This window comes from Monodelphis domestica, chromosome 6, assembly GCF_027887165.1.
Source record: "Monodelphis domestica isolate mMonDom1 chromosome 6, mMonDom1.pri, whole genome shotgun sequence".
NCBI lineage: Eukaryota > Metazoa > Chordata > Mammalia > Didelphimorphia > Didelphidae > Monodelphis > Monodelphis domestica.
In genome coordinates, this window is record NC_077232.1 from 278,012,976 (window position 1) to 278,133,838 (window position 120,863).

Consider the following 120,863-nt stretch of genomic DNA (forward strand, 5'->3'; position numbering starts at 1 on the left):
TTTTTAACAAAGTCTATTATTGTCATCATTCTAAAATTTAGCAGAAGATCCCAGAAAGAAAACCCACAAACCACTGTACTGCTGATGAAAACCTTTTAGGTCCAAAATGTCATCATGAATCTTGATCATTCTGGTGGAAGGGTAGAGTAAGCTGAAGAATTACAAATATAAAAACCATCCAGAAGCTAGTAGGCTTCATGGGGAATGCTCCCTCTCATGGGCCATTCAGGGGTACCACACCCCCTAGAAAAAAACTTTACCACATCCAGATGAACCTTCCTCCTCTGGCACGAGACTGTAACAGTTGTAAGAGGTATGTCTTTATATGTCCCATCCATTGCAATGTGGAGGCAAGGGCTACAATAGTGAAAAATCACTTCAGATGTCTCATCCATTACATTATTATAAATGCAGAGGTTAGGAATATAATAGTGCTACAGCACTTCACTTCAACTACTAAATGGACCCTTACATCTTGTTACACACAACTCAAAGGTAGGCAAATGATCAGTCAGAGATAGTGGTGCTACTGGATATCTAAAAATAATTTCTCAAGGCCCCTTAAAATCAATTTAAATTTTTAGGTCATTAAATTTTCCAAAAATCATATTCAGGTTGTAACCAATGTGATGGAGTCCATCCATCATCATCTATATGACAATTAAAAAAGGCGAAAAGGCACAAAAGGCCATTTAGGCAACATGTGACCTTGATGGATCTGGTGACAAACCCAGCATCCATAAGGACCTATGTTGCCTAAATGACCTTTGGTGCCTTTTTGCACAGATTCTAATTATACAAGATCTGGTACTGTTAAGGTCCCATCCTTCACTTTTTTCCCATTATTTCCTTTGATATTCTTTTTTTAAAAAACATTATTTTATTTGGTGATTTCCAAACATTATTCATTGGAAACAAAGACCATTTTCTTTTCCTCTGCCCCCCACCACCTCTCCCATAGCCAACGCACAATTCCACTGGGTATCACATGTGTTCTTGATTCAAACCCATTTCCATGTTGTTGGTATTTGCATTAGAGTGTTCATTTAGAGTCTCTCCTCAGTCATATCCCCTCAACCCCTGTAGTTAAGTAGTTGCTTTTCATCGGTGTTTTTACTTCCACAGTTTATCCTCTGCTTGTGGATAGTGTTTTTTAGATCCCTGCAGATTGTTCAGGGACATTGCATTGACACTAATGGAGAAGTCCATTACCTTCGATTGTACCACAATGTATCAGTCTCTGTGTACAATGTTCTCCTTGTTCTGCTCCTCTCACTCTGCATCACTTCCTGGAGGTTGTTCCAGTCTCCATGGAATTCCTCCACTTTATTATTCCTTTTAGCACAATGGTATTCCATTACCAACATATACCACAATTTGTTCAGCCATTCCCCAATTGAAGGGCATCCCCTCATTTTCCAATTTTTGGACACCACAAAGAGCGCAGCTATGAAGATTCTTGTACAAGTCTTTTTCCTTATCTCTTTGGGGTACAAACCCAGAAGTGCTATGGCTGGATCAAAGGGCAGACAGTCTTTTATCGCCCTTTGGGCATAGTTCCAAATTGCCCTCCAGAATGGTTGGATCAATTCACAACTCCACCAGCAATGAATTAGTGTCCCTACTTTGCCACATCCCCTCCAACATTCATTACTTTCCATAGCTGTCATGTTAGCCAATCTGCTAGTTGTGAGGTGATACCTCAGAGTTGTTTTGATTTGCTACTCTCTGATTATAAGAGATGTAGAACACTTTTTCATGTGATTATTAATAGTTTTGATTTCTTTGGCTGAAAACTGCCTGTTCATGTCCCTTGCCCATTTATCAATTGAAGAATGGCTTGATTTTTTGTACAATTGATTTAGCTCTTTGTAAATTTGAGTAATTAAACCTTTGTCAGAGGTTTTTATGAAGATTATTTCCCAATTTGTTGCTTCCCTTCTGATTTTAGTTACATTGGTTTTGTTTGTACAAAAACTTTTTGATTTGATGTAGTCAAAATTATTTATTTTACATTTTGTGACTCTTTCTAAGTCTTGCTTGGTTTTAAAATCTTTCCCTTCCCAAAGGTCTGACAGGTATACTATTCTGTGTTCACCTAATTTACTTATAGTTTCTTTCTTTATGTTCAAGTCATTCACCCATTCTGAATTTATCTTGGTTTAGGGTGTGATGTGTTGATCCAAACCTAATATCTCTCACACTGTCTTCCAATTTTCCCAGCAGTTTTTATCAAATAATGGATTTTTGTCCCAAAAGCTGGGATCTTTGAGTTTGTCATAAACTGTCTTTTTTTCTCTTTATTTTATTTTAAATTTTTATTTGGTCATTTCCAAACATTATTCATTGGAAACAAAGATCATTTTCTTTTCTTCCCTTCCACCCCCCCCCCTCCCACCACCTCCCCCATAGCCGACGTGCGATTCCACTGGGTATCACATGTGTTCTTAATTCAAACCCATTTTCATGTTGTTGGTATTTGCATTAGAGTGTTCATTCAGAGTCTCTCCTCAGTCATATCCCCTCAACCCCTGTAGTCAAGCAGTTGCTTTTCATCAGTGTTTTTATTCCCACAGTTTATCTTCTGCTTGTGGACAGTGTTTTTTAGATATCTGTAGATTGTTCAGGGACACTGCATTGCCACTAATGAAGAAGTCCATTACCTTCGATTGTACCATAATCTCTGGATTAATGGATAATGGATTTTTGTCCCAAAAGCTGGGATCTTTGGGTTTGTCATAGACTGTCTTGCTGAGATCATTTATGCCAAGTCTATTCCACTGATCCTCCTTTCTGTCTCTTAGCCAGTACCAAATTGTTTTGATAACCACTGCTTTATAGTAGAGTTTGAGATCTGGGACTGCAAGTCCTCCTTCCTTTGCATTTTTTTTTCATGATTTCCCTGGATATCCTTGATCTTTTGTTCTTCCAAATGAACTTAGTTATATTTTTTTCTAATTCAGTAAAGAAGTTTTTTTGGTAGTTCAATGGGTATGGCACTAAATAAGTAAATTAATTTGGGTAGGATTGTCATTTTTATTATGTTAGCTCGTCCCACCCATGAGCAAGCAATGTTTTTCCAATTGTTTAGATCTAGTTTTAGCTGTGTGGAAAGTGTTTTGTAGTTGTGTTCATATAGTTCCTGTGTTTGTCGCGGCAGATAGATTCCTAAGTATTTTATATTGTCTAGGTTGATTTTGAATGGTATTTCGCTTCCTAATTCTTGCTGCTGAAATGGGTTAGAGATATATAGAAATGCTGATGGCTTATGCGGGTTTATTTTGTATCCTGCAACTTTGCTAAAGTTGTTGATTATTTCGAGTAACTTTTTGGTTGATTCTCTAGGATTCCTTAAGTAAACCATCATATCATCTGCAAAGAGTAATAGCTTGGCCTCCTCATTGCCAATTTTAATACCTTCAATTTCTTTTTCTTCTCTAATTGCTACTGATAGTGTTTCTAGTACAATATTAAACAATAGAGGTGATAATGGGCATCCTTGTTTTACTCCTGATCTTATTGGGAAGGCTTCGAGTTTATCCCCATTGCAGATGATGTTTGCTGATGGTTTTAGATATATACTGTTTATTATTTTTAGGAAAGGCCCTTCTATTCCTATACTTTCTAGTGTTTGCTATAGGAATGGGTGTTGTATTTTTATCAAAGGCTTTTTCTGCATCTATTGAGATAATCATGTGATTTTTGTCAGTTTGCTCCAAAACAGAAGTCCAAAAAAGACACAAAAGCCTTTGCAATCAGGTTAAATACCTTCTTGATCTCGGCCCACATGAGAATTCAAAGCATTCTGGGGAAGTGGAGCAAGGGCTTCTGAGGATTGAAGTCCAGAGTTCAAGTCTATTTTTACACTGATAAATTTTGCTGATATTGTTGGTTTCTTCTTTTTCTTAAAAACACTATTGTTAAATGGAATGACTGTCTGAGAGGGGGAGGAAGTATTGGGAGAAAATCTAGTAATGCGAAAAACAAAGACATAAACTTTAAAAAGAGATAGAAAGAGAGAAACTAAGCCTCAGATGAATTGCTCTGGGTTGAGTATGAGAGTTCTGAGACTGGCAAGTTGGGAGCTGCCAGTGGAAAATATCCTTATTTTGGCCATGTGTCTTTTAACAGTGGTTGTTGAACACCAGGTCACTCCTTCAGCTACTAAGGAAGAGACACACAGATACAAACATACAGACATGTTGGTGGAATAACTCAAAGGGGGTAATATGTACTCCAAGATAAAATGCTTAAAAGGGGTACAAAAATTCCATAGAGGAGGCTGTTTGGTCACCTTAGGAAGGAAACAGCTTGAAGGAACTAGACATGGCAATTGAAAATTAGACTGGAATTAGTCTATAAAGAACTCAACTGAGCCATTCTCTCATCAAAGATCTAAGGGGGGATGACTTCTGTGAGAACTTTAGGAAGAGAAAAAGAACTTCCATTCCATCTATGACCAGGATTTGGGAATTGCTTTTGTTACATGTGTATCTTAAATATGTGTCTTTAATGCCATTTTTCTTCAAGTGTGAGCCCATTCTTCCCATGGATACAGTGTATATTTGTAGGAGAGTGGTCTCCAAGTTTTGGGGAGGAATAACTATTTTTACTAAGTATGATAATTGTTTTTTGAAATAAATTATTTAATGTTGAAATTATAAATGATAGGACTCAAATGTGGAGTTACTTAGGCTAAATGATGCTAATGCTCATAAACACACAAGCAATATCACACAGCCTGTACATTTTTACTGTACTGACTTATTCTGACCCTGTTTCAAACATGTAATTGAATTGTAGCTCATGATTGCACAAGGCTCCCAACTAACTACAGTGGCTTTGTGCCTATATGAATTTCTGGGGTCTTTGATTATCAACTCAAAGTCTCCCCCAATTTCTGGTTCCAAATTGCTCCACCTGAACAATAAAGAATCCAGGGAATTTCTCTATTATATCTGGGTCTGATTAGGAATGCCCTCTCCAATGTCCATCAACTGGGGAGTGATTGAACCAGTTGTAGTATATGAAGATGTTGGAATACAATTGTGCTCAAAGAAATAAATTATCCACAAGATGATTACAGAAAAAGTTGAAAAGACCTACATGAACTGATGCAGACTGAAATAAGCAGAACCAGGAGAACATTGTACACAATTGTCTGATGTACAGTAATATTGTCTGATGATCAATTGTGAAAGACTTTGCTATTCTCAGTAATACAATGAGCCAGGACAATTCTGAAGGACTTATGATAAAGAATGCTATCCATCTCCAGAGAAAGAATTGTTGGAGTTAGAATGCAGATCAAAGCATCTGATTTTTACTTTAGTTTATTTGTGTTTTCATTTGGGGGTTTTGGCTTTATATGAGTATTCTCATACAACATGACCAATATGGAAGTAAGAGAAAGGAATACTCTCTCCCATCTCTAGCATCTTAAGAGAGTTTATATTTAAATATACATATGTATTTATAATATAAATAAAATATAAAACTTCCCACTCTGAATATGGATTCCCACTGAGATCCTGGCTGATGTATACATCTCCCTCATGTGAGTGACCCTGGCCCTATGTGTGGCATATAGTTGAATGTGTTTATAGGCCTTTTTTTTTTTTGCCTGCTTGCTGATCTGTATGGTAATAAAGCTCATGCTAGTGGTAGCATCCTTAGTATCAATTTTCTGTGAATCTTTAAACCTGGGTCATAAGGTCAAATAAAGCAATATACCACCTTAGTAAATGCTTTTGCTAAAAATTAATTATGTCTATTTACTGGTGGTATAGTGTCTAGAGAGAGCACTGGGCCTGAAGTCAGGAAGACAAGAATTCAAATTCTGCCTCAGAAACTTACTAGTTGGGCCATCCCAGGTAATTAATTTAATTTCTGCTTACCTCGGTTTCCTCAACTATAAAATGGCTCCATAGTGAGATAATATTTGTAAAAAGCACTTAGCACAGTGCTTAGCACATAGTAGGGATTATGGAAAAGTTTATTCCTTTCCTTTCAACAGTTGTCTTCTGGGGACTCAAGTTAGAAGTGTAAGTGTAACTGCCCAAAGTAGGGAGGAGTGGGGTTGGTGCTTTATCTGTTGATGTACAAATAAAATAACTACAAGAAGTATCAAAATGCCCTAAAGAAGGTGGTTCCTGTAGGTATGTCAACACAATCAATTGGGGAAGAGGACAATTCTAGACATAGTTTGTTAAAAATAGATAAGCAAAGTATGATAATAGCATGAATCTCTTAGGGGACTTCTAGCATTTTCTCCTCAGAAATCAGTAAATGATACAAATCAGGTATTGGTTTATTGTTTTGTTGATGTCTAGACCCAAGGAAGTGATGGAGAAAATGCAGACTAAAAAAAAAAGTGTGCCAGAATTCATTCTTAAAGTCACAGATACCACTTTTTTGGAGTAACTCAACAATATAATGCAAAAAATTTGACTTCTGAGAAGAGAACACAAGAGCAAGAAGTCATGGTTCTAAAACAGCCATTCTAGAGAAGACTTCAACCTCATCTGGCCTCATTAAATCAGACACAATAAATATAACTCCTATGTCGATTCAAAAAAAAAAGTGTGCTGTGGATATATAATATTTTTTTCTTCTCAGAGAGTTTATTGTTAAATATTTTTACCTGAATTTGCTATATAGCCATGTGATCTCAGTCTTATTCTCCATAGTAAATAGAATAAAAAAACCATGTTTAATTGCCTAGGGCAAAGCTTAAATTGCAGCTTAAAATCCATGCCCTTAGCAATCAGTGTAAACAAATGTCTAGTAGAGTGCTTATCACATAATAGATATTTAATCCATGCTTGATGAGTTTTGCCATTATGCAATTGATCCAAAATATAGAGAATACGAAAATACCACTATGCTCATTTGAATCAGTAGGATCAATACTCCATAAGAAATAAAGGCTTCATTCTAAAAAGGTGATTGCTATGCATGTGTAGCCATCAGAGAGTCTGGGAGTGATGCCAAGGAGCATTTACCAGCAAGCAATGACAGCTGGTCAGCTATAGCTTTACTAAGATTCACATGTTGAAAGTGTAGGTTTGAAGGAACATGAAAAATTCAAGGGGGCTCTTTTTGAGACAAAAGCTAGTAGACTAGTTCCAGAGAGGATCCAGCATCTTAAAAGCAAGTTGGGGAGAGCTTTTGTATATTCAGACTCCAGTAAATTGATCAGGGGTTTTCTAGAACAGTTAGAAAAGCAGATTGCTTTGTGTTCAGCCCCTTCTACATGCTCAGAGCCCAGTCTGTGATGGTTGCCAGGCATGAAGGGAAAAGTCATATCATTCCTATCATTCTCTCCTTTTTCTTTTATGGTAGGAGAAAGGAAGGAGAAGGTGTGACATTCAATCAGTCTCTAGCTACTTTGGGCTGATATTGGGCGGTGTTGTGGAGTCTCCAATCTCCTGCTGTCCTGAACGCTGGGGGCAGCCTCATCCAGGAGTGTCAAAGGTGTAGAGGGGGAGTATTCATGAAACTGTAGATGGAATTTCTGGAGTCTAGAGGAAACAAACTTAACAAAGATGTTAAAAAGACAGGGGTCAAAATTAAGGCCCAGATAGAGCATCATCAGAGGGATGACAAAGTGTCCTATGAGGGATAAAGCCCAGTACTTCCAGGAGGAGGCAGAGGAACCTAGATCGGGGAGTGTGTTCAGCATTTGGAAGACTGATTATACTTGTCCTGACTGATTGACATAGAAAAAACAGAGTTCTCCTAGGAAGGCACAAGTACCATCCTGAGTTGCAGTAGGGGCATCAAGGGCACCCCTGTTTTGCGATTTAAGCTTTGCCCTAGGCAATTAAACATGTTTTTTTTATTCTATTTACTATGGAGAATAAGACTGAGATCACATGGCTATATAGCAAATTCAGGTAAAAATATTTAACAATAAACTCTCTGAGAAGAAAAAAATTTAGCACCAAGGCTACATGGGCCAAGGACTGGTTTTAGAGTTCAAAGCCTCTAAGACCCCAACCAGGTTGTCATTGACTCTAGCCAACTGGGAAAAAAGTTTGACAAACTGTGAGGAGAGTCCCAGAAATTCCAGTGCCCATTAATGTCCAACATAGATAACAGTGGTCAAAGGGAGAGAGCCATTATATCATGTGAAATGGGGTGAATGGAATAAAAGATCAAAAGTACTGGGGTAGTAGCATTAAGAGTGGTAATCTCTGGCAGAGCATAGATGAGAGTGCAGAAACCTGTCCATAAAAGGGCCACCAAGGTAAAACAGGCCTCTAGAAGGGAGAGTAGAAATATAAAAGGAAGAGAAGCCTTTCCCCCTGAGTTATTGAATCTGATCAGGGTGTAAGAAAGCAAGATGGGTTTGGGGCAGGATTGAAAGTAGAATTACAGGGCTCTTTGGTCTTATTGCCAGGCACATTGTGGAAGGTCCATAGATAACCTTGAATAGGATCCCATAAGGTAGCATCATAGGTTTTCAGAGGGATGCACGAACTGTGGCTGTTAGTAGGATGGTAGTGAGTATTAAGAAGGACCATGATGGAAGTAAAGGTACCACTGGGACATCAAATAATTTTGGAGAAGCATGGAAAGAGGAGTTCATTAAAGAAGCCATAATGGACAGTGGCTTCACCATTATGATGGGGATGGAACCATGCTTTAGGATGGTGTGCTGGCAATAATGAGTTGAGTGTTTCAAGGTTAGGTCCTATGGAATTGGTTTTATAACAGAATGGAAAAATGCAATTAGGGGAGATCTGCAAATTGATGTAAAGTGGACCAGTGTAGGGTGGCTCTACCATAGGGAATATAGAGGGAATACAACTCGGAAGTATATGGAGAGGTGCAATTGGTGCAAATGTGCAAAAATGTGCAAAAAAAATGTGCAAAAAGTCAGCACATTTGGAGGCCAAAGATTCTGGCAGTTGTGTTTGCAAAGTCTAACCATGGGTGAGAAAAAGAGGTCACAAGGATGAGTAGAACAGCTACATAGAAGCAAGGAAGAATCCACCGGAGTTTAAGAGTCATGGTTGGGGGTGGGTAGAGAGGGAGAAGAGGAGAGGGACAGAGGGATAGAGAGACAAAGAGACAGAGAGAGTTTCCATGGGAGAAGACAAGAGAGATGGAGGGCTATGAGGAGAATAAGGATTTGCCACACCAAAAGAAAGAGCACGTCTAAGAGTTCAGTGGTCAACATTAGATGGGTTGTACCTGAAGAGGAGTTTGGGATCCTCTTAGCATTCACAGGAATAGGAATCAGGGACTTTGAGGGGTTCAGAAGGGGGAGAATGCTTTAATGAAAGATTCAAGAGTCCCACTGGTGAGTCCCTTGAGTTTTACAGCTGTGTGGATTATTGCTAGAAGCCATCAGGCCACAATGCCTTGACAAAGTCACTCGTGGTAGCTAAAGAGGTAACAGAATATCCCCTTGGCAACATGTGACTACCTACTCTGTCCCCTTTGCATGACCTCTCTCATTAACATCCCTTATGGAATCAAGATGACTACTATTCCCCCCTAACCTTAGAAGGAATAATACAAGAGCAAAATACCTGTACTCTGTTTCCCAAAAACATCACCAAAAGATCAGACCCTCAAACCCAATCCCAAAAGACTACCATGAGTTAACTTTTACTTAGGTACATAATGCTCAATAAAACTGTAGCTACAAGCCAAGCCCAGAACTTTTCCACTTACAGAAACTTATTCTCATGAAGCTAGCATACATGGTATGGTATGGTATGGTATGGTAGTTGTCTCTCGGTAACCGAGGATGACGATTGTCTTTGTGAGTTTTTGTGCACAAAGACACTTGTGCATGAAGATTTAAGTGGAAAAGTCGATGCACAGAGACAGTCCCACTCTCTTGGCATTGGAAGCCTGGGTCCAGTGGCATGAAAAGTCATTACACCTGGAGACTTCCTCAGCTGAATTGGATGGCCATGTTGTCTTTTGTCCTCCAACATGCCCTAAGCACTCCACAGTGCCTTGCTGCATTGCCATCTCAGCCGTTGAATCTTCTTGTGAGTTTCTTCCACCTGTTCCGCTGAAACAGTCTTCACATGCTGGGGGAGCAAAGCCCTAGTTCACCAGGGGTCCACAATGACCCGATGGCTACCCTCACAAGGTTTAGCTGGCCTGTCGAAGCTGTTGCTTGGGGTGTGGCCGCTGCCACATGCTAGCAGCTACTAAGAGCCACAAGTGAGAGCTGGGTGTCAGGTGAGAGTCAGAGGCTGGAGAGCTGCCCTAGGAGGGCACGACAAGCCCTCCATACCAAAGATATTACTCCTCCCTGAGCACCCCATCCATCCCTAGCTAGCATACAAATCAATCATAAAGGCCCATACAAAATGTGCAGGTGCACCAAGCTTCATCATGCCCCAGTGACTTGATTCTTCCCCTTGAGAAACTCCCTAGTAAACCCTGAAAAATGATCAGTCTAATATTAAATCTGAATCGTGTTCTCAGTACCTCTCAACCTCAATGTTATGATTGTTGAATTGTCTTTAAGAATTTCTGATTATTTCTCTTTATTAAAAGTAATAAGTAAATTTCCTTGATTGTTTGTAAGCTCAAGCTCCTCACAGGGTAATGAGAAAATTAATCCACCTGTGATGAAATTATTTAGCTGTGTGAAACCTTTATTCTGTCAAGAATCTGTAATTACAGGGGGCAGCTGGGTAGCTCAGTGGATTGAGAGCCAGGCCTAGAGATGGGAGGTCCTAGGTTCAAATCTGGCCTCAGCCACTTCCCAGCTGTGTGACCCTGGGCAAGTCACTTGACCCCCATTGCCTAGCCCTTGCCACTCTTCTGCCTTGGAGCCAATATACAGTATTGACTCCAAGACGGAAGGTAAGGGTTTTTTTTTTTTTTAAAGAATCTGTAATTACAATACAAGAATATAGAATGTTAATCAAGTGATTTGTTAAAAGTTAATGTATCACTTTTCCAATTATCTTTTTTTAGACAGTGTTAGGTAATATGTCTGTGTGCCAAAAAAATGGGTATAAAAATAAACTCTAGGCCTGAGGATGGCAGAGCAGCTATCAGATGCCCATGGCCGATTGATAAACAGCTGTCTTCCATTTGTTATTTTTTTTAAACTCTTACCTTCTTTCTTGGAGTCAATACTGTGTATTGGTTCCAAAGCAGAAGAGTGGTAAGGGCTAGGCAATGAGGGTCAAGTAACTTGCACGGGGTCACATAGCTGGGAAGTATCTGAGGCCATATTTGAACCTAGGACCTCCCGTTTCTAGGCCTGACTCTCAATCCACTGAACTACACAGCTGCCCCCCATTTGTTATTTTCTTGACTTACTGTTTGCCATCTGTTGGAAATCCCTGAAGTCGAAAGTGAGGCTGAACCTTGCCCAGGGCAGGTTATGAGGATGACCTTAATAATGTCCCTTCCACCTAGGATGGAGGGATTCTTGGCTAGAGGATTTCCAGGACTTAAGATACACAAGATTTCCTGGGACCTCTCAGTAGGATAGGTCCATGGCTGTGCATGGTTTTAGCATGTGGGAATCATAATCCACAATAGCTTGTCTGAGTGGGCCTAGGGATTTGGCATAAGTGGTCAGTACATGGATCTTTCCAGGGAGTGGATCTCAGAATGAAGAAAGAGATCAGTTGTAAGGAATGGCTGACCACACAGAACCTTAAAGGGGTTGAACTTAATGTTTGTGCAAGGGTCTAGTAGAATGTGCTGAAGGGCAGTGGGGAGAAGCTTAATCCACTTGGATCTATGGAAGTCTATGGACTTCCATAGAGTTTTGTCAGGGTTCTTTTGAAAGTGTGATTCATTTCCGTGGCCTTCCCAGAGGATTGTGGATGCTATACTGAGTGTAAATGGTAAGTTATTCCCAGTGCCTTGGCAACTGCTTAGACTACTTGAGAGTTAAAGGCTGGTCTGTTAGCATTTTAGAGAGACTTAGGCAGGTCAAAGTGGGGGATGATGTTATCCTACCTCGGTTGCTGTCTTTGACCTACAAGGGAAGGCTTCCATCCATCCTATGAATGTGTCAACCAACACAAGAAGGTATTTTAAACCTCTACAAAATGGCATATGAGTGAAATCTAGCTGCTAGTCTTCCTTGGGGAATTTGGTTTGTTTGTTTTTTTAAATCCTTACCTACCATCTTGGAGTCAATACTGTGTATTGGCTCCAAGGCAGAAGAGTGGTAAGGGCTATGCAATGGGAGTCAAGTGACTTGCCCAGGGTCACACAGCTGGAAAGTGTCTATGGCCAGATTTGAACCAAGGACCTCCCCTTTTGGCCTGGCTCTCAATTCACTGAGCTACCCAGAAAGTGAATTTTCATTGATTTTTTTAAAAAAATAAATTTTATTTTGTTTTATTTTAAAATAACATAGATTACTAATAAATTGAATAGACTTCCTCTCTTACTCTCATTAGATCTAGTCCCCCAGACCCAGTTTTCAGTGAAGGAAAACTATCTCCTTTCTTCTAAGAATGTGGTTCCCTTATCCCTTTCCAATGTCATGTTTGTGATCAGTTCTGTACAAATGACCAAAAACCTGGTACATTTGCCAGCAAAGGACTTATTGACAATGAGCAGACCATCACAGAGAAGTTCAAAGGTTATCTATACAGCCCTATGTTTCAGGTGTGAATGGACATCTTTTGCCTATTCCAAGTTGTATGCTGCCCACCAGAGATGCTATGTATAGTATATGCTAGAAGCCATTGTAGACTAATTAGGATTCAGAGGCTCTATCCTATAGACCAGTGATGGCAAACCTTTTAGAGACTGAGTGCTCAAATTGCAAACCTCATACCACATGTGAGCCCCCTATCTTACCCCAGACAGGGGAGGGAGGAAGCACTTTCATCGGCCTGCTGGGCAGAGGGACAGGTGAAATGAGAAATGTCCTCAGGTGCATGTGGAGAGGGGGAAGGGAGCAGCCTTCTCCAGCACCTGTGCCATAGGTTCACCAACACAGCTATAGACCTTATAATACTGGTGTTGTGCTGATAACCATAGGTGAAATGAAGGCTATCAGGGAGCTAATTTCATTCAAAAGGAAAAACATATGAGACTTGTACCTAAAGGTACACCACCAACATATGTGAATTTTGTTGTACCAAACCCATTCTCTTTGATTTGTCTTTGGACAAATTGTTTGGACAGGTGTATGATAATGGAATGTGAGAAGTAATGAAAGCAGTAGAGTGAAAGACTGACCCTTGTAGCTCAAATTTCATTCTCTGAGGGGACCTTAAGATTAAAACAATGGTGGATGTTAATGCTGTTCAATGGAATGCTTAGAAGCAGTTGGTGCTTCTTCATATATTTCATGCTGTGGTTGTGAAGAGAATGCATGATGAGAGAATCCTTGATAGAGTGAGAGACATATTTTATTGGCCCCCAAATAGCAGCAAATATCAATAAGAAGTGTGTGACTTGTGCTTGATATGTCTAAAGTAAGATTCTCCCGACTTGATGCAACAGATGGATCCCACAGCCAGGAGTTAAGGAAGAGCTAAGTTTAAATCTGGCCTCAGACATTTATTAGTTGTCTTACCCTGGTCAAATCACTTAACTTCTGCTTACTTCGATTTCCTCAACCATAAAATGAGGATAATAAAAGCATCATCTCCCAGGGTTGTCATGAGGAGTAAATGACATAATATTTATAAATCTCTTAGCACAGTGCCTGGCACATAGATTCTTAACAAATGCTTGCCCATTTCCTTCCTTCATTCCCATAAATACTAGGATACCACTCACTGGAGTTTATGTTCATTGACTGATTTTTTTCTTGAAGGAGGCAGTATCCTAAATCATAGTTTAGTGAGTGACTGACCATTTCAACGGGTTTCCACAAGACTACTCAACCAGGAACCAGGAAACTACAATTGCTAAGGTACTATGAGAAAAATACTTCTCAGCATACAATTTCTCAGCTAGAATTCATTGTGCCTAAAATAAGGATGTTGAAAGCAAACTATTCAAGATGTTGGCCTTGGCAGGAATCAAGAAGCCCAGAATCATACCTTACCAACCTCAGAGACTCCTTGTACACACACACGTACATATATATATATACATTCACATGTATATATAGAGAGAGGGGGGGCAAAGTTCCTTATAATTATTGTCTCATTTGATCCTCACAATAACCTTATAAGTTTTTTTTTAATATCCTCATTTTATAGATGAGGAAATTAAGGCAAATAGAGGTTGAGCGACTTGCCCAAGTTTACACAGCCAGTTAGTATCTGAGGCAGGATTTGAATTTAGGTATTCCTAACTCCCAGCCCTATCTCTCCACTGCACACAGATGCACATGCACACATATATACATCTATTTACATCTGTGTGTATATATGTAGTATGTATATATGTCTCTATAGTATATTTAATGTATACATATACATCAGCAATGCTTATGAAGTTAAATTTGCTGGTTTGTGGTAGGACCTTTAAATCTTCATGCTTGTTGCTGATAAGGGGGTGTTTGAGAATAGCCTCTTGAACCCATGGTTTTTTACTACTGATTTTCTTGAGTTTTTCTCCCTTATGAACTTCTAAGCACCTCAATGACTATTTTTTCCCTTCATTATCGCAATTCTCTACCTAGGACAGAGTACATGTACATAGGTAGTTTTCTTCTTTCTTTGAACTTTTAAAATTTAAATCCTTTTTAAAATTAGATTTCCAAGACATCAGGCAAATATACCCTTATCAACCCTTTAGGTACTCTCCAAACCTCACTGTGCACCTGTTGTCCCTATATTTTAAGCAAATATCTAAAATCCAAATTCTGTTCTCAGATACTCTTATTAACTAGCTGTTCACTTCTGAAATTAATATTTCTTCCCCCCCCCCCACTTCTTGATTTCAATGGGAAACCATGAGAAAAACACAACATATGTTTCCTATGGTCTTCAGTTTCTTGCCAATGAGTTTATGACCTCCAGCAATATTTTTTAAGTTCCTTCTGGCAGTATTATTTATGCCCACATGAATCACTTTGGTAAGTCTTATAGGATTCTTTGTTATGTCTTGGATACATGCTCCAGAAAAAGAACAAAACTCTATTATTGTTCTATTATTGTTTTCTTCCCTTTTTAATTCAGTTTGGTTAAAGGTTTGTTAATTTCATAGGTCTTTTCAAAGAACCAGCTTTTATTTTCATTTATTGGTTTCACAGTTTCTGTTTTCCAAATTATCTATTTCTGCTTTCATTTTCAAAATTTTTTCTTTTGTTCTCCTTTGGAATTTTCTGGTTTTCTAATTTTAAAAATTATTTATTCCAGTTGTACATCCTCTCTTTTCTATTTTCCTTAATATATGTTGTTAGGACTATTTTTCCTATATGGACTACTTTAGCTGCAATTGATGGTATGTTCTCTTATCATTTTTAATTTATCATTTAAATAATTATTATTATGAAAAATAATGAATCATGTAGCCATGGAAAAATATTCTAAATAAATAAATAAAGTATTTTCCCATGGTTACATGATTCATGTTCTTTCCCTCCTCTCTTCTCTCCCCCCTCCCAGAGCCAACAAGCAATTCCACTGGGTTATACAGATGTTATATCACTTGATACCTATTTCCATATTACTCATTTTTGCAATAGAGAAATCTTTTAAAATCAAAACCCCAGATCATATACCTATATAAATATGTGATGTCATATGTTTTTTTCCGCATTTCTATTCCCACAGTTCTTTCTCTGGATGTGGATAGCGTTCTTTTTCATAAGTCCCTTGGGATTGTCCTGGATCTTTGCATTGCTACTAGTAGTAAAGTCCATTACATTGGATTATTCCACAATGTTTCACTTTTTGTGTACAATGTTCTTTCTCTTGGTTCTGCCCATTTAACTTTGCATCAGTTCATGAAGGTTCTTCCAGTTTATGTAGAAATCCTCCAGTTCATCATTCCTTATAGCACAATAGTATTCCATCACCATCATATACCACAATTTGTTCAGCTATTTCCCAATTGAGGGACAACCCCTCATTTTCCAATTGTTTTGCCACCACAAAGAGTGTGGCTATGAATATTTTTGTACAACCCTTTATTATCTCTTTGGGGTACAAACCTAGTAGTGGTATTGCTGGATCCTCCTCAAATTTTAAAGGTGAAGAAACTAAGATCCAGGTGAGATGTCTTGCCTCAAATCACACAAACAATAAGTGACAGAGTTTAGATTTGAATCCTCTGGCTCCAAGTACAATGCATTTCCCCCTATTCCATGTTGAACAAAGAGAATACAGAAATGAAATTCCTGTTATAAGCTAAACATAAGCTACAACAGAATCTCAGAATGGCCAGATTTGAGATTTGGATAAGACCTCAGCAGGCATCTAGTTGCCCCTGTACTGTAATATCCCACTAACAATTGTCCAGCCCCTACCTGGAGATCTCCATAGATCTCCTATCAAGCCTTGAAGCACAATGTTCCTCTTTTGTATAACTCAAATGCTTAGTAAGTTTCTCCTGATGTTGAGTTTGAATTGGCATTTTGCTACTTTCTCCCTTTGTTCCTGGTTTTCTCCTCCAGGGCCAGATAGATAAAATCTAATTCCTCCTCCACAAGACAGGTTTTCTAATATTTGAAGATGAATATCATGCCCCAGCCAGTCTTCTCTTCTTCACACTAAACATGCCTAGTTCTTATGGCCACAGGGCTCTTAAACTATGCATGCTTGTTGATCTAGCAATACCACTACAAGGTCTGTATACCAAAGAGATTTTTTTTAAAAGGGAAAAAGACCTATTTGTACAAAAATATTTATTGCCACTTTTTGTAATAGCAAAGAATTGGAAATTGGAGGGTTGTCAACCAATTGGGTATTGGCTGAATAAATTGTGGTATGTGATGATAATGGAATGCTATTAAGCTATAAGAAATGATGAGCAGGATGATTTCAGAGAAACCTAGAAGTATTTACATGAAGTGAGCAAAACCAGAAGAACATTACACTCAGCAATATTTTTGATGAACAACCATGAATGACCTGGTTTATTCTCTGAACTCCAGCTATCCAAGGCAATCTCAGAGACTCATGATGAAAAATGACATCTGCTTTCAGTGAAAGAACTGAATGGAACCTGAATGCAGACCACAACATATTATATTTCTCTTCCTCCCTTCCTCCTTTCCTCCCTCCCTGCCTCTCTCCCTCCTTCCCTGCCTACTTCCTTCCCTCCCTGCCTCCCTCCCTCCTTCCCCCTTCCTTCTTTCCTTCTTTCCTCCCTTCCTCCCTCCCTGCTTCCCTCCCTCTGTCCCTTCCTTCCTTCATTCCTTCTTTTTTTCCTTCTTCCTTCCCTCCCTGGGTGTTAAGTGATATGCCCAGGGTCACATAGCTAAGAAGGATTTTAGGTCAAATTTGAACTCAGAACCTTTTGACTCTAGGCCTGGCCCTCAAACCACTAAGTCAACTAGCTGCTCCCCCCTAAAATATCATTTTTTAAAAATATGCTTAGTTCTTCAACAGATAGTCAAGAAACATGAACTTTAGGTCTTTTAGCACCCTGATCATTATCTTCTGAACCCTTATCAATATTCTCTTTAAATTGTGGCACCCACAATTAAACCTAACTGATGAGGTCTGATAAAATGAAATCAATACAGTAGAAGATGAATGATTCAACTATAATTTGACTGATCCCAGGCTATCGCAAATTAGAACTCTTATTCCAACTCTGTGTTGTGGGACTACTACTGATACTGTTAAGAGATCTGAGCCTGCCTCCCTTCTCTGTTCCCAGTGTAATCAGGTTAGATTGCCTGCAAAGCATATTGCCTGCCTCCATCCTCCATGGTCACAATGCCTTTTTATCTGATGCCTTTTTATGCCTTTCATTTTGCCTTCAAGGTCTCCCTTTGGTGTGCATGGTAAATGATATCTCACTTGTTAAAAAAAAAATTTGGGAGTATGTGGACATCTAGTTCCAAAGACAGTTCTTCCAAAAGAACAGAAATTACACTAAACTGCTATTCACTGCACAGATTCTCAGAATTAAAAGAGATCTCAGAGGTCTTGTTTCTGAAATTATATTTTCTTTGGAGTAAGACTTGGTCAGATACTGACACCAATTTATTTATCTCAGTTAAATTTCCCTTTAACCTATGCCCTCATCTCCTTGGCAGTGCTTGCAGAAGGCCTGGCCAAGATAGCATTACAGAAATAATTTAGAGGAGTACTCTTTACACATTAGAATGGGCTGACAGGATATTCTCTTCCTCATGGAAATGATCTACATTTCATTTACACTTGATCCTTCCACCTTTCTCCATAGTCCTTCTAGGAAATTCATTTAAGGAAATAGCATTCTCCATTTGCCAATCTGCTAAGAAACCACATCCATATCCAGAGAATACAGCTTGAACCAAATTAAAATGTAATTGGGAAATATTAAATGAAATAAATTAAAATAAAATGAATATAGGTAGTGGTAAAACCTAATTTTCTAAGACAATATATGGCCTGCAAGGATTCCTGTGTAAGGCTTATAGGCCCTGTTTTTATCTGACAGTTTAAAGGACTTGGCCAGGTGTAATAGATAATATTGAGAGGGTATATTTGATACTTGATAACTAATGGATCAGGTAGTTATCTTCTTTTGCCCACCTTCCTCCCTGTATACCTCCCTTCCTCCCTCTTCCAGCTTCCCTTCCTCCCCTCTGCTTCCCTTCAGCTTCCTCTCCCCCTTCTTCTTCAGCCTCCTTCTAAGTCACTCAGGGTGAGCTACAATATTTCAAATGATATTGTTTTTATCTTCTTTTATCTCAAGTAAGGGGTTTGTTTGGGGAAGACAGGAAAGGGTAGAGAATGGAGGTAAGAGGGTTGGAGGTTTCCCTATTATCTACAGTGAGCCTTAGGTTGGAGGATATTGAGAGAAATGGTTGATAGGTCTAGTATCTCAGTCACTATCATTAACAGAGCAAGTCAGAGAGAGATATAGACTATTGTCCTTCTTCTTCTGCCTTCAGATCAGCCAGGGCCACCTCCAACTTGATTACCCCAAGTCTCAGAGATAAACTCAACTTCTTCCTTCAAAGTCACCACCATCAGCCGAGAAGCCCAGAAAACAGTCAGCAGTTGGCTCTTGCCTTCAACTGTTTCCTGGTAATATTCCAAATGGAATCTTCCTGTGATTGACAGTTGATCAACCTCCAGCCATTGCTTCTTTTCTTTTTGCATGCCTTCTAATTTCTCTCTTCCACACAGGGTCACATAAATAGTATGTCAGAGGTGAGACTACCATTTAGGTCTTCTTGGTTCAAAGGCTGGCTCTCAATTCACTATGCCTTGCTGCTTCACATTTTATTCACTTATTTTTTTTAATTGATAAGGAAAATGGGCACAGAGAGGTTATGATTTTTTCCCAAGATCAATGTGCAGCAAAACATGACTAGACTTAAGTCTAATCAGTTTTTAACCTTTGCTCAGACAAAGGTATCCCAGATAAAGTTCAACACAATTCAGTAATAATCCATTAATGTCTTCTCTTCTTTCTAAAAATCCAAATACTTGGTCACATAAATCAAATCAATGAGCCTTTATTATGTGTGTGTTAGTCACTATACTGTGTTGGGGACACAATGTAGCATCCTTTTAGGGTTACCTTCCTTTAACTTATAAGGAGAAATTGGGATCTGAGAAGGGACTACTCCTCCAAGTTCTAGTATTCTGTAGGTCTTGTTTTCCAAAACATTAGTTATCAAACCCCTTTCAGTAGTCAGACAGAAGATGCAAGTAGTTCAAAATAAAGGTATTTACTGAAAAAGAATAAGAAACATAACAGCTCCTTACAAACCTGTGATATACTCTCCTGTAAACACATATGACATCAGTGGGAAGTGGAGGAGTCACAAATAGAGGGAGGAAGGAAGCCAGCAAATAAGTTTTTATTAAGCACCCTTTATGTGCCAGGTACTTTGCTAAGGACTTCACAAATATTATTTCATGAGTCTCACAACAACTCTGGGATATAGGTGCTACTGTTATCCACATTTTACAGTTGAAGAAATTAAGGCAAATAGAGATAAAGTGACTTATCTAGGGTCATACACATAGCTAGGAGGCTGGAAATATTTTCAGGCTGACCTCAGGTTCAAAAGTACACATGAAAACACAGGGCCAGAGCAAGTTATGTCTCTGAATCTGTTGGGCTCTTTCTGTTCATCTTGTTCTCATTGTCTCTACTATATACTGCAAAGCTGAACACTATTGGGCACTTCTCTGCTAGAAGCTAATGTACTGATATCTGTAGCCAGGATATCACTGTGTTCTTTCAGCTATATTTTTATTGTAGTTTGCAAATAGTAGATACTTTACTTGGACCAAGAGAAGTCTCCTCTAGTTTATTCCTTCGGAATCTTAGCCATGAGGCTTCACACCTCATGAACAGGAAATTTCCAGCCCCCGTTGGTGGGTTCTTTAGAATCAAATGTAATAAAATAAAATTATGAGGCTGCTGGTAGCTTTAATAGCTTTATTACATCAAAGTAGAGATAGTAATGAGAGGGAAATGTAGAAAAGAGGTAAGGAGTCGCCTAGCCTATCACCCTCTGTGCTGTTCTGATGGAATAAAGCTTAACACTGATTGGGTTCCAATCTCCAGTCAGAAGTCCACGAGAATCCCTTCAGCAAGAGTCACCAACGCCAGAGTCAGAATCCGAATCTGAATGCGAATCTCCACCAGAATCCGAATGGAAATCCAAATGTCCCAATGTCTTCTTACTGTGGGCATCTCACGTGGTAAAGGACCTCCAAGTCCCTGACTGATTAAATTAAAACAAAGGAAGGTGCATTCCTTTCTCACACAAACACAAGGTGGTCTCTGAATGTTTTTACCCTCTGGGTTAGCCTTAAAAAAATCTGTTTTAAATCCTTACCTTCCATCTTAAAATCAGTACTACGGATTGGTTCTAAGGTAGAAAAGCAAAAAAATGACTAGGCAATGGGAGTTAAGTGACTAATTGCCCCCAGCTTAGCCTCCCCCCCCCCATCCTGATATTAGGCTCAGTGCCCATCCTTGGACAAAAACCTCACTTTGTTTATGGTAGCTAAGCAAATTATCTCCTAAATTTGCATCTCTGAATGTGAGACCAAAATCCCAGCAATGGTCATTTTTCCCCCAATAATAACAAAATTTTTTTCTGATGTTCAGGGTCCTCCAAGTTTTTGTTTCTGAATTTTTTCATTTGCTTATTCAAATGAATGGTCAGAAGAAAAGACAGAGAAGCTTTCTGTGTCTAAGGAATAAGGTCACTGACTCTGCTAATTAAGTCAGTGAAATACGGGCCTCCCCATTGGTGCCATTTTAAGGTCTTAAAAGGGTAAAAGAGAATTTTCCACGTAACCCTTTACAATAACAATATTGAAACCATCCCCAACCTCTGAGAGTTCACATCCTCCCAAGAGAGACAACATGGATAGACCAAGAACAGCAATTCCATGAAAAGACAATAGTGGATAGAATATTGAGTCTTGAGTTAGGAAGACCTGAGTTCAAATCTCACTATAGATACTCACTAGTTGTATGACTTTGGATTAGTCACTTAATTTCCATCTGTCTCAGTTTCCTCATCTGTGAAATGGGGATAATAACAACTTCTACCTCATAGAATTATTGTGAGGACAAAATTAGATAATATTTTTAAAGTGCTTTGCTAACTGTCATATTGTGTAATAGTTAGCTATTGTTAGGCAGTGTCTAAGAAGAAAAGACCTGGAAAGGGTGGGTAATGTATTTAGAAGAAAGGGGGAGCAAACTACTTCTGTACACCATCTTTATTAAGGATGAAGGCCTGAAACTGAATTACCATGCGTATGGATGGAGTATTAGGAAGAATTTCAACAGTGGCAATTGAGGGTATTGTAGAATTTCCTTCTCTGCAAAAATGGCATGGTAGCCTTGGCTATTTATTTGTCTCTATTTAGGAGTATGGAAGCTGCCTCTCAAGGTTCACCCAGCCCTAGATATCTTTGATTCACTGGTCTACAGTTGGAGGAAAAAAGAGTTAGCTGTTGGTTCCATGAGAACTTAAGGGGAGTTTTGCCAGTAATTGTTTGTGGTTAAAGTTTAAGCTTCTCTGGATCAATGAAAAGAAAGGTGATGCTTAGGTTAAGAAATTCCTTTCAGGTTGTGAAATGCTGACTGTAAGTGAAGCCTCCTGATGCCATCTGATTCTTGACAATGTCATTTTTTTGTGGAAAAATGAGGGTTTTCCACCAGAGAAGTCCTGTAAACTTTCACCTACTTTTAGCAGCCCTCCCATATATTTTGTAATCAAAACAAAGCTATATAGGAAATGGGCTGATTCCTCAGAGAAATATCAAAACCCAGTTTGTACATAATCCAAGCTTTTTGTGGCATGCTATATCCAAAGCAGAGAAACAGATTTGAAAACCAAGTTTTCACTTTTTTGATACTGTTTATTGTCAGACTAGAAATGAATACACCAATTGTTGTGGAGTTGCAAAATGACTATATATATATATATATGCCTCACACATACATACACACTTTAATATTATTGTGTTTTCATAGCCAGATCAATATTCTTGAACCTGTCTTTTGCATCCCCACAACTACCACACGAATCCTTATATTTCATATATTACATATATTCATATATTACATATATGGCTGTTCAGTTGTTTCAGTCATGTCTCCATCTGGGTTTTCTTGGCAGAGATACTGGAGTGGTTTGCCATTTCCTTCCCCAGCTCATTTTACATATTGAGGAATTGAAGCAAATAGGGATATGTGATTTGTCCAGTTCCACACAGTTAATATATGAGGTCACATTTGAACTCATGATGGTGAGTTTCCCTGATTCCAAGCCCAGTGCTCTATCTGCTGTGCCACCAGCAGTCAGTCCTTTTATTGGTCTGTTGAAATACCCTGACTCTATATTCTCCCTTCCAATCCATCCTGCAAATCAATCAAACAAATACCAAGTATTTTTTAAAAAGCTATCATATGCCAGGTCCTATGCTAGGAGCTGGCAATATAAAATCAAACTATAAAATCCTTTGATCCCAAGGAGATTATATTTTACATAGGATGAGGGAGGAGATATCATGTGCAAATATAGGTACATACCTTACTTATATGCTTACCAAATATGAGGTAATTATGGAGAAGAAGGTACTAGCAACTGGGATATTTCATTCTCCTACCTGTCTGACTCTTTCTTCCCAGTCTCTTGCTAGATTTTTCAACCAGGTCATTCTTTCTGGTATTCTTCAGTGTTGGTTCCTGAGTCCTTTTTTCTTCTCCTTTTATGAAGTTTCATTTAGTGATCTTATCAGGTCCCAAGGATTCAACTATCATCTTCATACAGATGATTCTCAGATTTATTTATACAATCCTAATATCTTGTGACTTTCAGTCTTGCATCTGTAACTACCTATTGGACATTTCAAAATGGGTTTCTTGTAGACATCTTAAACTCAACATGTCCCAAATTGAAGTTCACGTCACACTCAATCCATCCCATCTTTTTCACTTTCCTATTACTTTCTAAAGCCTAAGTTTAACCATGTTACTCCCCTATTCAGTAATATCAGGGGCTTTCTACCACCACCAGGATCAAATATAAAATCTTCAGGGATTGAAAGTCAGACTTAGAAACAGATAAGTTACCTAAACATAAAATGTAGTGTCAAATTAAAGGAGAAGCAAAGGAAATAACTTACAACTACTAGTAGTGGAAGCCTTCTTGATTCAAGACCAGATGATCAAAAACAATAAAATGGGTTCATCTCTCATATCTTTCCCCTTCTTTCTATTCACACAGCTGCTATCATAGTTCTTACCCATGTCATCCCTGACCAGGACTCTTACTTAGTAAGTTTTCCAATCAATCCCCTGTTACAAGTCTTTCCCTTCTCCAATCTATCCTCCACACAGCTGCCAAAGTGATTTTGCTGAAACACAGATCAGACTACGTCATCCATTCATATTCCATAAACTCCAGTGGCTCCTTATCACCTGTAGGATCAAGTATCATCTCTTCTGTTTGGCATTTAAAACCCTTTCCAGCCTGACTTCATCCCACCTCTTCAGACTTATTTTACATTCCTCCTCTTAGTGAACTCCCTCTTAGTTTAATTGGTATGGTACTGAATCTGTAATTAAATTGGTATTATATTGATTTTTATTAAAATTTACACTGACATGGCCTAACCATGAACAATTGAATTCTGTGCATTTTTAAATGGCTCTGAACCCTGGGAGACTACATCTCCCAGGACCCCAACTTCCTCAGACACATCCCACTTCCTTTGTAGGAGGTGTCTGAGAAGATCTAAAAAGAATAGAGATGTGTGGGTTTGGGCTCCTTTTCTAGAGAAGAGCTTTTCCCCATCTAAGAACCTTTGGACCCGGCATACCTGTGGGAGATCTAATTTTCCTTAACTTTCCAAACTTTTATTTTTCTGGCCAAAATCTATCAAACTATTCTTGGAGTCTAGCTAGATTTAGTTAACTATGCCTAGCATAATTACAATCTAAAAAGAAAGGGCTGGTCAATTTCCCTATCAGGGCTATGGGAGCAAGGGGCTGGGGGGATCCCTGGCTACCTTCCCTTTCCCTCCATTTTCTCCAACAACAGTTCTCTACAATTATTTGACTATTGTTTTCTGTATAGAGTGTTTCACAGGTGTATTTGAATAATTCCTGTATGTCTTGATATTTCACAGATCTTTCATTCATTTTAATTTTTATTTATTTATGTATTTTTGAAACCCTTACCTTCTGATCTAGTAACAACTAGGACAGAAGGGCAAGGGCTAGGCAAATGGGGTTATGTGATTTGTCCAGGGTTATAAAGCTAGGCAATATCTGAGGTCAGATCTGAATTTAGGTCCTTCGAATTCCAGACTTGGCTCTCTATCTACTGTGCCACCTAGCCTCCCTGGTTTCATACATTTTTAGCCATTTTGAAAGGAATTGCTTTTTTTCTGGTTTTGTTGTTACTATCAGAAAGATTAATTTTTTTGGTGGGGCTAAAGTAATTGTTTTCATTTTAAGTTGAATTTCTAAGATTGTCTAAAACCATTATAAGTTCTACCAAAAAGTGATACTTTTTGTTTCTTCTTTGCCTACACTTGTTATTTTGATTTTTTTCTCTTTGGGAAGCATTTTTATAACCATATCAAACAATTATAACAATGAACTCAACTTTGCACTACTTTTTACTTTACCCCTGAACTTTTTGGAAAGGTCTTGAGCATTTTTCTGTTAACATAATGCTAACCCTTGGTTTTAGAGGTTGTTAATCTTAGTGTGTCATGGACCCCTGTGACAGTTTGGTGAAACCTATAGACCCTTTCTCAAAATAATGTTATTAAATACATGAAGAAAATGCTAAAGGTTAGCTAGAAGTTTAGTGAAAATAAAGTTGTAATTTATTTTTATTCAAGTTCATAACCTCCCTGAAATCTTAACCTTTAGATAGATACAATTAACATATAAGGTGCTATTCCTTTATTCCCATTTATTTTTAATGTTTATAATATTAATAAGTGTTAATATTAATAATTAATTAATAATATTAATAAGTTAGGGTCAAAAGTCAAAAGATTTTCTTCTCTCATTCATCCTCTTCATGGTTAAATTTATGATAGGTAATTATATATTTCTCTCCAACATAACATAGCTTTGCTCCCTGCTTTTCCTTTAAAAAAAAAATACCGTTACCTTTCATCTTAGAATCAATGCTGAGTGCAAATTAAAATAACTCTGAGGTATCACCTCACACCTATCAGATTGGCCAATATGTCAGTAAGGAAAATGATAAATGTTCGAGGGAATGTGGCAAAAATGGAACACATGCTTTGCTGGTGGTATTGTGAACTGATCCAGGCATTCTGGAGAGTGATTTGAAATTATCCCGAAGGGCTATAAAAGAATGTATACCCTTTGATCCAGTAATATCACTACTAGATCTGTATCCCAAAGAGATTTTTAAAAATGGGAAAAGATCCATTAGTGCAAAAATATTTATAGTTTCTCTTTTTGTGGTGGCAAAGAATTGGAAACTAAAGGGATGCCCCTTTTGGGGGGAATGGCTGAACAAATAGTGGTATATGATGGCAATGGAATATTACTGTGCTATAGGGAATGATGAACAGGATGATTTCAGAAAGAGCTGGAAAGACCTACATCAACTGATGCAGAGTGAAACAAGTAGAACCAGGAGAACATTATGCACAGTAACTGAAATATTGTGGGCTGATCAAATGTATAGACTTTACTACTAGGTACTTTACTACTTATAATCCAGGACCATTCTGAGGGACTTCTGAAAAAGAAAGTTATCCACCTCCAGAGAAAGAACTGTTGGAGTAGGAATGCATATGATTTATCACTTTTGGGGAGGGGAGAGTCTTTTCCCACAGGATTTCTTTTTGTGTTCAGTTTTTCTTTTGTTTTTTAGTATTTACAGCCTTGGTGCTTGGGTTGGATTAAGTTCCTTTTAGAAATCAGGAAAGTAGCCATTGTTTGATTCCTTTCAGTCTGGATGCCATTGCCACACTTGGCCTATATAAGACACCTTTGCCTCAGTCACTTGCTTTTCTCTCCATTTCTTTTTTTTTTTTTAAATATATTTTATTTGATCATTTCCAAGCATTATTCGTTAAAGACATAGATCATTTTCTTTTCCTCCCCCCCCACCCCCCATAGCCGACGCGTAAGTCCACTGGGCATTAGATGTTTTCTTGATTTGAACCCATTGCTTTGTTGATAGTATTTGCATTAGAGTGTTCATTTAGAGTCTATCCTCTGTCATGTCCCCTCAACCTCTGTATTCAGGCAGTTGCTTTTTCTCGGTGTTTCCACTCCCATAGTTTATCCTTTGCTTATGAATGGTGTTTTTTTCTCCTGGATCCCTGCAAGTTGTTCAGGGACATTACACCGCCACTAATGGAGAAGTCCATTACGTTCGATTATACCACAGTGTATTAGTCTCTGTGTACAATGTTCTCCTGGTTCTGCTCCTCTCGCTCTGCATCACTTCCTGGAGGTTGTTCCAGTCTCCATGGAACTTCTCCACTTTATTATTCCTTTTAGCACAATAGTACTCCATCACCAACATATACCACAGTTTGTTCAGCCATTCCCCAATTGATGGGCATCCCCTCATTTTCCAGTTTTGGGCCACCACAAAGAGCGCAGCTATGAATATTTTTGTACAAGTCTTTGTGTCCATTATCTCTTTGGGGTACAGACCCAGCAGTGCTATGGCTGGGTCAAAGGGTTTTTCTCTCCATTTCTTGATGAAATGGGTTTGGGCTTTGGCTGGTCTCTATTTTCCCTCCTTTCACATTCCTCTAATCAGAAGTTGTGTCCATTTTCCACTCTGGCCCTAAAAGGACCCATTAAAATTTTTGAAATTATATTGGTACTGAGTTCACTCTGTCTGCTCTTATGACTGCCAGTGTCCTGGGGAAGGGGAGCTAGGACTTTCCTCTGCTTCTCTTCTGATAAGTTGGGACTGAAATCTGGTTTCAGTTCCCCAATTATTAAAACTTGTTCAAAGGATCAGGTGATTAAGTGGCTCTTTTGGGGGAACTTTTGCTGGGTTCTCTGGTTTGTTTTCTAGTTTCTGCCTAAAGATTTTCTTTCTGAATGTCTGTCTTTCATTCTCTGTCTCTTTTTGCCTCTCTTTCTTTGTCTCTGTCTCTTCTGTTTTTCATTCTTATCTCCTAGGTTTCTCTGGTACAACTGCTTTATTGGTCCTTGTCTTCTGACTTTTCCCCTGAAATTCACATCCATTTCTCTTCACTGAGGTCTTTGTAAGAACAGATGATGTATGTGTGAACTATACTTATGTCTAAATATGGGCTGGGGACAGACCTTCTTTTCCTCTCCATTCTGATGACTACTGACACCCAGAAGGGAGATAGATTTCAAGTATTAAGGTTTCATAGGGCAAAGTTAGGGTTGTTTGGTTGTTTGTTTGTTTTCAGTGCAAAATGGCTAGGGGTTTAAGGCTAATTACTTAATTAAAAATTGAGTCCATTAGAGGGAGAAATAGAGAATATGGGTGGGGGGCCAGATTCCTCTTGGGACAGAAACTGGTAAGAAGGCATCCTGGGCTTCAAAGCAGCAAAGAATAAAGTTTTTCTTCCCTGGGCTCTTCCATTTTGTCTGACTAGGATTTAAATGAAAGGTCTTCCCCTAAGAAAGAAAGGAACTAAAATAAACTATGCTTCCTACTTCTCTCTAAACATTGACATTTCAGCTTGCCCCAGCTTAGTACCCCAGCTTAGCTGGATGAAGACTTTCTCTCCCCCACTCTTTCTCTCTTTTTCTTGTCTCTATCTCTTTGTCTCTGTCTATCTCAGTCACTCACTCACATCTCCAAGGTAACTGAAGCAACACTCTCTTTGAAAATATTCTTATTTTATGACAATTTTTCAAAATGAATTTTTCTTAGACACAAAAAAAAAACCTCTTACCTTCCTAAAATCAATACTGTACATTGGTTCCAAAGCAGAAGAGTGCATTAGTAGGCTAGGCTATTGGGGTTAATTGGGGTCTTCTCTGGGGTCACACAGCTAAGAGTCTGAGACCAAATTTGAACCCAGGACTTCCCATCTGCAGACCTGGCTCTCAATCCACTGAGTCACCTAGCCATCATCTTTTGGATACTTTTGAACTTGGCTTTCTTTATTGTTTGTTTGGTTTTTAATCTTGGGGGATGTAAAAATTTTTATACAGGATTTGAAAATACTTTTGTTTCTTTTTTGCTGAAATTTTACATCTTGAGCTTTAAAAATTCAGATCCAATGTTTACATTTTGTTTTGCCTTGTTTTGTCTTTGCATTTCTTCTGGGCTGTTGTGGGTATTTCCCTCCATCACAATCAATCTGTCACATTCCAATTCTGCATTAAGTCTGTGTTTGTGAAAAGTCTAGGAATGTGAAATCACTATTGACTCATTCAAGATGTTGCCTAATCATTTACCATTTCCTCCTCATAAATGAAAGTGTATTAGAAGCTACTGATAACTAGAAACTGCATATGTGGACAAAACTGAGATAAGATTCTTTCAAAAAGAATGAAAGAAGGAATCTCATCTTTGGGGGAGGCAGAATACAGGTTCTTTGTATTAGAAATAACATTTTCACCTGAGAAAGGTGAGTCCCTTGATCCCCTGAGTTGTAAAGAAAGTTTTGCTTTTAGGGGCAGCTAGGTAACAGGGAAGACAGGGTAGGAGTTAGGAGGACTGGTTTCAAATCTGACCTCAGACACTTCCTAGCTGTGTGATCCTGGGCAAGTCACTTCACCTTGATTGCTTAACCCTTGCCATTCTTCTCTCTTAGATGGTAAGGGTTACTAAAACTAACTAAATAAATAAATAGAAGTCTCACTTTTGAATGCAGCGAAGACTCCATCACTGGAGTCCTTCAGAGAAACCTCACCTATGGACAGGCCAGAGGTACCTCACCACAGGTGAAACACTGACTTCTCTAACCCCCATCAACCTGGACCTTCAACCTACCACCCAGGATTGTTGTGAGGATCAACTGAGAGAATATTTGTAAACTGCTTAGTACAGTGCCTGATGCATAATTGTTGTCTGTCCTTTTTCAAAGAGGACCAATGACATCATGGAGTGATATCTTGACTTATCGTGCAGGAATTAGATTTTATGTTAAGTAGAGTTTCACAAAGTCATCAGCTTCACTCTCTATTCCAAAGTCATTGAAGTCCCGTAGCAAGACGAAAGGGAAGATGACTGACCTGGCTTGATGACCTTGGCATCTTCAATGTCTGACTGAGCTCTAAGGACTCCACAGCATCTGCTTCTGCTGACTTCATGGGAAAAGAAATTGTTTTCATCCTCCCATTCCACTGGGGAATTCCACTGGAGTAAACATTCCGCCTAACTCACCAGTGGGTTTGTGGCCCACCAGTTTTATATATATATATATATATATTAGGTACTTAATAAATTGTTCCTGGTCCTTTCTGATTATCATATCCTCCCAATAACCTTCTAAGATCGGTATTACTCTAGAAACTATTATTTTACAGTAGGATGAATTGAGGTTCTGAGAGATCAAGTGGCCTGCCTATATGCTAGTAAGGATCAGAAGCAGCATTTAAATAAAGGTTTTCTATTTCCAGGTCCAGTTTTCCACTTGGTGAAGCTGCCTCTCCACACCTGTAGGAACTGGGTGGAACTAGACACAGGGAACCAAATGAAGCAATACAGACAAGGATTCCAATTGTAGTTGCATACACACAACACCAACCATCCAGATAAAGCATGATGAATTCTCACCTCAATTCTCCAAATATTGAGTTTTCTTACTTTTTCAAGTCAAGCCAAGTCAATAAGGATTTATTAATCCCTATCTATGACAGGAACTGTGCTAAGTGCTGGGCTTACAAAGAAACTAACAAGCATTTATTAAACCCCTATTATGTACTTTCTTGTTGTTCAGTCATTTCATGGGGTTTTCTTGGCAAAGTCACTGGAGTGGTTTGCCATTTTCTCTTCCAGCTCATTTTACAGATGAAGAAACTAAGGCAAATAGGGTTAAGTATAATGTTAGGGGTACCAGAGAAGGTAAAAGATAGAACCTGCCCTCAAGAAGTTTATGCAAATTGAAAATAAGTAGGAAACCACTGGTAAATAAAAAACATCTCAATAAGTGCTTATTACTTATAAGTGAGAAAGAAAAAAATGGTATAATGATTATGGGCAGACCTTAAAACTAGGAAGACCTGGATTCATGTTCTACCTGGGACATAAACTGTGTAAGCCAGAACAAATTGCTTTTCTTCTCAGACCTGCAGGTAACTTTTTATTTCTTCAAGTTTTTAAATAGTTGGCAATGTCTATGTTAGGAAAGGAGTCTAGCTCCAGCAAAACCACAAGTCCTACCCTTTCTTCACTCTCCTTGAGAGCAGGAAATATCTGTCTTTTCTTTGTACACCTAGCCATTAGCACAGTGTCTGGCACACAGTAGACATTGTGCTAAATGTTTGTTGAATGAACTGTTTTTGTCTTAAAACTCTTCATAATATAATGCCATCACACATTTGGATCTAGAGAGTTTTGGAGATGACCAAGTCCAAACTACTATTTTACAACAGAAGAAATGAAATCTGATATAAATGTGATATTTATTGTACATGTAAATATGAGATTGCTTGACATCTCAAGAAGAGGGGAGAGGAGGGGAAGAGAGAAAGTGAATTTGGCTCAAAAAATTTAATGAATTTATTTTTACGTGTGTCTGAGGAAAAAATAAAATATTACATATAAAAAAGAAATAATGTGATATGCCTATGGTCAGACAGATAGTAAATGACAAAACTGAGATTTGAGCTCAAGTCTCTAGAGTCAAATTTCTTTCTACTTTACAAAATTGCTTCTTTCAAATGGAGTTTATAATAGCAAGTATACAGCAGTTATTCCAGGTGACAGTCTTGGAAATACATGAATTGATAGCCATAACATCTTAGGCTCTTCATTCTTTCCTAAAAGGAACTTCAATTACTTAATGGGCACAGATTTTCCTAGTCTCATTAGACTAGCACATCAGATTTATTAGCATTTCATTTTAAACTTCTACATTTAAAGTTACATCCTGGTTTTTCAGCCCTATATATTAAACATACACTCCCCCCTCAATTTATTCTTTATGAATTTTTGGCCTTAAAGAAATTGAATTCCATATTCTCTCCCTCCTTCATGTATGTGAAGGCAAGCAATATGATATCAATTATACATATGAAGTCATACAAAACATATTTCCATATTAGCCATGCTGCCAAAAAAAAAGGGCAAGAATAATAAAGTGAAAAAATTCTACTTCAGTTTGTACCCAGAGTTCATCAGCTCTCTCTCTGGAGGCAGATGGCATTCTTCATCATGAGAATTTTAAATTGCCCTGGATCGATCACAGTAGATAAATCTCTCACAGTTGCTCATCATTAAAATATTGTTGTTACTGTGTACAATGTTCTCCTGGTGCTGCTCTAAACATACATCCCTTTGATGACTTTACCAGATACAATTCCAGAAGAGTATCTAACTGCACCTCTTCCTCCCTTTTCTTCCCTAGCCCTTTCTCGGTCTCTGTCTCAGGGTTTGGGTTCCTTCTTCTTTCTTTATAAACTCCCAAGGGTTATCCCTTGATAGAACTGTGAATTGGTACAATCATTTTAGAAAAGAGTTTAGAACTATTCAAATAAAGTGACTGAACTATCCACATCCTTTGACTTCAAGGACCAGAAATGTCAATGGATATAAACATTTGCTTGGCTCTTTGAGTTATTCTTTATATGGATAACTCCTGAGTCTATATATACAGACCTAACATCTCTATTGAAATCCATTATTTCATTGCCAAGTGCCTGCCAGGCATCTCTACCTGGATGTTCCACAGACAATTCAAACATAATGTGTTCAAAACAGAACTCAATATCTTCCCTTCCATACTGTGACAGAGGCTGGCACTAGAGAAAAAGTGCCAAGCTGAAGAGTATGTGAAATTGATCACCTTGATAGGGGAGGGGCCCCAGGAGTGATTTCCAGAGAAGGAGGAGACTCTGGCTTGGAGAACAGTGAGGATCTCTCAGTCTTGAGAAGCAGAAGAGAGAAGTTGGGAAAAGACTTTCTCCTGAGGGTTACTGGCTTTTCCTGCCGGTGACTGGAAATCTTTCCCCCAACACTTCCCAATTGAAGGGACTTTCTGAAGAGAAACCTGAGCAGACTTTACCTCAGCTCCTGTTGCCTAGGGGTGAGTCAACTTGACTTTCTCTCAGGGGGCTCAGGATGCCAAGGCCCGAGTTCACCCCCAAACTTGAGAAGGGAGGGAAAAGGGCTTAGATAGAGACAGGGCCCCCTTCTCCTCACTTTCCTTTTCCCATTCTTCCCTGCCTGTTATTCCTTTTGCATTACCTGATTGAGTTAACATTAAAAGTTATCTGTTCCCCAAGCTGAGTGTGAGTGAACTGATCAAGGGAAGACCTTTTGGTCTCAAGTAGTGGAGGGGGGATGAGAGGGACTAGAGCGAATTGGGGAGAGCAGCTTTAGCTAAGGAGGGAAGGCAGAAGGGGGAAAGTCTTCAAACCCCCTCTCCTCTCTCTGAGCAAACCCGTTACATATACTGTCTCCCCTGAACCCCACTTTGAGAAGGGGGTTCTCCTCTCTTTTCCCCCTCTCCATACCGAAAGCCCAAACTTCCCTCGGGGCACAAACTTCCCTCTCTTTTATTTTTTTAAGACAATACCACCGTATTTTTAATAGGCAATTCACAACTCTTGATTGGGATGAGGGCTTGAAAGTCTTTTCCCTATTTAGTCTTAATGCAGCTCTCTTTGGGGACAGCATCTTTGCTGGATGGATTACTCATTTGATTTCCTAGAGTCTGCTTCTTTCTATTTTCTGACTCTCTTCTCTACTGCCAGGACTCATAATCCTTGAAGCAGTTTCCTCTTTGAGAATGGCTATCTATGTATATCCAAGTCTATCTGGGGTGTGTCTCTGCTCTACTGGATGTACATTGTCTCCTGCTGGTCAAGTAGCTGGACTTCAAAGCAACACAGCTGATGGGAAGGAAAGGAGAAGGAAATTCCCTTCAAACTTCCATGTTTAAAATAATTCCCCCATCAAACTGATGACATTTTTCTAGAGTTTTGCTCTTAAAATCCTGTAAGGAGATGGCTAATTTGTTTTCTCAGCCAAAGACACTATTGCTTCCTTCACTCAGTGAGGTGTATAAAGAGATGAAGCTGGTTAGTTAACATATATTCTGAGCCTTCTGTGATTACAACTGAGTTGGGGGACTGTGATTTCCTCACTTGTAAAATGGAGATAACATTTGTAGCTGTGCTATTGTAAACTGCTATAAAAGGGTTATGAACTACTAAATGTTATTTAAGTTATATTGGTTAAATTAGCTTAAAATTTAAATTACAAAAAAAAGTAAAAGTAAAAAAGGGCAATTGACTTTTTATTCTCTAGCCCTTCAATTTGCCCTATTTTTAGTGTAATTGTTATATCTCTTTTTAAAAAAAATTAATGATACAAATATTCTTATCGACAAAAGGTCTATTTCATGAGGCCCTAGCAAAGATAAATTGTAATCCATGTTATATGACACAGAGGACACTGATATAGGGTCTCAAACTGAAAATTGGAAGGTATCTTAGTGATCATCTGGTGTCATGACCTTATTTTACAGGTGAAGAAATAGAGTTAAAGGGAGGTTGCAATTTGCCCACAGTGATACAGATAATAAATCACAGTCAGAACTTGAATCCATGTCCTTGGGCTCCAAATTCAGCACTTTTCCCATGCCATTATGCATTTTATACTTTCATTTCCAAGTGGAATCCCATCCCCTCCCTTGCCCTCAAGGAACTTACAATATAATAGGGGAGACAACAAACAAATAAATATATACAAAGCAAGTTGCAGAAAGGATTAATAGGAAATAATTAATAGAGAGAAAGCACTGAAATTAAGAAAAATTGGTGAAGGCTTCTTGTAAGAGGTGGGATTTTAGTTGGAACTTAAAGGAAGCCAAGAAAATCATAGATCCAGGGCAGTTAATATTGTATTAAAATAATGTATGTAAATTTATTTAGCCATTCCCCCAAGGGTGGGCAAAATGATTTTCCTTTGTTTTTGTTTTGCAAAAAGTAGCAAGGTTTTGGAAACCTTCTTTGCTTCTTCCCCTTATCAAAAGGAGGACCTGTCTGTCATCCCTTGCTCTTAAAACATAACCTTTTTTTCTGTGGAATAATTCTTGGAAAAGGTCCTTTACTCCTGTTCTTCGTCAGAATTCCTTATAGGTTATGTGTTGCACCCTGCCCTCAACCATCATGTGCTTTTTGTTTTGTGATACTCATCTTTAACTTTTCAGAAGCAATAGAGTTCCATGTTTTTTTTCTGGTGGGGTAAAAGAATAAAATTGGTAAACTCTGAAAAGTTCCTTTTTGCATATTCAAATTTTGCTTTAGTTGCTTTGTTTCCTTATTTTATCATTTGTGTAATTGGTATGTGTGTGTCCCATTACAATGGCAAGAGTTGGTTGATTAACAGGTGTGCATTAATGTCCTTCTGTGAAAGAGAATTCTTTACTGTCTATCCTGAGTTAACACTAACTTAAGTACCTCACTAGATTGTGAAGACAGGATTAACTCTCCTTTGCCTATCTTTTGATTGAATCAACTTAAGCTTGAATTAGGTGTATGAGTAGCAAACCACTTAATGAATTCACATGGTAGGTGAGAAGCCAACAAGATACTTGGAGAACTCCACCCTTTTTTGAACTAAAAGTCAGAAACTATTCTTTTAAGAGTTCACACCCTCAGAAACTGTTCAATCAGGAAACTGTGAACCTTTTATTGATGAGAAATTGACCTTCAGAAGGTGAGAAGTAGATCCCACAGACACTGCCCCCTGGGCAGTGCTAGACAATTTGGAAACTGTGTTTGGCCCCTGTGAAGAGGGAAGGAACAAGAAGTCACCATAAAAGCAAGCCCAAACTCCCTCAGAGCAGATGGTCTTTGAAAAGATAGTCTGAAGAGAATGTCTTCTGGAGATAGTCTTCTAACTGGGGAGAGTCTTTGAGTGAGCTTTGCTGGAGACTGTGGCTTAGATCAAGGGCTTGGAGCTCTTTCACCTTGGACTCTGACTCCTGGACTACTTTCTTGGGTGAGTGAAAGGCTGACGACTTTCCCTGTTTCCCAAGAGACTAACTTCCATCTTGGAGGAGGTCTTGTAGTTACTTACCACCAGCCTTCCTGGTGAGATAGGATAGATAACTTCTCTATCCCCCTCATAGTTCTCTTCTTTATTGTTTCCTCTCTATTTATAAATACTTGTAAAAAATTTCTTACTCAAGATAGAGTAAATATTAATGACCACATAATTTCATAAAATTATTGTCCAACCATTAATTTTCACTTTTACATTTCTTTTAAAAAATTAATTAATTAATTAAAAAAAAAAACCCTTACCTTCCATCTCGGAAACAATACTGTGCATTGGTTCCAAGGCAGAAAAGTGGTAAGGGCTAGGCAATGGGGGGGGTCAAGTGACTTGCCCAGGGTCACACAGCTGGGAGTGTTTGCGGCTACATTTGAATCTAGGACCTCCCATATGTTCACCTGGCTCTCAATCCACTGAGCTACCCAGCTGCCCTCCACCTTTACATTTCTAAGATTACTTCAATTCCAAAATATTGGACAACTTTGTTTATCTGTGTGGTCAATGAATCCCCTGCTCTAAAAATTTAAAAAAAAAAAACTTTTACTTTTTGTCTTAGTAACAATTCTAAGGCAAGGACTCGGCAAGTGGAGTTAAGTGATTTTACTAGGACCCCACAACTAAGAAGTGTCTAAGACCAGATTTGAACTGAGGCCCTCCAAACTCCAGATCTGCCATTGAACCACCTAGCTGCCCCCTTCTCTATTTTTTTATTTGTGCATACTTTTTTTTTGCCTACTTTGAATTATTTGGTGAAGTCCATTACTTAGCAGGATGGCCAGCATATACTAGGCACTTAATAAATATTCACTGATTGATAGATATCTGTGTTCTGTAAACCAATTTGGGAGAAGAAAGACCAGGAGAAATGCTATGATTTCTTTTGCAACATAATCAATTTGTATCTCTACAACACATTGGACTAGAAATTTATTAGTTCCATGGTGTTTGTTAGTGGATCAAGATTGTAGAATCATACATGGAAACAATATGTGTATAGAATTGTCAGAAAGAAAGATGATGTCGGATGTCAGCAGGAACTGTTCTGGTTTTGTCTTTGTATCCCCAGTGAGTAGGATTTAATTAATATGATGAATTACTTTACTCTGTATGAATTATCTCTCACCAGAGATTCAATTTCAGCTATATAGCATCGTGGATAGAATGCCAAGTCTGAAGGCAGTTAGACTCAATGGCAAATCTGGCCCCAGACACATACCTTATGTGATTCTGAGTAAGCAACATAACTGCTGTTTATCTCAGTTTCTTTCATCTGTAAAATGGGGATAATAATAGCATCTATTTCCTGCCTCAGGTTGTTGTGAAGACCAAATTAATTATAAAGTGCTTTCACACAATGCCAGACCCTAATAGATGCTATATAAATGTTAGCTGTTATGAGATCTAGAGCCAGAAGGAATAGATCTAGTTTAACATTCTCATTTTACAAATTTGGAAATTGAGGCTGGAAGAAGTTAATTATCTTGCACAAGGTAAAAACTGTGAACAAGCCTCAGATATAATATTTGAATGAAAGTTCTCTGGGGAAAGTCAGTGTGGATTCCCTAGGACTATCTCTAGTGCAATTGGGAATTTTAGAAGAGAAATAATTGTTTTGTTTAAGAATCTTAAAGTTTTAAACTCCATCACGACTATATTTTCTAAACCAACAATTACAATGCAAATGTTTTCTTTTTTCTTTTTTAAGTGTATTTTTTATTTGGCTCAAAGTAGAAGTAAAATCTCAACAATTAGAAAAAATAATATAAAAGAAAAAAGAAGCTAAAAAAGCCATAAAATTCTACTTAAATTGAAAATTAAAATCTTCATATAATTAATTGATCTCAATATAATTTTAGCTATCTAGAGCACCAGTTGTCATTTAGGTCTTTGTAGCTAGTGTCTTTGTTTGATGCTATCTTTTGCAGCCTGTTTCCATGGGAACTGTTGTCAAGGAGACCATCACATGACTTTTGTTACTGGCTCATTCTGTGGGTCCCTGACTTGAGCAGCTTTGTTTCCTGGCTGTTTTCTGAAGTTGATTGTGGCTCTGTCTTGACTATTATGAATAAGTGCCAGGTGACTTGGTGAAGATTTTTACATTGATGGAGCATTTTAAAAAGAAACAGGATTTTCTTTTAATGACTACTACATTTTAAATTATTCCATCTATTAGAATCTTATGCTAAAATGTTTATAAACAAATTTTCTTTCTAAAAAGTCTTCTAGCTATGACAGTTTCAAATAGTTAAAATTGATAAAGGAGTGAGAGAATAGAAATGTTCTAAATCCCAATTCAGGGCAAATGAAAAAAATTATTTATGTATCTCTATTTTCCAGGCAAACATTAGCAATCATGGGAAGCTCCTCAGCCCAATAGCATGGTTTATTGAATGATTATTCTGATGTAGACTTTCAATTTATCTTTTAGTAAAGTGTTGCCTGCCAACATTGAAACTTTCTGTTTTGAAATAGCTAGTTTCTCACTGGTTATGTTTATGAGAATCTATAATCTACAATATTTAAAAATATTCTGATTCATCATGCCCTCAAACCATATTTCAAATCAGTTAAGGAGCTTAGGAAAGTAAATCTTCCCAGCTTTCTCCCCCAAATGCTATGAACTTTATAAGATATAGTTTAATATCTGTATTTTACAAATGAGGGGACTAAAGATCTACAGTTCAAGTGACCAGGACAACCACAAAAATATGATACTTGGTTTGGAATTCTAGAAAGGCAGATCTCCATGAAATTGGAAAATCTAGATGTAAAAGTTCCTCCGTTCTGTAATTCTCTTTTCTCACTCCTCCTCCTGGCTTCCTTAGCTTCATTCAAGTTCAACCATCAACAAGAACTCTTTTCCCACAGGGCAACTAGGTAGTAGATAGAGAGCTAAGCCTGGAAAAAGGAGGACCTGGGTTCAAATCTAGCCCAGGACACTTCTGAACCATGTGACTCTGAGCAAGTCACTTGACCCCAACTGCCTTGCCCTTGCTACTCTTCAGTCTTAGAAATAATACTAAGGCAGAAGGTATGCGTTTAAAAAAAAGATTTAGTTCAACCCGGCACCTACCTGCCTAGACCAGTTAGGAGGCTCAGTGGATAGAGTGGATAGGCCTGGAGACAGAAGGTCCTGGGTTCAGATTTGGCCTCAGACAATTCCTAGCTGTGTAACCTTCGGCAAGTTACTTAACCCTAATTGCCCAGCCCTTACTACTCTTCTGCCTTGGAACTGATACTTACAATTGATTCTAATACAGATAAGGGTTGTTTTTTTTTAATTAAAAAAAGAAAAAGGAATCCTTTCCCCAGGCCTCCTTAATCTTTAAACCTTCCCTCTGAGCCTACTTCCAATTTATCCTATATATAATAACTCGCTTACATGTTGTCACCCCATAAAGCTTCCTCAGAGGGGAGAGAGAAGCTTTAAGGTAGGAAGATAGAGAAAGGATAGAAGTTTTAGATACCACGAGGGGGATGACGGAGTCGAAGTAGAGATATGAGGTGGCAGGAATGAGTCTTTATTAATTATCAATGAGCCACAGCCAAACTCTGATCAAAGCACCCTTCCGAAGGCTTTTACCAGTCCAGAGATCCAGATTCAATACCACACAGGTCGGAGAGATGATAGAGAAAGATTAAAGATGGAGCCTGGCTCCAGCAAGGACAGGCATCAGTGCGAGCTGGAAAGGAGGAAGAGCAGAAGAGAGCGAGGCGGAGCTGGTTGGGCCCTATTTATATGCAAATATACACAGTATATAGGGATGATCATCATTGGTTAATGACAAGGTATAGGTGTGGTTTCTCCCAACCAGGTGAGCACAAAGAAACCTGTGTTCCCGCCTAACCTGGGGGAAGCTGGGGTCAAGGGTCAAAGGCTTTCCCAGCCATGTGCAATACTGAGCATGCTCAAGACTGAGCATGCTCTCTTCTAAGACAATCTGTTCATACCAACTGTTTCCCTTGCCCATAGCTAGGGGTGGACTGCTACACCCCAGTTAGACCAATAACTCCTTGTGAGCAGGGACTGCTTTTTTGGTTTTATGTTGTTTTTTGTCTTTCTTGTATCACCAATTAATACTAAGGGCAATGACTGTCACCTAGTAGGTGCTTAAGAAATGCTTGTTGAGGGGGCAGCTGGGTGGCACAGTGGATAGAGCACCAGGCCTGGAGTTAGGAAGGCCTGAGTTCAAATTTGAACTCTGAAACTTCCTAGCTATGTGACCCTGGGCAAGTCACTTGACCCCCATTGTCTAGCCCTTACCACTCTTCTGCCTTGGAGCCAATACACAGTATTGACTCCAAGCTGGAAGGTAATGGTTAAAAAAAAAAAAAGAAATGCTTGTTGAAGGGACATCTAGGTGGCACAGTGGATAGAGCACCAGGCCTGGAGTTAGGAAGGCCTGAGTTCAAATTTGAACTCTGAAACTTCCTAGCTATGTGACCCTGGGCAAGTCACTTAACCTCAACTGCCTGGCTCTTGACCTCTCCTCAAGTTGACATGAGGACAAAAGAGAAGATAAGGGTTTAGAAAAGAGAATGCTTGCTGACTTGACTTCTCTATCCCAGTCCCAACTGCTGCTGGTACCCTTGTCTTCTAGTTATATGACTTCTGCCTCTAATCAGCCTCTGCCATCCAAAAGAATAAGTATGTGGTCACACGATCAAGTCATTGGTCACAGTTCCCTTGCCACTCAGAGGCACTTTCTCTGGGTGCCAGAATTCTACTTTGTTGCTGCATCTTCATGTAGTTAATATTTCATGCTTCACATTCACAATATAACTTCCAGTAATTTCAACTGGGTTACTCTGTGTTAGGATTGGACCCTGTTTAGATTTGATATTTAGGCAAAAGTCATTGAACAGTTTACCAAAGGAGGTTTTCTTTGTCTTCACATAGCAAGGATGTACAAGGACAAGACATTCAATTTCTTCACTTTAGCATGCCCTCCAGCTCTTGTCTCTATGTTGAAGCAAATCTGTTCAGCTGGGCAAGGTGTGATGACTTCTATGGTCTTCATACATCTGCCAAGTTTGAAGGCTTTGATTCCACATAGGCGGAACCTTTATGCCAGGAAGCCATGTCAGTCTAGTCAGAAGCCCTCATGAAACTATTGAGTCTTGCTCTGTCTCTGGGTTCAATCAAGTCCTCACTTTGTCTCCTTTTCCTAACCCATGTGTGGGGGAGGGGGGAGATGTGGTAAGGAACCCTGGAAGATATTAAACCCACCACAATCATGAAGACTATTTAGTGTTCTCATCAACTTTGCCATAAGCTTTATGGGGAAATGTAGAAGTCTTTTAAAAAATCACATATATTCAATTAGCCCACTTGATCCTATTAGGCTCTGAGGGTCTAGGTCAGCATTGGTGAACGTTTTTGAGATTGTGTGCCCAACATTACCCCCAGATAGCAGAGGGAGAAAGTGCTCACATTTGACTGTTGGGCATGTGAAAAATGTCCTTGGGCTCTGTGGAGACAGGGAACAGGACCAGCCTCCTCCAGTTTGCAGGGGTATGGGGAGTCCCATGTTCACCCTGATAATAATATGTGCATGTCCTTCTGGAAAAACATGCTGAGTCAGGGCCATTCCCTCTGGGGTTACCAGGAAGTCAACTATCTTTTACCTTTCAACTATGCCTATCTTTGTTTTTGAAAGGGAGAAGGAAATAAACATTTTTTTAAGTAGCCCTTACCTTCCGTCTTGGAATCAATACTGGGTATTGGTTCCAAGGTAGAAGAATGGTAAGAGATTGGCAAAGGGATAGGGGTTAAGTGACTTTTCCAGAGTCACACAGCTAGGAAATTTCTGAGACCAGATATGAACCCAGGACCTCCAGTTTCTGGGTCTGGCTGTCAATCGACCGGGCCACCCAGCTGCCCCCAGAATTAAACATTTATTGAGCACCTTCTATGATCTGTGCTAAGCACTTCTACAAATATTATTTCATTTAATCCTCATATCAACCCTACTGTTTTTACTGAAGCATAAAAAATGAAGAGGTGAAGTAACTCTGGGTCACACAGCTTCTAAGTGTTTCAGAACAAATTTGAATTTAGGTCTTCCTGACTCCAATGCTGGCCCAGAGGAGTCAACTCCTGGCCCAGTGCTCTATCTACGGCATGTCTAGTTGTTGCATGGGTGGGATGTTTATCAGATTTTAATATGACCTAAAGTTGGGAGAGAGAGTATGTTGGGAAATGGAGGCAGAATTATAAAAACTCTTGACAATAGATGAAATTCAATACTCAGTCTAATCCAATAGACATTTGTTATGTATTTACTATGTAAAAGGCACCATGCAAGGCACTGAGGATTCAGAGTCTAAATGAAAAGCACTCCATTCCCTCCGGGAGATTACATTATTCTAGAGAGATACATTAAAAATAGAAAAGTATCTAAATAATAACTTGAGGAGGGAGCATTCTAGATAAGAATCAAAAAGTCTTCCTCTAAGAAGTAGCACATTTCACAGAAATGAATACAATATTCCTAACTGAGTTACAAAATTCCCATGCACAAGATACAAAAGCTATGGTTAGATAATAGTTTCTATGAAAAAGATCTGGGGAGTTGGGGTGAAGAGGATCTTTTTTAGCTTTAATTCAACAATATGGCAATGGTTTTGTAGCTAAAAAAGCTAATGTAATCTTGGGCTGCCTTAAAAGAATCGGTAGTTGGAAGTGATACAGTTGGAGGCGATAACTTTGGTGTGCTGTCTGGTAAAACTATGCACCATGATAAGAGGGAGAGTATCCAGAAGAGGGGAAACCAGGAAGTTTAGGTGATATCATTCTATGAGTGGTAGTCTCTCGGTGATAGAGAATGACAATTGTCTTTGTGCAGTTTCATCTACGGTATACCCTCATGTGGCTTTGGAGTCCAAAGGCCGAGGTACAAAGTTTGTGGCACATGGGGCATGGGACTCCAGTTGTTACGGGAGGTGCAGTTGTGGCCTGGTGTCGGCGTTCACGTGCAGCGGCAAGACGTCAATGTCGCTCATCTTCAAAGGTGGTGGCTGCATGGTTACTGTGGGTTCGCCAGCTGCTTCTGTCAGAGGCAGCGAGTTCTAGTTGCTTTGGTGTCATGCCAGCCCACTTCAAGTTGGACTTTAGCTGATCCTTGAATCTTTTCTTTGGTCGGCCTTGTTTCCTGAGTCCAGCTGACAGTTCACCATAGAATACCTGTCTTGGTATTCGCTGTGGGTCCATGCGGATGACGTGTCCAGACCATCGTAGCTGGGTTTTGAGGACCAGGACTTCGATGCTGGTGGAGTTGGCTCTGTCGAGGACTTCCTGATTGGTGATTCAGTCCTGCCATCGGATCCTCATGATTGACCAGAGGGAGCGTTTGTGGAATTGCTCCAGCTGTTTCATGTGCTTCCGGTACAGTGTCCATGTCACACAACCATACAGGAGTGAGCTGAGGACCACTGTGTTATACACTTTGAGCTTTGTCACAGTGCTTATACCTCTGTATTGGAGGACTTTGGAGCGCAGCCGACCGAGTGCCTGGCTGGCCTTTTGGATCCTGGCATTAATCTCGTGGTCTAGGGACCCGTCCTTGGCAATGGTGCTGCCCAGGTACTTGAAAGTGTTGACGTTAGAAAGCTGCGTGCCATCGATTGTAATGCACGGCTGGTTAGTTGGCCTCCCTGGTGCAGGTTAGAACAGCACCTCTGTTTTGCTGAGGTTGATAGTTAGGCCAAACAGTTTTCTTGTGGTGGAGAACCTGTCCACAATGGTTTGAAGATGATTTTCTTGGTGGGCCATGAGAGCACAGTCATCTGCAAAGAGAGCTTCCAGGATGAGTCTCTCTGTTGTCTTTGTTTTTGCAATCAGTCGACGAAGGTCAAATAGTGAGCCATCCAGACAGTATTTGATGTAGACGCCCAAGTCTAGATCTATCACAGCATATTGTAATACTTGGGTGAAAAATTGGTTGAATAGTTCTGGAGCGAGGACACAGCCTTGTTTCACGCCATTGGAGATGTTGAAGCGATCAGAAGTCTCTCCACCAGATAGGACTTCCCCTGTCATGTCGACATGAAAGAGCTGGATCAGTTTGATGAATTTTGCTGGGCAACCGAGCTTGCTGAGGATCACCCACAATGCGTCCCTGTTCACTGTGTCAAACGCCTTTGTCAGGTCTATGAAGACAATGTAGAGACTCAGGTTCTGCTCAAGACATTTTTCCTGCATTTGCCTCACCGTGAAGACCATGTCGATGGTGCTGCGATCTGGTCGGAAGCCACATTGTGATTCAGGCAGGTTTTGCTCTGAAACAGATGACAGGAGTCTGTTGAGTGTAATACGGGCGAGAATCTTTCCAGCAGTGGAGAGTAGTGAGATGCCTCTGTAGTTGTCACAGGCTGCTCGTGAGCCTTTGTTCTTGTATAGGGCTACGATGGAGGCATCTCTGAGTTCTGGGGGCATGTCTTCCTCTTCCCGTATGCTGGTCAGCACTATGTGGAATGCCTGGAGCACCTTTCCGTTTAAGGCCTTGTACACCTCGCTTGGAATCCCATCTTTACTGGGTGCCTTGCCTGCACTCATTTGTTTAATGGCTTTTTGGACTTCCTCTATTGAAGGAGGGACATCAAGTTGTTCAATGGTGCGGTTTTGGGGGATCTGGTCAAGGGTGCTTTGGTCGACTGAAGAGGGTTGGTTGAGAAGCTGACTAAAGTGTTCTTTCCACCTGTTGCTGATGCCTTTTTTATCTTTTATGAGAGTGTCACCATCAGAGGATATCAAGGGAGTGGTGGTGGGTTTTAATGGCCCATAGACAGTCTTGAGGGCACTGAAAAATTGTTTGTCTTTTTTCGTATCAGCTGGATTTCTTCTGCCTTTTTTTCCCAACATTGGTCTTGCATCTTCCTGATCTCACGCTGCGCTGTGGCTTGGAGAGACTTGAATCTGTCCTTTTTAGGAGCAGAGTTTGGATTATTTTGCCACTCCATAAAGGCTTTGTTCTTTTTGCCCAATAGGTCTTCAATAGCAATACTGTTCTCATCGAACCAGTCCTGGTGGTTGCGTTGTTTGGGGCCTAGGACTGCCTTTGATGTTTTCTTCACTGCGTCTCTGGACTGGTTCCATTTCTCAGTTGAGCTTCCAGTGAGTGGTCCCTTGGCAGACAGCTTGTCATCCAGGCAGGACTGGAATGTTTGCAAATAAGATGGATCTCTAAGACGACTCACATTGTAAAATGCGCGAACTGTCTGGGCGCATTTTGGATGGTGAGGCACAATGCGCATTTGAAGAGTCTCTCTAACCAATTGGTGGTCTGCCCAGCATTCAGCTCCTCTCATGGCTCTGGTGATCTGTACATCCTGGATGTCTCGCCGGCGTACAATGATGTAGTCAATGAGATGCCACTGTTTTGATCTTGAGTGCATCCACATTGTTTTATATTTGTTCGCCATTCTGAACACAGTGTTCATGATGGTGAGTTCGAACTCTGAGCATTTGCTGAGTAGCAGTAGGCCATCGTTGTTCATTTTGCCCACTCCATGTTTGCCGAGCACTCCTTTCCATCTTTCATGGTCCTGGCCAACGCGGGCGTTGAAGTCTCCCAGTAGTATCAGCTTGTCATTTGTGGGTACTGAGTGCAGGACGGCACTCAGGTCAGAGTAGAACTGCTCGATGGTCTCCTCTGTGCTGGTCAGTGTTGGGGCATATGCGCTGATGATTGTGGCATACCGGTCTTTGCTGAGAGGCAAACGGATATTCATGAGCCTCTCGCTGATGCCCACAGGCAAGTCTGGCAGCTGTTTGAGCAAACTGGTCTTGATGGCCAGGCCAACACGGTGGATTCTGTCTTCATTTGAGGCTCTACCTTTCCAGAAGAAGGTGTATCCAGTGGTGGGTTCGCTGAGTGATCCCTCTTCTGGTAGGAGTGTTTCGCTTAAGGCTGCGATGTCAATGTTATGTCGTGACAGTTCTTTACTGATTAGAGCTGTTCTTCTCTCAGGTCTTGGGGTATTCTCTCTATCAAGTAATATCCTGATGTTCCATGCTCCTAGTAGGAGTTTCTTTGTATTTTTTCTTTGATTTCGACCGCTTAAAGGGATGACCCGCCAGCCGCGGTGTGCTGACCGGGTGTTTGTAGGGCAGACAATGTTTGGGACACCTTTTCTAGTCCCCTCCCTTGATTAGGGTGAGCAGTGCTGTCCTAGAGAGGGCTGCTCAGTCGCCCAGGATGCTGCCGAACATCCCTGCTGCCCACAGGGCCGAGTGACCACTGGTTCGTGGGCCGCCTACGTTCAATATCGTGACTACAACTGCCAGTGGTCACCTCCACCTGTTGCGTCGTCACTCCCCCATTGCCGCAGGTCTTGGAGAGGGTGGACGGGGTTAGGATAGATGAGTGTGCACAAAGATACTTGTGCGTGAAAGAGATTTAAGTGGAAAAGCCGATGCACAGAGACAATCCCACTCTCTCGGCGTTGGAAGCCTGGGTCCAGTAGTACGAAAAATTGTTACGTCTGGAGACTTCCTCAGCTGCATTGGATGGCCGTGTTGTCCTTTGTGCTCCAACACGCCCTAAGCACTCCACAGTGCTTTGCTGCCTCTCAGCCGTTGAACCTTCTTATTGGTTTCTTCCGCCTGTTAGGCCAAAGCAATCTTCACATGCTGGGTGAGCAAAGCCCTGGTTCACCAGGGGTCAATGACCCGATGGCTACCCTCACAAGGTTTGGCTGGCCTGTCAAAGCCGTTGCCCGGGGTGTGGCTGCTGCCACATGCTAGCAGCTACTGGGAGCCACAAGTGAAAGCTGGGTGTCAGGTGGGGTCAGAGGCTGGAGAGCTGCCCTAGGAGGGCACGACAAGCCCTACATACCAGAGATACTACCCCTCCCTGAGCACCCCATACACCCCACATATAGGTTGTTTATTCTAATGAAGAGAAAATTTAAAGAGGTACATTTGCAGTAGTATCCTAAGGCCCTACCTATGTAGGTTAGGGTTGTTTTACTTAAAAGAAACTGTTCCATAGGTTTAATTTGCTCAGAGGACCAAGGTAGAGATTGTTGCTTGCCTGAGGTCAAAAGTCATAAGCAGCTGTGCCCTAACAATAGAAGGGCTTCTCACTGGGGACAACTTCAAATACTTAGTTGATTCAACATGATTAAGATTGTTGAACACTCTTTCCTTGAAGCTAGGACTAAATAAATCTCATTTTTAAACTCAGCTCTATGAATGTTTGATTTTGTTCCAACATCAAACCTAAAGAAACCAGGGAATTAACTTGAGTCATGCCTGACCTGTGATAGGAGGAAATGATCCATCAATCAATCCACAAACATTTATTAAAAGCATATTCTTTTCCAGGCACTATGCTAGATACCAGGGATACAAATGTTGGTTGTCTCTCGAACCGAGGATGACGATTGTCTTTGTGTGTTTTTGTGCACAAAGACACCTGTGCATGAAGATTTAAGTGGAAAAGTCGATGTACAGAGACAGTCCCACTCTCTTGGCGTTGGAAGCCTGGGTCCAGTGGCACAAAAGGTCATTACACCTGGAGACTTCCTCAGCTGCATTGGATGGCCGTGTTGTCTTTTGTGCTCCATCACTCCCTAAGCAGGGATACAAATACTAAGAATGTATCTAAGTTCTTTCTCGTAAAGATGATAGTTATGTTCAATTATGTGGAGGATTGTCATGTGGAAAGATGATTAGAATTGTTCTATTTAGACTCTGAAGGCACAACTAAGAACAATTTCTGGAAGTTACAAAGAAGATTTCAGTTTGATGATAGGAAAAACTTTGTAATAATTAGAACTATTGCAGATGACTGTGCTCTCATGGCCCACCAAGAAAATCATCTCCAAACCATTGTGGACAGGTTCTCCACCACAAGAAAACTGTTTGGCCTGACTATCAGCCTCAGCAAAACAGAGGTGCTGTTCCAACCTGCACCAGGGAGGCCAACTAACCAGCCGTGCATTACAATCAAAGGCACGCAGCTTTCTAACGTCAACACTTTCAAGTACCTGGGCAGCACCATCGCCAATGACGGGTCCCTAGACTACGAGATTAATGCCAGGATCCAAAAGGCCAGCCAGGCACTCGGTCGGCTGCGCTCCAAAGTCCTCCAACACAGCGGTGTAAGCACTGCGACGAAGCTCAAAGTGTATAACACAGTGGTCCTCAGCTCACTCCTGTACGGTTGCGAGACATGGACATTGTACTGGAAGCACATGAAACAGCTGGAGCAATTCCACAAACGCTCCCTCTGGTCAATCATGAGGATCCGATGGCAGGACCGAATCACCAATCAGGAAGTCCTCGACAGAGCCAACTCCACCAGCATCGAAGTCCTGGTCCTCAAAGCCCAGCTACGATGGTCTGGATACGTCATCTGCATGGACCCACAGCGAATACCAAGACAGGTATTCTATGGTGAACTGTCAGCTGGACTCAGGAAACAAGGCCGACCAAAGAAAAGATTCAAGGATCAGCTAAAGTCCAACTTGAAGTGGGCTGGCATGACACCAAAGCAACTAGAACTTGCTGCCTCTGTCAGGAGCAGCTGGAGAACCCACATTAACCATTCAGCCACCACCTTTGAAGATGAGCGACATCGACGTCTTGCCGCTGCGCCGACACCAGGCCACAGCCGCACCTCCCGTAACAACTGGCGTCCCATGCCCCATGTGCCACAAACTCTGTGCCTCAGCCTTTGGACTTCAAAGCCACATGAGGGTACATCAATAGATGATAATGCACAAAGACAATCGTCATTCTCGGTCACCGAGAGACTACCACTACTACAAAGAGGAATAGACTGCCTCTGGAAGTAATGGGTTCCTTGATTCTTAAAGATCTGCACAACTCTTTGTTGAAGATGTTATAGTGATGATTTATGTACAGTTGTAGATTATAAAATATAGTCTTGGAGATTCCTTCCAAACTCTAAAATTCAGTAATGCTGTGATATTGGCACCTCCAATTCTATGTTATGCCAACACCTTAAATTGAATAGGCCAAGATTAACCACATCATTTCTCTCAAACTAGTTGCCTTTCCTTACTTTATTATTGTCAAATGGCATTACCACTTTACCAAGTCATCCAGATTTTAAATCTTGGTGTCTTTTTTTCACTCCTAGAATCACACACATTTCACACTCAGAATTTGAGAGCTGAAAGAAACCCCAGATATCCTCTAATCCAACTTATACATGAAAGGAATTTCCATTATGACATATGCAACAAGTGCTTGGTGGTATCCAAGGATGGGGAGCCTACTGCCTTTAAAAACAGCTTATTATTCCACTTTTGGGCAGCTCTACTGGTTAGGAAGTTTTTCTTGGCTTCAAGCCTCTCTGCAACTTCCACCCATTGTTCTACCCACTGGGAACAAATGAAATAAATGGAATCTTTCCCCCATGTGACAGTCTTTCAAGTACCTGAAAATAACTTTCATGTCCCTCCCATTTTTTCCTTCCCATTTCCAGCTCAATCATTTCTACTTCCTTCAACAAATCTTCATTTAACATAGACTTCCTATAACATGGCATTTCATTATCCTAGTTGCCTTCCTCTGGATGCACTCCATTTTATCTGTGTCTGGCAAGGGCAGGGTATAGTGGGATTATCACCTCCTCATTCTGAAAAGCTATGCTTCTCTTAATGCAGCCCAAAATTGGATGAACTTTTGGGGTCTCCACATCTCAATGTTGACTCATGTTGAGCATACAACCCACTAAAATCTCCAGACCATTTTCAGACAAAATACTGCCTAACTATTCCCCAATCTTATACTTCTGAAGTTTATTTATGTGATAATCAGGTACAAGACTTTATATTTATCTCTATTGAATTTCATTTTATACTCAGCCCAATGTTTCCCACTGTCAAAATTCTTTCAGATCCTGACCTTGTCATTTACTGAGGTAGTTATTGCTAATAGCTTGGTATTATCTACAAATCCAATGAGCCTCTATGACTTTTACCAAGTCATTAATAAAAATGTTAAAATGTTGACCTCTTGCCATGAAGACATTAAACCATCAATGCTTCTGCATATCCAGTTCTCTGAAGCCATCAGATTGTGTTAATTCATCTATTTATATGCATCTTCTCCACACAAAAATATAATATCTTATTTTATCAAAAGTTTTGCTGAAATCTAAGTAAACTATATTCCCAGTATTCCCTCATCTACAAATCCAGTAATCCTATCATAAAAGGAGTTAAGGTTAGTCTGGCATAATTCATATTTGATTACACTAGCCTGAGTCTTTGTAAGCCCTCTATCAAAATGTTCAGAAACCATTTCTTCAATGATTGAATTTTTAAATTTCCCCATAAATTGAAGCCAAGTCCACTGACCTATAATTTTCAGATTCTGTTCACTTTTCTCTTTTAAAAAAAAATTTGGACATTTACCCTCTCCAATCTTATAATAACTCTTCTGTTTAATTTATCTTTTATATATCACTGACAGTGGCTCAACCATAATGCCTGCACATGATATGGTTCATCTAGGCCAGGTGACTTGAATTCATGAGGGGTAGTTAGGTGCTCTCTTACTATCTTTTACTTCTCTTGGGTTTCAACTGCCAAAATGATTAATAAATCATTTTTGTGCTGTCATTTCTAATGATCATTCTTCTTTTTTCTTTATTCTAAACACATATACACACAAGCCTCCCCCTCCCCCCTAAAAAAACAAATATTTCCCTTCTTAAAGCAAAACACATAAAAAGATCTTGGAATCTCCATTTCACACCATTTGCTTTAAACAAAATTATACTAAATTTTATATACTCTCAAAACTATCCTATTTATCTGGACTTCCTTCTGAACTCCCTTCTTTTCTGTGCATCTAAAAAAAATGTTTCAACGCCCTCTCTTCTTTGTATTACTATCCTGAAATCTCCTCCTGCTGACTCTAATTAAAAATCAAGAGAAAGAAAGGAAAATCATAGTCTAAAAAGATAAATCCACAGGGGGTCAGTCAATTAGCATTTATTAAATGCCTACCATGGGCTGGGCACTGACTGAACTAAATGCTGGATATAAAAAAAGGAGGGCAAAAAAATAAACTCTGCTTTCAAGGAACTCACAGTCTAATGAACCACATAGTATCCATGTCCAAAAATGTCTCTTTCAGCATCTTGTCTCTATTAGGAGAGGGCTAGTAACATGCTTCATCGAAAGTCTTCAGAGGGGCAATGGTTGGCCATTGTATTGATCAGATGTCTTTCAAAGTTGTTTTTCTTTAATGTTGTATCATTGTATAAATTGTTTTGCTGGATCTCCTCACTGCACTGGTCACCAGCTCTTACTCCCCAGGATTCTCTGAAATTATATTTTTCATAATGTCTTGCAGCATAATATGCCACTCTATTTTTATACCACAATTTGTTCTGGCTCCAGTGGACTAAGAAGCAATTTCAGGTTTTCTCTTGGATTCTAGTTGTCTGCTTTTCTTTTTCTGCCCTTTTTCAATCCTCCCCTCAAGAACAGGACATTTGTTTCACTTATTGGATGTTTGGAATATTCCCTCTCTAAGTTTTCTTCCATTTAAACCCCATCCTCACATCCTCCTTTGTTTTCTGTTTGAATTTGATGTGTTTTTATACCTCACTGGGCACATGTGTCCAATCTTCCTTTGTCCATTTCAGATAAAAGAGGAACTTCTTCTAATGTCTACTGCCCCAACTACTTCCTCTATGTCTATAGATTCTTCTCATACATATCAATTATGAGAAATAGCAAGTTCTTCCTCCTTCCTATACTATTATATTCCTTTTACTTTCCCTTATCTTTCTTCTCTTAAAACTCTCAGAACAGAAACAATCTACCCCAGTCTCATTTTTTCTTTTCTTAACTCCATCAATACCTTTTGGAGACATTAAGATCATGAAGTAAGATGTTTCTTCTTGCCCTAATAGAATGTCAATGCTACATAATCATAAAGTTTTTTCCAATTACTCAGACAAACTTAACTTACTAGGTTTCTATGGGCTCATATTTATATTTTAAAGTTACTACTTAGCTTTTGCCTTTTCATTAGAATTACCTGAAAATCCTCTCTTTCAGTACAAGTCTCTTCCCTCCCCCCTCCCCATAGAATTATACTCAGCTTCACAGGCTAAATTATTCTTGGTTGAAAGATAAACTCTTTTGCCTTTTAAAATATTGTCTTCCAAGATCTCTTCCTTTTTATAGTTGAATCTTGTGTGATCTTGCCTGCAGTTCTTTGGCACTTAAGTTATTTCTGGATACTTGTAGACTTTTTGTTTTGAGTGGGAGCTCTCATTTTGACTCTCGCATTATGGAGAGTTTTATATTTATGTCAGAAAGTGATTAGAATTTTTTCTTTCTTTGACTTTTGATTCCAATAGATACAGATAATTTTCATTTGTGATTTCTTAAAACAGAACAGAGTATCCAGACTTTTAAAAAAATCTCGCTTTTCAGGGAGTCCAGTGATACTTAAATTATTTTTCCTTGGACTGTTTTCTAGGTGAGTTGTTTTAAATATCAGATATCTTACATTTTCTTCTATTTTTTTCCAGGCTTTTAATTTTATCTGATATTTTATACTGTCTCAAAGAGTCATTGATTTCTATTCTAGTTTTCAGGAATTCCATTTCTTAGGTAAAACTCACCACTTTTTTTGTAAGCTGTTTATTCTCTGTTCAATTTTTGCATCGAGCACCTTTATTCCAATTTTTTCTTTCATCAATGGAACATAGATTTAAAAAAAATCTCTACTTGCAATTGTTATAGTGTATAGGAGGATATGGCATATAAGAGTTACATGTTCCTTCTTTTGAGGGCTCTTTTGATCTATTTTGTATATATATATATATATATATATAATACTTTCTGTCTTAGAATCAATACTATATTTTGATTGGTTCTAAGGCAGAAAAGCAGTAAGGGCTAGGCAGTGGGAGTTGAGTGACTTCCCCGGGATCATAGAGTGAGAAAGTATCTGATGTCAGACTTGAACCCTGGAACTCTCATCTTCAGGTCTGCTGCTCTGTACACTGAGTCACCTGGCTGTCATTGACCTATAATAATTTTTATTATTGTTATTTTAATTGTTTTTTATTGTTGTTATTTTCTTTGGTTACTCATCTTACCAGCTTTAAAGCTTGGATTTGGACTATAAGCCAGGGCCAGCTCCATCTCCAGCTTCAGCAATTGAATAATTTTATTTTTTTTTCCATTTGAATAAGTTTATTTAGTCAATTTAGAACATTATTCCTTGGTTACAATAGTCACATTATTTCCCTCCCTCCCCTCCACCACCCTTCCCACAGCCAATACACAATTTCATTGGGTGTTACTTGTGACCTTGATCAGAACCTATTTCCATGATGTTGTTTACACTAGGATGTTCATTCAGAGTCTACATCCCCAACCATATCCCTTCATCCCATGTATTCAAGCAGTTGTTTTTCTTTGGTGTTTCTACTCCCACAGTTTTTCCTCTGCATGTGTATAGCGGTTTTTCTCGTATATTCCTCCAAGTTGTTCAGGGTTGTTGCATTGCCACTAATGGAGAAGTTCATTACATTCGATTGTACCACAGTACATCAGTCTCTGTGTAGAATGTTTTCCTGGTTCTGCTCCTCTCACTCTGCATCAATTCCTGGAGGTTGTTCCAGTCCCCATGGAATTCCTCCACTTTATTATTCCTTTGAGCACAATAGTATTCCATCACCAACATATACCACAATTTGTTCAGCCATTCTCCAATTGAAGGGCATCCCCTCATTTTCCAATTTTTTGTGACCACAAAGAGCGTAGCTATGAATATTTTTGTACATGTCTTTTTCCTTATTATCTCTTTGGGGTACAAACCCAGCAGTGCTATGGCTGGATCAAAGGGCAGACAGTCTTTTATCGCCCTTTGGGCATAGTTCCAAATTGCCCTCCAGAATGGTTGGATCAATTCACAACTCCACCAGCAATGAATTAATGTCCCAATTTTGCCACATCCCCTCCAACATTCATTACTTTCCATAGCTGTCATGTTAGCCAATCTGCTAGGTGTGAGGTGATACCTCAGAGTTGTTTTGATTTACATTTCTCTGATTATAAGGGATTTAGAGCACTTTTTCATGTGCTTATTAATAATTTTTATTTCTTTAACTGAAAATTGCCTATTCATGTCCCTTGCCCATTTTTCAATTGGAGAATGGCTTGATTTTTTTTTTTACAACTGGCTTAGCTCTTTATAAATTTGAGTAATTAGACCATTGTCAGAGGTTTTTGTAATGAAGATTGTTTCCCAATCTGTTGCTTCCCTTCTGATTTTGGATGCATTAATTTTGTTTGTACAAAAACTTTTAAATTTGATGTAATCAAAATTATTGATTTTACATTTTGTGGTTTTTTCTAGCACTTGCTTGGTTTTAAAGTCATTTGAATAATTTTAAAGTCCTGTTTTGTCTCACCATGGGTTCTTTGGATTCCTATGTTGACCTTTTCCTCCTAGGGTAAAGTCATTTTTCACTGTGCTATCTCATAACAGAATATAAAAACGTTAGAGTCCATAAGCCCGTAATATCTCAATCTGACAGCTGCAGCACTATATTCATTTTGCCAGCTGCCACTCTTTGGGGCTTCCAAGTATCCATAGGGCTTTCTGATCACCCTTGAACTTTATGACCACCCTGGAGCTTTTTCAGGAAGGCCTCCAACCTTGCTGCCTTTCTGGTCTGGTCATACTGAGTCAAAGCTGGCAGCAAGTATTATTTTTTTCCATTTCTGTAAAATAATCTTTTGGGAGTTTGACTGGTGTAACATTGAGTAAATACACTTAAGTAGCACTGTCATTTTTATTAATTTGACTTTACCTATCCATAAACAATTAATAGTTCTCTAATTACTTAGATCTTATTTTATTTCTGCAAAGAATCTCTTAGGGTTGGATTTATATAATTTATATATTTACTTATTATCATAAACTATATTTGTTTATATAGCTCCTGATATATATTTATTTATAATACAAGCTATATTCATTTATATAATTGCAGATATATCCCCGGAATATTTTATACCTTTTCTAGTTATTTTGAATAGAATTTCTCTTTTAGCTTTTTCTGATTTTTTTCACAAATTTATTCACAAATTACACAATGGCTTGCATAAATTTATTTTGTATCTAACAACTTGGTGGACTTTATTAATTGGTTCCATTACTATTTTAAGGAATTCTTTAGAGTTTTCTTAGTAAATCATATCATCTGAAAAAAAATCATTATTTTTCTTTGCTTATACTTATTCTTTTTCTTCTTTTATTGCTTATAGATAGCAGTTTCTAGGACTATGTTAAAGGGTCATGGTAATCACAGACATCCTTGCTTTATCCTTGATTACACTGAAAAGTCTTCTCACTTGTGTCCATTACATATCTTTGTTCTAGGTAAGTCCGATACCCTTAATGAGCACTGGTGCAAACATTTGAAATAAAATATTAGCAAATATGCTACAATTAGAAAGAATATACATTATGACCAAATTGGACTTATAGCAGAAGTGCAGAAAATAGGAGTACAGGGTTCATACTAATAGAAATAATAAAAACTACATATTTCTATCAATAGGTGTTGGGCTCTGTATCTGTTCCTGTTGCCCACTCCCTTGGCCAGCACCATTAGGATTCAAGTCTGTCCTGATGCCCCCCAACCCTATGCCCACATCTGTGCCTGCTGTCTGCCCTGTGCCAGGACTGGACAACTGTCTCTGCTGGAGCCTGCACTCTTCTGCCCTATGCTTGGATAGAGTGTTACCATTTTTCTGCCCTACTATGTCAGGCCTGGCTGTCCCTTTCTGTGCCCTCCTCCTCTCTTCCCTTCCTTCCTCCCCATGTAGAAGGGTCCTGGGGACCTGTGCTGACTGCTGTCCTTTCTTCTTATGAATGCTGTGGAGTTTGCTGCTGCTAGGGCCAGACTCTGCTGTCCTATGGCGGGAGAAAGACACAAAACATCAGAGAAAGCAACAGATTCAGAGATTCCTCTCAACTAGTACATGTGCTGCTTCTATAGATTAAGTGTGCCCATGTTCTTTAATTGATTCTCTGATGTCATGAACTCCAGACCGTTCACTGTCCTGGCTGCACTCCTCTGGACATTCTGAAAGTGTCATGACCAGAACTAAACACAATACTCCAGATGTCATAAGAGCAGGCTCTTATTCTGGAAGCTGTGCCTCTCCATGCAGACAAAAGTTACATCTATTTTCTGGGTTTTTGGCCGGGTTTTGGCTGCCACATCATACTACTGACTCATGGGGCTTTCATGAAAATGTCCAGATCAACAACTGTGAAAGACTTGGCTATTCTCAACACTACGATGATCCAAGACAATTCTGAAGGACTTGTGAAGAAAAATGCTATCCACTTCCAGAGAAAGAACTGATGGAGTCCAAATACTGATCAAAGTAGACCATCTTTCACTTTTATTTTATGTGTATGTGTTTTGTTCTTCTTTTTAACATTCTTTCACAACATGACCAAAATGTGTTTTGTGGGATTAAACATATATAATATAGATCAAATTGCTTACTTTCTCAGGAAGGGAAGAGGGAAGAGAAGGAGGGAGTGAATTTGAATTGCAAAATTTGGGAAAACATGTTAAAATTGTTATTACGGGTGCACTTAGGTGGCTCAGTGGACAGTGGTCCTGGGTTCAAATCTAGCCTCAGGCACTTCCTAGCTATGTGGTCCTGGGCAAGTTACTTAATTCCAATTGCCTAGGTTTTTCTACTCTTCTGCCTTAGAACTGATATTTAGTATCAATTCTAAGACAAAAGGTAAGAAAATTGTTGTTATATGTACTTGGAAGAAAATATATCATACTAAAAATGTCCAAACTGTTGTCCAACTCTACTTCCTCTATTGTGCTTGGAAAGCTAATTTTTTTCATCTAAGCCTAAGACTTAACATTTATCCCTATTTGAGTTCATCTTATTAGATTCATCCCAATGAATCAATCAGCACCTTTTTGCATTCTGCCTGTCATCCAGGATGTTAGCTATCCTTCCCAGCTTCATATCTGCAGATGTGATGAATACTCCATCTCTATCCATTGATCAAGTCATAGAAGGCATATAACCTTGAGGCACACTACTGGAGACCTTGTTGCCAAGGAGGTATCAAGTCACCAAAAATGACATTTTGAGTCTAACCATTTATTGTACTTTCTTCATCTACTTTGACTAGTCTTTTTCCAACCCTGCCACATCTTTTACATTAACATGATCTTTCAAATAAAATCTCTCTGGTGGTGGCTCAATTGGTCAATAAACACTTGTTAAGTGCATGAAAAGTCAAACATGACTGAAACAACTGAATAACATCTACCAGGCATTGGACACAGAAAGGCAAAAGCCAGTTCTTGTTCTCAAGGAGCAGCAATCACACCTGCTAGTTTTTTCTTTAAAAACTGAGCCAGTTTGAATTCCACAAGGGCAATGAGGTTACTTATTACAAAGACCTTACTATGTCTTTATTTACTTTGTTCATCAGATCCCCATCAATCATATATTCTGTCATTTCCAATTTATATTAGTCATTCTTCTTGGCCAAAAAAAAAAGCAAGAATTGAGTAACTCTTGTCATTTGTCATTATCAGGCATCTCAACTGGCTGTCCTTACCTTATCTGATATGCTTATTTCTCCCAAAAGCATCTAAAAGAAAAACCTCAATCTATTTGTTGAACCAGCTTCCCTTGCCAGTTTCAATCCAATCTGAGTGGTAGCGTTCCTGACAGTCTTTTAGAAAATGTATTCTTCTTTTTCAGTCAAGTTCCGTATTCTGCTCTTGTTTCCATACATCAATAAGTCACCAAGCATTTATTAAATGTTTATTGTGTGCCAGGCCCTACACTGAAAGAACTTACATCCTCCCAGGGAAAAAGAAAGCACGTAAAAAAACTGAAAAGAAGGGTGAAGGTATCCAGAGTATACAGCCATTGTAGAGAAAGTCCTGTGGAGATAAATCAGCAGTATAGCCTAGAAAGGAAAGAAGTTAAGGTAGACCTGAATCTTCTTAAAATGCAAGTTTAGGGAGGTACAAGCCAATCAGAGGGAGAAGTCTCAGGGGCAGAAGGTAGTTTCAATGTGACTTGTCCAAATGAGCTTCCACTGTGAAGGGGTTTCCAAGTTCTGTGGACAAAGAAATATGTCTTACCTTTTTTTTAAAAATCCAAACTGGTTGGTAACTTGTATGTTCATGTTGGGTTGTTTAGGATTTTCTCATTCTTTCTTCTGGTAAAAATTATTTTCTTTTGTGTCTTCAGAATCTCATTCTTGAGAGTTTCCCATCCCTTTTGAGATGATTTCCTCTTTAGAATTTTAAGCCATGGGAGCCTGCCTATCTTAACTCTGAATCTTTTGAAATATGCTCTCCCAGGGTGCAGCTTAGTAGTTCAGTGCATTGATAGTCAGACCCAGAGATGGGATGTCCTGGGTTCAAATTTGGCCTCAGATACTTCCCAGATGTGTGACCCTGACCAAGTCACCTAACCCCCATTGCCTAGCCCTTACCTTTCTCCTGCCTTAGAACCAATATTGATTCCAAGATGGAAGGGAAAGGTTTAAAAAAAGAAAGAATTAAATCTGCACTTTCCAAAGCTATAGTAATACTGGCAACTTTCTATTCCTCTATTATACATTTGAGGAGGAAGGGGCCACTTTTCCATTTTAAATTTCCAAAATTTCTACTCCATCAAGTTCTTTCTATTAGTGGGAATCAGATCCACAAAATTCCCCCTTGCTGTTTTTTCCACTTTTTGAAAGATGAGATTATCATTCTGGCAAGTCAAAAAGCTATATTGCTTTTGGCAGAGAGAAGAAGTGAAGACTTCTCTCACCATTCTATCATGACAGGTATAACAAAATCATTTCTCCTCTCTTTCCTTTGCTTTCCCCCCAAATGCATGGTATGTTTTTCCTCATATAGTTCCAGGACTTTCTCACATGTTTCCACTGTGATCATCACTGGCACCATCACTCCATCTTCACCCACTATACATACACAAACATTTCTCTTACTCTCTGAATAAGGTATATCCATTCAGAGTCACAGTGCAGTCATGAGTCTCATCCCACCATGTCTCAATGGTACTCATGATGTCCATTTTGTCGCCTTGTATTTAGATGTCTGTTTTCTCTTGCTTGTTACAAGAGAAATAGGTATTTCCCTTTATATATATATATATATATATATATATATATATATATATATATATATATATATATATAATGAGGGCATGGGTTTTACTCTTGGCTCTATTCTTGGATTTTGTTTAATGTTAACTTCTGAGTATCTCCAATCATATTTTTCTTCCTTCATTGTAGTTATTCTGTATGATATCTAGCTTGAGGGGTATGTTTTAAGAAAGAACTGCTTTAAATATCTATACTAGGATGAAGATTCTTCACTCTTTGCTCACCTCAGTGTCTATAAAATATTAATTTGAATCTATGTGAATAGCTTTGAGCTTACAATTATATTATGAATTTTGGGATACCCTATATTTAGATATAAAGGGAAATTAGCCAATGAGAACTCAGCCCTTTATGATTAATTGTAGCCTGGTTGGCCTGATAACTTGGCAGGCTTTCTGTGACCATTTCCTGTCTAACTAATATATAGTAAAGGAAAGGACTTTTAATTGGCTATAGAGTTGGAATTGAGCATTCAAACAAAAGAAAGACTCTCTTCCTGTGGGGAACAAGGAGGGTGAACTGCTTAGAGCCCCTGGTGAGGAAGGAGTCTCAGGCCTTCTCCCTCCAAGATCCAGCGCATGGCCCCATTTCTGGGAAGAGAGACATATAGCATCATTGGTTTATTCTTCCTCCCAGAGTAGACACAAAGCCACAAACACATTGCCTTGGAATTACTTCTATACATGTTGTGTCTATTATTTCCTATCTTCAGGGAAGAAGTATTGGAGACAGAATTGACTAGGCTGGGACCTTGTGAACTTTGAAAGATCATAAAAACTAGCCAGAACCAGAGTTTGTGGTCAGATGTGGTCTGATGAATAAGGAAAAGATCAAAGCCCTGAGCAATACAGTAATGGAGTAAGACCAGTTAATAGGGAGGAACTTGTCCATCTTCATTCAAGGCGATGCTGATGAAGGTATATGTATTGTTGCAATCCTTTTAAGTTTAAGACCTCTCTACCCAAGGACTAAGGTAATATAGAGAAGAGTGTGTCCCTAGCGTATAGAGGGGAAATAGTTATACTTATATATATATATTTGCTATAGACTAATTGATGTTAACTAGTTAAATGAGACTGAGTGCTAACTATTGAGTCAAAGATATATAGGAAATATTCATTGAAATTATTGATTTATATAGGGAGAGTCCTCCAGAATGGGAGCTCAAGACAATGGCATTAGAAATATGCCTCCCTGTGCTTTAGGAGTACCCCTAGAACTCTGAAGAGGAGATGTAGTCTTCTTGTGAGTACTCAACTTGTCAATGGGAGTGAGAATTGGGATAAGGGTCCCCAGAGGGCATATAATATATGAGTTTTCAAAAATATTTGCTGTAAGTCAGTGAGTATTGTCAACCTGGCATTAAGTCAGCCAGATCTGACAGTGCAATTATCCCTTTCATCTTTTTTAGTCCAAAGACTGTGAAAAGATTTGCAAGACTTTAAATAATTATTCTTACTAATCTTTGTTAGAGATGCTCCATCTTTGGCCAGGAGCCTTGTCATCTTGTACCCAAAGATCCCCTTCTATTTATTTTTCAAATTAATGTTTTACTTCATAAAGTAGTAAGTATTGAGGAAATTATAGCTCATGCACTTTCTTGCCCAAGCCTTCATGATCCCTGGCAATACTTTTAATCCAACAGCCCACTTTACAGACGAGAAACTGAGAACCCCAAAGAATAAGTGGCTTGCTCAAGATCACACTTTAGTGAATCACTATTTGAACCCAAGTCCTCTGACATCATATTCAGACTGTGTTGTCTTGAATATGTAATCTGTTCATTATCCTAAATTAAGGATGGAGTCAAGGACATGCTGGACATGAACAAAGACATTTGTTCACTCCTTTAGTGTTCCTGAGATGCTCGATCTTCACAAAAACTTAACATCTGGACTAATTAATAATAATTTATTGTAAATAACTCTGAAATTGACACACCATTAATAGACAAATTAACACTGTTAAATGCTTTCTGTATCAAGTACATTATGAAGACAACTTCATATTGGAATTATTTCTTTTTTAAAAATTTAAATAGAAAATTCTATATTTCCCCTAAAAGTAGTCTTCAAAGCACACCAAATGCCAGCAACATAAGGCTTTTCTCTTATACTGATTAACTTCTAACAGGAAGGGCTCCATGCTCCATTAATTCAACATGCTCCTTACCAGGCAACTTGACACATATTAAAAAAAAAAAAACAAATTCAGAAGCTCATTATGTAATCATCATTTTCTATTTTGATGCTAACTTAATGAATGCTGCATGCTCTTACACATTAGTAGACATTGAATTCTAGAGAAACGTCAGTTAATTATGATCTAACTGACTGATGTGGAAAATTAATGGTCTTACTTTGAGGGAGAAGCTAAAGTACCCATGCACTACTGCCTGGGATTGACTAGGCTCTGTCAACATTTAAATGAGAACTTTGTTGGGCGCCAGCCATGTTACATTTACAAATGTAAATATACATTTACATTTTTTTTTTTTACAAATGACCCTGGCAATGAGCACAGATGGGAGGCAGCCTGGAATAATAGATAGAAAGTTGGCCTTACTTCCAGGAAGACCTGGGTTCAGGTCCTGCCTTTGTCACAGCCTGGCCATGTGACTCTGGGCACTTAATCTCCAAGTGCTTTGGGTAACTTTCTAAGACAGCAAATTGCAGGAAGAATGCCAACCTGCACTGGCTAAGGGAGTTTCCTCACTTGGGAAGTCCCCATATGAATAAAATCATAGGTCCATACCAGAACCCAATAGAGAGAGAGAGAAAGTATCTAAATGAACCACAATTGACAGGACCACCTGGGTATATAGCTTTAAACACGACATTTGCATAGCAGAAACAAAATGTGATATTACAAAGAAACTGGAATATTAATAAGCTTATGAAGAGGGCAAAAATAAGAGATCCATTTTCCTTTTTCTCTTCTGTATTAATTGAAGCCAACTTTTCTAAAAACAAAACCAAACAATACTGGCTCCTGAACACACTTTCTTAAAAGCTTATCACTGCCATGCCCCACCCCCACCCCCACCCCAGCCTTGTCTTATGTCTTAGAATTCATACTGACTATTGGTTGAAAGGCATAACTGCTGTAAAGGCTGGGCAAATGGAATTAAGTGACTTGCCCAGGGTCACACAGCATGGAAGTATCGAAGGTCAAATTTGAACCCAGGATCTCCTGTCTCCAAGCTTGGCTCTCTCTTCACTGAGCCACCTTGCTGTCCCCAAAAGCATATTTAAACTCCCTTTTTATTATTTCTCACTCTGTCCACTGGATTCTTCATGTAGTATATGTCAAAAGCCATGTTTGATTCGTTCCTACAAATGTTTACAAATTCTCACCTTCGTTAATCAATTCCTTCATCCAGACAGGATGTCTAAGCTTGTACCCTGGTCAGAGAACTACAGAGTCCATTCCATGTCCCATATCTCTGAGCATCGATGTTAAAATCCAGCGACGTGGACTTTTCCTCTTACGTTTCAACAAAGAGTTTGATTTGAGACATAAGACAAGCTGATTCTTAAAACAAATAACCCCCAACAAAGCCCCAAAGTCACAAAGCCCTCCCCCCACAAAAAGAACTTCGAGACTACGCATGCATTGTGGCTACAGGCCAAGTGGTCAGGTGCTGCCATCTCCAGTCCTCTCTTTCCGAGCTTCGATCATCTGCTTGGGAACCCGTTTAAGGTCAGTGGCCAGCCCTAACCAAGACATGAAGTCAATGAACCATGTGGTTGGGTTGAATCTGAGACCAAATTCACTGGCAGAATAGTCAAATGGGAAGGTATGATGGTAATTATGGAAGCCTTCGCCTAGAAAACAAAGAAAACAGTTTTACTTCTTTCAAGGAAGAATGCTGGTGCAAAAGAAGAGCAGTAACAAGCACAGATGTTTCTATAACATTGTTCAGGTGGGTGTCTTGGTTTGGAGTCCATGAGAGCTCAGTAGTAGAAAGAAAAAACATTCTGAAAGCCTCTGCAACCCCAATGAATGCAATGCTAAGCCAGGAAGGAAGCTCACCCCCCACCCTACGGAGAATTCAAAATGACACCTGTATTTTTTGCACGTGGCAAATGAGGGAATTTCCATCCTGCTGGGAGGGCTTCATTTTGTTTTACTTTTTTGTTCAGTTGTGAGAAAAATGGGAAGAAGAGATCATAAAGAAATGATTGTCAAATATATTTTTTAAATAAAGGTCTTAAACCTTGTTTGGTGAGGATGCAATAAAACTGTCCTCAAAATTAATTGGAAAAAAAAGAAGAAAAAAAACTTAAACTTAATGGGGGCAGGGGGGCAGGGAGGAGGTAGGCCGTTAAGTGGCTCAGTAGATAGAGAGCCAGGCCTGGACCCAGGAGGTACCTGGGTTCAAATGTGAACTCCAACACTTACTAGGCAGTGGGGACTGCCTAGCCCTTGCCCTTCTCTTCTAGCCTGGTTACTAGAACAAAAAGTAAGGGTAAAAAAATGTATCATGCAATGTTTCCACTCACCCCACTTTTTTAGCTGCTTTTAAAACATTTACTAGCACACTCTTGCAAAGATACTATGCTAAGTTTATTGGAACCATTTTGAATATTTCGAGGTCCATTTCCTAGTTGCCAACATTCTCATCTCTAAGCTCCATTAGGGCGGAGATTCCATCATTCTTTGTACTTTTATCCCTAGTGCCTGTGAACTGAGTACACATTAACTGATGTCAATGTTAACTCATAATAAAGGGAATGGTTTCAGAGACACACTTTGGATAACTTACACAAACTAATGCAGATATATTGTAAACACAATCAATTCTGAAAGTTTTAGGACCTCTGATCCAAACAATGAGCTGCTACAGTTCCAGAGAATTCATGATAAGGCAGGCTACTCATTTCCTGATAAGAGATGTTATGTACAGTTGGCAACATGTTCTTTAGATGTGACCAGTGTGGAAATGTATTTTCCCTGACTTACATGTTTACAACAAGGCATTTTGTTTTTCTTATTTGTGGGAGGGTGAATAAAGGAAAGGTGGGAGGGGAGAAGGCAGATTTTCATTTGAAAAAAATTTTATGAGATAAACATGGTGTCTATCTACTTGATTTTAATCAGAAGTCTCTGTCTGACTTAAAAGGTAAGATAATCCATGTAACTCCCAGCTTAATGTGACACCTGTCACATCTATTTAGACCAAGGCTACGCTTCTGGGGAACTGCCAAAGGTTCCTGGGGCCAGGGTCCCCCAAGGTCTCAGTTCCAAAATATTTGCTCTCCATTCAAATGAGTTAGAGAGGCAGAAGAACAAAAGCACTCCCAAGGAACAAGACCATTGTCCTTTCTTTCTCATTCCTGGATGAAAAAAATATATGCATAAACCAGGTCAATCTTTTCCAGGCTTTGAGCCTGATCATTATCTCTAATTAGAAAGAAAAGGAGCTACTGTTCATTGCAGAACACCAATTCAATAATAAGAAGAAACAACAATACTTTTAATATGAGAAAAAAAGCAGATCTCTAAGGTAAGTAGGGAATAAGTTCAAATATGGGAGAACAAGAAACATTCCTCTAAAGATAAGTGGTAAAAGAATGTGAAAAAAATTCTCAAAAGAATTGAACACTATTAACAATCACAAGGAGCAGCTAGGTGGTATAATCAATAGAGCCTCACATACTAGCTGTGTGACCCTGGGCAAGACCCTTAACTATGTTTACCTCGTTTACCTCATCTACACAATGAGCTACAGAAGGAAATTGACAAACCACTCCAGTATCTTTGCCAAGAAAAACCCAAGTGGGGTCATGAAGAGTTGGACATGACTGAAAAATGACTGAACAACAAAACAACCATATGCTTGATTATTCTGCATCACTAATAATACAAGAAACAAATCAAAATAATTCTGGGGTATCATCTCACATTGAGCAAATTGACAAAGGAGGCAAAAGAAAGAGCTAGAGGGATTATGAAAAGATAAGTAAATATATCATTGGTAGAGCTGTGAATCATACTGATCATTATAAAAAGCAACTGAAATTATAATAAGGTGACTAAAATGTCCCTATCACTTGATGTGGAGATTTGCAAAGTGCTTTACCTCATTTGATTATTACCTTAATTTGATTATTTGATCCTTAAGACAACCTATTATTATACCCATCAGATGGGAAAACTGAGGTCTAGAAAAACTAAGCGATTTGCATACAACTAGGTCACACAACCAGGAAGTCTCTGAGGCAGCATTCAAACGCAAACCTTTCTAATTCTAAGTCCAGTATTGTATCCAGTGTGCCACACTGCCTCATATTCCCCAAGAAGGTCAAGGGAGATATGAAAAATTCCCATATACACAATATATTCAAGGTAGCACTTTTTTTTTTTTTAGAACCCTTACCTTCCAGCTTGGAGTCAATACTGTGTATTGGCTCCAAGGCAGAAGAGTGGTAAGGGCTAGGCAATGGGGGTCAAGTGACTTGCCCAGGGTCACACAGCTGGGAAGTGTCTGAGGCCAGATTTGAACCTAGGACCTCCAGTCTCTAGGCCTGGGTCTCAATCCACTGAGCTACCCAGCTGCCCCCAAGGTAGCACTTTTTATTGTACCAAAACACAGGAAGCGAAATAGATGTTCAAAGATTAGGGAATGGTTAACACTGGGGCACATGAGTATAATGGAATATTATTGAGACGTTAGACATGATGGATATGGAGAATACAGAGAAGCATGAGAAGACATAGAAACTGATGAAAAGTGAAGAAAAGCAATATACATAATGACTGGTAGTGGTGGTAGCAGTGATTGCAATCATGTCTGAATCTTCATGATCCCATTTGGGGTTTTCCTAGCAAAAGATACTAGAATGGATTGCCATTTCCTTCTCCAACTCATTTTACAGATGAGGAAATTGAGATAAACAAGATGAAGGGATTTGCACAGGGTTACAAAGCTAGTAAGTGTTTGAGTCCAGACTTGAATTCAGGAAGTCTTCCTGACCCTAGGATTCTATCCACACCACCACCTAACTGTCCCAAAATTATGACTGCAACAATGTAAGTAGAAATGATCAGAGAGTCTCAAATTATAATTATATTTTCTTATTTTTATAATTTTTAATTTAAAAATAAATATTTTAATATTTAGTAATTTTAGTAATTTCCCCCATACATTTGCTCTGAAAAAGACTTGAGAATATGTACCTTTCTCCCTCTTTTTAAAGACTGGAGATCAGATTATTTGGGGTTGATTATATTTTGGACCCTTTTGGCTTTTTTTCTTATTTATTCTTTGTTATAAGAGACAGATCTCTGGGCAGGGAGAGGAAGAGATATATTCAAAAGAAAGGTGATATAAACACAAAAGATAGTAAAAATTTTAAAGGAGAAAGGAAAAAGGAAGAAAGAGGAGATGAATAAGAACAAGGGTAGGAAGTAGAGAAGAAAAAGGAAGAAGAAATCAGGATGAAGATGGTGGTGGTGGTGGTGGTGGTGGTGATGAGGCTGTTGGTTCGGAGTAGCAACTAAAACCAAATGCATGGTATCTAGCAGACTCTCAGGTAATCAAGTAGCCAACACTATAGGTCACTCAGCAGGTCAAATTATTCTATGATCTGAGGATGCATTTACCAGAAAATTTATCCAAGGAAGCCCAACAAGAGAGTCTTCCTCAAAATCAGACATTCTCTAGGAGTCACACTGAGTTTCTTTCCAGCTCAAAAAAAAAAAATCAGGAAAGTTCCTCAGATCAAAACAATCTCCTCTGTTTTATTTGGTATAGAATTCTGATTCCCAGACCAAATTCTAGTCCATGTGCTTGAGCACATTCAAAGTCCCTTTTTGAGGAAAACATTGGCCTTAGCCATAGACAGCTCTACAAGAAATAGATGGCCCTCCATCTGAAAAAGAATGTAAGTCAGCCATCTAAACTTTCACATTGTGATGCCATTTCTGCCTTACCTGTCTGATGTTTAAAGCATACAAATCTCACTTTTTTAAGCCCTTATCTCTACAGGTTCTTCTTCCAAGGCAGAAAAAGGGGTTAGGGCTAGGCAACAGGGGGTTAAGCAACTTGCCCAGGTCACAGAAATAAGAAGCCAAGACCTCCCATCTCTAAATATAGGTCTCTTTTCAATCCTCAACATGAGACTATGGATTTTTGAAATTTTTCTTTAGGAATTCAACCACAAATTTCCAAGGAGGTCAGGGGAAAAGGAAAAGAACTTCTAGGTTTCAAAATATTTATAATAGCTCACTTTTTGGTAGCAAAGAACTGAAACTTGAAGGGATGTCCATCAGTTGGGGAATGGCCAAGCAAATTGTGGTCTATGTTTTTGATGGAATATTACTGTTCTATAGGAAACAATGAACAGATTAATTTTTTTAAAGCCTGGAATGAATTACATGGGATAACAAAGAGTGAAATGAGTAGAACCAAGAGAACATTATATGCAGCTACAGATTTAATATTTGAAGAATTACATGTGAATCATCTCCAGAGAACTGAGAAGTAGAAACATGAAAGATGTAATCTATATATTTTGCTAGATGATATCTTCTATAGTGTGGTGAGGGGATAGAGAGACCAAATAAAAAAAGAAAAAAGAAAAGAAAATTCAACCACAAATTGAGTAAGATCTAGAAATTGTCAAAGACTCACTTACAATGTCTTTGGTTTCATGATTATGTTAAATATTCATCCTGCTAGGCTCTCTAAATTATAATGAATGAAAAAGCATTTATTAAGTGTCTACTATGTGCTAAGCATTGGTTTTGGAGATACAAACCAAAAGTGTGATATTTTCTGCCCCTGAGGAGCTTACATTCTAATGGGGAAGACAGAATATATAAAGGGAAGAAAGTTTTTTCTCTTAGTAGTTCTCTTCAGTGGTCACTCAGATTTGTCTCCTGCTTTCCCTGGCTCTCTTCAAGACCCCACTAAAATCACATTTTCTACATGAAGCTTTTTCTGATCCCTCCTAATTCTAGTGCCTTCCCCTTGTTGATTATTTCCAATTTACCTTGCATATCTTGTTAACACATAGTTATTTACATGTTGTCTCTCCCATAAGATTGTGAGGGGTTGTACCCCAAGGTGCTTATCACAGTGCCTGACACATAATAGCATCTTCTATAAAAGTGTTTATTGACTTATTGACTGACCCTTTCCAGAAGTGATGGTAGTGCTGTTCCCAAAGGAAAAAGGGGAAAAGGGAGGGTGACAAGGGGTGACATCAGGGCAGGGCAAGATGTCCAGTCTTACATGGATATGAAGTTTGGCTGGGACAGGTTAGTGGATTAGGTGAGCTGATAGTCATTCCCCATACAAGAATCCCAGGCTGACTAGATTAACCTTGCCCCCAAATTAAGTTACTATGAGAACACAATTTAATTATGCCTTGTTAATTTTGGTTTTGTTGTTGCTATCAACCTTTATTATTCATATCAAACACAGCTTTTACAGAGAATCACCTTAGGAAATGTCTATTGGAACAAAGTGCCTGCATCTTCTGCAAAATGGTGGACGTGACTCTCCATCATGCTCCCCAGCATCCTTTTATCTAAGAACCCATTCTGGACTGAACAGAAGAGCTGGGTGAGGAGAAGAGGGGTGGAGTGGAGGGAAGGACAAAACCTCCTGATGAATGTGCATGTTTAACTGTATTAGACAATGAGAATTATATAAGTCTCTGTGTTCCCTCTTAGCCTTAGTTGCCTGGAAATGGAGCTAAATTTGGGACTCAATAGCAACAACTAATTCATTCCAGACACCCAGTAAAGTTTGTTTTTTCAACCCCTATTAGCTGGGTTTGGTTCTATTTTTGTTTTTATTTTGAAGTGCCCTCCTTCACATTGGTTTTAATTTTGTAAACTAGCTCTGATCCCTCCCAGAAACAGTCATGGTACAAATCCTAAATAAGGGATCACATTTTATATGCTGACTCCAGTGAATGAGCCAGACAATCTACACTATAGGTTTGGTCACCATATGTCCTGGCTTCTGTCCCTGGGAAATAGCAATTTCAAGAAAAAGAGAGTGTCTGTTTAAGGATGTTTTGCCAAAGGAATATTCTTTATCAGACCATATATTCTGGTTTACCCAGAAGTAGCTGGTAGCACAGTGGACAAGGTGGTAGGTCTGGAGTCAAAAAGACCTGAGTTCAAATCTTTCTTGCAGAGACTATCTGTGTGACCCTGAGCAAGAAACAACTCCTGTCTGCCTTAGTTTCTTCAACTGTAAAACATGAACAATAATATCATCTTTCTTCAAGGAGTTGTAAGGAGAATTGAATGAGATTCGCAAAGCACCTGGCACTAATGATTGCTTGTTTCCTTTCTTTGTTTTGATTTGAAGAATGCCATTACTCTAATCAGAAGAGCCTCCAGAAATCAGGAAACAAGATTTCAGGGGGCTTTGAGGGATACATAGAATTCAGAAAGGAGGAGACACTGTTTGAGGCTAAGGAATTTAGTTTTTAAATCTCCCAACTTGGGAGATTGAGATGATAGCATATAGTATAGTATAATGGATAGAAGGCTGGATTTAAAGTCATGAAGAACTAGGTGTCACATTGGTCAAGTGACCCTAGGCAAATGACTTCATTTCTATGGACCTAAGTTTCCTCATCTGTAAAATGAGGATAGTCATATTTTTGCATGCTTCCTAAGGATTATTGTAAGGGTTGACTAGGCAGACTGCTTTTACACTTTACAGAGCACTTTGCTCACAAAGACCTTGGAAGGTGGGTAGTCTAAGTACACTTATTTCTATTTTATAGAGAAAGGTTCAGGTTTAAAGGGGTTTTAGGTGATTTGTCTATAGTCATGCACCTAGTAAATGGCAAAAGTCAAACCTTGAAATGGGGTCTTTTTTACTTAATACAGAAGTCTTTCCAATCCATAAATAAATCCATCATATCCATAATAACTGTCAAGAAGCTCCTCTTCCAATAGGGATACAAAATGTTTAGGAAGATGCCGTTAGTTGGAGGGTGGATGGAAAGGCCTGAGGTTGTTAAGGTTCTGCAGCAGGGCAGATGGTTCGGTCCAGATGGCAAGCAACCCAGACTGGCTGGAGTATCAAGGGGAGATAAAGCTAGTGTCCAAACACATCTTCTTTGGTGTTGCTTTTAACTGATAAAACCACATTTGCTTCTGACAATGAACTCTTTGACAGGGTCAAGGACTTTTAATGAGGAGAATTATTGGCTGCCTCCACTGGTTTCACTAGACCGGTTTTGCCTTCCACACTGGTGGCAGTTGATCAACAGATGAGGTTAGTGGTGAATGTGATTGCATGGCCTTATCTTCACTAATCATGACAGTTAGGGACTAGAACAGATAATAGGGCTGGCAAGTTTGGGGATTGGATGCTGCTACTTATCTCGGAGATGTGTTCCTGGGTCATCTATACCGAAGTCTGAGGGGTGATGGTGGTGCGTGTGGCATTACTTTTCCCTGCTTTGCTTTGGCCCGCTTACTTGTTTGTGGTGGCTGGTGATGGTGATAGTGATGATGGTGGGGGCTGTATCTACTCAGAGGCCAAGAGGAACAATTCTATACATCATAGACCTTCAAATACTTGGAGACAGCTATTGTATTCTCCATAAGTCTTCTGTTTTCAAGGCTAAAACATCTGCTGGGAGCTCTTCCCTCAGTTTTCCCATACACAAACTTATGCAATTACTAGATAAATGGCAGGAATCCTACCAGATTCTATCAGAAGCATCTGGGTTGACAGAATTAGGTTAGAGTTTCACAACTACAAAGAAAGTAAGACTATACAATTAATAGCTATGGTTATATATTATACCAATATCCAATTTCACTCTTATTTTAAGGTTTGATTAAGGGAGGTTTCCTGATCAATTTGATGAATTTACAAGAAAGTATGTCTTTTTTTTTTTTTTGAGACTTCTGAAAGCATCTTTCTATGGAGGATGTGAGCATGCACAACTACATATCACTGAAGGGACTCAGATTAAATTTTCATGACTTGGGTGCCTCCAAAAGAATATGGCTGGCTTTTACTCCTATGGAATGGACATAGAAAGGAATATTCCTTGTGCCTTCACCACTGCCATCTGAGAATAGACTTGGGTCCTTGCTTTTTTTAGGAACCAGTAATGTCTGCCTTGAAACTGTTCTGATTCCTATGCCTTGAAAGCATAGGAAGCCTTAGAGTAGAGGTTTTTGGCCCCAGTCTAGGAGCCATGAAAAGGAGACTTCATTGTCCAAGTAGTTGAAATGTCTGAATCCCAATATCTTGGAAAGAGGAGGGTAGATTTCCTTTGTAGCATAGTCCCAGAATCTAGACTTTGAGACAGAGAGGGAAATTTCTTGGGCAGCACTAGCCCTGGGGTGACTTCTTAAGCTGCCTCAAATTCTCAAGTTCCAGAGTCCAAGTTTCTATTAGAGAAGGAGGATTTCCTGAGAGTATCTGATAGGTGCCAAGCTTCTGTAGAGAAGAGGATTGAGCATCTGCTTCTTAAAATTGGAAGAGTAGTAATGGACCACAGAGGGGCAAAGACTTGTACTTTATATCCTTCTATTTACCTTAAACTGTTCACTGAGGGTCCAATGAGAAGGTGGTTTCCATGTGGGAATAGTCCAAGCTCTCAGAATAGTACCATAAGCTTCAACGCCTATATTCATCTATACAGGATAAAAATGAGACGCACCAGAAAATGTTGGGATATTTCCTGTCCAATATTCCAAATTTGTTTCCCTTCAGAGGGAAGACTACTGACAGGCAGAACTCACCAGGAAGGATAGAGAATTGTGGTTTTTGATTCATATGTTATGTGTCTTTTATGAATTTTATGCATGATTTTTGGGTTCCTAAAGGCACTTTTGGGACAGTTTGATGGCATAGTAGCTACATGCTGACTTTGGAGTCAAGAGGACCTGAGTTCAAATTCAGTTTCACATACTTACTAGCCATGTGACCCTGGACAAGTCCTTTAACTCTGCCTCAGTTTCCTCATCTGTAAAATGAGCTGGAGAAGAAAATGGCAAACCACTCCAGTGGTTTGCTAAGAAAACCCCAAACTGTCATGAACATTTGGATGCAACTAGAAACAACTAAATAATGAGTCCTTTTAATTCTATATATTTTCTGTGAGGTGAAATAAAGGCTGTGTTGTACCTGGTAGCTCCATTAGTACCCTAAATATTTATGTGGAATTGGGTGATCTATTTCATTCACATTTGGGGGGATGCAAATTAAATTTTGAGATTTTCCCAGAATAAGCTTGGAGTGGGGGTAGGTAATGAGCCAAAGAGAGATTATGATTTCTTGGAGTAGCCCCTAAGATTAGACCTGATCCATATGAACTAAGAGTCTGTGGGATCTGGGCTATACATGATATACATTATCATCCCTAACTTTTTCATGTGTCTATTAGCTCTTGGTTTTTATAAGACAACTGCTGTTTTTTCTGTATTATTTCTATAAAGCTTATGAATCTCTTTTCTTTCTACTTCTCCCATTCAAAAATATAATCTTTGGTTTTATAGCTGTGGTTGCCACAGCACTCTGTTCACAGTTCCAAGACTAGCCAAAGCTGCTTGTGTGGACATGGTAACACTCACTTTTTCAACCACTGCTGACAACTCTTCAGGATTCCCACATGCCCTAACTCTAAATTCATGACCACCCAATCCAAAGCAAAATCTCCCTGTTGTACCAATCCCCACTCACCAATGGCACCCAAAGTGACAAATAGGTTCTCCCGGGGGTTGATGCGCTTGTCATAGGGCCGGTTGCCATACAGGTGGGCAGCACTGTTGACCAACCAGCTGACGTTGAGGGAGATGGTGTAACGGAGAATGAAGGCCAGGAAGTAGGAATTCCATAGACTCTCTCCCCAGACGTACCAGGGTACCAACGTGGGCACAGCAAAGCACATGAGAAACACGGTAATCTTATAGTACCTGAAAGAGATGGCAGAAAACTGTAACCAGGATCTCACTATCAGTGGAAAGGAAGAGGAAAAGCTAATTCCTTGAAGGGGCCAACCCTGCCCAAGAGAGAGTCAACAGGCCATCAACTCCTTCCTGTAGAGGGAATAACCCATTGTGTGTCTGTTCTCTAGATAACTTTCAAGAGTCAATGAATCAATATTTTTTCACCACTTCCTTGGGGAATGTATTGTCTTATATCCTCTCTATATATCACTATTAAAAAAAACCCTAGAGTTTAAAAGAGCTGTTCACTACCCATATGTGATTTATATATTAAACTAATCATCTAAATAGCTTACATATAAATCATGCCCCAATATTTTTACAAACATTTTGCAAATACTTTAACATAATCATAGTAACATTTTCATAGTGCTCTTAAGGTGTACAAAGCATTTTGCATCCATTAATTCGTTTGATCTTCATGAGATAGGTATTATAATCCTCATTTTACAGGTGAGGAAACAAACTTATTGCTCAGAATCATAGTAAATATGAGGTAGGATTCAAACTCAGGACTTCCTATATTATCTAATTTGATCTTCACAACAATTTTATGAGGGACATAGGTTAGAAGTAAAGTGACTTCTATGGGCGCCACTATGGGAGCCAAATCTTTTGATTTTAAGTTTTAAGCTCTTTTCACTATATTGGACAAAAGCATAGGATACTCCAATGGAAAGAATATTGAACTTGAAACTGAGTCTGAATGCTGGTTCTGCTAACTGTGTGACCTTGAGTAATATTCACCTCTTTGGACTTCAGTTTCCTCATCTTTAAAATGAAATGGTTAATGTGGATGACCTCTAAGATCCAATGTGACAAAGCTTGGCCTCACGAAACCATAAAGGCATAAAGAAACTGAGAACAAATAAAGAGGCAAAACCAATGATCTGGAACTGATTATACAATGAGCAGATTCTTCATAGCTCCTTATTTTATAGTCTCCCTCATGCCAGGCCAAGAGATGCTCTTGTGAAGACATATGGTGGGGAGAGGGAAGGAGGGGCAGGGAAGGAGATAAAGAGAGAGAGAGGCAAAGATAGAGACAAACAAAAGGAGACAGAACTAGAGGAAGAGAGAGAGAGAGACAGAGGGAAGGAAGAAGGAAAAAGAAATGAAGATAGAGCAGAGAGACAATGAGAAAGGAGGAGAGACAGAGAGAGATACAGAGATGGAGAGAGACCCAGAGAAAGATAAACTGAGAGACAGAGACAGAGAAACATAGAGATAGAGAAAGAGATAGAAAAGAAAGACAAAGACAGAAAGGAGAAAGAAACAGAGAAAGACAAACAGAGTGACAAAGACAGAGATAAAAGGAGATAGAGAGAGAATTCAGAGAGACCTTTAATTCTGCCAGGGTCACAATCCTGAGGCTGTCCTGAAATCTTTTCCTGAACTTCCAACATGCATCTGTATTATAATCTTAAACCTACTATGCAAGTCTTCTCTTGTTTTAGTATTAAGTCCTTGCTAATCTTTCCCTAGGGTTGTAGGCTCCTTCCTTCCCCCACATTCCCTCTTACAAAAAGACTTCAATAGTTGGCTTCTGTTAATTACAATCATAGGTTCTCTTGGGTTATGACACTGCAATTTAGGAAAGCTAAAGTCTCTTTTAAAAAAAACTCAAAACATTTAGATCACTACTCATGGGGTTCCCTAGCTTAATAACATTCAAATCTAAAAAATCCTAGCTAATAACCCTCAAAATAATTTTCCAGTGCCCTCCTTTTTCTGTGCCACTTCTCTAGTATTCATTTGGTCTTTCCTCACTTACAAGCTGCTTTATTGAGATAGTGGAAGGGAATGTTTCTGTCTTTAGATTTGATTGCTTCCTTGAACTAGCACATTCATTTAGTAAAATGTGAACTACATGTGAATTTATCAGATTTTACCTCAATAGTATCGAACACATCCAAAACCCAACAAGGTTTTTCATTGGCCAAAATATAGGACCAAAGGTACAAAGTTTTGCTATTGATGGATATACATGATAAATGTAGGAAAGATGGAGAAAAAAGTACTTTGCTTTATCCCATTTACTTTTTTGTTCTAGTCTAAATTTATATTATATATAAACATATGTGTATGTATATATAGATATGTAAAAATATCTATATAGTTTATATATCTCTCATATATATATATGAAAGAGAGAGAGAGGCAGAGACAGCAGACATCACCATGTTAGAGTCAACGTATATAGTGTGTCAGACTGTGACTGATTAGATCAATACAAAGTGGGAAGGCTCTACCACAGACTGGGCATAAATATAGTGTGTATGAACACTGAGTAGGGGGTGTTCCTAAATTTGTTCATTTCACATTTCTTTTGAGTTACTGCAATTCTGTATTTCTTACAGATAAGTCCTTTTTTGATGAAGGTTTGTCATACTAGAAGGTCCTATGCCATTGTCTCCCATGTCTGACAGTTGATACCAAAGTTCTTCAAAGAGACCTTGAGAGTGTCCTTTTATCACTTCTATTGAGCTTCATGTGAGTGCTTGCCTTGTATGAGTTCTCTGTCAAATAATCTTTTAGGCAAATATGTACACACATACATATGTGTGTATGTGTATATATATATGTATATATATATATATACAAACATGGATGTAGATAGATAGAAACTTGGACATTTCTAACCCTGAATCAAACATCTTCCTGGGATAAAGGAGTGATTTACTTGAAAATAAATTATCTGCTTCTAGCCCAAAGAGCTCTACCTGATTTTTGTTACCTGAGTAGAGTGGCCTCTGACCATCACTTATCATTTAAATATCAGGAAAAGGTTTTCTAAGCCCTTTACTCTATCAGGATGGAACTGAGGTGGCATTCAGGTAGTCCTAAAGAAATGAAACCTGGAAGCTAAAAGTAAGGAAGGACCCAAAAGACACAAAAAGTGACATATAAATCCAAAAGGGGAAAAGGGAAGAAAGGCTAAAGGAAGAGGAGGTGGAGTGCCCACCCTCTACCCAATGGGAGAAGAGTAGATGTGTGCCATAGATCTGATACAATTCAATGCAGTGTCCAGGTATTAAGTCCTTGCTAGTCTTTCCCTAGGGTTGTAGGCTCCTTCCTTCCCCCACATTCCCTCTTCAGCAGAGACCAGGCTCAAAGGGGAGTAGCTTTATGACATCACTAGACGATATCAGTGGCTTTGTAGTACCCTACATGTGTGTCTTGGTTACATATGTTCCTAGTAGGTGTGTTCCCACACATTATTCCTATGCCCATTTACTCCTTCTACTGATGGTGTATTTATTTATAGGAGATTACACATCAGGGTGATGGAAAAAAATATTCTATTGTTACTTTTATTACTCTGATGTTTCAGAAATGTTTTTGATTTAAACTGTGTCTGGCTAACTAGTATAACATGGTTATAGTTTTGAGTGCATGTAGAGCATGTAAAGCATAGAATACTTTGAACCTCTAATTCATTTTCCAGGTGACCCAACTGGAGAGCTAGAATATCTCAAGTCATCTCAAATATTCAATTATTTTGTTCATTTATTTCCTGAATTTTTGTATGCTTGACCCCAGACTAGTAAAAAAGTTCATTTGGCCCTAACCCATCTGTCCTGTGCCATATTTGAGTGAAATGGAAAATAGTTTGGAGAATTTCTTTCTCCTGTAGAGTAAGGTCCTAACAAATCCATTAAAATGTTATCCCAGAGACAGGGCAGCTAAGTGGTACAGTAGATAGTAGACAGGACATCAGAACTGGAATCAGGAAGATCTGAGTTCAAATCCAGCCTCAGACACACAGCTGTGTGACTCTGGGTGAATCGTTATCCCTGTTTGCCTTAATTTCCTCATCTATAAAATGAGCTGTTGAAAGAAATGGCAAATGGGATCATGAAGAATCATACATGACTTGGAACAACTTAACAACAAGAACATAGGGTTAGACAGATTCCTAACCAAGGTAAAACATTTTATGCAGCCATGTGAAGGGTTTTGAACAATAGCTTAAAGAGTTTATATTTAATGTGGTAGAGCAAAAGGAAAGCTGTACCCAAACCCATGCATTAAGAGCAAAGACAAAGGAAAATGATAGCCTATGAAGCTATTAACTTTGCCAAGAAATAGCTTTGGATTCCACTCCCTGTCCAAGTTATTTATTTCAAACACTAAATTTCCCTATGTAATAATAACAAGCCTGTCACATAGATAAAATGAGTCTGAACTGTGACATAATGTAATTTGTCAAAATATCCCTAGTGACTCAAACAAAGCCTGCTATATACTAACTGACATCTGCCTCTCTTATAAAGTCCCCTTATCTGTCTTTCCTTTGAAAGTGAAGAAAAACAATTACCCGGATGTTCTGGATAGTCTAGAGATTTAATGAAAGACTTGGAGATGTTTCTTTTGTTAAGATAAACAACAGATGATGGCTTTTTTTCAAATTCCATTCAACCCAGAATTGGGATTACCAGAGTGACTAAACCAAGAGTTGTATGAATTGGCTGAGAAAACCATGCTGTTTGTGTGACTGTCACAATCAACAGCTCAAGAAGAGTTAAATGGAAGAGATTTAAAAGCTCTGATCAAAACTGTGACCAACTGCAATCCTAAAAGACTAATGGTGAAGCAGGCATTGTAAACCTTAAAATTTCTTAGACTTATAAATGTTGGAAATTTCACCATTGGGAAATTTCATACTTGGAAAATTTCCTAGTGATAGTCTATTGGAATGTGAACCCCCTTGGTATGGGAGGGTCCTCCTCCTACTTAAGATTACTTTAGGACAGAAACCTTTTGCTGAACAATGGAAAGGGCTTTGACCTATGCTTAAGCATAGAACAGGAAGTTCTTTGAGTCATGATTGATTTTAGAATTGATACAATAGAGATACTTGGAATGACAGAACCAGGTCTTGGAAAATACAATCTCCACCCTGCTCAGGGTAACAGGATTTAGGAAGGGCTGCAGCAAAGGATCAAGATTTAATTATTTGAGAATATGACCTTCAATAGACATGTGCAAAGCCACAGACCTCTGGGCGGTCCTGGGTTAAGCTAGAGCTACCATTGGCACAGGGAAGACATGGACAGTGATTGGTAGATGTGAGAACTGAGGGGAGGGAACTTGGATGGTTTCCTTAAAGATAGCGGGGTCTGAGGACTGAGGGAGGTTGGAGAGGTTTTGCTCTGAGAGGTTGTGCTCTGAGAAGCTTGCTCTGAAGGAAGCTGGAGGTGGAGGCCCCTGAGACTGTTTCTCCATTTTGGTCACGTGAGTGATAGGGACTGATCTCTTTTCTTTGCCTCAGCTATCTAAGGGCTTGGGCCTTTTGGCCCAGCCTAAACAGAGGGGGTATTTAAGCCCTATTCCCTTCTCTCTCTCTCTCTCTCTCTCTCTCTCTCTCTCTCTCTCTCTCTCTAATACTTTTCTTCCTCCTGTTTGTAATTAAACTCCATAAAAGGTTGACTGCTGACTTGAGTTTTCATTAAGGAATTACATAGCTGAATTCCTTGGCGACCTTAAATTAATATATATCAGTCTTTTAAAGTGATTTCCTTGTCACAGCCTCTTGGCAGGAAGGTGATACACTCAATGTGCAGAATTAGGTATTTTTAGATATAGCTAATGTGTTGACTTGTTTTGCTTGACTAGATTTATTTATTACAAGTGAGCTCTTTTATTTGGGGAAGTGGGGGTAAGAGAAAAAAAAATTTTAAGAAAAGAACAATAAAACATTAATTATATATATATATATATATATATATATATATGTATATATAAAAGGGGCCAGCTAAGTGGCTCAGTGTATTAGAGCAAGACAGGAGGTTCTGGGTTCAAATATGACCTCAGACACTTCCTAGTTGTGTGACCCTGAGCAACCTTGCCTTAGAGGTCTTACCAAGACAAAGTAAGGGTTATATGTATGAAAGTAAAATAAAAAGGAATTTAGAGTTGTGTCTTTAATCTGGATATCATGTAGAAGAGAAATTATGCTTGTTTTTCTTGGTCTTAGAGGGCAAAACTCTCACTGGGTAGAAGTTGCAAAGAAGCTCTCACTTAATTAGGTGAATTAGGAGAGAGCCCAGAGGGTTTTCATTCTGGTTATTCTGGGGTGGACCCAGAGAGCCAGGGATTTCCTTTCCTGTGGGTCTTCCTTGAGATTCTGCCTATCTCTGCTGCTGTTGCTGCTGAGGAGTTCAACAGAGCTGCTGGTGACTTCCTACTAAGACTGCTACTTGACCCAAAGAAGGACTCTGGTTGTGTGAGATCTACCTTGGCCTTGTTCTTGCCCCTACCAAACCCTCTCCAATCTTAATTAATAATTTAAGGAGTTAGTTTAGAATAGTTATAGGAAGTTATAAGGGTTTAATCTCTGATTTGTGGTTAAAGTTAGTTATTCCCTGGACCTCTTTCCCTTCTTCCTTTAGTTTAATAAACTTGTTATTTTGTTATATATTTATAGTTTTGAACCCTTATTTTTACTCACATATTCTCTAGCTCATTTTCAGATGAGGAAACTAAGGACAAAAGAGTTAAGTGATTTGACCAGGGTCACACAGCTAATAATAATAATAACAATAATAATGAGGACCAGTTTGAACCCAGGAAGAGGAGTCTTCCTGATCCCAAGCCATTAAATATGAAGAATTCAGAGAAACAAGAGAAGACTTATATGAAGTGATGCTAAGCAAAAGGACCAAAAGAACTATATGTACAATCAGACACAATGTAAGCATCGGCAGAACAGAATTGGGAAAGATGTTCAACACAAAAAATATATAATGCTGTATTTTTGCAGAATATAATTTCCCTACTATGGTCCACAAACCTCTTTTTGTCAACTGTAGAAAGTATCTCACCAACTGGGAGGACATTTCCATAACAAAACTCTCTGACAAAGATTTAATTTCCCAAATATATAAGGAACTGCCAAATTTACAAAATATTAAGCCATTCCCCAATCAACAAATGGTCAAAGGATATGAATAGGCAGTTTTCACGGGATGAAATCAAAACTACCAAAATAAGCACATGAAAAAGTATCCTAAATCCCTCCTGATTAGAGAAATGCAAATTAAAACAACTCTGGGGCACCTACCACCTTACACCTAGCAAACTGGCCAATATGGCAGTAAAGGAAAAGGATAAATGTTGGAGGGGATGTGGCAAAATTGGGACACTAATACACTGCTGGTGGAGTTGTGAATTGGTCCAACCATTCTGGAGAGCAATTAAGAACTATGCACAAAGGGCTTTAAAAGAATGTCTACCTTTTGATCCAGCCATAGCACTGCTGGGTTTGTACTCCAAAGATATAAAAAGTAAAAAGACTTGTACAAGAATATTCATAGCTGCGCTGTTTGTGGTGGCAAAAAAAAATGGAAAATGAAGGGATGCCCTTCAATTGGGGAATGGTTCAACAAATTGTGGTATATGCTGGTGATGGAATACTATTATGCTCAAAGGAAAAATAAACTGGAGGAATTCCATGTGAACTGGACCAACTTCCAGGAATTGATGCAGAGTGAGAGGGGCAGAACCAAGAGAACAATATACACAGAGACTGATAATGCTGTGGTAAAAATCAAATGTAATGGACTTCTCTACTAGTAGCAATGCAATGATCCAGAACTATTTGGGGGGACATATGAGAAAGAACACTGTTCACATCCAGAGGAAGAACTGTGGGAAAAGAAACACAGAAGAAAAACAAACTGCTTGATCACATGGGTCGATGGGGCTATGACTAGGAAAGTAGACTCTAAAAGCTCACCCTAGTGCAAATATTGATAATATGGAAATAGGTCTTGATCAATGACACATGTTAAACCCAATGGAATTACACATCAGATATGGGAAGGGGGAAGGGGAGGGAAAGAACATGAGTCTCGTAACCAAGGAAAATTTTCTAAATCATCTAATTAAATAAAATTTAAAAAAAAAGAAAAAGTTCAAAAATATTTATAGCCACACTCTTTGTGGTGGCAAAAAAAATGGAAAATAAGGGGATGTCCATCAATTGGAAAATGGCTGAATAAATTGTGGTATCTGTTGGTGATGGAATACTATTGTGCTCAAAGTAATAATGAGTTGGAGGAATTCCATGTGAACTGGAATGACCTCCAGGAATTGATGCAGAGCAAAAGGAGCAGAACCAGGAGAACATTATACACAGAGACCAATGCATTATGGCACAATTGAATGTTATGTACTTTTCTACTATTAGCAATGCAATGACCCAGGACAATCCAGAGGAACTTGGGAGAAAGAATGCTGTCCACATCCAGAGAAAGAACTATGGAAATGGAAATGCATTAGAAAAATATGTGATTGATCATGTAGTTCAATAGGGATATGATAAGGGTTTTGATGTTAAAGGATCACTCTAGTGCAGATATTAATAACATGGTTTTGAACAGTGATACATGTTTAACCCAGTAGAACTGCTTGTTGGCTTTGGGAGGGGAAGGATCATGAATCATGTAACAATGGGAAAATATTCTAAATTTTTAAAAAAGGGAAAAAAGTATCTTACTTAATTCTAGGCTTGAACTTGACTAATCTAAATAAGATAACACTGATGACAGATTGTCTTACATCATTAGTTGACTTGTAATTTATTTTTCAGCCTCTATGATATGTGTTTCTCTTTAGAATTTCTTAAAGATGGAAATTAATTTCCTGTTCATGCTTTCAATCACTATTAGCTAACTCTCTCTTGATGTGATAGAACAGTGATGGTGAACCTATGGCACGGGAGCCAAATATGACATATAAAGCACTTTCTGTAGGGATGTGAGCTGCTCTTCTCTCTTCCCACTCACCCAGTTCATTACTAGAAAGGCAAAAGACTCAGGAGGAGCTACTCACTTTCCCCTCTCCACATGCCTGACAATATTTTTTTCATATCACATGCCCCTTTGTCTAGCAGCCAAATAGGAGTGCTTCCTCCCTCCCCTGTCTGGGGTAAGGGGAGGTCAGGGGGTGAGTTGGGGGGCTTTAGGAGCACTTGGTCTGGGAGGAACAGGCATGGCACTCAGTCTGTGGGATGGTGTGTGTGGGGGGTGGTGGGGCCCTAGTACTTAATCTCTAAAAGGTTCACCATCACTGTGATATAACAACACCACTGGAGAATGCTCACAATGAAAGAACACCAATATCTTCTCCATTTAAAGAGGAAACAAAGCTAGAAGATGTTTAGAGTGTTTCCCTCCTGGTCTTAAATCCTTACCTTCTGTCTTAGAATTGATGCTACATATCAGTTCCAAGGCAGAAGAGTGGTAAGGGCTAGGCAATTGGGGTAAGGTGACTTGTCCAGGGTCACATAGCTAGGAAGTGTCTGAGGCTAAATTTGAACCCAAGACTGCCCATCTCTAGGCTTCGTTTTCTATCCCCTGAGCCACCTAGTTGCTCCTTAGTTTTAATTTCCCAATGAAGTCCTTGATCTTTTTTTTTCTTAAAAAAGCAACCATTTCAACACTCCATTTAATATTTATTTAATTGTTATGGAAGGTATGTTTTTAGAAATAGCAGTTGAAGCTTAGTGCCTCAACTAGCTTTTCTTTATTACTGTTAAGGTAATTGGAAATGGTTCAAATATCTCCTAACTATTGACCTGTTACTATATGCCTAATTGCACCTTGCAAAGAACAACACTATGACTTGACAGCTAAAACACAAAAGAGAACTGGGGATTTTGGCTACATTTTATTTAATCAACTCCAATGGCTACCCAATCCTCTAATACCATAATTATTTCCATCTACTTTTCCTTCCAATGACACAAGACACTCCATCTCCAGCCTCCTTCCAAAGCCTGGAACTTTCTCCCTCCTCATCTCCACTTCCTGGCTTCCTTTAATCTCAGCTAGTTAGTCAACTGACAAGCATTTATTAAGTATCTTCTATATACCAGGTACTCTGCTTTGGGCTAGCATACAAAAAAGTCAAAACTGTCCCTGTCCTCAAATTACTTACAATTAAAGAATGTATAAAGAAAGTATAAAGTATAAAAAAGTGATAGAGTATTTGCCTGAAATATGGCACCCCACGGTTTCTATTCCTGGCTGTTTATTTAATTAAGGAAAAAACCGAAAAAGTGCTGACTGGTATCAAAGGACTTGGGTTTAAATCCTGCTTCTATTGCAGAAATTTGAGCAGTTTCACTCCCTGGATTTGAGTTTCCCCATCTAAAAAACAAGTGGTTTTGGCAAAATGGCCCCAAGCTCCTTTTCATCTCAAGTTCTGGGATCCTATGTGGTCTCTCCTCTAGGCATCAGCTTCCTCAGCAGTCATTTGAAATAACTGGTGTATCTTCCAAATCTAAAATCTGTACCCCTGAAGATGACCACTTCAAGGATCTTTTGATACCTAAGCCTGCCTTGGTTCTCAGGTAGGTGGTAGAAAAAGTTCCCATGCCTATTTTTTTTTAAAAGAACTCTTCCCTTCTGTCTTAGTATCACTTAAGACAGAAGAGCAGCAAGGGCTAAGCAATTAGGGTAGTGCTAGGAAGTGCCCGAGGTAAGATTTGAATATAGGTCCTCCAAATGCTGCCTAGCCACTCCTCTCTCTCCCTCCCTCCCTCCAAGCCCTATGAGGTCTTAGAGTAGTCTCTGAAGGAGCTTCGGTGTCCCTTTCGTTACATTTAGAAATAACTTCAGCATAGCATACACCTAATAAATCAGTCTACCTTATTTCCTGAAGAGAAAAGATATTTAAACCTTTCCTTTTTATCCTCAAATAAGCCCAGACTTGACTCAATTCATATTAATGAAAAGGAAGGAGTTCTGAAAATGGCATGTCTGAGCATCATCGCCCATAGAAACAATCAGCTCGGCTCATATTTGTTCAGCGCTAACTTGTGGTTATGTAACTCTTACTAGTCACATACTAAATGAGGTTCAACGAGCATCAATTAAGAGCCCACTTAGCATGCTCTGTGTGAAGCTTAAAAAGAAATGAAAAATGACTGTATCAAACCTAAAGGAGCCTTTAATGTGGGGCAAGGAGGGAGGAAGGGAGGACTTATCTGAACCGTTGGCAAATCACTCTGAAGCAAAAGAGACCGGGGCAAAAAGGGAAGGAGCTATTCCCAAAGGAGGGAAAAGCAGTCATGGGAGGAGAACTAACGCTAATGGGAAACAGCTGAGGTGCACGCCCCCCCCGCCCCCCCCCCCGTTACCCGCCCCCCCCCCAACACACACTGTCCCCAGCTGTACAAGTGCACCATGATCCGAGGCACTCGAGCCACTCAGGGCTTCAAATTCTAGAGATTTACGCAGAGTTGATGCAGCTCTAATAGGAGATTGCCACATCCTGGTGAGGCAAGGCAACGGGGTACTGAAATCAAGAGGTTTTCTGAGTTGATGCATAAGGAAAGAGGAAGCTCACTTTAACTGTGAGCAGCTAGGGAGGGGGCCAATGCCAGTCTCTGGGTGAGTATACATGCGTTTTGGGAACTGGGGTATACCAGTAAAGCCAAGTTTCACTGACTTGGAGGAGAGATGTTAGCAGAATTCTCTAATAAAATTTGAGGGAAGATCAAGTAAGGGGAGGGATGGTTCCTGGGGCTAAGGGATATTAGGGAAGGCATCATGGAAGAGAAGGCCTCTGAGCTGGATGGACCCTGAGAGAAGACAAGACTTGTAAGGCAGAGGTGAGGAAGGAGTCCATCTCCTCGTCAACTCTCAAGCATGGGGGGTGACCTGCTGGGATATTCAGAGCAACTTGAAGAACAGTTAGCAGCTCAATTTGGTTTGGTTTTTGATTAAGGAGCATAAAAGTGAGACTGGAAATGTGGCTTAGACTGTTGAGAATCGGGCTGGGGAGTTTGGCTTTTATCTCATTAGGCAATAGGGAACTAATGAGATTTTTTTGAACAGGAGGGTAATATGTTATGACACACTGACTAGTTTTTTAAGGTTGGGATGCGAACTGAAGGCAGGGAGACCAGTTCAAAGACTTTTACAATAATATAGAGTGAAAAGTGACGAGAATCTGAATGTGAATGATGGCAGTATGAGTGCGGAGAGAATGGAAATAGAATCAATGGGAATTGGCCAAAATGAAGAACTTTGATTTTCTTGATTATACATATTTATCTCCATTACTTTCTCAATAAAGGAAGGAGGAAGGGAGAGAATGTTCACTTGAAAATAAAATAAAATGGAATTTCAAAATGAAAAGAGCCAGAAAAAGAATCAAGGGGATTTGGTAATTAGATAGGGGGATGAAGGGAAGAGAAGAGTAAGAGGTGACCAGGGGTTTGCTAATAAATGTTTAATAACCTGCTTCCTGAAAACCAAAACTTACATTTACATTTAATTTTCATTATTAATATCTTCTCCATCACTTTCTCAAATACAGATGAGAGAAATCAATTTTATTTACAAACCATTCTTAGTGGAATTTGGCTGGTTTGAGTTACAGATGAAACAATAAATCAAGTCCTGATATGTAGCCTTTGCCTTTCCTAAGTGTTAATGTTCATACTAAAAAAATGTAATTGTCTGCTCAAGCTGATTCCAGCCACTTGACTCAGGTAATCCCTAATCGGTAATGGACTAAAAGAAAGGATCAAGGATCCATAATGAGGATAGCAAACAGGTTTCAAAGGAATGAGACAGTGGGCAAGAGATGGAAGGAGAGAAAACTGTAAGTTCTACCTAACACAAAAGAATAGGGGGGAAATGAAATTAGTCCTAAAGGAAATTAATTATAATTTAAAATGAAAACAGAGAGCAAATGTCCTAAAAGAAAAAAAAATTAACATGGAACTAAGTAATTATGACCCTCTTAAACAGGATTTTAAAATATCTCATTTTACAAAAGGGACTTCTCAACTGCTCTACTCTCTTGATACCATATGTGAGCAAGATACCTCATGACATCAATCCACTTACTTTCTTTGGAGTCGGACTACTGGATCAGCAAGGAGGTCTGTAAGATCTAGCTTTCTCCCTTTTTCAATGACATCGTGGTGTTTCCGAACAAATAACCACCCAATATGGGAAAAGAAAAAGCCCCGCTGTGCATTGTGGGGGTCAGCATCTGTCTCTGAGTACTTGTGATGCACTCGATGATCCCGGGACCACTCAAAGATGTCATTCTGCAAGGGAAGAGAGGGCACCTTAAATAAAGAGAAAGAAATCCCCAGACCTCCTTCTGGAAGTTTCTTTCCTTCATCCTCAGTCTCATTTCCCCTATTTCCCTTCATTCCCTACCACACACCCCAGTCTTGCCATATTTTTGTGGGTTTTCAAGAAAACCTAGAGCCATAACTAATTTTCTTTTCACCTGGGGCAAAGGCAGGGGAGATACTCATCTGAGTTATGGGCAGAGTATGTACTGGAGTCAGCCCTAGCCTACTTAAAAAAGAGCCAATTGTTAAATTTTCACTGTGAGCATTTACATCTCAGCAATCATTACATTTTTTAAACTATCTATAAAGCTAATCACCATAAGGGGCTTCTTTAAGTTTTACTTGAGGGTAAGGAATCAATTTGCAAATAGTCATTTCAGGCAGTTCCTTTTTTGCCTTACCATAAACAGAGCTAAGATGGGGTGAACAGAGTTTTGCTTCCAATTGCTGACATGGAAAGAGCCACTTCTCACTCGAGGTAGCTGCCAGCCCCCATATCTTGTGCCTCATGGCTACCTGCCCATTACTATGTGTCAGAACTCCATTCAGTTGATCAGGTGGTCCAGGATACTATCTATCTATAGGATCTTGTTAGAGTGATATCCTTCTTCTTAGCCCATTCCCTCAGGGATGAGAACCTACATTTACTGGGAAATGCTTTTCCCCCTCCATTCATGGTCCAAATGTATTGATAGTCAACTTGTTCTCTTCTCTAATACCACCTCTACCAAGTATAATCCATCTACAAAACTGTTTGCCACAGATGAAAGGAATTCTATGTATGACTGGCCTTGAGCAGGAAAAAAGGTCTACGTGGGCATTAGTCCTATTTTGCCCTCTGGATCAAAGATATTGGAACAGTTTTCATTTTTATCACAGCTTTCAGATGGTCCAATAATTCTTAAATCATCTTTCCTCAATCTATTTTCAAGGTCAGTTGGTTTTTCAATGAGATAGTTCATATTTCCTTCTATTTTTTCATTCTTTTGACTGTTTCATAGATTTTTGAAGTCTTATGGAGTCATTAGCTTCTACTTGCCCCAATTCTAATTCTTAAAAAATTATTTTATTCAGTAAGCTTTTGTACTTCTTTTTCCATTTGTCCAATTCTGCTTTTGAAGATATTTTTTCTTCAGAGAATTTTTGAAACTTTTTTTAAACCAAATAGTTCATTTTCTTTTCATAATTTTCTTGCATCACTCTCATTTCTTTTCCTGATTTTTCCTCTACACTCTCATTTTTTCCTCTAACTTCTCTAGGTATTCTTCCTGGGTTTGGGACCAATTGGTATTTTTATTTAGAGGTTTTGGTTTAGCTGCTTTTACATTGTTATCTTCTAAATTTATATCTTGGTCTTCCCTTCCACCATTGTAGCATTTTATGATCAGGATCTTTTGTTCTTGTTTGCTCATTTTCCCAGCCTATTTCTTCACTTTGAACTTTATATTAAATTTGGGGTCTGTTTAACCTGGGGATGGGGGGAACCTGTGTCAAGTTTCAGGCTTTTTTATATCTTCAGAACTAGTTCAAGGGATCTGCAAAGTTTGCTGGGAGAGTTCAGCTAGGTTCCCATCCTGGCTTCACTCCTCAATATGCAGTTTTACATTGATTGGTTTTCCAGTAACTTGCTTAGGAATGGATGTTTGCTTCAGAAAAGACATTATAGTGCCCATAAATTCTTCTGCCCCTCAGATTGTCCTTTAAAGGCCCCTAAATTTCCAAAAGGCAAAGTCTGTCAGGTGTCCTTGGTGACAGGACAGGACAGGCCAGATAAACAAAGCTGAGACAAATACTATTTGTATTCTTGTTATCTCTCACTTTAGACAATGGAAAAACAGATACTTGCCCCTACACACCAGCTCAAGGGCACAGGTTTTGGTGATAAGATTTCACATATACATCTAATGAGGCAATGATATCCTATCTAGGAAAGGAACTTCTACATAGTAGAACAAAAAGGAGAACACATTGCTGGCTCAATTCTTTAAGAACTGTCTGCTTTACTTGGAACATTTTTAATTTCAGTCCCAGAGGCCTGTCTTAATCTGCTCTAGTTCAGATGCCAATATTTTACCATTCACAAGAACATTCTGTACTTTATTTTATTGTTTATTTTGGGTCAGCCCTGATTTCCCTCCAGATAGCACCTGGCATTGACAGTCTGTAAGAATGGCCCAGAAAGTCCCCAAACAAGGGCCTGGCAGCATTTTAAGCCTTTTGGAAATCTGCCTTCAAGAGAACAAGTAACTACTTGTTGCCTGATATCAGCAAGGAGCATGGATGGTATTTTGTGCTTTATGGTCACCACAAGAAAAATTCAATTTTATTTGAGGTCTTCAGATTTACATAAAACTGGAAAAGGATATGAGAAACTTTCAACAGAATGAACCTGTCTGCAGCCCTTTGCTCCTCCCAGCTTTCCCTATTCTGATGCTTTTCCTTGTCTCTTCATGCTATTAATTTCCCTCTATTGATTCCTATTAGTTGTTTGCATGTTGTCTCCCCCCCCCCCCATTCAACTGTGAGCTCCTTGAGGGCAGGAATTTTTGCCTTTCTTCATATCTCTAGCAGTTAGCATAGTGCCTGGCATATAGTACTCAAATTATATTTTTGGATTGACTGAATTCATTAGTTACCCAGATTAAAAACTTTTGAATGCTCTTTTTTCCCTCCTCCCTCTCCTCCATCCCCCTAGGTCCTACAAATGATCAAACCCTAGAGATTTTTCCTTCAAAATCCCCTTTTCCCACTTAGTGTGCCATCCTTTGAAGCATGAGTAAAAAAAGAAAGAGAAACAAAAGCTTAAAAGCAGAGCAGTAAAACTGATTCATACATGAACCCAGTCTGACAATATGTCCAGTGTTCCACAATGTCATCCCCCACAAAAGAGATAGAGGCAGAGATGTGATAATAAAATTTTAACGACTGGCTTTCTAAAAAAAAAGTACCTCTGACACACTTTAAGTTTAATGTGCATGATTAATAATTTCTCCATCACTTTATTAAATCTAGATAATCAACAAAACAAGAAATCAAGCTCTAATTTTTGAGCATCTGCAGATTTCCAAAGTGTAAATGCTTACACTGAAAATTTAACAAGTGGCTTTCTCTTAAGCCTATCCAGACCATCTGGGATAACACTGGGCAGAGATGCATTTCCTCATCTCTTCTTTGGGGACTAGTTGAATGATTCTGTGCACGGTTCAGTTTGATCATGTTTTTGTTCATGCCTTTTATATTGTAGTCATTGAGAATGTACAAAATGAAACTCACATTGCTTCCCCTCAAATTTGTCCTTCAAACTTTCCTGTTGCTATTGAGAGTAATGCCATTCTTTTGGACACATAGAGACACCCTGGATGCCTTCTTCTGCCTTGTTCTCAATCCCTACCCATTTACTCCTAGACTACATCCAATCAGTTGCCAAGTTTTCCTTCACAACATAACCAGTACGTGGTTTGTTCATATATTCGCAATTGTTGGCATGCTGTGTCTCCCATTAGACTGTGAGCTCCTGGAGGGCAGGGATTGCCTGTCTCTCTATCCTCAGGGATTAGCACAATGCCTAGTACATAGTGGGTGATTTTGGCTGACTATCTATCTAGTTGCCCAGACATGAAAATTTGGAATGATTTTTAGCTTCTCCCTCACCTCCATTCTCTTATAAGCCACATTGTCCCAGACAGTTCAGATCACTAAAATCCCTATTGTGTGCCAAATGAGGGAAACACAAAGACAAAAAGCAAAATAATTTTTGCCATCAAAGAACTTATGATCAACTAAGCATATGGTGTATGCAAAAATAAGTGCAGTAAGAAGAAAACTAAGGTCAACAACACACCGACAATGGAAAAAGCTCCATGAAGATAAAAATAATAATTAAAATGTATATATCATCTTCTATGTGATGGGCACTGTGCTAAGAACTTTAGATATATTATCTCATTTGATCCTCCTCTCCTTTGGAGATAGGTGATATTATTATGACCTTTTTACATGTGGGTAAACTGAGGCCAGCAGAGGTGAAGTGACTTGTTCCTGGTCATATAGCTAGTGTCTGAGCCCAAACTTGCCTAAAAGAAGGTGAAGATCCTGGGTGATGAAGGGATGTATTCCATGCAGGACATGGAGTATTTGAGTGCAAGGAATGGCTAGTCTGGAAAATGAGGAAGACCTTAAATATCAGGCTAAACAGTTTTATTTTTATTCTGCAGGCAGTGGGGAGCCATTGAAGGTTTGTGAGCAGTAGAGTGATACAGGTGGACCTGTGCCTTGGGAAGTTTATTTTATCAGCTGTGACAAGGATGGCTTAGAAAAAGGAGGAGCTGGAGAAGGCTTCAAGTAAAAAATGGAATTTTTTTGGGGACTGAAAGGAAGCCAGGGAGGGTTAGACTAAATCATCTTTCAGGCTCTTCTCTAAAATTCTATGATATTTTAATTGTGTAGAATAGCTAGTTGGCACAGTGGGTAGAATTCTGGGCCTAAAGTCAGGAAGACTCATCTTCTTAAGTTCAAGTCTAGCCTCAGCCACTTGCTAACTGTGTGACCCTAGAGAAGTCACTTAACCCTTCCCACCAAGAGGAGGACAGCTATGGTTTTGTCTGAGGTACAAACGCAAAGTTTTGAAAACTGTGCACTGTAGGCTTTAGTCACCCCTTTCATGTTCCCAGAAAGCGCCAACTGAGTCAGCTGTAGTATCCCTTCTTCTACAGCTTCCCTGGACCTTTGTCTGAATCCAGCAGCTCAACTCCCACCTGGAAAGCCATGGAGTTGGCAGCAGCCAGGAATATCCTCAAAGGCAGCTTGGCTTTATAGGATCTGTGGCTCCACAAGCGATGGGCGCCAGCTGTCACTCCCAGAGCTGTCAAGAGGAAGCAGAGGTATGCTGCAAAACAGGAGAAAGGGGAAATACTCATAAATGTACAGGAATTTATCTTAACCTTGTTTTTAAAAATCTATTTAGTATCAATAATATGGAAATAGGTCTTGATCAATGGCACATGTAAAACCCAGTGGAATTGTGGGTCGGCTACAGGAGGGGAGTGGGGGACGGGGAAGTAAAGAACATGTGTAACCATGGAAAAATTCTAAATAAAGTAAATATAATTTTTAAAAATAAAATAAAATCCATTTATAAAGGACTCATGAAATTGTCCAGGAACAAGGAGGAGACTCCTTCAGTGAAGAATCAATGACTTGAGAAACGGTAGCCTTCTAAATCCTGCACTGGGGGACAGAAAGAACATTCTCTGGTAAACTCTGACCTTCATACCCCAAACATCTTTTCATGCTATTCTTTCTCCCCAGTTGAGGCTATAACAGTTACAACCAACTTAGCATGGGTTAAAGACTTAGTCATTTAAATAGCCTTAGTCACAAAGGAGAAGCTAGTATTGATTCTAAGATGAAAGGTAAGGATTTAAAAAAAAAAAGACTCATAAAAATCAATTCCCTTTAGATTGTCTCCTCTTTAACACTCACAAATATGTGTTTGACAGACAACACATTTCAGAGTAGCAATACAATTTAGTTCTTTTTATAGGTCTTCAACTTGCAAAAAAAACCAAACAAACCCTAAATTGGTTATAAATATTCAGACTTTCTGGGTAAATCAGAAGAGCAATAGAAAGGACAAAATTCCTGTTATACATGGACTATGGATCCTCTGTGCCTTGATACACAGCATTACTGAGGATTTTGTAGAAAGCACAAGTGAGGACGTGACTGGGCTAATAAGGGCTGACTCAACTTTATTAGAGAAAGGTAGAATAAGGACTTCCACAGGTTGGGGAATGGAATGGAGATCATAGGTACAAAAAGGTTAGAGGTGAAACATGGACATGGATTATCTGACTGGTAATCAAGTACCTTCAAGTGCCCATGATAGAGAACCAAGTTTTTAACTCTCTGAGCCACTCTCTCTCTGGTGGGTGGTTTTTGTTTTTATTTTATCAGATCTGTTTATCCTAGTGGTACTCATTAAACTGACACAGGGGTGTTAATGGGAAGGAAATGACAGAGAAGAAGCTGAGCATGAAAGGGAACTTCATTACTTCATTGTGACCAGAGGATTCAGATCTAGATGGTGGATTCATCAATACATGTAGATTGATCTCTATACCCTCTCCCATCCCTGCTCCCCACAAAGTCATCCTCATGGAAAGAACACGAATCGTGTAAAGATGGAAAAATATTCTTAATTAATTAAAATTTTTAAAAATTAAGTTATCCTCAACTTTGTGTTTTTTGTTTCTGAAAGCTCCTAACATTCCACCCACAAAACACATTTTTTTTAGGGGGAGTGGGATGGATAGAAAATGAGCATTAGAATTAGGTAGTCTTTCTTTTTGGCTCCCACCTCATGTGGACAGCACTGCTCTTTCCCAGCTCCTCCCTCTGCCCCATCTTTGAGTATGATCTTTTCTCTGGTTACTTCTATAGTTTCACCCACTGGGAGAAGGGTTTTCCTTTCCAATTTGACTTGATGGAAAGCTAAGAAAAGGCAGTACCTGAAGCAGATAGTTCAGAAAGGTTAATACTAATGTAGTTACAAACTTCCTCCCACCAGAAACTGCTTAAGAGAGTACAGATCTAGATAGTATAGATCACCTTTTGGCAACTATTATGGATCAATAATTTCAGCCTACTGTAATCAAAACAATGATTAATAACTCCAGCTAAGAAGGTACCAGCAATTAGAAAGAGAATCTATCTGTCCCTCTGTCTTGCATTTGAGTACTGAAATACATAGATGAGAAGTACAACAAAATTGAGTAACAGCTGGAATGTCATTTGTCCCCAAGATACCTTCCTTTCTTCCTTCCTTTCTTCCCTTCCTCCTTACTATTTTCTTTCTTTCCTTCTTTCTTTTTTTGAGGAGTAGAGGGTAGGGGTAGAGATGTACTTTTAATTTCATTGGTGTATGAAGCTCCCATTGAGGAACTTTTCTTATCTAATAAAGATCTGCATCTTAAAGGCTTGGATAATTCTCTGCCCAAATCCCTCAGCACGTCCTTTTTCTTTTTTTAATATTTCAATTTATTATTTATTTTTAACATTCTTTTCTTTTTTAAGCTTTGAGTTCCAAATTTCCTCTCTCCCTGAGCCACTAAAATGGCAAACAATATGATATCAATTATACACGTGAAATCATACAAAACATATTCCTATTTTAGGTACACCCCCTCCCCCAAAAAAGCAAGAAAGAGAAAGAAGTGAGAAAATTATACTTCAGTTTTCATGCAGAGTTTTCAACCATCTGGAGGTGAATAGCATTTTTCATAATGAATTATTTGGAATTATCTTGGATCATTGTATTGATAAGAGTAGGCAAGTTGATCATCATCACAAAATTGTTCTGGCTGTGCACAATGATCTCCAGGTTCTTCTCCCTTTACTATGCACCATTTCATATAGGTCTTGCCATGTTTTTCTGAAACCATTTCTCTATTTCCCAAGCACAAGAATACTCTATCAAAATAAAATACCACAACATGTTCAGTCATTTCCCAATTGATGGTTTCCCCTCAATTTTCAATTCTTTGCCACCACAAAAAGAAATGCTATAAATATTTTGTAATTTGTGCAAATTTCCCCCATTTTTATCTCTTTAGGTAACAGACCTAGTATTCATATTGCTAGATCACAGAATATACACAATTTTATAGCCATTTAGGCATAGTTCCATATTGTTCTCCAAATTGGTTAGATCAGTTCACAACTCTCCCAACAGTGCAATGGTGTTCCTATATTCCCATATCCCCTGCAACATTTATCCCTTTCCTTTTTTAGGCATTATTTATTTATGTAGCATCCCAAGCATATTCACATCTATGAAATATAAATGACTGTATGGTTACTGTGTCTCCAAGCATGAGGTTATACCAATGAGGCTTGTGAATGTAACCTTGAACTGGCCATGCGGCCCTTGGCTAAGACAAACTCATTAACATGCTCGGACTCAATTCCCCGGGAAAGCGCGGTTTCCCATCTACACGCCCAAAGGTGTTCCCTCTACCTTGCCACCCAATCTGAATTGTCTATACTTTGTGATGTGGTTACTACGTGCTTGGGAGTGCCACCCAAGCAGGACAGGATTAAATTCAGAGGCAAACCCATGAACTTCCTCTTGGCTTTCTCTCCCCTTTCATGGAGCTCCACTGGGCTCCTCAATGACTCTGTCTCTCTCTCCTCTTGACCTTCTCCTTCCCCGAGGCTGTAACCATCTGGGCCTGCATTTCCTACCTTAATCTCCTCATCCACCTCCTGTTCCTTTGTACTCATACTTTCCTATCAAAGGGAGTATCATAGGGGTTGCCTGCCCTATCCAACCACTGACTTGTCCGTGTCTTTCATTTCTACCCTGGTTCTCAATTCCTATCTCTCCTCGGGTCCCATCACAAAGGTGAGCCCCTTCCCTTGTGGGACCCTGCTGGTCAGGGAAGTCCATTAAGGAAAACCCCACAATTTATTTATTTATCCTTATTTAGGCATATTAGGCAGTCAACCAAGTGAAAGGTGGTAACTTGTAGTTGTCTTAATTTCCATTTCTCTAATCAATAGTGATCTGGGGCATTTCTTCCTATGTTTTTGATCTCTTCTTTGGAAAATTACCTGTTCATATCCTTTGACCTTTGACATTTAGAGAATGACTTGTATTCTTATCATTCGACTCACTTTTATATATTTGATATTTATTTATGTATTTTATATTTGAGAAATGATTTCTTCAATCTATTTTTAATGACATTGTGAATGTTTGTAAAGAATTCTCATTCCTTATCTATATACTCCCTGTCCCAAATTTTGAGAACACTCATTTTGTTGGAGCATGTGAGTCTTAGAATTACTTTGATACAAAAGAACAGGAGAAAATAATTTACTTGCGTCTATTCCTAGATTTATTGCTCACCATCATTGACCAGTGATTTAAATAAGAGACTTGTAAAATTGTGCTAATGAGAAAGCTGCTGAGTGTAAAAAATGGAGATTTGAACCCTGAACTTCAATCCCCAGAAGTCTTTGCTCTAGTTCCCAAGATGCCCTCTAATCTCACTGAGATCCCCATCTGGGAGAGATCAAAATTTCTATTTAAACTGGCTGTAAAGCCTACTGAGCTCTCTTCTGGCTTGTGCTTCCAAACACTTGTGTCTCTCAAGATGTAGAGTAAGTGGCTATGAATGGCCTCTGTGCCTAGGCACGTGCTTTTTTATTTTGTATTTTCTTTATCTCTTAATTTTTAATAAACCTCTAAAAATATAATAATTCTAAATAATTCTAGCAGAGAAACTAATTTTAACTGCTACAGTTTTGGCGAGCCACTTCGGTTGACGAAATACCTTCAATCTTCTGATCTTTTCTCTCCTGTAACTAAATTCAGCCTTTAATAGCTAGTGCCTAGTTTATTTGTTTTTTAAGCCAAGTTTCTCCAAGGTGCTTTTTTAGATAAGTCTCTTGATAAGCTCTGGGCCTGCACTCTTGCAATCTGGACCTGTGCTCTCACTTACCTGGTCCTGGCCCTATTTGCCTGCTTGCCTGCGCCTCCTGCCTCGCCATCCACTTCTGACCTGATCCCAGCCCTGGTCTCCTGGCTGCTGCCTGCCTGTTTCTGCAACCTGGAGGCTGCAGCTCCTGGTCTTTCTCTCAATCACCTGGCCCAGCTGATTTCCACACTCAGACCCAGATGGCTCATTGCCCCAGGCCCAGCCCCAGGAACCAGGCTGCTGGTAGCAGACCCAATTTCTTCAGGATCAAAAACCAGCTGGTAAAAAATGGGGGTAATTTTCCCTTAGGCTATGATTAATTCCATGTGGACTGGGGGCAGGGGATAACAGGAGGGGAGAAAGAAAGGGAAAGAAGATAGAGGCTTTTCCAAACAGGAGCTTATAACCATGACTGATTTAAAAGGATATTTTTGACTGCATTGATACTTTTATTTACTTCACCTGCCTACCAGGGGAAAAATTCAGCTCCCTGCAACTCTTTAGCCAACTTTGGGGAGGCAGCTGGGTGGCTCAGAGGATTGAGAGCCAGGCCTAGAGAGGGGAGGTCCTTAGTTGAAATCTGGCCTCAAATACTTCCCAGCTGTGTGGCCCTGGGCGAGTCATTTAACCCTCATTGCCTAACCATTTCCAATCTTCTGCCTTCTGACATGTGAATCTTAAAATTTCTCAGACTTGTGAATGTTAAAAATTCTCAGACTCTACCTTAGAACATTTGGTTAAGACCATTCCCCATTTTAAACAATGAAGGTACTTGATCAGGAATGTGAGAACTCTAACATTACTCAACCCATACTTAAAGTGAAGCTAAAACCCTTAAGCTGGGTCTATTTTTAGATCCAATACAAAAAGGTGCTAAGTACCAATGAAGGTCAAATTAATCACTAAAAGTTCAAGCAAGCTTAACAAGAGGTGTGAGGTTTTTAGTCTACTCAGGTGTGAATTAAGAATGGTCACTCCTGTGAAAACATCTACTCTCTCTCTCTCTCTGTCTCTCTCTCTGTCTCTCTCTGTCTCTCTGTCTCTCTGTCTCTCTGTCTCTCTCTGTCTCTCTCTCTCTCTCTCTCTCTCTCTCTCTCTCATTGACAAATGGTCAAAGGCTATGAACAGGTAATTCTCAGATGAAGAAATTAAAAGTGTCTAATCATATGGAAAAAAATGCTCCAAATCACTACTGACTAGAGAAATGCAAATTAAAACAATTCTGAGGTGCCACCTCATACCTATCAGATTTGCAAATATAACAAAAAAGGAAATGATCAATGTTAGAGGGGATACAGAAAACTTGGGACACATACCCTGTTAATGGAGCTGTAAAATGATACAACTATTTTGGAGAGCTATCTGGAACCATGCCCAAAGGGCCATAAAACTCTGAATACCTTTTGACCCAGAAATACCACTACCAGGTCTTACCCAAAGAGATCAAAGATAGGGAGAAAGGACCTACTTGTATAAAAATATTTAGAGCAGTTATTTTTGTGGTGGCAAAAAATGAAAATGAAGGAATATCTATCATTTGGGCATGGCTGAACAAGTTGTGGTATATGATTGTAATAGAATACTATTGTGCCATGAGAACGATGAACAAGATGATCACAAAAAAAAACGTGGAAACACATATATGAAGTGATGCAAAATGAGGTGAGCAGAACCAGGAGAATATTGTACACAGGAACAGCAATATTGTATGATGATCAACTGTGAATGATTTAACTATTTCCAGCAAGGCAAGGACCTGGGACAGCACCAAGGTACTCATGACAAAAAAAGGCTATCCATTGCTATAGAAGGAAAAGATTGAAGCATGCCATTCTTCATTTCATATCCTCCATCAATTTTTCTTTCATATATGTGATCTTTATCTTCTTTTAAAATATGAGAAACATTGGACATATGTATTTTATGATAACACATGTACAACCTATATCATATTACCTGCCGTCTTTGAGAAGGGGGAGGGGTGGGAAGGAGGGACAAAACATGGATCACAAAATGCCAGAAAACAATTATTAAAAATTATACGTATATGTAAAAAATAATAATTCAAAAAATGTTACCATAGTCTGAAGTCTTTAGATTAATTTGAAAGAGAAACCTTATCAGTCTTTCTTTACCTCTCTGTGTAAAAATAATGTCCAACTTCCACCTCTTCAGACTAGCCCACAAAATACTCCTTCCTGAAGTATATTGGTGATAAACAAGGGCCAGGGACCCTGGGTTGATCCAACTGAATTGGGGTAATTATTAGGGTAATTATCAGACTAGGAGTGGGAAGATGTCTCTGATTACTTTAGTTAATGGAAGTATCTCTGAAATTCACCATTGATCAGGTAGAGAGACAATCCTGAAGGGGGGGGGGGAGGCCGGGGGAGATAGGGATTGAGAGCCAGGCCTAGAGATGAGAGGTCCTGGGTTCAAATCTGGTCTCAGACACTTCCCAGCTGTGTGACCCTGGGTAAGTCACTTAACCCCCATTGCCTCGCCCTTACCACTCTTCTGCCTTGGAACCAATACACAGTACTGATTCCAAGACAAGTCTTTCTCTGACTCTCTGTCACAACAGAAATACTGAGATTAGAATAATAAAAATTAATTTAAATGGCTTCTGAAAGGCTTATCTCTAAAATTCAGGGTAAAGAATTTTCTTCCTCTCTGTTAAATCCTTATAACGTCTGCTAGCCCCTCTGACTCTTCTCCCTTTGGTATCCCCTTGCCTCCATTCTTCTTGGGTTACTATAGGTTTCTGTTGGGTGTTTGCTTGTTGATGCACTCTTTTAAATATTTTCATTTTTAACATTGCTAGCCCCTTCAATGATTCCTGCACCTTTCTCCCATCAATAAGTACAGAGAAGCAAAACAAATTGATGTAGGGGCCATATCTAAAAATATCTATCTCATTCTACACATTTTGGGGCCCAAAAAGAGCTCTCTTTTTGCTCCCATTGTTTTTGGCTTAGATCAAAGGAATAGAGCTGGAAGGGATCCTGGAGGTCATCTAATCCCCTCATTTTACATTTTTCTGAGGCCCAGAATGCTGGTCTTGGAATCAGGAGATCTGGGAGGAATATAAGTAATAATAGTAAAATAAATAAACTGAGGCATAGAAACAACTGAACCTGGAGTCAGGAATACCTGAGTTCAATTCCAGCTTCAGATACTTACTAGCTATATAACCCTGGGAAGCCACCTAACCTGTTTTCTCATCTATAAAAGGGAGATAATAATGATATTTACCTTTCAGGGTTGTTGGGAGAATCAAATGAAATAATGTTTGTAAATTATTTAGCATAGTGCTTGGGACATAGTAATTATTTAACAAATGTTTATTCTTTTCCTCTTTTATTTATTTATATAAAAAATGAATATTGATGTATATATATAAGCAACTCTCCTATGTATCAATTACCAGATATAGCAAGGACACTACCAAGCTGAGGTTTAGTCTGGAAAGAAAAGTGAATTAAGGTACTTGAAGTCAGAAAACCAGAGAGGAGCTTCACTCTGAAAGTCACTAATACTATCCTAGGTAAGTAACTTCAGGAGGAGGTGGAGTCAAGATGGCAACTTAGACACAGCAAAATTCCAGACCTCTCTAAAACCCTTCCACATCAATCAAAAGCAAAGTGGTTCAAAGGGACAGAAAACCAAATCTAACAATAGGGCAGAGCTGGGGAACCCTCCCGCTAGATTCAACTTAAATGGTATGCCAAAAAAAGGCTGAATTCTTGAACTCTCGGGTTCAAGGGAAAGGAAGAAGGAAGGTCCCAGGACTCCTCCCCCACCTATAGTGCTGAGTCTCCAGTGGTGGCTGGAATCTCTGGAGAGGCAATGGCACTAATCCAAATGGAGTGCCTTGCTGTCACAGTTATGCCAGGCTCAGGGCATTGAACACAGGCAGCAGGGAGGCAGCTGGAGGAGAAGTGCAGAGGGCAGTCTAGTTGCAGCCAATACGCTCCATCTCCCCTCCCCACCTTTCTTGAGTTTTGGCCTCAGGGCACATCCAGCTCTGAAGATCAACTCTTCCCTGGCTTAATCTTATCAATAGGGCAGATAAGAAGCCTTCAGAGGGCAGGAAAGCTCAATCTCCAACACCCCTCCCCCATAGACTCTGCTGAGAGTAGTTGCAAGAATCCAGTTAACTCCTATCCCAGGGCAAAAGCTGTAACCACTACAGAATACCTTGCTAAGAGAGCAAGAAGCACAGCTCCCTTCACCTACACTTTCAGCTTCTGCTGCCAGCTGGGGACGATCTGACCTCAGGGCTCATTAATACCATCAGCCAAACCTAGTCAATCAGCAGAGCAGAGAAGAAGCCCCTTCTGGAAAGAATAGCCTAAACCCATGGATCCAGCAAATAATCAGAGGAGCAAGATTACAAGGGGGTAAAGAAGGAAAAAAATATGAGAAAACAACAGAAAAAGAAAAAAGAAATTACAATAGACAACTTCTATCCAGGTAATGAACAAAGAGCAAATGGAACAGAGGAGGACCAAGGAACACCAAGCAAATACACAGAAACTCCAGCAAATTAAACAGGCTTTGGAAGAATTTAAAATACAATTCAAAAAACAATTAAGAGAGGCTGAAGACAACTGGGGAAAGAACTTAAAAAGCAAAACAGAGGCACATGAATTAAAGCAAGAAAACATTGTTTTGAAAGCCAAAATTAACCAGCTTGAAAAACAAGGCAAAGAAGGTGAAAGATGACCTACAAAGAAAAGCAGACCAGAAGGATAAGGATGACCAAAAAGCCAGGGATGAAATTCAATCTTTAAAAATTAGAATCCAACAACTAGAAGCAAATGACTTCACAAGGTAGCAAGAATCTATAAAACGAAATCAAAAGAATAAAAAATTGAGGAAAATATATTAAATACCTCATTGGTAAGTCACTTCAATTTCTTCTACGAAGTGAATAAATTAAAAAAGCATTGCTTGAGCATTTCCAGTGTGCCAACCATTAGGGGCAAAACAGTTTTTAAAAAGGAAGATGATTCCTGCTCCTAAGGGACTCACACTCTAAAGGGGAGAAACAATTTACAGCTAAAGGGTCAATGGCAAATCCCAGGGGTTTGTAACTTTGGTCAATAGGTTAGAATTATTCTAAAGGTTCTGAAAGTTCTGATGAATGGGTTCTGAAAATATGGAGTCAGGGTAAATGGTAAGTTCTGAAGGACCTTGGGATACGATACAAGGTAGATGGTAAGGTCCTCTGGCTCACTGGAAAGAATAGAACTTGGGTCCCTCAGTTGGCTTGTATAAATGGAGATTTTGAGCCTTTGGACTTCATCTCCCTGAAGTCTCTTAGTTTTTTCCCAAAATACCATTTTCCTGTGTCCCCACATTTTGCGTGATTGTATTTAAGTGGCTGTAACTCTTCCCTCATCCTCTTTTGAACCTGTTTGAACCTGTCAGGCAGTTCTTTTGCTTTAGTTATTATTAATAAAACTTTATAAAATATAATATTTATATAATATATATAATATAATATTAGTTGTTGATTATTAATTTTAAAACCCACAGTTTGGCTTACCATGAAGGGATTTCGAATTCTCAAAAAAAATTTTTTTGAGCAGATAGCCTTACAGTAAAGATAGTAAGTTTGCCTGGTCACTGCCCACCACAAGGATCTGTGGTGGGGTGTGCCTGCACTCCGGCCCTGTCCTGCCACCTGCTGCTGTCTGCTGTTTCTCCTGTCCATCTGCTTGGCCAGCATTTCTCAATGCTCTCCACCCAGCTTGGAGCCTCCTCTTGTCAAGACCAGACCCTCCACAAGAGCCTGCCAATCCCAGCTATTATATTTCCACAGAGGGTGATGTATAATAATCTTTCCACCCCAATCCCTTTCCACACTCCACATGTGTGTTTCTAGCCTGCCATAGCCATTTTTCAGCATGGAATAAAGAACCCCACACCTTCTAATTTTCAAGCAGATTTTTTTTAAAGCTGATCCTGGACTCCTTGTTTAGAAAGCTGTTACTAAAGGTTTTTCACAGGGAGGGAAGTTAGTTCTAAATCTGTAGATTTAGTCAGTTTTGGGGAATAAGCTTGATTTTTTCCCTTCTTTCTCCACCCAAAATACCAAGGGGAAGTATTTTTTCTTCATATGCAAATATGCTATTGTTTTCCCTCAAAGTTTTGCTTATTTATGTTTACTCTTTAAACAAACCCCATTAAGTGTCTTTCAGAACAAATGCTATTGCAAAGCATGCCTGAAACTCTGAAACTGCAATTTGAGTTGATAGAGCTAAAAAGTGCAGTTTGGATCTGCTTAATTCTTTTCCTGGGACTTTTTATTTTCATTGGAGATTCCCCACTTTATTTCCTTCTCCTCAAGAATATGCCACAAGCTAGCCTGCTTAAACTACAAACAAACCTGAAATATTTTGACAAAGTTCTAAAAGTCCTAACTGCTCTCAACATATAGTGGGGAGATTCTGCCCTGTGCTTCTATGAGGAAATTCAGATTTCTGACAAATGAAATATAAATGGATAATGAAATACTGGGGATGGGGAAGGAAACTTTAAAAGAGATCTGGAAGCTTATTGCTAACTATTTGAGTTTATTCTCTTCCTATAATAGTGAAAAAGCCTATTGGGATTGGTGAAAAGGATTTTGACTGCACGGCCTGTCTACACCTCCTCATTGGTTTATATTATTGTATTTACTGATTGCTTTAAGGTTTAATTTTTTTTAAGTTTATTTGTTTTAATTTAATCAATATCTTTCTGTTATACTGAATCATTTTAAGCTACTATGTTTTGCTTATATTGATCTTTAATTTGTACCTTTACCTCTGCTGAATAACAAAATATCACTGTATAAGCCCATGAACATCTTGCCTAAAATCCTTGTCACTAGATCCATCGAAGATCACATGTTGCCTTTGTTAATTGTCACATAGATGATGATGAATGGATTTCAACAAAACTGGTTAAATTATATACAACCTTTAGAGAATTTAATAAAATAAGAATTTAATTGTAATTTTAAAGGGTCTTCAGAAATAATTTTATATAACTAGTGGTTTCTGAATGGATGATATTAGTAGTAGTAGTAGTAGTAGTCTCTCGGTATCCGAGGATGACGATTGTCTTTGTGTGGTTTCATCTATGGTGTATAGATGAATGTGCACAAAAACACTTGTGAGTGAAGGAGATTTAAGTGGAAAAGTTGATGCACGGAGACAGTCCCACTCTCTTGGTGTTGGAAGCCTGGGTCCAGTGGCACAAAAAATCGTTACACCTGGAGACTTCCTCAGCTGCATTGGATAGCCATGTTGTCTTTTGTGCTCCAACACGCCCTAAGCACTCCACAGTGATTTGCTGCATCGTCGCCCTCTCAGCCGTTGAACCTTCTTATTGGTTTCTTCCATCTGTTCGGCGAAGCAGACTTCACATGCTGGGTGAGCAAAGCCCTAGTTCACTAGGGGTCCACGATGACCCGATGGCTACCCTCACAAGGTTTGGCCAGCCTGTCAAAGTCGTTGCCCGGGGTGTGGCCGCTGCCACATGCTAGCAGCTACTGGGAGCCACAAGTGAGAGCCGGGTGTCAGGTGAGGATCAGAGGCTGGAGAGCTGCCCTAAGAGGGCACGACAAGCCCTCTATACCAGAGATACTACTCCTCCCTGAGCACCCCATATACCCTGGATGGTATTATATATATATATATATATATATGTATATATATATATATATACAAAGAATATTGTATTAAAGATAGAGAAACAAAGAAATGTTCCTACCGTGAGATTTTAAACAGTGAGTTAAAATGGTGGAAGATATAAATTGTGATAGATATAAGAGAGGGTGAGTAAATTTGACCGCAGAAATATGTTTCACTACAGTGTCTTGGTTTTTAAATCAAATATAAGGTGGTCTCCAGGGAAATATTCCCAATTATTCAAATACCCAAGTCAATTGGGTTTTATAGAGATTTTAATTAACAATACAATGAGTAATCAAAGAAAGAGAGAGTAAGAAAGGAATAAGTATGAAGGGCCTTAAGCCAATATGGCCTAGACCTGAGTCTTAAGAGAGAAATCAGTCAGTTTTTTAACACTCACCACAAGGTCTGTCTAAACAAGGATTCTAGTGACACCAGGCCAGCTCCATCTCAGCTGACTTCACCAGAGAGCCTTCCAGCCAGAGACTGTTCCAAAGGGCCTCTCTCCAGAGCCTCCAGAGGGACAGAGTCCCCTTAGAGGAGCTCCAGCGAGACCTCCTTAGAGATTGTCCTCCAAGAGCTTCCCTTCTCCAGAGCCTCTCTCAAGAGATTCTTACTAAGCAGTCCTCATCAGAGATCCTCCAAAAGGAATTCCTCCAAAAGGATATATCCTCAAGAGATTCTGCTTTTTCTTATATAGGTCATACACCTCCCCTAAGTCCCTATCTCCACCAATCACTGTAGACGGTTTCCAAAGGACTGCCCATCTAAATTCCTGCTAAGTCGACCAATCCCCTCAGTAAGTCTGAATCAGAAAAAATGCTACTGTGTCGACCAATCTCCTCAGTAAATCTGAAAACACAGCTGAGTCAACTAATCTCATCAAGAGAAAACTTGCCCGACCCTTTTAGGTACCTAGCATCCCATTGTATCAATTCTAAAAACAGGCCTGGCTCAAAGAACTCCTTGCCTTATTATAAGCATGGGTCCAAGTACTTTCATTGTTTAGTAAGGAGTTTTCTCCCCTAAAGCAGTCTTAAGTACGGTTGGAGTAGAGGTCCTCCCATTTCTGATCCTGGCGAGTTCTCACATCAAAGTGGGGAATGTTTCTCAGTAGGGAATTTGTTCCAATTAAGAATTCCCCGATGGGGAAATTTTTAACATTCACAAGTCTGAGAAATTTCAAGATTTACACTACCAAGGTGTTTCATTTCTATGAATCTGGAAACCAGAAAAAAAAAGAGCTCCTGCAAAACTCTTCATTTTAATTTGCTTCCAGCAGAACAATCTAGATTTCTTGATAATGTTCTAGACCCAAATAAGTTTTACTTTGTTTAAAATTATATTTGCCAAGGTTGAAAGAATTGCTACATCTGTAAAAATTGTGACAAATATCCATCAGTTCATAGGTTTTTAATGTAATACAGCAACTTATGTGAAATATGATAATGGGTTTGTCTGCTATTGTAATTAACTGGGCTATTGTGAATGTTGGGGACTTTGGTACTTCTTTGAATGTACATTATCTATTGTGTTACTGTTTTATTCTGAAAATCATTTTGTACTCACACATGGCTGACACAGAGTTTAAGCTATATATTTTTTAAAAACCTTTTTAAAAATAATGCTTGATTTTTTATTGCATGTGCAATATAGTATCTGAGTTTTATTTTTTCTCTCCTTTTTGTATTTGAAGCACATGTCAACAGTATTGAGAAGATTTTTCTTTAATTTTTTTTTATTTTGCAGTAATATAAGTTTTAAATACATTTGTTCTAATATTAATGCATGCCCCAAAAGCTTTAGACTATAAAAATGATGCCCTTGATTGTTTAAAAAAAATTATGGGATTTTGCTTAATGATTCTGTCTGATTCCAGGACAAGAGAATACAAAAAGAGCCATTGCACAGTGCCAAAGAAGCACAAAGCTAAACTGCATAATGCCAATTGAGCACAAGGCCAAAGAGACCAACCAATCCTGGTGGGATTGATGTAATTTTGAGCCAAGACAAGAGGACTTAAACTTGTTTGGGGTTCGAGGTTGCAACTGTTTAACATGTGTTAAAGGCAGGTCTTCCTTGTCTCACATTCTATCAAGTATCTCAAATTTGGCTCCTACCTGACTCCTATAATCTAGTTTCTTTTCTGTCTTTCATAGTATGGCAAACTTTCTATAGTCCTGACTACTGATTGGGTAGAGCATAATTTCTTAAATCATTTTAATTGGGCCCTGATTCAAGGACCTGTTATAGATTTGTTTTTCCTTTACTTAAGTTTTTTAAGATATAAGACTTTTACATTTTATATTTCATCCACAAGTTATTTTTCTTTTATTTGGATTTCTTCATGTATTTTTATTCTCTTTTGCAAATTGATTCATATACCTCATAACACAGTCACACATCCCTGAGTGATCCCTGTGTTTATTATTATTCACGTCAGGGGGGCCAAGTTATTGTTGTGAACTTTGATTTAAATTTGAGCAATTTCAGCATAAGAAACTTGCTACCTCCCAGAATCCAGAATGCACCATGAAGATAGATGCCTGCAGAGACCACATGCTGCACCAGAAGATCCAGAGTGAACTCTGGGATGTGAATTGAACTATGGGGAGTTGAAATGCCTTTGTTTTGAATGTATACTCTTATGCCAAAGGAGACTGCTCCCAAATTGGCTTTTTGTCAACCTAGTAATCATTGGTTTTGTTCTCTTTTCCTCTTATCCACAAATTATTGCAATTTTTAAGTTGATTATATTTCCATGATCCTTGGGGAAACTGGTTTCCCAATAGGAAGGGGGGGGGTGTTATGTATAAATGGAGATTTTGAGTCTTTGGACTTCATCTCCCAGAAGTCCCTTAGTTTTTTCCCAAAATTCCATTTTCCTGCATCCCCACGTTTTTTTGTGTGATTGTATTTAAGTGACTGTAACCCCTCCTTCATCCTCTTTTGAACCTGCCACTGGGCTGAAGTCAGGTAGTTCTTTTGCTTTAGTTATTATTAATAAAATTTTATAAAATATAATATTTAGTTATTGATGATTAATTAAAAAACCCAGTTTCCTATCCACAGCTGTACTCTCTGGACCCCTTTTCTGCTAAACCAAATGTACTGTGTCTCCTCTTGCTGCAGTCACTGAGAAATGTAGGGAAAAGATGAAAAAAGTTCTTTCTTTGGTGCTGTCTCTTTTCAAGACATCTTTCCCCTGAAGCCTTTCCCAAACTTCCCCATTTCTTTCAAAGATCTCATTGTTTTTCTAGTGTCCTTAATTATCCTCATTATCCAGTACCTTTCATTCTACTTGACCCCACACATCTAATTGTTTGCCAAATCTTGCCATTTCTACCTTTATAAACTTGTCTCCTATCAACCTCTTCTCTATATTTACTAAGCTACCTCTTGAGTTCAAGACTTCATCATTTCCGTTCTAGATTATGGCAACAATCTCCAAATTTTTTCCCTATCTCAAATCTCTTCTATAAAGACCCAGATGGGAGGTATAGCGACCCCCCACGTGAGTACTATAACATCTATCTGTGGGAATAACCTGAGGTGGGAAGAGGGGGCTAAGGAAATGGGAGAATAATAATGACTCAAAGACAGGAGTAGAAACACATGGGAAGTAATGCGAACTCTGAGGAAGCAAGAGGAACAAGAGGAAAGGTGGGGAGCATCAACCCCTTGATACTCCTATACTTGATACTCCTATAGACAGTAGAGTCTGAACAAGAATGGGAAGCTTCGGGGGTGACTGTGGTGCTAGAAAAGGTGGGAGTCAACTCCTTGGTGCCTCCTATCGCAATAGGAGGCACTGGGGGTCGCAAGGAAAGAGATACAGAGAAGCAAGAGCCGTAAGAGGAGAGGAGGGAGAGAGAGAGAGAGAGAGAGAGAGAGAGAGAGAGAGAGAGAGAGAGAGAGAGAGAGAGAGAGAGAGAGAGAGAGAGAGAGAGAGAGAGAGAGAGAGAGAGAGAGAGAGAGAGAGAGAGAGAGAGAGAGAGAGAGAGAGAAGAGAGAGAGAGAGAGAGAGAAAGAGAGAGAGAGAGAGAGACAGACAGAGAGAGACAGACAGAGAGAGACAGACAGACAGACAGACAGACAGACAGACAGACAGACAGACAGAGAGACAGAGACAGAGAGACAGAGAGACAGAGAGAGAGAGAGAGGCAGTGAAGGGCAAGGCAAGAGCCAGTAAGTGAGAGTAAGAGAGGGGTTAGAAAGAGAGGAGTTTGAAAGGGAGTTCTTAGGAGAATGCAAGACGGAGTTTCGCGTACAAACGCGAAACTCCGTCTTGCATTCTCCTAAGAACTCCCCTGGTATTTATTGAAGGTATTAGGAATGTAAGCGTAACATGACATGGGTTTTGACATTGGCTGGATTGACAATGACAGCATCAAAGAGGTGGAGTTTAATCCATCCCGCAATTTTGTAAATGAAGTCTCCGCCTGCAACGCCCTGATTCAAATCTAGCTATGTTAATAACCTTGCTCTGAGCAGAGGCAGCGTGGCTGTCTCCGCGCCCAGCCCAAGAATTTGCCTGTCCTTTGCTAGTGCCTAGGACTGTCCCTTTAACATCAACAGTTCTGACCATGTGTCTGGTAGTACAATATTAATACATCAATCATACTTCCCAGATGCTAATATGCCTGGTATGTTACATCTTCCCACTTCAATCCACCTTACGTATTAAGTAGTCCAAGGGCAGAGGTGACTATGTGATTCCCCTATTTAAGTATTCCAGTGGCTTCCTGTTGCTTCTGGGATAAAGCCTAAAATTTTCTGCTTAGCTTTAAAAATCTTACACAATCTGTTTCCAACCTCATTGGGCATCATTTCCTGCCACCATCCTCATGCTTCCATTCAGCCAAAATGACCTTATTTCTGTCCACCATCTCTGGAATTCTAATATCCTCTCTCCCAAACTAACTTATCTATAACAATAAATAAATCTACCTATTTATCTATTTGTTAATATTAACTTTATATTTCATATTTTTGCTGCATATATCTATGTAATTATTGTCTCTCCATTAGAATGTAAACTTCCTGTGAGAAGGGATTGTTCCAGTCTTTGTAATTGTATCCCTATAATCTAGTACCATGCACGGCACAGAGTACATGCTTAACAAGTCCTTGATTGATTGATCAATTGACAGACCTCCTCTCTCAAGTGCCTCTAGAGAGTCAACTGATTCAACTGGCAAACTGGCTTTTCAGAGCCAGATGTTTTCTGTGTGGTAGCAATTACCTTCATCCAGTGGCCAAGGACCTAGAATCCTCTTGGGTTCTAAACACCATCCCATCCAAGAGTGAAAGGGGCACAACCATCATAGTCTTAGTTATGTCCAGTTTCCATGCTTTTTATATGCCTCTTGAAGGAGATATCCAAGTTTTATACCTTTATAATTTGTGAATAAGCCACCCAAGGTGGTCTTGGGTATCTTGAGGTCTGAAAAAGGTAAGATCTAAAATGGGCTTTGCTTCATATCTTACCTAGAAGAAAAGATCCTCCTGCTTAATGGGTCTTTTCTTCTAGGTAAGAGGTGATTCTAGGAAGTGAGAGAGTGGGTCCTATTCCCTCCCCAGTTAGCATCAGCCTCAATAGACAAGCTTAGGCCTCAAGCAATCCTTGCCATGCCATCATGTCACCTGGTTATTTCCCCAAGATCTATTCATGAAAATAAAATTAGTCTTTCTAGCCCATGAATTAAACATGGATGATTCCTGCAGAGAATTTTTAGTTCTGTAGTTTAGTTCTGTAGAAACATTCCTTTGATGGCAAAAGAAAAAAGACCCTAGTACTTTCTAAAATTAGTTTCCAAAGCTGGAAGAGTTATAGGGGAAGCAAAATCAATGAGGTTTTTTAAAGGAAAGGAGAAGGGAATGAGAGGAAGGAAGGAAGGAGAGAAGGAGAAATGAAAGATGGAAGGAAAAAGGGAAGGAAGGAAAGAGGGAGATAAAGAAGCTACTACTGATTTTTTTGTTCTTTCAAAGATGGAATTCTCCAAGTCAGAAATGAAAAAGGGGAACATTCCAGGCATAAGGTTCAAAGGTATAGAGGTTGAAGATTGAATACAGACAACAGCAATTAGACCACTGGTTAGAATGTAGGGTGTATGAAAAAGACTAATATGTAATCAGCTTAGAAAGATAGGTTGAAGAAGTTTGAATTTTATCTTAGGAGCAACAGGAAGCCACTGAAACTTCTTAAGCAAAGGAATTAACATAGAATAGAAATATCAATTAGTTAGCTGTGTGAAGGATGGATTGGAGAAGTCTAGAGTGAATAATATCCTAAGGTTCCTTCTCACACACACCAAGGAAGAAGGTAGTTCTTCCTTGAAAGGTATTTATATTGTTTGCCCAGGAGGTTCGAGTCACTGGCATAATCTAATCATCTAAGTTCAGAATGAAATCCAGGACAGGAGGTCTGGAGTTCCCCTTTGACTTGTAATCACAGACTAGCAACATAAACCACACCAGAGTCTGGGCCATCTTTCATTTCAGAGATGGTTGATTACCTATCCTTCTATCACCCCTCCCTTTTTCTTCCCAATTTGGTGTTTCAGAGTATCTCTCTCTACTTGTACATAGGCCCCCTCAGATAAACTATCTCAAGTTCTAAGTATATTCAACTCTGAACTCATGAGCCCTCACCAATATGTTTATTTATTTATTTTTTAAATGACTCCGTCTTTGGAGTCATTACTGTGTATTGGTTCCAAGGCAGAAGAGTGGTAAGGGCTAGGCAATGGGGGTTACGTGACTTGCCCAGGGTCACACTGCTGGGAAGTGTCTGAGGACAGATTTGAACCTAGGACCTCCCATCTCTAGGCCTGGCTCTCAATCCAAAGAGCCACCCAGCTGCCCCCTATTTTTTTTTTAATTTGCTTATATGTTTGTTAAATTAAAATTCCAAAATATCTTCCTTCCTCTCTCCCCTCCCTGCACTAGAGAAGGTCTCATATGACATATGTGTGTGATGCATGTTTCCATTTATCAGTACTTTCTCTAGAAGCAGGCATTCACAGTTATTCTTCAAACAATATTTCTGTTACTATATATAATGTTCTTTTGGTTCAGCACATTTCCCTCTTCACAATTTCATGTAGGTCTTTCCATTTATTTTTAAAAATTAACCTGCTCAGCATTTCTTCCAGTGCAGTAGTATTCCATCACAATCATATGCCACAACTTGTTTAGTCATTCCCCAATTGATGGGGATCCCTTCAATTTCCAGTTCTTTGCCACCACAAAGAGAGCTGCTATAAATATTTTAGAACATATAGGTTCTTTTTCTTTTTCCCTGATCACCTTGGGAAAGAGATCTAATAGTGGTATTGCTGAGTCAATGAGCATACACAGTTTTATAACACTCTCAGCATAATCCCAGTTTGCTTTCAAAAATAGTGGAATTGGTTCACAGCTTCACTGAAGGTATATTAGCGTACCCATTTTTCCACATCCACTCCATATTTATCATTTTGTCCTTTTATCATTTTAGCCAATCTGATAGTTATAAAATGATATCTCAGTTGTTTTGATTTGCATTTCTCTAATCAGTAATACTTTGTTCATATGCCTATATACACCTTTGATTTCTTTGTCCAAAACCTGTCTGTTTATATCTTTTGACCAGCTCTCAATTGCAGAATAGCTCATATTCTCATAAATTTAACCCAGTTTTCTATATAGTTGAGATAGGAGACCTCTATCTGATAAACTATGAAAAATTTCCTCCAATTTTCTGCTTTCCTTCTAATTTTGGCTACATTAATTTTATTTGTACAATCCCTTTTAAATTTAATGTAATCAAAATTATCCATTTTATATCTCACATTTCTCTCTATCTCCTGTTTATTTATAAAATTCTTCTCCTATCCATAAATCTGATAGGCAATATATTGCATGTTCTTCTCATTTGCTTATGATATCTCCCTTTATGTCTAAGTCATGAATCTTTTTTTATTTTATGTTGGTAAATGGTGTAAGTTATTGGCTTATATCCAGTTTCTACCAGACTGCTTTCCAGTTTTCCCAACAATTTTTACCAAATAAAGAATTCTTATCAATGTGTTTGCTTTACTAGTCAGGCAGAGCACATAAGGCAAAGACACATTTTATCTGCCTTTATGCAATTAAAAAAAAAAGTAGAGAATTGTTCCTACTATGTAACTGGATGCATAGAAGATAAAAGGGAAAAATAATGGTAAGGTTCTATTTAGAATAGGCATATATATATATATATATATATATATATACACACACACTCATATATATAGGGGGGGGAGAGAGAGAGAGAGAGAGAGAGAGAGAGAGAGAGAGAGAGAGAGAGAGAGAGAGAGAGAGAGAGAGAGAGAGAGAGAGAGAGAAAGAGAGAGAATTAATTGTTAAAGGCTGCTAGAAGTTGTCTTTTCTCTGGACTATAGGGATAATATTAATTTATAACTCTACTATATTTTCATTAAAATTTAAATGATTAAAAAAAGAATAGGCATAGAATAATACCTTATACAAATGTCTATGAAAATCTTTCAAATATATTATCTCATTTGATCCTCACAATAACAATAAGTAGGCAGGATAGGTATTATTTTCCTCATTTTCCAGATAAGGAAATTGAAGATTAGAAAAGAGATTCTTCTATGCCCAAAGAGCTATAAAATTGTGCATACCCTTTGATCTGGTAATGCCACTACTGTGTCTGTATCCCAAAGGGATAATGAAAAAGAGGAAAGGACCTACTTGTACAAAAACATTTATAGCTGCTATTTTGGTGGTGGCAAAGAATTGGAAATTGAGGGGATGTCCATCAGTTGAGGAATAGCTGAACAAATATGTGGCGTATGTTGGTAATAAAACATTATTGTGCTATAAGAAATAAGCAAGATAATTTCAAAAAAAGATAGAAAGATCTGCAGGAACTGAAGCAAAGTGAAATAAACAGAACTGGGAGAACATTGTACACAATAATAGCAATATTGGATGATTATTATTTGTGAAAACTTGACTACTCTCAGCAATGCAATGATCTGGGACAATCCTGAAAGACTTATGACAGGGAATGCTCTCCACCTCCAGAGAAAGAACTGTTGGAGGATTCTTTCACATCAGTGTATTTTTTAATTTATTTTGACATTTTGGTTATATATGAGTTTGCTCTAACAATAACCAACATGGAAGTGTGTTTTACATGATAATAAAAATAAAATCATAAAATAAAATATCGACTTGAATAAAGAATTAAATTACATACTTAAAAAAAAAAAGATAGAGGGATTCCTTGACTTCATTTCTACCTTTAAACATCTAAGATTATGATGTGTCCAAGGTCACATAGCTAGTATGTGTTAAGACTAGAATCCAGGTCTCCTATCTCTTGGGCTAGTGTTCTTTTCACGTATACTTCACTTCCTCCCAATGTAGCACTAAATGATTTTTTTTTTTTACTTTTTAAACACTTACCTTCTTTCTTAGAATTGATTCAGAGGCAGAAGAGCAGTAAGGGCTAGGCAATTATTGTTAAGTAAAATTATAGATCCATAAAAAAAGTAAAAGGCCCTGTCCTTGGTGCTGTACAGTTAGAAAATCTTGAACCCCTTAAAACTACATTACCCAGAATGCTTTTCCCTTTGTGCTTCTCTGTGCCTTCACATAATTGTTTATAAATTCTGTAGTTCCTCCCTATCACTCTCTTCTCTCAGGACAAGGCTGGGTTTAAGTAGTTCTTTTACTTTAGTTATTATTAATAAAACTTTTAAAATGTAATACTTAGTTATTGAATATTAATTTTAATCTTTACAATGCTGGGCTTAAAATTGACAAAAGACTTAGGGACTGCCCTGGAGAAGGTTGCAGGTAGACATGTAAAAAAAGTCCTGCTTTTCATCCTATTCCAGGAGTCCCTGTTTGTGTGTTATGTGGGGTGTGAGGATCTATGAGATCCCTTATCAGAGGAGACACACTGCAGAAGACCACTTTTCTGTGCTTTGATCCAGGTTTTCAGGTGGCCATGTCACAGTCCCTGTGATACTGTTACGCCCCTCAGGGAAAGTACTGAAAGTCCCAATCATTGTGAGTGATATCTTCTCTCAGGGGGCATCTTCTTAGACAAATGTTGCCACCACGATCCACTTTGGAATTTCCCAGAGCAGAAGATAAGAACCAGGACTGATAGGCACTGGATGTCATAGAACTACAGCCAGTCAACAAGTTCAGGCTTGTTACTAACAGCACCAAATGTCTAATGATTTTTAAAATCACATAATGCAAGGGCAGCTAGGTAGCACAGTAGATGGGGCACCAGATCTGGAGTCAAAAGAACCTGAGTTCAAAGTTAGCCTTGGACCCTGGACAAGTCAGCTAACCTCTGTTTGCTTCAATATATTCATCTGTAAAATGGGAATAATAACTGAGTTATTGTAAGGATCAAATGAAACATTTGTAAAGCACATAGTAGACCCTTAATAAATGCTTGTTTCCTTTCTTTCTTTCTTTTCCTTTGCAGATCAGCAACTGTTGTATAATTTATAGTCTTAATCTTGGATTACTGAAGAGTTAAGTGACTTGTCCAAAGTAGTGGGATGTGAATCCATCATTTCTGGACTCTGGGGCTAGCTCTCTAGCCACTATATCATGCTGCCTCTCACCTTGTATGTAGTAGGTCATAAATAAATGCTTATTGAACTAAATTCATTGTAAAAGATAAACACTATATTCTTCCATACCAATCCTCATCTGCCATGGACTCAAGACTCTTTGCTATCTTGGTTGCTCCTATCTGGACATTCTCCATCTTATTTATCAATGTCTTTGCTAAAAGGGGATTCCTAGAATTCAGCAGAGTATGGAAAGGACTCATTAGAAACCCCTCTTTCCCTACTCTCACCTCAGTCAAGATGGTAAAAGAAATCTGAGAGGAAATGAGATATAGGTGGAAAAAGCCTGGAATTGTTGAGTTCAACTTCCTCTTCTTCTATTTACTGTGTAATTTGGTGAAAGTGACTTCATTTATTATTAGTTGGGCCTCAGTTTCTTCAATTGTAAAATGCAGAAGTTAATTATATCTAAGAGCTGTTTCTTGCTCTAAGTTAAGCTCTCTTAAGTTTGCCATGGGTTCTCTCTAATGACGACCAGCACTTCCCTAGATATCTTGGAGCTTTCTTATCATATCCCTGGATGCTGAAATTACTGTAGAAGTAGAGATAAGCAAAAAGTGTAATGTCAGAAGCTTGAAGAGGTTTAGGCAGATAGAAAATACAAAGAAAAGTTATAGTTTAGTTAAATATGGATGCCAGATGTCAAAACCAATGGCTCAACCAGCATGTCATGTGACTATGCTAGGCCCAAATAGCTTTTATCTTTAAAAAAAAACAAATAAACCCTCTTTTGTCTTAGAATCAATACTAAGTATCAGTTCCAAGGTAGAAGAGCTCCTGCTAGTCAATTGGGGTTAAGTGACCTGTCCAGGGTCACACAGCTAGGAAGTATCTGAGGTCAAATGTGAACCCTGGACCCTCCGTTTCCAGGACTAATTCTCTAACTACTGAGCTACCTTGTTGCTCCCCCGTCCGCTTTTTAAAAATTAATCTTAAAGGAATTATTGGGTAGCTAAGTGAATTTGGGATAGTCTCACACAGAGACTATTTTAGCACAGGCCAGAGGCAATGTTTAAATTGCTTTTAAAAGTGACTTATGCACAATAACTGCAAGTTCAAAATGGTCCCCAGCAAGAAAGGATTTGAAGACTTCAGCATAAAAAGAAAACAGACACACAATGCTCCCCTGTGGAGGGCAAGACTACCTACTGGCCTAGTTGCACATTTAAAAAAGTTAAAAGAGTCTGGCTTAAAAAGTTGAACCTAAGTTTACACTTCAATACAGTCTTGGGTTCAGGCTGCATGCTCCAAATTGATATACTTGATTTTTGCAGCAGCTCCAAATACAGAACAGGATGCTTTTCAAAGAAAAGTTCATTTCATTCATAAAATGGTTCATCTTTTGTGAGAGGGGTCCAAAAGTGAGAACATAAAAAATAAAGTGAAGAGAATGTTTCTGCTGCTTCATTATATGCTGATATACAGCAGATGCTCAAGATCAACTGAGTCTTCAGAGAGGAACAAGAGGAAGAGACAATGGATAAAAAATTCGGGTCCAAAGACTTATGTTTGAATCCTGATACTCATTAGCTATGACATCATAGTGTCATCATCAAATTATCATTATCATTCTTCTTCTTCCTTCTTCCCCTTCCTCCTCCCTTTTTCCTCCTCCTCCTCCTATTCCTTCTTCTTCCTCCTCCATCTCTTCATCCTCTTTCTGCTCCTCCTTCTTCTCTTTCTTTTACCTTAAAATCCATATTTTTATTGGTTCCAAAGTAGAAGAGCAGCAAGGACTAGGCAATATGGGTTAAGTGACTTAACCAGGGTCACACAGCTAGGACAATTCTGGGGTCGGATTTGAAATCCCGTATCTAGGTCTGTATTCACTGAGTCATCTAGCTCTCCCATTCAGTTTCTTTCAAAGTTCACTTCAAGAATCACCTTCTACAAAAGGCTTTTCCTAGTTCCCTCTCCCCATCAATTAATGCCTAACCCCCTCAAATTATTACATGTCATTTATTTTGTATATATACTCATCTGTATACTGTTGCTTCCCTTGATAAAACAAACTTTTTTCTTTTTTTATCCCCAGTTCCAAGCATAGAACTGACATGTAGTAAGTGCTTGCCAATTGATTATTTGAATCTTTCTGAAAGACTCATGTGATAATGCTTGCTTACCCAAACCCATCATTTTCCAAGTAGGAAGAGCAATGAAGGCATGTTCTCTCAGTCAATATCCATTTATTAAGTATGCTATGTGAAATGTACTATACGGGGGAATGTATAGAAATAATTAAGTCAGGCACTTGCCTTCCATTAAGGGAGTTGACCTGTACAAAGATGATAATAATCAGTAGTGCTCTGGTAAATGTTTAATAGTCAGCTCTCTGGGGAGAAAATGTGTGTGTTATGCATTTTAAAATTGATTCTATATTATTAATATTTTCTCCATCATTTTCTTAAGTCTAGACAATCAACAAGACATCAAGGTCAGATCTACAGTATTTGGCAATTTTTGAGTAGTAATGCTCAGAGTGAAAATTTTAACAATCAAGGTTCTAAAACCAGCTTGTTTGAACTGTCTCCAGCACACCCCTGGATAACTCAAAACAAAGTGGATGTATAAGAGGTGAAAGCACAGAACTATGAAGTTTCTAAGGAAGGAGGAGATCTCTGAACTAAACCTTGAATGATGCATAATCCATCCCTTAAAGTCCACTTGTATGGGGCTCTCCTCACTGGTAGAGATCGATTACTTAATGCTCCACACTGATATGAAGGGTGGAGTTGGTTGAGAGCCTGGAAGGAGATTTTGATCAGTTTCAATAAAGAAAACAGGTGATTTTAGAACCTCTTCAGATCTCTGAAGGGAGAAAAAAACTCTGGAAAAAAGCCAATATGTAAAAGATCTGGGACCTCCATCATGTCCCTATCCTTAGCTTGATACTCTGGAGATTTCAAAGAATCTTCCTTTATTTTTTCTTGATTGAGCTCCCAAAGGGAGAGCTCATTCACTCTGTGCATTGTTTTCTATATCATCTCATCTGTACACCCCTTCTCTGTCTTCTATTTGGTTATCAGCTTGGATAGACAGCTTTACTTGTCATTTCCTAAGTATTTTCATTGTGGAACTGGCACTTAGTGGGAAAGGAGTCAAGCCTTTGAGTCAACCTCCGTTAAGGGATAGCAATCAGGAACCTTGCTTGAACCTCCAAGTTTTTTCTCCTAGACTATAAAGATTTAAGAAGAAAGACTGACATAATTCTAGCCCAGTACCTTGTCTCTGAGAAGAGCAACATAGCCAGCTTCTGGCCCTACCATCCTACTTCCCTACTGGGCAAGAATCAAAGTCTACCCTGGAGATGGACGGGAGATAAACAGCCTCCTGTGGATACAAATAACCTACCTGGAAACAACATACTGACATACTACTGGATCACAGGGGTTAAAGGTAAGGGAAGTAAGGCAGATTTGAGGCATATGGAATGGGGCAAAAGCAGAAAAAGGAAATCATAGAACAGTGACAGAGAACACTGAAAGACATATTTAAAGAGCGAGGTGAAAAACAGATTTTGGACAACCTTAAAGTGCGAGGCAAAGCAATTTGGATTTTATCCAGTAGACAGTGAGGAGCCATTAATGAACTTTGAATAGGATCCAGGAAATTAATCTGGCAGGATGGACCAAGCCTATAAGCAAAAGAATCAACTGTACTATAGACATGTCTAATGGATCCTTGCTAAAGAATGCAATCTAGAGCTCACTCTTAGTATTTGACATAGGACTAGTTTAGTATTGCTAAATTTCCAAAAAGAAATATAGAACCAGAATCTGGAGGGGTTGGGGAAGTAGTAAAAAAGAGAAGGATGATACAGCTTCAGCCATTATATTCCTGGAGAGATTCCTTACTGTTTTGAGTGACTAGATAGAAGAGAAGGAAAGAGAAAGGAAGGAAAAGGAAAAAGAAGGGAAGAGAAATGAAAGTATAATGTGATATACATGGTTTGTCTATACCCTCTGTATCTAGGAAGGGAGTGTTACATTATTTATAAAAAATAATTCACAATGATACTTTTCTATTTTAAAAATAACTGCTTATTTAACAATAAGGAAGAACATGTAATCATGTCAAAGGTACTTGCATTAAAGTAAGTGCGTTGATAATAAAATATGTCTGAATTCATTTGTAAACCTGGATCCTTCTCACTCGCCAAGACAATCATTATCTAGGGAAGAGAATGAGACCCTAGCAGAGAAGCATCTAAGGGAAGAAAAACATATCCTGAGAGTTCACAACTCTGCACTACAGATTGTGTTACAATTGGACCATTCCGGAACATCTGTACCACATAATCGCTTCTCTGTTAACTGCTGGTCAGCTGGGCATCACTTCTCTCCAGCTGCCCAAATCTCTCCACCATTCCAAAGTAGTATTTAGAAGCCAAAAAAACCTTACAATTATCCTTCAAAAGGTATTTAGAAAGTATTACCATTTAATCTGAAGAACATGTTTCTTTTAAACCAGAAAATAGGAAGGAGGGGAGGGAAAAGAAGAGGAGAGGAGAGAGAAGAGGAAAGGAGGGGAGGAGAAGGGAGGAGAGGAGAGAGAAGAAAAGGAGAGGAGGGGAGGGGAGAAGAGGGGAAAAGATATCCAGTTTATCCCTCATGAGGGGCAGGTTAGAGGGTTACGCAGAAAGGGGTGGATTTTTTTAAAGTGCTCAGGTTTAATTCCCCAGTTGAAGGAGGGATCGGTAGCTATTACTTTTGTATTGGCTACTGTAGGAAAAGCTCATAGCAGAGACCAAGAAGCTTTCTGTGACTGATGTGGGACTCCAAGGTAGAGGTCAGAAGTTGAAAAAGGGCAGGAATAAAAAGTCTCAAGGGGGTTCTGGAGCCCATGCATCTCCTGCCCATAGCACTCAACTCCATTGTTGGAAAGAGGAGAGGAGGAACAGAATGGAAGGGAGCCACAAGTGCTACCCAGGGAACTGCCTAGGTCTGGGTCCAAGAGTAGGGAACCTGGGCAAAAGAAGTGCATTGTATTCTGGGGCTTTGCATGAGCTCTCTGTGGATCTCGACAAGGAAGTCAGCATGAAGAAGGATGAGCTGTGTGTGGGTGCCAAGGTTCAGTCCGTTCTAAGTGAGATCATCCTCACTCCATCCCCTCTAAATACACATATTCTACAGGCCTCCTCCTTATTAAGTACACAGTGTGAATATCTTGGGAGTCAGGAGAAGAATGGAATTACCAAACACTGCACCCAGAGGTACACACCCCTCAACATGGATAGACACCAACAATACTCCTCCAGAAAATCCCTAGAAATCTTGGATTGAACCTCACTTCCTTCATCACCAATTTTAAAACATGCAATACCCTGGGACCCCAGAGACTGTCATGCCTGGAAACTAGGAATGGGGTTTAGTCAGACAGAGGGAGAATTCCAAATTACCTAGAACAAAATAAGAGGCAAGCGGCAATACAGGGCATTTGAGGGTACCACCAAAGAACTATTTAGGAAAATTTCTCTTGATTGAATTGGTTTGAGGACTGGGGGTGGGGGAGGCCCAAATGAAGGTTCAGGAACCCCCAATCTTTGAACATCAGAAAGGAAAATCATGAACTATTTTTCCTATTAGGAAAGCCCAGAGGTGCTGAGTGAAAAGGAAAGGGAGCCTTCAGAAGAGATCAGTCTCCTAACTGGCAAACATTACTTAGCTTTAGAGCTTCTATTAACCAGTACTGTGCTAGGCACTGGGGTTTCGAGGACCAAAAAAAAAAAAAATAGAAACAGTCCCTGCCTTGAAGGAGCTGACATGCAGGTCTAGAGATGGCACTTACCCCAGAGCAGAGTGAGCAGCTGAGCCTTGGGGATGAGTGTGAGGGAATACAGGGCTCCCAGGTGAAGCAGGGTCATTAGGATGACATTCCTCCAGACTACCCCCTGGCAGGCGGGCTGCTTTCTACTCTTCCTGTCTTGGATTCCTTCTCCAGTGGCCCATTCTAATGGGCTTTCTGTGCTCTCCTTGAGAAAGGTAGCCTTCTCTGGGCCCAGGCCACAGGCAGCTCCCAATCCTGGCATAGCTGGAGAGGGGAGAAGCCAGAAGCAGCAGCCCAAGCTCTGTTGACCCCCTCTGGCCTCTCAGTTGGGCTTTGGCGTGTCGTTTTCTGGTTTAAATAGCAATGGCCATCTCCTCTGTTTTGGGGATGCCAAGACTTGCCTTTCTCTTTTGTATCAGCTTTAGACAGGCGGAGAGGGAGGAAGGTTGCCTAGGAATACAAATCTTGAAGCTCAGCATCTGTTGCTAGTCTCCCATCCTTGCTGCTGCTGCTGGGTCAAAGCTGATTCCGCAGAGTAACAGAGAAATGAGGGAATGGGGGATGGGGAGAGGCGGGGGAGGCTGCTGGGGAGGAGAGCTCGAGGGAGTTGTGGGAAGGGAGAAAAGAAAGAGTAGGGAGGAGGGGGAAGGATGGAGGAGAGAGGCAGGGAACTCACACTGAAAAGAAAGACCTATATAGCTCTAGCCAATCAGAATGGCATGTGATGCTCTTAAAGAGAAAGCAATTTTTTCTCATCACTGCACAGCTCCCTGAAACTGAGAGGCACAAGCTTAGCCTATGTGCTGTAAAGATAATTTTAGGGTTGTGACTTAAAGATCTAGAGTTAATTGGTCGCCAGGGAAAATTCCAAATAAAATACCCAAATCAGTCTGGAAATTTATGGTAATTTAATTAATATAGAGGAAGGGAATTTAAGAAAAAGAAGGGAAGAGGATATAGGATTCTCCTGCCTGGCCTGTGCCAGGGGGAGTTTTAAAATCCCTGCCTCTATATCTCTGAAGAAGATAAGGGGATAAATTTGGAAAAGTAAAGGAGGAAAATTCAGCCAGAAACTCACCATCGAACCGGACAATAGCTTGTAGCTAAGATGCCAAAAGGCCAGCACGCTGCTCCAGCTAACTCTCCACCACCAATCAGGGAAAGAATGATCTGAGAGATGAAAAATCCCAAATATATAGACCTTTCACCCTTGTGTCTCCTCCTCTAAATTTTCACATCTACCAATCACATCAAAGGCTTTCTCCAGG

The 120,863-nt window shown here is 39.2% G+C and overlaps 1 protein-coding gene across 1 annotated transcript; it reads right to left on the minus strand.

Moving 5' to 3' along the window:
* Positions 1-60,846: 60,846 nt before the first annotated feature.
* Positions 60,847-120,297, minus strand: SCD5 (stearoyl-CoA desaturase 5). The gene is made up of 5 exons (XM_003341376.3): positions 119,617-120,297; positions 90,759-90,889; positions 85,766-85,971; positions 72,631-72,863; positions 60,847-62,776 (listed from the first exon to the last, which is right to left on the minus strand). Exons 1-5 carry the CDS (start codon positions 119,855-119,857, stop codon positions 62,586-62,588), a joined length of 1,002 nt encoding a protein of 333 aa, XP_003341424.1. The 5' UTR covers positions 119,858-120,297; the 3' UTR covers positions 60,847-62,585.
* Positions 120,298-120,863: the final 566 nt, after the last annotated feature.

Excerpts from the sequence above, each read along its gene's own strand:
- SCD5 (XM_003341376.3), bottom strand. The coding sequence starts at position 119,857 with ATGCCAGGATTGGGAGCTGCCTGTGGCCTGGGCCCAGAGAAGGCTACC. Across the intron at positions 85,972-90,758 it reads CCAACTCCATGGCTTTCCAG|AATGACATCTTTGAGTGGTC; the intron begins GTGGGAGTTGAG and ends CTTCCCTTGCAG. Across the intron at positions 62,777-72,630 it reads TGTCACTTTGGGTGCCATTG|GCGAAGGCTTCCATAATTAC; the intron begins GTGAGTGGGGAT and ends TTTGTTTTCTAG.